Source organism: Camelus bactrianus, chromosome 12 (genome assembly GCF_048773025.1).
Source record: "Camelus bactrianus isolate YW-2024 breed Bactrian camel chromosome 12, ASM4877302v1, whole genome shotgun sequence".
Classification (NCBI taxonomy): Eukaryota; Metazoa; Chordata; class Mammalia; order Artiodactyla; family Camelidae; genus Camelus; species Camelus bactrianus.
The window spans coordinates 16,713,887-16,831,472 of record NC_133550.1 but is presented as its reverse complement, the minus strand read 5'-3'; the positions used below and the strand labels follow the sequence as shown (position 1 = coordinate 16,831,472).

Here is a 117,586-nt window from a genome sequence, read left to right as displayed (position 1 = left end):
GATCAGTCAGTGGCCTAAATTAGGGTAGTTACCAAGGAGAAGACACAGAAGATGTAGACTGGTTAGGGCTTAGTGACAGACTAGAGGAACTGATGATACCCTGGTTTCTGGCTTTGGCAGTAGATGGAGAGTGATGGTTATGCATTGAGATAGGGAGCACAAGGGGAGAAGCTGGTTTGGGTAAGGAGGAGAGATGAGTTTTATTCGGATGAATTGAGTTGGAGGTGCCAGTGGACAACGAATTGAGACATTCAGTTGGGTGTTTGGGTATACAGCTCTAGGACTCAGGGGAGAGGCTGGAACTAGGGATACATTAGGGAATCATCATCATATAGCTGATGTTTGAAGCCGTAGGGGAGGATGAAGTCATCTTGGGATATCCTGTGTCATGAGGACAGAAGAGTCGAGGTACTCAAGTGACCCCTGGGGTACAGGCAGAAGATAATGAACTCCTACAAGAGCCAGAGGAGCATGGGGAACATGGGAGGGAAAACAGGCATCACATGACAGCAGTCAAGGGAAATTGTGGTAGTGTTTTAGGGGTCTCTGTCTCTCACTTGACTGTTATATCCTTGAGGACATAAACTGGGTCTTATTTTTCTTTGTTTTCTCCTGTCTGCTCCATCCCTACCTTCCGTCAATACAAAGTTTCAATACAATACATATAATAGAGATGTCTGTGAACAAACAAGGGCATGAATGAGTAAATACAATCAAAGCTGGGTCTTTACACTACTTTAGTTCAAACTTTCATTATTGTTCCTCTAATTGGTCTACCTGCATCCATTCTCTAACCTCTCCGCATTGCCACAGCTTCCTCTCTAAAGCACAGATATAGTATCATCACTCCTTTCCTTAAAAATCATCAGTGTGTCTCCACTGCCTGTGAGGAAAATCTCAGCTTGGCCTTTAAGCCCATCCAAACCCAATCCCCAGCCCAGTTTAGCTCCTGGCTTCTACCCACTGAACTACAGCCACACTGACCACTTTTTGGTCCATAAACATGCTGTATGCTTACAGGGTTCTGTTCCCTTGCATTTCTCTGGATTCCCCCACCTCAGCCACCTGTGTTAGTTCTACCCATCCTTCCGCATTCTATTAAAATCCCACTTAGCCCTGAAGGCCTTTCCAGACCCTCACTGCAATGAATATCTTCTCCTGTTCTCCATTTTACTTTGCACCTGTATTTTATCACTTGCCCTGTACTGTTGTGTTTGTTACATACACCAGCTCCCTACTATTTACTACTTACTCCGTCTCCACACTAGAGTGTGAAGAGGGATTTCTGTCTCAGTGTCATCATTACATGTCCAGCCTTAGCACAGTGCACTAGGTAATTGCTGAACAGTGATGGGTGGATGGTAAATCCTTGGGAATACAAGGACCCAGTTCTATATATTTTTGTTTCTACTCCAGTGCTTTCCATATAGCCTGCACTCTATGTTTGCAGCAAGCTCCTTACAAATTTGTTTTATTGCCTTTTATGCCCTTGCTGCCTAGTATAGAGCATAGCATTACAGTAGGTGCTCAGTAAATGTTTAAGGACTCAATATATTATTACTTATTTAATTTGCTCTCAAGCCTCCAGAGGCCAGTGGCTTTGGCAAATAGTGTTTGGTTTGTGTTTCCTGCCAGCTCTGACAGGCTGCCTCTGCAGGCCAGAAACAAGCTATGTCGTGTAGTGTGGCTAACAGACCGAATTAAGGCTGTTATGATGGTTAAGCGTTTAACATAAAGAGATGTGGCTCTCCAGGCAGAAACACAGCCAGGAAGAAGCCTCTGAAGCAAGAGCAAAGCAGCTCAACTAAGGAGGGAAGGGCTTCACTTGTTCCTCAGGGAAAAGTCTGACTTGGTTTCAACCATGTGCACAGCACTCTGTGTTGGGGGGAGCTACTGCTTTGAAAGCAACTGGGCAGCTGCTCTTAGAGAGTTTAAGGTGTGGTGGGAATGCGGACAGCCCCACAACGATCCCGCAACAAAGACAAGACTGACCAGTGCTGGAAGAGATGCATGAACAAAGGTGGAGAAAGCCTCCAGGAGAAGGGCGCAGCGTCTTAGGGAGGATCAGGAGAGGCTTCATGGTAGGTGGAGTAGCATGTGAACTCATTTACTAAGCTTTCCTGAATGGAAAGGGAATGGTAATAGCCTCTGACTGGTCTCCCTGCTTCCCTCTCCCAGCCTCCAGTCGGTTCCCATCACTCTAGCCAGAGCGATGCTCTTGAAGTGTAGGTCAGATTACGTCATTTCTCTGCTCAAAATTCTTCAGTGGTTCCCATTTTATTCAGAGTAAAAATGGCTCCTATTCTTTCAGAGTGAAAAACAAAAAAGTCCCTACAGTCGCCTACAAGGTCTTACATGATCTACTCCCCCCATCCCGCCCCAGCATTCTCCGGCATCTTCCCTGCTTCTCTCCTCTCACTCACTCACCTGGCACCATCTACACTGGAGGCTTGGCCATCCTTGAGTATGCTAGGCGCGCTCCCACCTCAGGCTGTTCCCTCGGCCTGCACGCTTTCTCCAGGGCTTACATCCTCATCTCCTTCAAGTCTTGACTCAAACGTCACCTCAGCAAGGCCTGACATGCCCTATTTCTATGGTAACCTCTGCATCCTGGGACTTTACCCCCTCTGCTGAAATTTGTTTCTCCATGGCATCTTTTACCATCTGATATACTGTGTATTTTACTAATTTTTTGTCTGTCTGTTTTCCCCCAGTAGAATGTAAGCTGTGTGAAAGCACTTAAAAAAAGAAACAATCTTCTTCAGTACTGTATCTCTAGTGCCTACAAGTGCCGAGTATTAGGTACTTAGCAGGTATTGAATGACTAAATGAGGACATGATACATATTTGAAGAAGTATGCAGGAAGGGCCTCCTGGCGGAGTTCATAAAATATAGTTGCCTGCAGAATCATTTACAAGGACAGATCTCTGGACTGCAGACCCTGCTGGGGGTGGGTGTTCAAGTGGGGAGGAAGTGGACCTAGGCTGAGTGAGAAAAGACTCCGGCCACCAGGAATTGTCTGCAGGATCTAGATGTCCAAAGAATGGGTCAGGAATCCCTTGTCTCTTCACCGACCTTTGCCATACTTGCGCTCCTCACTGGGCCGTGCACCTTCTCAGATAAACTTCACCCAGCTTCAGCTGTGTCCATCTTTCAGCGGCTCCCATCCAGGCCAGCCAAGACCCTTAAATAAGCACTTTGCTGCCTCCTTGTGGCTTCTGCAGTAAAGGAACTCTTTTCCAGAAAGTGAGGTGACAGAGGCACATAGGGACTCTTAGAATGGGGGTTGTGGGAGAGGAAACCTGAATCTTCTTGAACCTGACGGTGACTGTGAATTATTGGCCACTGCCCCCCCACCGCAGATATTATGGCCAATAGCAGTGACCATCCCCTCAGCAGAGCACTGACAGCTATGCCAGCTGGACTCGGGCTTTGGTTGTTTCAGGCAGGTCACCTTTGGGGGAAGAATTTGAGGCAACAGTCAGATCCCAGGGCCCACCTTGTGGGGCATTCAGGCCAGTCGACTGGTATATCTAGCCTCTACGTACTCTGCCTGCTCCCAATCACAGCCAGTAAATGGTCTTTAAGGGTTGATGCAGCCACCAGCTGGCTGAGGGCCAGGTAAGTGTAAAGGGGGTGGGGGTGCTGGGTGTGACAAGAGAGGGAGGGCTAGGCACTGTGGACACCCGGACCCAATGCCCTGGAGGACGCTGCTTAGCTCAGTTCCAGCCCACTGCTGTTTCTGCAGGTAACAAAAACCTGCTTAAGCTAGCATCAGCCCCCAGATGGGGTGCTAGAACACCACTGGGTTGCCTTGTGGACCTATAAGGCAGGGACACAGCCAGGCTCCAGGAACCATCTGGCTAGAAACATTTCTGATGAAAAGACTGCTTTCTTACTTTTCTATGCAATTTGTTTTTCTTTTTGGGTGCTTTCAAAATGTCTTCTTACCTTTGGTTTCAGCAGTTTGACTAGGATATGCTTAGGTTTCTTTTTCTTTGTATTTATCCTGGTTGGGGTTCTCTGAGATTCCAGGATCTGTGGTTTGTTGTCTTTCATTAATTCGGGAAATTCTTGGTGATTATCTCTACAACTATTTCTTCTGTCCCATTCTATCTCCCTTTTTCTGGGACTTCAGTTATGTGTGTTAGATCATTTGTCATTGTCCCACACATGTTGGTGCTTAGTTTGGGGTTTGCACAATTACTTCTGTTTATTCTTTGTGTTAGTTTGGTTAATTTCTACTGTCCTAGCTTTAAGCTCATAGATTTTTTTTTTGTCTGCCTTTGTCCAGTTTATTGATTAACCTGTCAAAGGAATACTTCATCTCTGATATTACGGTTTTCATTTCTATTATTTCCATTCTTCCATTTCCTTTCTACAATTTCCTATTCTCTGCTCAAATTCCCCATCTGTTCATGCATGTCGTCCACCTTTTCTACTAGACTAGATCCTGTAACTTAGTGAAAATAGCCATTTCAAAGTTCCCAGATGATAGTTTCATCTTAGCCATGCTCATACTGTTTTTTTGAGAAGATGACTTCTCTAATCATGGAGTCATACTCATTCTTTTTCTGACTTTTTCCAAGTTGGCCTCCCCAGCACATGGGACACACCAGACCCCACATGGCTTTCCCCGCCCTGGCTCTTTGGCTGGGTTGTTTACAAAAGGTTTTTGTTCCTTCCACTTCACCAATGCCTCCTTGAAGGTCTCAGTCGGTGTTAAAGTAGACCCTTCCACGTAAGTGTTGGTTCTTCATCTTAGAAGCTCCTGGAGCCATGGGCCATGCAAGCCGAGCTATGGCCAGCCCCAAATCTGACTTGAAGAAATATGCCAAGAAGTATTCCTTCCCACACCTTGGCTTCCCCAAGTTTTTTTGAGGGTGGAGCCAGTATCTTGTTTAACCAAATACATCAATTTTGCTCTGGGGGAAAAAAAAAGTCAGGCTTGTGCATATTATCAAAGAAACTCATCACCCGAAAAACACCGTATACTTTATCTATATATCTCCTTGGCTTTCAACCTTCTCGGCCTTGAAGTTTGGTGCATCTATCAGATACTCTGCTTGCTTGCCAGAGAGCTTGCTAGAGGACATCCAGAAAATCAAAGTCCTCCATCACCAGAGCAGGTTTAGCTGCCGGGCACCTTAAACACAGAGCCAAGAGCCTACGAAAACGTATGAAACCTTTAAAAATGTCACTGGCATCAAAATATAAAAATGTAAAACAAAAAAATAGATGTTTATAAAACATAATGTCAGTTTCACTATACTGTCAAATATTCAAAAATATTCCACTTATAAAACTTGTTAAGATTTCATCTCTATGCATCATGATTGCTGAGAAATACATATAGCCAACTACACATTAAAAAAAAAACTTACTCATAGCCAGTTAATTTCCAAAGCAACGTTATAAAAATCCTTTCAAATTATTTACAAAGCAATACATTTAGTATGAAGGCATTTTACTATGTTGGCTACAATTGGGGTGAGGTCTCCCAATAAAGAATAAGCCTGAAATACTAGAAACAGCTGTTTCCTGCCACAGCTGTCCTGTGCGTGCGACCTGCATCACGAATGCTTCTCACCTTCCTCTCCTCAACAGGCTTCCTTGCAATATGTTAAGCTGTGGCTCAGATCAAATCCTTCTCCAGCTTCACCCAAGGGCCATCTGTTTGCATCCCACATCCTCCTCTTACTTCCAGAGTCTCAACCTTAAGCTGGAAGCAAGGATGGGTGCCATTCCTAAGAAACAGAATCACTGGATTGTGGGTTTTCTGAGGCCAGGGTAATTTCCTAGCTAATGTTTTATTATGCCTGGTCTGGTTGGGTGAGAGAAGGAGAAGGGTGGGGGCAGAGGCCGCCTGGAAGACAGGCAGATGGTGAGTCCAAGGGAAAGTGAGGGTGGGATGGTGCTCGTAAGGTGAGTGAACTAACCAAAGTAGTATCTTCACTGAACAGACGATTGCCAGGGATGGCCTCCTCAGCCCTCACCATCTAGTTTTAGAAACTCTGTGTCCCCATTTCTTCCATCTTTGTCCCCAATCCTCAGAGGCCCACTTGCCTTTGCCCCCGACCCAGTCTCACTTGGCTCTGACCTGTACTCAGTATCTCCTTTTGTTCGTATCTTCTAAGCTTTCATGCTAATCATCAGTATATCCGCTACTTACTCGTCTTTGTCTCTGATTAATTGAAGGGTTACTGATCCCCACTGTGCACCAGGCACTAATCATGGCCTTTGTGGCTGGTTAGCTCCCAGAAGGCAGAGACCACACTTGGGGAATCTTCTGTGACTGGTGTCCAAGTCAGTGGCCAGGTGGTCATGGACCTGGTTCCAAAAACGAGTTGGGAAAGTATGGAAATGAAACAGGAAATTAAAAAAATAAACACACCTCTATTTTATTAAAAAGGTACAGTTTGGGGACTGAAGGAGGGAAACAGTGTTTCTCAAAGTTCTAGGACTACTTAGCAGTACCCAGAATGTTTGTTTAAAAACACCAGCAGGGAACCTACATTTGGAACAAGTTTCCATGTGATTTTTAGTCACCCTGGAGTTTGAGAATCACTGGCTAAGGCATGGCATGGGGACTGGGATTGTCTCGATCCTTCTGGCTCTTTGTTTCAGGGAAGGATTCATTAGACTTTTTACGAATAAGCTCAGCTGACTCGTCTGGGAGTTCCTGGTGTTCCTTTCTTTGGGTCACTGAAGCACTGAAAGAGTTAATACAGTTACGGGTTGGGGAGCAGCTAAGATAAGGTCCCAAGATGTGAGTGCCCACAGCCCACCTGAGAGCTTCCCTGGTTGTCTCTGGGAGACCAGTCCAGGCCTGGGCCCAGACTGACCCAGAAGTGGAACTGCTTAACATACATTTCTGCCACATCCCAGAGCTCTGCTACTTTTCCTGTGAATTTTCCTCTGGTTTCACATCACAGAAGACTCCCTCTTCCTCCCTTCACTCTCCCCTGCTCCCTCCTACCCATCCATGTTTCTTCCTCTCCACCCTCATCTTGTTTCCTTCCCAGAAACCAAGTTATAAGCCCTCCCGTCTGTCTGCACCATGTTGGAAGTCTGTGTATGTCTGTGTGTCGGTGCTCACTGCATCTTGGCATGTGCATGGGAACCATTGTGGACTTTGTGCAAAAATGGGCTGAGCAAAGGAGGGCCAGGGCAGCTAGAGTCGAGGTAGAGAGTCTTCTCCAACTGCAGATAGTGTTTGGTGCATAGAGGCACACAGCTATCTTAACCTGGCAGACAAAAGAGCCCAGGGGAGACACTTGTAAGACAAAGCAGAAAAAGATCTTGGAGAAGGGGATCTGCTCATTTTTGAGGGACACAGTCCCAAACTACAGAGGAAAGATGACTAGCCCCTCCCCACATGCTGAGAGGACACCCAGCGGGCCTTTGATGAGACAGGCCGTCAATGGCAGGCAGACCAGAAGAATGGGGCAGTCGGCGTGAGGCTGGTCCTAGTTATGAAACTAGACAGTGCTGTGAACTGGACAGCACAGCTGGGGAATTGGGGAGGTCGTGAGGATCACAAAGAGGTAAGTGACCTGGGCTCACAGAACAGGTGGACGTGTGGATTGGAGGTGGGCCGGGGCAGGCGGCCAAAGAGAAGGTGCACTTTTCGGAGTGGAAGCAGTGTGTCTCCAGAGTGGCACACACACGGAGTATTCACAAGGAAAGCAGCACGACCACCACCCCTGGAGCAGCAGCAGAGAACTTTCATTAAGGAGCAGCAGATTCTCACGCCACAGCCATGAGATCCCAAGGCTGTGCAGGGAGCCCCCACACTGAAACGCCGAGGACCAGCCCGACACACACGTAGTTGGTGCCAACCTGGCATGTGGATAAGGAAGACAGAAGCAGCAGGGCTTGGCCTCTACACCTGGTAGTGCGATAAACTGAACAAACCTGTATAGAGTTAGAGAAAGGGGAAGAAAATTGTATTCACCTAAATTCCCCTGGAAAGAGGAAGCTGTCTTTGCTGGGAACAATATTTTGATTTAGTGCTTAAGTCTGAAGCTGAGATCCCAGTGGAGGCCGGGGTGTGGGTAGAACAGCTCTGCATGAGACAGGAAGGAGTTTTTGAATTTTGCATGTTATACCAAAGACAGAGTGTAAGAAAGAGGCTGCCATTTGATGCTGTTCACTGTGAATCCCTTTCCCCATCACCTCCCCTAAATTTTCAGAAAGTTACTAACATCACGAAATGTTGGGGTCAAGTGGAGCGTGCACACTAGACATGTAGGTGCATGTATTAATGTGAGAGGGAAGAACCAAGGGGTTGGGGCCTTGGATTCAAATAGATGCTTAGCAGAGCCCAGGCACTGGCAGGGATGCAGAGGGAGAGGAGCTCGGAGAGGAGAGATACCAACATGGGGGTGAGAGAGTAGGGAGCAAGTTTAGCCGAATCTCAGCAGGGCAGGGCCCCAGTTGAGTTCTGCTACATTGTTGTTTTGGTTATTCTCAATTGTGTTTTCTATATCCAAATCAACTACCACCACGACCACCACCACCACCACCACACACACACAGCCCTTGGGAACGCTCCAGGAACTGAAAACCAGGTATCTATGTACTTGGTGAGCCATGATGTTGAAGTCCAGCTGGGACTCTCAGGCCCACTTCAGAGCAGAAGCATAGACAAGAAGCAGCCTTCTCTGATGCTGCCATGCCCCGCTGTCTTCCCTAAGTCCATCTAGAGGATGGGGCTGGCACCAGCATCTCACAGCCTTGGTTCCAGTTAGGTCTATACTGGCAGGCATCAGTGCCCTCTCTCTACCAAAGATCTTTAATTGTGGCAGGGCCAGGGCCATGAAGGGTGGCTGGGATTAGTAATCTAGAAAGACTCCTTGGAAGAGACTTGCGTCTTCAATACTGACATCTTTAAGCCAAGAGAGGCAGAGTTGAACCTTCCCAACCAGAAAAGCCCCTTGTTGGCCCACTGAGTCCTGCCTCTGTCCCCTCAGCTGCTCTTCCCAGGGGCAGTTCTTGAAGGCAGTAAGGCAATGCCAATGCCAAAGACAGGCCTAGGTTTATCCGAAACTCTTGGTCTCTCTCAACTCTTCACTCCTGCATCCAGCTCACCTTGACAACAATCCCCAGACCTAGGGCAGATATGCCTCTCGAGCAATTCCTGTGCAGCCCAGAAAGCAAATGGGAAGGAAAGACTACTGTTGTGATCTGAGATGCCACGTGCAGTCAGTCCTTTGAGAGAACTAGAATGGTGTTGGCATGGGGATCCAAGCTCATGGCCAGTGAGGCAGGTAAGCATCTCTGTCTGATGTGGTACAGTAATGAGGTCATTATTAATGTGTGGAAAGAGACCTGTTGGGCAGCTGGACACAGATAGTGTGTACCCTGGCTCCTGCCCTTGCTGGGCAGGTCTCCTTGCACCTTACTAGGCCTGGAGGGACATCAAGCTTCTGTGGTAAGAGGAATGCACATCCAATGCCAACAGCCGCGGAGTATCTGGGTACCCCCCTAGCTGATCCCAGGACAGGCTGGCAGGGGTCTTCTTTTCTACTGGGTGACTGGAGGAGGCTACATCAACCTTCCAGATGGCTTCCATATGGTTTCCCTGTTGGCTGGGGTGTGAGGGTTGAAAGTGTAAAAAAGAGATGAAGAGTTAGACAAACAGAAAGGGAGAGACTGAGAAACAACAAGCTCTCCACAGTTTTCTTCCCTTCTCAAATAGGTGTCACACCCTCCTTGCCACGTCTCTTCCCCTTAACTCCACATCTCACCTCGCTGGGTCTCCTCTAGCTGAGGCACTACTGGAAGAGGCTGCGGGGGTAGCCCACGTGCCCTGGGGCAGAAGCCCTGAACTGGCTACACTAGTGAGGCTGTGAAGGTGGCCCTTCTTGGCTGCCCAGAGGCTCACAGTGTCTCTCTTTGAGCCTGGGGGGGTCACATGGTGGGAAGCATCAGGTTTGTTTATAGGGATGGACCAATGGCAGGTGGTGGATCAATGCTCAGCATAGAAATGGTTGTAAGTTCTCAGCTGTGGGTCCTCAGGGTCTTTCAGTTGCATAGTTTGAAACCTACTTGGTCAGGTTGGCCCCTGAAGCCCACACACCACATGCATACATACCTCCATTTGGGCCAATGGCCAGAGCTTGGCCTGGCAGCTGAGAAGACAGGCTCTTTGCAATTCATGGGGTGAGCTTTGCCTGTCTGTGCCTTCCCAGAGCTGCCAGCCCTCCAGTCTGGCCACCCTTCCTCCCTGCCTTCCCACCCATCCAGTCGGCTGCCCCCTGGCTTCTGTGCACCTACCAGGCCACCCGCAGGGGCACAAGTTGCTGGCCCCCAGACATAAAGAGCTCCAGGGGCTGCTTGCAGGAGGAGCTGCTGGAGTGGGTGTGCTGGAGTAAGGATGGAGGCGGCTTGCTTTTTCTTGACTTTGGGGAAGTGACCACAGGGGTGTGCAGGTTAACGTTCCACTCCAGCTGGAGCTAAGAGGAACCGGCAGAGAGGCATCAGGGGGACAGGAAGATATTCCCTCTCTAGGGCGGGAGGAGGCATTGCTTGACTCAGGGCTGAGCAGAAAGGGTAGGGTCCAGGGAATCCCTCCCATTAGAGACCCCTGGAACCCCAGGGTGTTGCATTTCCTAGAAATTCCTTGAATTATTATTTGCTGGGTTAGTTCCTGCTTTCTCCTTTGTTGTGAAGAATCTGGACAACAGGCAAAAAAGCAAGGAAAAAACTAAAGGAAGCCAGGGTAGCTGGAACTGTGAGAGCACTCACAGAGTTCATGACATGGGGCCAGGTTGTGCCCAGAATGTTCTCAGTATCTTGTCATCCAGGCCCTGCTCTGGACAAAGAGCTGAGGAAACCCTCACAGCCACCTAAAGAATTATATGGTCCCTTTCCTTGTCAACCTCAGAACCAACTTAACAAATCAAGACCTCTACAGGAGATGATCAGGACTAGTCTAGTATAAGGCAATAGGAAACTGAGTTGGGAGATACCTCCATGGCCAAGGCTCTTCCACCTGCCTGATGCTGGCACTTATACCCCTCAGGACACTGCTTCCCCCAGACTTAGGCCATTACCACTCAGGACTTGAGGAGCTACCTCCTGGCCCAACCCTATGGGAGATCTCAGGAGTTCTGAGTCACTGCTGTGGGATTCTCCAATTCCTCCAAGCAGCCGGTTAGCCCCCTATGGACTCTTTCGGCACTCGCTGCTTCTCTGACCCTGGTAGCAGGGGAGAGTGGAGGAAACTGAAGCCAGCCCTTCAAGAATAAAAATAGATCAAACTCAGTGGATTGGAACTCAGAATGACTGGACTCTCAGCAGCAACACCAAAACCTAGAAGGCAATGAGCACTGCCTGCAGAATTGTGAGGGAAAATGAACTCTAACCTAGACTTCCATATCCAGGCAAACTGCCAACTAAGGGTTACAGGTACATGAGGTCCTGGGTTCAATCCCCAGTACCTCCATAAAAATAAATAAATAAATAAATAAATAAATAAATAAACAAACAAACAAACAAACAAACAAACAAACAAACCTAATCACCTCCCCCTCAAAATAAAATTAATTTAAAAAAGTTGAAAGACTATGAAAACGAGTATATGTATATTCATGTATGACTGAAGCAACGTGCTATAGAAATTTACACAACATTGTAAACTGACTATACTTCAAAAAAAAAAAAGCTGACGGTAAATACTAGGTAAAGGTATTTCCAGACAATTAGGGTCTCAGTGATTTTACCTGCCACAAACCCTCTGTCAGGAAGTGACTAGAGGAGGTACTGCACTAAAACAAGGGAGACCTGGCATCTAGAAAACAGAGGAGTCGTCCCCAGAGAGAAGCAAGTCCCCAGCCTTTAGGAGGGTGAAGAGGACAGCTGTGACCAAGCCTGGAGAGCAACCAGGCTGGACAGGAGCAGGGAGACCCACAGGGAGGGAGAACCTGAGCACAGAGTCAGTACTGCAGGCTCCCGCTACCTCCCCTTCCAGAAGAGCCTTTCTTCTCCAGCTCTTTTTGAGGATCCCTCCCTGCCATGCTCTCCCCATATATGGAGACTGGAAAACTGCCCTTCCTTACACTCAGGCCTCCTCCTGGCCTTCACTTCTTCCCGATTCAGAGACTTTAATCTGCTCTCTTATTTCCCATCTGCTCCCCCTGCCCCCAGACACACCCTACATCCCCATGGCTCATTTCCTGGCCCCATCCCTGCTGGCTGAACTGAGCCCTGAGGGTGCTGGACAGGAGGCCCACCTTGGGGAACATGGTCACCATGCTGCTCAGGCACTCTTGGCACTTCTCCCCCAGGTCCTTCTGCTTGTCCGTCCAGGCCTGCAGCTGGAGGTTCTGCAGGTGGTTGATGTTCTCCAGGAAGATGTAGAGGTTCTGGGCCCTCCAGGCAAACTCAGTTTTTTGCACAACTTGTATACGGTTGATCATTTCTTGTCTGGGAGGAGAGGGAAGTGATTCAGTGGGTGAAGGGGCCTCTTCCTGCCCCTAACTCTGTTAACCAGGATGACACTTTGTTTGTAATCCCTGAGAGCAAGAAGAGAAACGGTGGTTGGTGAGAGCTGGGAAAAACAGGGAACAGAGAAGCAGGAGGTGGTGTCAGGAGAGGAGCCTCGGGCTGGGCTGGAAACAGGAAGAGAAAGCAAGGCAGGTGGAGGGGAGCATGTTAGGGGGCTTCTGGACAGGACAGTAGGAAGAGAGGAAGAAACAAGGAAGCAGGCTTAGAGGAAAAGGCCACTAGAGGGAGAGCAGCGTGTGAGGGCCTGACCTTCCACATCTGCATGCTGCCCAGGGCCTTGAGGTCAGGCATCCTTTGCCAGGCTCCTCCCTCAGAGGGACCCTGTCCATGCCTGGAGTGATTCTCCCTGATCCCCCTGCCCTGTGCTTTTCTTTTCTTGTTGGGTTTTGGCTCTGCCCACACATCACAGTGGGTGTGGGTGGGTGCCAGGGAGGACCTACCGGAGGCCCTGGAAGCGTCTGTAGAGGATGTACTTATGGCACAGGCACTGCAGCCAGAGCGCGTTCAGCTCCATGGTGGTGGTGGTGAGCTCCAGCGCCTTGCTGCGCAGGTAGTCGGGCAGCCCCAGCTGACCCTCCTCACTCAGGAGCTGCAGGTTCCTCCTCTGGGCCTCCACGTCCATGTGGTAGACCTTCCTCTTAGGAGTTACCAGGGATATATGCAAAGGGAGCTGGGTCACCTTCCGGAGGGATGTCCCTGCAACAGGAAAGGAGGCTGATTTCTTGGGCTTCGTGGGAACCTGGTAGGTCCATGGTTTCTGGGTAAACTCAGTTGAACTCATGGTCTTCTGGTTTCTGGGCACAGGCTGCTGGGTCTTAGTGGACCTGGACAAGTGTGGCCTCCTGTCTTGTTGAGCAGATTGGGCCCGGCTTGGGGGAGGTGCCGGCAATGCCTCCTCCAAGGCCCTCCATCGACTGGTGGGCATGAAGATCATTCTCTCCGCTTCCTCCCTTGGCTGTCCTGGCTCCCTCCATGGGCCCCCTTGCTCCTGGTCCAATTTCTGCTGCTGCTTCCTTGCCACCTCTTCCACCTCCCACTGCCGCAGCTTCTCCTGGTGCTCCTGCTCCAGCAGGGCCCACATCTTCTGCCGCTGCAGCCACATCTCCTCCTCCTCCAGCCACTGCTGCCTCCGGCGCTCCCAGCTGAGTTCCTCTTCCTGGTGCTCTGCCTTGCTCTCCACAGCCACATTCCTAGAGCCCTCTAGGGACAGCTGCTTCTGCAAATGGGACTTAATTTGGAGTCCTTCCTTCTCCTGGACTGCTTCCTGGAAGAAATCCTTCTGGTCTTTGACTTTGTGGCCTGGACTTTCTGCCTCTGGTCTTTCCAATTTCTTAGGAAACTTGTGATCCACAGAGGATGGTAACACAGGCTGAAGACATTCAGTGTCCCTGCTGCTGTACACATCTGCGATCCTTGAATGCACGGTCATGGTGGAAAGTGGCTGATACATGGAAGGCTTGGTGCCACTCTCCCAGGCCACGGCCATGGGACTTGGGGAAAGTGGTGAAAGTTGCTCCCCTTTTTTGGGTTCCTGTTGGCTTTCCTCCATGACTGCTTCTTTCTTTGGGAGGGTGTCTTTCTCAGTGGGGGCTGTGGAGTCAACCAAGACCTTGGCCGAGACTTCTGCTTGACCTCTGTTAGACTGAGCCTTCTTCAGCTGGAACTCTAAGGCATGCTTTATCAGGAGAAGGTCATGGTATTTTCCCCCTAGAACTTCTACCTGCTTTAGTAGAGCATCTCTTTTACTCTCAAGGACCTGGAGGGAATTCTGGAAGTACAGCCTCTGGCTGCTGAGTTCTTTGGTCATCTCTATTTTTAGGTACCTGTATTTGGTCTCCAGGCTCCTGTTCTCCTTGTACTGGAGGATCAAGGCCTTGTTGAGGTTCTCCACCACAGTTGACATGTACCTAATGGCCCTAACCTCCCCCTGGTTGAACATGGTGGAGTCCAGGAGCTCCTGCAGCATGGACTTCACCTCGGAGACCATGGTGCAAGTGATGTGCCTGTCCTGGAGCATCTGCTCTGGGCTCAGGGGCTGAGCGCAGGATATTGCTTTTTGCTGGCTTTGTTCCTGCCAGCCCTGCCAGAAGGTGTGTTTGGCCACTAGGAGAGGTGGAGAGAACAAAGGCAATAAGCTCCTATGGATCCAAGGATTATACTGATTCTCCAGACCCTGCTAGACCAAATTCCCATCCAACCCTCTTAGACTTTGGCAATAATTGGAGCTGGGCCATCGTATGAGGCCAGGAGAGATACTGTCAGGAGAGATGTCTGCTGGGCTCAGAGCTTGCCCAGAGCTTATGCACCAGGGTCTGTCAGCTCTGTAGCATCTGCAGGGCCCAGAGGGGTCTGGACCTATTTGATCCAGTTCAACTCAATTCAGCACATTCCTGATCCTCCATATCTCCTTGAAGTAGAGTTATTTTTCTAATCGTGCTACTTTCCAGCCTCGGTATCTGTGTTTGGCTACCTATTGTCAACTATACAAACTCTGGAAGCCCACCTGGCACCTGGACTCCAGATCACCTGGGAAATTTTAATCCTTTTTCTGTTACTACTGGACTATATTTGTAGAGAATTTATCACATGGTCCTGTTAACTGTTCACATTAAAAAAAAAAAAGCCTAGTGTCTTTTTCCATTTTGAGGGTCATGAACTCGTTTAATACTTTGAAGAAAGCAGGAAAACATACAAAAACACAGACTGTGCACTTTGTGGTCAAACCTATCCATAGACTTCAGCTCTTTGGGGATGGTTGATGGTCACAGTTGAATCTACCATGTGCAGAGCTGCTGGAGTGATTATCTTGGAGCATCCATTCATTTACCTATTCAATGAACATCACTGGCAGAAAAAACACTGTCTAACTTTAGATGAGGGACTAAAGGAAATATGGAAATTAAATGACATTGAAGTCAAGCTAGCATCTAGCTAAATAGTGTCAGAAAGGCCATACAGCCTAGTGGTTCAGAGCTTGGATTCTGGAATCAGATAACTTGAATCCCGTACTTCCCACTTGCTTTAGGCAAGTTTTCTAACTTCTGTGTCTCCAGTCCTGAAAAATGGGGATAATCATACCATCTACTTCATAGGACTTAAGTAGATTATGCATGTTTAGTACCAAGCACAGAACAAGGTGTACCTTGAAAGAGCTCCATAATTAATCCCTTAAAAAAAAAAAAAAAAGACACAGCCTTTGCCCTCTAGGAGTTTATAATCTAGCAAGGAAATAAGTCGAGGATACAAATACAATAGGATTATTGTGAGGACTGTAAGAGAGACTGTCTCCTTCTCCTCCATTTTTCCCTGCTCCCCCACCTACCCCATGCCCCCGCTAACTATTGACCTTGCTTGACTGGAAGGAACCTGGCCACGACAATCAGTGGGAAAACACTAATGTCAGCTATTGTCCATTAAACCCCGAGCACGTTCTAAGCAAAGTGCCAGATGCCTCGCACTGACTGAAACCCTGTAAGTGGGCGGTGTTCTCCTCACTTTGCATATGAGGAAAGTGAGGTTCAGAAAGATGAAGTAATTTGTCCAAAGTCACACTGTCAGGAATTGAGATTCAAATTTGAGTTTGTTTGGCTCTGAAGCCCATATCCTTGAGTAAGATTAGGAGGCCAGAAAACCTATGTGTGGGGTCTGGTTTTGCCACAGGCTCTCCTTGTGGTCCCTCCTCTTCTCTGAGCTTCAGTGTTCTCATCCACAGAATGTGGGAGTTAGATAATCTCAGGTCCCTTTAGTGCTGATAGGAGCAATATTTCAAGGTTGAGCTACGAGGCAGCAGCTCCAGGGAGCACCAACAGGAACCTGTTTCCACATCATACCTTCCTTCAGCCTGAGGGACAGCCCATAACTGCTCAGTGCTCAGCTTGGGTTCACCACCCCAACCTCTTACCACTGCCCATCCATCTCAGCATTTTTTTTTTTTTTTATGGAGGAGAATTGGAAAGACTCCCATAGACCCTGCTGTGTGACTTCTTCCCTGAGATGGCATCCACCCCACTCAGCTTCTCTCCCAGATGCTCCTGGAACCTACTTTGTGCCCCTTTCTTCTGTCCTTCAATGAGAGTGGAGCAAAGGGAAATGAGAGACTCGATGCCTCCTTTGGTGGCAATGAGGGAGAGAGGTAACACCTTCTCCATCACCTCGATCCATTCATCCAGGGCTTCTTCTTCCTCCTCACTCTTCCTGTTCCTGATCTCATAGGTCAGACTGTCACCTGGAGAGACAGTGGGAGGTGCAGGCTGAGAACAAGCAGTCCTCTAGGGAGACCCAAACAGCCCTACAGCACAGGGGCTACACCAGCAGGCTTTGAGGTTGGATTGGTTTCACCTCTCATTAGCTGTGTGATTTGGGCAAGTCACTTATTCCCCTAATCCTTAGTATCCTTGCCAATAAAAGGGCTGGGTAAGGATTAAATGAGATAATGCAAGGGAAACGATTAACATGAGACCTGCCATATAGAAAATGTACAACAGACATTAGACAGTATTGTTGTACTACAAGGCCAGGGATGTACCTGCCTTGTTATTGCTCTACCCTCATTGCCTAGTCCAATATCTGGACAATTACATGAATTACTCAGAGTTAACAGCCCTGCTTAATTCTTGGGGGCAGCTGAAGGACCGCTAAACTGAGAGGTCCTCCAGGGCAGGGCAGTGTGAGGCGAGGAGGGCACATCCCTATACCATCTTCTTCCAACACTGCATCAGTCACCACACCTCACAGCAGACTGAGGCCTCCTGATGGGATAACTCTGATCTTAATCTGGGCAGCACCTGGCTCCAGGCCTGCATGCAGCTGGTCCACACCCAAATGGCTATACCAGTTGCTTACAGCTGGCATCAGTGGTGTTTGACCTAGTACCCACCTTTGGCTTCCTCTATAAAATAGCTAGTGTGCTCCACCAAAAAACTATTAGAACTAATAAGTAAATTCAGTAAAGTTGCAGGATACAAAATCAACATACAAAAGTCAGTTGCATTTCTACACACTAACAATTAACTATCTGAAAAAGAAGTAAAGAAAGCAATCCCATTTACAATAGCATCAAAAACAATAAAATTCTTAGGAAGAAATTTAGCCAGAGAGGTGAAGGAATTCTAGTGAAAACTATAAGACATTAATGAAAGAAACTGAAGAAGACACAAATAAATGGAAAGATACCCCATGTTCATGGATGGGAAAAATTAATATTATAAAAATGTCCATACTACCCAAACCCATCTATAGATTCAGTGTGATCCCCATCAAAATCCCAATGGCATTTTTCACAGAACTAGGGAAAACAATCCTAAAATTCATGTAGAACCATAGAAGACCCTAAATAGCCAAAGCATTCTTGAGAAAGAAAAACAAAGCTGGAGGCGTCACACAAGCTGGTTCCAAATTATATTACAAAGCTACAGTAAACAAAACAGTATGGTACTGGCATAAAAACAGACATATAGACAAATGGAACAGAATCAAGAGCCCAGAAATAAACCCATGCATATGCAGCCAGCTAATATTTGATAAGGGAGCCAGGAACACTCAGTGAGGAAAGGACAGTATCTTCAGTAAGTGGTGTTGGTAAACCTGTATATTCACATGCAAAAAAATGAAATTGGACCCCCTACCTTATACCACTCTCAAAAAGTACCTTCAAATGATTAAAGACTGAAATACAAGCCCCCAAACCATAAAGCTTTTAGAAGAAAACACCAGGCAAAAGCTTCTTGATATTGGTCTTGGCAATGATTTTTTCTTGGATAGGACACCAAAAGCAAAGGCAATAAAAGCAAAAATAAATAAGTGGAACTACATTAAACTAAAAAGTTTCTGCACAGCAGAAGAAATGATCAACAAAATGAAAAGGTCCAACCTACAGAATGGGAGAAAATATTTGCAAATCATTTATCTAACAAGGGGTTAATATCCGAAATACAAAAGGAACTCATACAACTCAATAGCAAAGAAAATAATAATAATCCAATTTTAAAATGGGTGAAGGATCTGAATCAACATTTTTCTAAAGAAGACACAGAAATGGCCAACAAGGATGTTGATAAGGTGTTCAACATCACTAATCATCAGGGAAATGCAAATCAAAGCTGCGATGAAATATTACCTCATACCTGTTAGGATGGCTATTATGAAAAGGACAAGAGATAACAAGTGTTGGTGAGGACATGGAGAAAGGGGGATCCTTATATATTGTTGGTGGGAATGTAAATTGGTATAACCATCTTGGAAAACAATGGAGGTTCTTCAAAAAATTAAAAATAGAATTACCATATAATCCTGCAATCCCACTGTTGGGTGTATATCCACAGGCAACAAAATCACTATCTCCAAGAAATATCTGCGTGTCCATGATCACTAAAGCATTATTCACAAGAGTCAAGACATGGAAACAACCTGTCAGTCAATGGATGAATGGATAAAGAAAATGTGGTACATATAATGAAATATAGATAGTTTCCAACTTACGATGGTTCAACTTAGGATTTTTTGACTTTACAATGGTGTAAAAGTGACGTACACTCCTTAGAAATCACATTTTGAATTCTGAATTTGAATATGGGGCATGATATTCTCTCATGAGGCTGGGCAGTGGCAGCAAGTGCAGCTCCCAGTCAGCCACACAGTCACAGGGGTAAGCCAATACACTGACTACCATCTGTACACACACAGCCATTCTGTTTTTCACTTTCAGTACAGTCTTCAATAAATTACAGGAGATATTCAACACTTTATTCTAAAATAAGTGTTGTATTAGATGATTTTGCCCCACTGTAGGCTAATGTAAGTGTTCTGAACACATTTAAGGTAGGCTAGGCTAAGCTGTGATGTTTGGTAGACTAGTTGTATTATTAAATATACTTTTCAACTTAATATTTTCAACTTACGATGTGTTCACCAGGACGTAACTTCATCATAAGCCAAGGAAGATCTGTATTATTCAGTAATAACAGAGAAGGAAATCCTGCCATTTGCAACAACATGGATGGACCTTGAGGGTACTATACTAAGTGAAATAAGTCAGACAGAGAAAGACAAATACTGTACTATCTCACTTATATGTGGAATCTAAAAAAAGTTGAACTCATAGAAAAAGAGAGTAAGTTGGTGGTTATCAGAGGCTGGGAGGTGGGGGAAATGAGGAGGTGCTGGTCAAAGGGTAAAAACTTTCAATTATAAGATGAGTAAGTTCTGGGGATCTAATGTATAGTATGGTGACTATAGTTAACAATACGGAATGGTATACAGGCATACCTTTTTATTGTGCTTTGTTTTATTGCTCTTTGTAGATACTGCATTTTTCATAATTTGAGGGTTTGTGAAAACCCTGCATTGTGAGATGACGGTTAGCATCTTTTAGCAATATATAAAATTAAGGCATGCACATTGTTTTCTTAAACATAATGCTATTGTACACTCAATAGACTACAGTATAGTGTAAACATAACTTTTACATGCACTGGGAAACAAAACAATTCGTATGACTCACTTTATTGTGATACTCACTAAATTGTGGTTGTCTGGAACCAAACCTGCAATATCTCCAAGGTATGCCTGTATTTGAAATTTGCTAAGAGAGTAGATCTTCAGTGTTCTCACCACACACAAAAAAATGGTAACTAAGTGAGGTGGTAAGATGTGTTAACTAAACTTACTATGATAATCTTTTTTGCAATATATGCATATCAAATCATCACACTGTATACTTCAAATTTACACAGTATTGTTTGTCAATTATATCTCAATAAAGCTGGAAAAATAAAATAAAATAGCTAATGTGAGTCTGCATTTAGTTTCTATCTTGCTAAAAAATGAGATGTAACAGTGAACTCATGACCTAGGCCTCATCCCATAAGCACCTAATGTCACAGTCTATTATGTTTTGGACAATTTGCCCCTCTGGGGAGGAGAGGTGATGTGCTATGACAAGAGTGTTTCCCTGGAGAGGCACTGCGATATGTCTTTTGCTTCCTCTGCACCGACCACCCTGCATTCCCCTCCCAACGAATGCTGACCTAGGGTGGGGAAAGGGGGAGGCTGAATGAACTGGGACCAGGGTCTTGCAGAGGAGACACCTACCCTCAGGACTGCACCCAATCTGCAAACTCACCCCAGTCACCCAGCCAGTGGAGAATTTCATACAAGTGCTTCTCTTTAGTCTCAGCATCTTTGGAGAAGGAGGTAATTTTCTCCAGCAAGATGAATCTGTTCTTGCCCTTTTGCTCTGTCTGGTGAGACTTCGCCTTTTTTTTAAAATCATATCCTAACTCTTCCTGGAAGCGGCTGATGACACAGTTGACATTGTCCAAGATGTCTGAGAGCTGGGAAGAAATATCCTAAATGGGAGGCAGCAGATTGTAGTGTTTAGAGGGGTGAACTCAGGCACCAGATACCATGTCCTAAAGTGTGATCTTAGACAAGTCAGCTAACCTCTTGGGGCTTCAGGTTTCTTATTTGTAAAGTGGGGGTCATTACAATACCTATGTCACAGGGTTTTCGTAAGGATTAAACAAATTAATATTTGTAAATCACTTAGGACAGTACCTGGCACATAAAGTGTCAGCTCTTATTACTGTCATTTTGATTATTAAGACCAGGTCAGGAAGGGAGAAAAAACTAAAAATCCATAGTTCTTCAGAATTTCAGAATTTGCTGGGGACTTTAGGACATCTCTCCTCACCAGGCTCCAGAGGCATCAGATTAGAAAAATGAGGCCCTAAGAAACCTCAGGATCAGAGGCTCCCATAAAAAAAATGCACTAGAGGCTCACATGCAGAGTGATTCAAGTCTTTGCCCATTTCTCTGTGAGCCCCTAGGGGTCAGCCTGAAGAACTCTGACAGCTTTCCAAGAACAGACCTCCAATCACAAACTCTAGACCGATTCTCCTGCTCTGGCAGGACCCAACACTAAGTGGTTCAGGGTCATCCTAGGGCTTCCCTGTGGGCTGTCCCCTTCCTGGGCCCATCCCTGCCTGGGGTGGGGAGCGCAGTTTGATTTCAGCTTGCCCCTGCACTAATCTGTCTATAAACCCAGCTTGCTGAGGATCCCAGGACCCTGTCCAGAGCTGGAATCTTGCCCAAATCTGGAATCAGTCCCCAGCCTCCACATTAGACCCCAAAAGAAGGGTGACACTGTCATCTCAGGGGTTACCTCCTGAGCCCGGGTTAGTTGGGCAGCCTCAATCCTCGAGATGATGGCTTTCACTGATGCAGGGGTCACCAACTGTGGAGGTGTATCTTTCTCCATTTTGGATCACTCTGTCTGTCACAAAGATGTCCTGTGTCTCTGGTACACAGGCCTGGACACATGATTTGGCTGCTTGGGGGGTTAAGGACTCCAGGGCAGCTCCTGAGGACCCTCTTCCTAGCTACAGCTCCTGTAACTGCCAGACATCAGGTTCCAACTGACCTTCTTTTCTCCAATGACATCATCACTTGGATTGGAAGAATGACTCCCTGTCATCTATCTGCTTGATTATCTAGCTTTTTATCCATCACCCAATCTATATTAACTTGACCTGTTACTTTCTAAAAATCATTAAATGTTATGCTCCCAAACCAAACATTAGAGTCTAAAAGGAAAAAGCAATTACAAAGAGTTCTTTTCTCAAAGAGGACTTTTTTTTTTTTAACTTAACAGAGGCACTCGGGATTGAACCCAGGACCTCGTGCACGCCAAGCACATGCTGTACCACTGAGCTATACCACACTCACCAAGGAGACTTTTTTAAAAATTATAGCCAACCAATAACTAGTGGGAATATATTTCAGTTTGCACCAGGGGTAAGGACTTAGTCAACATTTTCACTGAAGGTAATTACCATTGCCGAAGGCATTTAAAAACAGATTAAAATGGACTTTGCTGTATGCCTAGGACTAGAAATCTACCTGGCACACAGTAGATATTTAATAAACATTTATTGACTCAATGAATATGTAAGTAAAAATACATATACGTGTAAATTATTCTTCCATGCTACTGAACATTTAACAGATAAGGAATTAAACATTGTACGTTCAGTTCTTAGCAGTGCTATAGCCACTTAATAACTTTTCACCTGGCACCCATTTGTCTTTTATAGACTATCATTCATTCACTTATTGAAAGTTAATTCTTTCATTGCCTCATCACTCAATGAACACTTATTGGTAACATTCTATATGCCAGACCTGGGGCTAGGTGCTGGAAATACAGAAAAGAGTGAGACCTAGTTCTCTCACACCTTGTTTATGGATATCTGTCTATCTATACATCTGACACTGGATGGTCCTTTAACCCCTTATGACTTCAGAGCATGTTGTAGTTTACAAATAACTTATTCATCCTTACAAACATGAGAGAGCCAGCTAAGGCTCAGAGGAGTTATGAGATTTATGTAAAGTTACAGAGCTGGGAAGTACACAGTCAGGACTTTAACCAGCTTTTCTGATTCCCAATCTGGGGTTCTTTCCTCTTTTACCCCTTTTCTCTCCCCACTCCCTTTTCTTTCTTTTAAGCCTAATCATACTGATAATTAGATTATATATAAATGACCTAAACAAGCCAATTAAAAGATAGAGATGATAAGATTCAAAAACCCAAGATTCAACTATGTTCTGTCTACAAGAAACACACTTTAAACAAAGACACATATAGGTTAAAAGTAAAAGGGGAGAAAGAGACAAACCATGCTAATACTAATGAAAAGAAAGCTAGAGTGGCTATATTAATTTCTGATTTTAGAACAAGAGAGATTAGCAAAAATAAAAAGGGAGGGACATTCCATAATGATAAACGTGTCAGTTAAAAAGGTGACATAATCCTACATATGTACAAACCTAATAACATAACTTTAAAATACATGAAACAAAAAACTTACAGAAGTAAAAGGAGAAATGGATAAATCCATAATTACAGCTAGAGATTTCAACACTTCTCCTTCAGGAATAGGTAGAAGAGAAAAAAATAAGTAAAGATATAGAGGTTTTGAAAAACACTATCAACAAGCTTGACTCCATCAACATTTATTGAACATCTCACCGACAAAAGCAGGACACGTTATTCCAAATGCATATGGAATAACAATCTTGGCCATAAAACAAATATCAATAAACGTAAGAGGATTGGAATCTTACAAAATATGTTCTCTGACCACAACAGAATTAAATTATAAGTCAATAATTGAGGGCTATTTGGGAAAATTCCCAAATATTTATAAATTAAACAAAACACTTCTATATAACCCATGAATCAAAGAAGAAATGACAAGGAAAATTGTGACATATTTTGAGCTGAGTGAAAATGAAAACATGACATATCAAATCTTGTGGGATGCTGCTAAAGCAGTGCTGAGACAGAAACTAGAAAAGGAAGAACAGAGAAACTCAAAGTAAGCACAAGGAAATCATACAGGTAAGAGTAAAATAAATAAAACAGAAAACAAACAAACAAAAATGGAGAAAATCAATGAAACCAAAACCTGGTTCTTTGAAAAGATTAATAAACTGATAAAGCTCTAGCCAGTTTTTACCAGGGGGAAAAAAAAGAGAAGACACAACTTTTCAACATCAGGAATAAGAAAGGGGACATCACTATAGTGGGAATAATAAGAGAGTATTATGAAAAAACTTTAAGCCAATAAAGTTGGTAAATTAGATGAAAAGGACAAATTCCTTGAAAGATATAATCTATCAAAGCTCACAAAAAACAGAAAACATGAAAAGCCCTGTATCTATTAAATAAATTGAATTTGTAATTAAAAACCTTTCCCTCAAAGAAAACTCCAGCCCCAGACAGCTTTATTGGTAAATTTTGCCAAACATTTAAGGAAAACATAACACAATTCTATATAAACCTTCCAGAAAGTTGAACCGTATGGAACACTTCTCAAATCATTTTACGTGGTTAACATTACCTTGCTACAAAAAACAGACAACATTTTACAAGACAAACACAGACACAAAATAAAATGAAATGGAAGCCCCCAGGCAGGAAAAAAGTTATTTGCGAGACATGTATTTGATAAACAACTCTCATCCAGACTCTATAAACACTATAACTCAATTACAAGAAGAAAAACAATCCAGTTTTTTAAATAAGTAGACAATCTGAATAGATGCATCATTAAAGAAGATATTCAAATGGTAAATAAGCACATGAAAAGATTCTCAACATCATTAGTCCTTAGGGAAATGCAAGTTAAAACCACATCGGGTTGCCAAGTCTGACAAAGATGAGTCAGGGGATAGAAAGTGTGACAATACCTAGTGTTGAGGAGGATGGTGGGAAAGTGAAACCCTTGTATATTACTGGTGAGAATGTAAAGTGGCACAGCCACTTCGGAAAACTGTTTGGCAGTTTTTTTAAAGTTAAATATACATGACCATACAATCCAGCAATCCCACTCCTAAGTATTTATCCAAGAGAAATGAAAACATATGTCCACACAAAGACCTATACACAAATATTCATAAGCAGCTCTATTTGTTATAGCACAAACCAAAAAACAACCTAAACATCCATGAACTGGTGAATAGATAAACGAATTATAGTACGTCCATGCAATGAAACAGACTACTTCACATTAAAAAGGAATGAACTACTGATACATGCAACTACTGATACGTGCAATACTTCTGGATAATCCCCAAAGTATTATACTAAGTGAAAGAAGCCAGAAACAAATGACCACAAACTGTATGTTTCCATTTATATGAAATTCCAGAAAGGCAAAAACTATAGTGACCGAAAACAGATCAGGAGATGCCAGGAGCCAGAAGAAAAAGAGAGAGGAGGTAATTAGGTTTTTTTTTAATGAAGGTACTAGGGATTGAATCCAGGACCTTGGGCATGCTAAGCATGCGATCTACCACAGAGCTATACCCTCTCCTGCCTTTAAAGAAAACCCAAAACATATAAATGACCTAAAGAAGCAATTAAAAGATAGAGGTTATAAGTTTCTGAGAAGGAAATGCTTCATGCCATGATTATGGTGGTGTTTACATGACTGTAGATATTTCTGAAAATTCACTCTACTGTACACTTAAAATTGGTGAATTTTACTATATGTAAACTGTACCTCAATAAAGCTGATTTTTTTTTTTAATGCAACGTTTTACTATGCCCAGGACTGTGGAGGGAATGTGGGCAGACAGTGCAAAGGGGCTGGAAGTTAGTCAGGGGTATAAGGAAATAATTCTTTTTCCTCACAGGTGGCAAGTCTTCTCTATTTTCATTCGCGTCACCCCTGGGGCTGGGACACTCCTTCCTCCAAGCCCCTCTCCCATGCAGTTCAGGCCAGTAGCAGCACTTTCACCACAAATGATCACCCAGGAGAGACACATGTATCCCTTTCTCTCTTTTTTGGTGGGGGGAGGTAATTAGGTTTACTTATTTCTTTTTAGAGGAAGTACTGGGGATTGAACCCAGGACATTGTGTGTGCTAAGCATGTACTCTACCACTTGAGCTATACACTCCGGCTAAACCTTTTTTAAAAAAAGCAACAAACCCTCTTTTCCAAGCAAGCCTTTTGTAGAACCTCACTATCTAAAATAGGTAAAAGCGACATTTTATTAGAATACATTTATAAGTTCAAATTCATGATATCTCCGTGTTATAGAATCATTCAATGCCAACAAGCCTGTTTTGAGGAACCCAAAAAATCTGATACGTAGGACATCCAAGTGTATATATTTTTAAACCACTGTTTTAAAAATAGTTAAAATATATTTAGTTTCTGGGTAAAAATGGTAGACTGAACACATGTATCTAATTTTGCTCTACTAAAAATACACTAAAACTATAGCAAAGGGATTTTTAAAAAGGCATAAATGCAAAAAGGGAAATAGGAGAGATGAGCAAAATACTTCAGGAAGCTGTTAAGCATATGGGTGAGTGGTTGCTGACAGACTAGAAAAGGATAAATCTTAAGGCAGTAGTGGGGTTACCATATGGCAAACGGAACTGGTTGTGCCAGAATGCTGACCACCCGGAGAAGGAAGAACTAAAGAGGTGAGATCAGAGCTTCCCTGCAGTGAAGCTCTTGGCCGACAAACCTCGCCTGTGTACCTGAGCCCACAGAGCACAAAGGCTTCTAACTGGCATTTTGGTAACCCATCCTTAAATGTGAGGCGATAACCAAGGATGATAAGAATTTCAGGCAAAGAATCTAACATGAAAGAGACCAAAAGCACAGGAAAGGAAATTTAGAGAGAACAGTGATTATGCAGAAAGAAGAAAACATAAAGCAGCCATTAATAACGTCAGAGATAAGCTATTGCAACTCTGGAACAAAATAAGATGCTATGAAAAGGAATATTTGGAGAACAAAAATAAAGTGAGACTAATAAAATTCCTTAAAATGTTGAAAAACTCAGTAGAAGAATGGGAAGATAAGTTAAGGAAATCTCCCTGAAGACAAAGTAAAAAGGTGAAAAGTAAGAGAGGAAAAACAAGAAATGAGTCCAGCAGATCCATCGTCTGAATTATAGGTGTTCCAAAAAAGAAGATGGAAGGGAAGAAATCACCAATGGGATGATTCAAGATTATTTCCTAGGAGTGAGGGGCACTGAGTGCACAGACCTACACATAGCCCCTTCAAGACACATCACTGCCATTTCAGAATACTGGACACAAGGAGAGGTTCAGGGAGGGGGGAAAAGTCACTTACAAAGGATAAGGAGTTAAAAGGCTTCAGATGTCTCAAGAGCAATGGTGAAAGCTAGAAGGTAATGTCACAATGCTGTCGTAGTTCCAAAGAAATTCAAGACCCAGCCAAACAACGGATCAAGTGTCAGGACAGAATAATGAAACATGCAAAGTTTCAACACAATTTACTTCCTCCTTTCTGAGGAAGCTTCTGGAAGATGCTCTCCTCCAAAAAGAGGGAATAAGTCAAGAAAGAGAAAGAAACAGAATATGGCAAATAAAAGATCCCACAAAGAAGAGAGGCAAAGAAAATGCCGGGGGGATGAGAGATGAGATGCCAGGTTGCCAGATGTGCAGCAAGAGGGGAGGATGAACTGAGACCGGAGCAGGTCAGAAGGCTTCAGCACAGATGTCTTCAAGTACGTGAAGTTGACAGAAGATTTGCTGTACCTGAATATTCCAAGAGATTTAGGCAACCGGGGGAAGATTTTGAGGCAGATTTTGTGATAAATAGATAGAAAACTAACTAACTAACTAACTAAATAAATAAATAAACCACAAGGTAATTGTTACTTCCAGGAAACATGAAAAGTGCAGGAAAGGAAGAGTAATCAAAGTTTTCCACATGGCTCAACTCTCAATAGGATATGTAGTCACAGTGTTGTAAGAACTGAAAATTGAACTAAAAGTTATCAAATTAAACTTGGCAGATAGGAGACGGGAGTGAGGTATAAGCAGTGGGGAGACAGAAAGGGAAAAGAGATAAATCTTCAAATCTGCTCCTGTTATTTGTAGGGGCTGGGGCAAGACTATAAATGGAGACTCACACACTACACACCTTAATGTTATGAATTAAGCTCACAAACTGTTCCACTAAAAAACCTGTTTAAACTTCTAACTTTATAAATATACCTTCATAAGGACCTGGTAGGCCAGGTTCTAGATTAGAATTTTTGGAATCCTCAGAGTTCTACACTAGGATATAGCAACCCCCGGCTCTTGCCTGACCCCCTTCCTTTCTGCTCTTGGCTTCTGTCCTGCATTAGAGAGCTCACACAGGGTCCTGTGGACACTCCCACTTGCGCGCACTCCTCTCGCAGCAAATAGCTGCTCCTTGGCTGTCCACACTATCAGCAAGTCTCCCTGGGGAGGAGCGATCCAAGGAAGAAACTGGTGCAGGCCCAGCAAGCAAGCTGGGCAAGGAACTCCAGGGTCCTAGGTATTCAGAATATGGCCTATAAGGGGGGAAGTGGGCTTTGGTTGGGGATATCCTCTTGGGCTCCTCGAAGGGACACAGCTGGAGGCAGACCAGAGATATGAATATTAACAGTTTAAAAGAGCTGAATATGGCCGCCTCCCAGGGGGAGAGAAGATGGAGACAACAGGGTTCTGCTGTTTTTCTTAACAAATCTTAAATAATAATTTGACATTTTAAAACAGCTGTCTATGTATCCTAAAAGAAACCTCATTAAAAAAAGAAAAGCTGGGGGGGGGGGGTAGGGTAGAGCACATGCTTAGAATGCACATGGTTCAATCCCCAGAATCTCCATTATAATTATTAATTAAAAATCCTAGTTACCTCCCCCTCTAAAAAAAAACTGTAAAAATAAAATGTGATTGATAAAAGTTTATGGAATCTCTGAACCACTTCTGCTATGTCTAGAGGTCTTAATAATGTTTGAAAACTACAGGACTAGGGCCACGCAGGTATTATAATGAAAACCACAATGAAATTCCTACAGCGACCCCGATAATGACTCTCTCCTCCTTTCCACCCGTTTGTCACTTTTAATTTAGGGCTTCTACTTTGGGTTAGTTGTTTTCCTATCTCTTTCCTGCTAAATTCTAAGCTCCTTGCATTCGGCGACCCGCCTCAGAGTTCTTTGTATCTTCAGGACAATACCAAGCACAGAGCACAGGCTCAGCTAAGTGTTGAATAAAAGAAAGAGGAAGCACCTTTACCCAGGCTACGCAAAGGTGTTCAACTTTTCTGCCTGAAGCTCTGTAGACGTTCAGCATAGTCATTAAATAGCTTTAGGTTATAATTCCTCTACCCGAACAACATAATATTTACCGCATATGTTTATTCTTACAATAAATTAGGCCCTTCGCCTCACCGTTTCACCGCCTGGTGGGAGCCACGTCTCACAAGAAGTAACTTTGGGTCACGTGAGAAGCACGTGTACGCCGCATGAGGGCAGGGGTTTCGGGGGATCTGTCTGCTTATTTTTTTTTCAATTGCTAGTTGCCTAGTGCCTCGAACAATTCCCAGCATATTACAGGTGCTCAATAAATAGTTGTCAAATAAGTGAATTAAGTAAAATGCTAAAAATAACTACGCATCGCATAAAAAAATCCTTTGTGAAGTGCAAAGATACCCCTATATTCCGAGTGTATACTTGGGTTCAGCTCTTGGTCCTGGGAGCGAGCACGCGGGATCCTGCCGCTCCGAGCGCCCGTGTGGGGCGGACGCGCCAGCGGAGCCGCAAAGGCCGGGAAGCGGCAGGCCGAGGTCTGGAGGCCGCCGGCGGAAAGAGCAGGAAGGCAGAAGAGTCGCCGACGCGCGCTGAGCGGCCAGGACCCGCACTCAGGTCGCTCGGTGCAGCCCGGCGTCGGCAGCTGAGCGCCTGGAGCAGGCGTGCCCCGCCCCCTGGTGGGCGGGCCCCGGGCCCGGCGGCGCGGGGGCGGGGCCTGGCTTTCCGCGCCGGGGGCGGGGCCGAGCCCGGACGCTCCGGGCCGGTGGAGGACCCGGCTGATCGGCGGGAGCGACCGGAGTCCCGGCCACCAAGGGGTGCGACCCCCCACTGGCCCCGCCTTCCCGGCTGCGGCCCGGCCAATCAGAGCGGCTTTTACTGGCGGGTGGGCCGAGCCGGCCCAGCTGCTCGGAGGCTCTGGCATGGTAACGTCCCCGCGCGGGGGTGGAGGGGGCCCGGGGCGGTCCCACAGCGCCCCCGGCGGCCCGGGCCGGGGCCGGGGGAGCGGGGAGGCCGCCGGGGGTGCCCGGGACCCCGGGGGAGAGCTAGGGGAATGAGGGGTTAGGGAGAGGAGCCCAGGACGGGGGAGGGGGCGGGGATTTAGGGGAGATGGGGCGGGGGGAGGCCATGATGGAGGATGGCTGGGGGTGGGGGGTTGAGGAGAACTCGAGTTGCGGGACTGGGTGAGGAGGATGGGATGAAGTGAAGGGTGGGTTTGTGGAGAAAAGTCGGGAAAGGAGAGAGGGTCGAGAGATGGGGGAACCGCCGGACAAGGGGAAACCTGGGGGCCACAGTTGCCCCACCTGGGATATTTGGCGTGCGGCATGCCCCTTCCCGGGACTTAGTGCTTTGGAAGCCCTGGATGCCCCATAAAACCTCTAGGAGACCCCCTTCCTCATTTCCTCGCATTGTCTCCTGAGGTGAGGAGGGGGCATTGTCTCCTGAGGAAAGAGAGGCTTCTGGCCCCCACCCAGTGCTGGATGGACCAAGAAGTGGGAGAGCAGAGGCCCCTTGGTCCCAACCCTAGCCCTGCCGTCAACAGACTGTAACAACTCTGTGTGACCTTGGACAAGTCACTACCTTTCTTTGGGCCTCATATTTCCCATCAATTAAAAAAAAAAAAAAAAGGAAGATGCATGAGAATGATATCCTCGATTTCTTCCTGCTCCAAAATGGGGTGGTTCTTGAGGAGAGAGTTCAGGAGAATGGGTTCTGGGACGTGGTGAAGCAAAGGAAAAGGATGAAGATGGAGGCAGGCCTTCGACTGGGGCTGCAGACAATCCCCTGGGATGTTGGGGGATGGTAGGCACAAAGCAAGGCTGGGGCAGGCTCGCCAGCGCCTCTGGAATTAGGTTGGAGGGATGGGAGAACTCTATAAGTAGAGGAGGAGGTTGAGACCTCACCTGAGAAAGATGAAGACAAGAAGTAACATTCTGTTTATCAGGGAGAGTGATGAAGAGATGGCAGGATCAGAGAGAAGGAATGAAAGGTATTTTCTAATAAGATGGCCATTGTCTTTGGGGAGAAGGAGTAATAATAACGCTGGTACAGTGGAGTGGAGACTAAGATGATCTTGAAAATAGGGAGGGGGAGGCTGGTGCTGTTTAGGGCAGCAAGTAGAGATAGACCACAAGGTAATCGGCTGGTCTCTCGGCCTCCATGTTACTTTTCTTTTTGATGATTGAGACCTCTTTCTGAGAGGTGTGCCTCCCAGCCTTCGTTTTCCAAAACAAATCCCTTCAGGGAGTGAGTCAGGCCCGGTCAACCTTAGGATCACCTGGCTGTCCGAGGATTTCAGGATTGTGTGAGGATTGGGGTAAAAAGAAAACAGGGGAATGAATCTGAATGTAAGAAACACCTGTGGCACCATCGTCCTTGCTAGGAGGCTGCTTTATGGAGTAGTTGAAAGCACAGGCTTTGGGGTCAGATTGCTTGGATTCCAAACTTGCCTTTACCATTTAATGTCTTGGAACCTTGGTCAAGTTACTTGGTCTTTCTGAACCTCAGTTTCTTTATAAAATGAGGATAATAAGCTCTAAGATGGTTGCAAGGATTAAATGAGTGACATGGTATCTGGCTCATAATAAGCACTCAGTAAATATTAGCTATTAGCTGTTATTATTCCCTCTTTCTGTTCTCTTCCTCTGTCTCTCCATTCTCCTTTTCTCCTTTTGTTCTTTCTTCTGAATCTTCAGTTCTCAGATGCCCCTCACATTTGGAGGCTGAGAAGAATTGATTGTGTTTTGGGGAGGATGGAGGGTGGTCCTTCCACTGGTCCAGGTGAACACATGATGATCAGATGATCAGTTATCTCTTCATTTTCTGTTCCCAGCCCACAAATGTGTTTTTGTTCCAAGGAAGACACACAATCTGCTTCTCTTTTAACCCCCTTTCCTATGTCCCTCTCTCACATGAGTTATTTCTTCAGATTCTCACCCGGAAGTGTAATAAGACCTAACATTGTAAAGGCTCTGGAGCAAGTGACATAGGGGTAGGGGGATTTCAGGAAAGGATGAACGTATACATATCACACAGAGGAGGCTCAGGGAAGGGAAGGCTTTGGAAGTTCCAAAGTTCCATAGAAATTTATGTTCATTCCATTACTCTCCTCTGTAGGGAACTTTCCAAAACAGGCTAGTGTCTGGATCCTGGCCGGGGGGGTCTCCTTTCCAAGTTAAAGATGGTCATTTACAGTAAGGTTTTTGGGGGTGTTTTTTTAGGTCTGCCTATGCCAGTTCCCTATCCCCAGTCACACAGACCTCTGCCAAACTGTCCCTCTCATCACAGTTAGCTTTTACCCAGAGAATTTATACAAATGTACCTGGATACATGTGCACACACGCACACATTTGCCTCTTTTTATGATATTCCAGTATGCAAAAATAAGATTAGGGATAAGCCTGCATTTTATCACAGCATTTTGTGTGCAGGGGCCTGGCTAGACACTCAGAGGAGGCTTAAAAGGAGAAAAAAATTGCTGAATGTAGGGAAGTTCTCACCTGAGTAGGGAGACAGGCAGAATCATGTGAAACACCCAGCAAACATCCACAGACTGGCATGCCAATCTGGGCAAAGTCGTGCAGCATTTATCCTGAGGGGACACAGGTAGGAGTGTGTGTATGTGTGGAGGATAATCACAAAGGTAACCTGAAGGAGGTGAATGCTGGATCATCTTGAACAAACTGAGCAACAAAGCAGAATAAAAGAAACATGGAGTACTCTTAACAATTCCTGTGCAGAGAGGAGGGAGGATGTCACAGAGTCAGGAGGAGCCAAGAAGTGTGTGGGATGGGTCTTATGTAAACGCTTAGAATATTAGATAAGAGATTCTGTAGGGTGGGCAGTAGGGAGCCACCACTGGTTCTCAAGCAACAAAGTGTTGGAACATTCCTGGTTGAACCACATGGTTCTTGGGGGATATGCTGGAGTCAAAAAACAGACCTGCTTCCTGTGGCAAGAATTGTGCTTTTAAGGGAGTAGGGCTGGAGGGCAGACTGGATCCAGTCCTGGCTCTGTCCCTAACCAGCAGTGGGACCTGGGACTGATTAATTTCCCTTGTTTTTTCATCTGAAGAAAGGAGACTGCCTAGGGTGGTTGCCAGAGTCCCCGCCAGCTCTGACATTCTGTGTTCCCTGAATAACCGCTAGGCCTTCCAGTGGTTTTGTGGGACCTGCCGAGTCATTAAGTCAACAAATACTTAATAGCAGGCACTGTAAGCCAGGAGGGGGTGGTGGGAAAATACAGTGGCGATAGGATATTTGGGTAAGCAAAAACAAATCCCTGCTGCTTGGCATTTTCAGCCTAGTGGATGTAGCAGATATTTCATTGATTCCAAGACTCATATTTTAACATTTCTGAAGTTAAGGTGCATCTTAAAATCAATGGAGTATCATAACTTCATTGGTAGCATTTGTTTTTCATTAATGACACATAAAATAATAGTACAATCAGAATTGTATAAATAACTGTAAAATTCCAGTGAATAATTGCTGAAGAGGAGGGTACATGGTGTACGAGCCTATACAAGAGGGCTCTGACTAGTCTGCTGGGTTGGGAGAAAGGCTTTCCCGAAGAAATGATGACTGATAAATGTGAAGGATATGGAGGCAAGTGTGAGGGCTAGAGCGAAGATCGCCCCAGGCAAAGGTTGATGTCTGAGGCAGGAGGATTGAGAGAAAGAGCTCAGCATGTGTGAGGAAGGCGAGGCATTTGGGAAGCCAGCCTCCCACAGCCTCCCAGACCCTGGGCACAGGTTCTGGTCTTTACCCTAAGAACAGTGAGAAGTCATTAAAAAGTTTTAAGCAGGGAAGTGTCATGGCCTGAGGTTGGAGTGGATATGAGGAGACCAGTCAGGAGGCCACTGCAGTAGGTCATATGAAATGAGGGGTGGTAGGGGTGGAGGAGGAATGGAGAGAAATAGATGGATTCAAGAAATCTTTAGGAGGTGAAATTAACATGACACGCTGATGTACTGACGAGAAGAGGGAGGTGTGGTGAATGACTCACAGGTTTCTATCTTGGACAACTGTGTTGGTTATGGCACCAGTCTCTGAGATGGGCAACCCTGGAGCCTGGTAGGACCTAAAGATACGTGGTGTCTGGGAGGTTAGAGAAGACCCTGAGGCAGCTTGGGTGGGAAAGTGTGGCCCAGAGAATTGTATTTCCTCCCATGTTGATTTGTTTCTGACTTCCCATGCTGAGGAAAGTTTCAGGGAGCAGGAGCAGGTTTGAATACATGGGTAAGAGTAGCTAAACAATGAGAAAAGGTGACTCAAGTTGGTGTAGTTAGACTTATCCCCTTCTCTTCTTAGAACAAGATGGGTGGGAAGAGAGGAAGGGCAGATGTTGCTGAAGGTGGAGATTAGAAAGCATTTTTAAATACTGAGCCTTCTCACCATCAGGATAATTGGGAAAGTAGGGAAATTGGGCAGCAGTGAGCCAGTTCCCACTTCCCATGGAATTTCTCCCTGCCACCTCCTACCTTCCAAGCAAAGAGGAAGAAAGGCCAGGCCTTTTAGCTGCATCTCTGTGCCCCAGTTTACTTAAAAAAATTTTTTTGAATGGGTATATAGACATGTGGGTGCATGTTCAAAGTTATGAAAGGGCATACAATGAGAATTCTCCTTTCAGCCTCTGTCCCCCTTCTCATTTCTTTTCTCTGTCCCCCTCTGTGTCATCTTTTGTCTCTGATTTTTGTACAGGTGGTAAAACTTTGCTGCACTTTGCTTTTTTCTCCCATTCAGTTATGCGTCTTAGAGATTACTCCCTATCAAGACAGTGAGCCTCTTCATTCTTTTTTATGACTGCATCATATTCCATTTTTGTATGTAAAATTTCATAGTTCTTCACTGTTGGATATTTAGGCTGATTGCAGCCTTCTGTTTTTTACAAATAATGCTGATTTGAAATGTGGGGCTATATCTATAGGATGAGTTTTTAGAATTGGAAGGTTCTGTATAAAGAAGATTTGTTCTTTCATTTGTTCTTTCATTCATTTAACATTTGTTGAGTACCCATTATGTGCCAGACACTGTGGCAGGTGCCAGGAATCCAGTTTTCAACAAGTCAGATATGATCTCTGCCCTCTGAAATGTTACTACTCTAGTGAGGGGAAACACATTTCCAAGCAAATATAATAATTACAAAATTGTATACATGAGGAAACTAAAAAGGGGATCAGATAGAGAATAAATTGGAAGTGCTTTAAATAAATTCAGGGAAGCTTCTTAGAGCAAGTGATATTTAAGCTGAGAACTAAAGGGACATATATGGTTAGCCATTAGGTGTAGAACAGGGAGACCGAGGCTGTTCAAAGCCTCATCCAGTGGGATATGAGTTCAGAATCTGTAGGGGAGGTGATGGCCACTGAGCAGGGGCAGAGGGGCAGAGAAGTAGAGCTAAAGCAAAGAGGGAGGCAAATGGGAATGTAAGATGTCAGAGAGAATGAGTGAGTCACGAAAGACGAGGCTGGTTAGGGGAGGGGCTGGTGGTGAAGAGAGGAGAGTTCGGGAAAATAGTACTTGCGAAGGACTAGTGACTATGTTTAAAGGGATTTGGGCTGAATCTCTGTAACTGGCTGAATTCAGATAGGTGAACAGGAAAAGAGGCCACTTCCTCCCTGATACTTTGGGAATGAAAGACCTCTCTAACTGGTTTGAGGGAGGCACAGCCTTGCCCACAGGCAGAGAGTGGATGAAAAGCCTTGAGAAGAGCCCACCTGTGCCTGTAGTAGAGCCTCCTTCATCTTTTCTTGATTTGGGCAAAATGGAGACTTCCAAAATAAAGATGACATTGAAGGGACTCAGGCAGCTGGCTCTGGGCTGGCAGAAGAGAAAACAGACCTACCCAGGGCTCAGAGCTGGGGGTGGGTAGGAAACTTGCCTTGGAGACCCTTCCTCTGAACTTTGTGCTCATTTTTCATCCTCACCCCTCTGCTTCCCTTCTGCAAAAGCCCATCTCTTCGCCCAGCCTGGGTCCTATGACTTTTCTCTCCCTCAACAGTCGGTTCCCGATTCTGGTCCCCGGCCCCCAGCAGCGCCTGCCCCCTTCCCACCGGGGCCCCCCATGATGCCACCACCCTTCGTAAGTTTTATGTCTTTCCCTGGGCTTGGCTTTTCCAGCCTGCAACCCAGCTCCCTAGTCCCTAGCACTGCTGTGTCACCAGCACAGGTTTTATGTAATGCCCCTTGTGTTGTCCTTGAAGAGGGATGGTTTTGCTTGGGCATTGGGATGGGAGGGACTGCTGTTAAACTCCCAGTCTATAAAACTGACAGCTCCCTCTTGGTCTTTTTGTCCTTGGGACACAGTGGGGCTGGGGGAAGGAGAAGTGGATGGGTAAAGTCCCCGTTAATGTGAGGGCAGGGTGGGGCTCTCTTTCTCTTTCACTACTCCTTGTCTGTATTCTTTGAATACACCACGAGGTCAGGCTGGAATAGCAACTGATAGTCACTGAGCTGGGGAAAAAGGGGTAGGAGGCAGGAGACTAGGGGATATGGGTACCTGGACACCTGCCTCTGGTCTTGCATCTGAGAGGCCCCTTTGGGGAGAATTGCTGAAGCAGTGGAGCCTTCCAGTCACAGTCTGGTGGTGGTTACACTTGCCTTTTCCCTCTCCCTTCCCTGCCTCTCAAGAAGCTGTGTACTTGCCTGTTAGACCCAGAGAACCTGCCTATTATCAGTCTCAGTGGTGAGGAGGGAGGCAGTGTCATGCCTCTCAAACTAAAGTCTTGCAGTTGTCTCAGAGTCGGGTGGAGGGTGGGGTGCGAGACGAGTGGCTGTTTTCTGACAGGTACAAATCAGTGTCTTCTCTGCTCTGCATCTCTAACTTTCCTCCTTTCCAGATGCCCCCTCCGGGAATCCCCCCACCTTTTCCTCCAATGGGGCTACCCCCCATGAGTCAGAGACCACCAGCCATCCCTCCCATGCCACCTGGCATCATGCCCCCAATGCTTCCACCAATGGGGGCACCACCGCCGCTCACACAGGTAATCCTCTCCCCTGCACCAGGGCCTCAGAAAACCCTGTCATGTCAGCTGGGGTTAGAGATGAGAGTGGATATCTGGACTTCAAAACTGGGGAGGGGAGGCAGGGAACCTGGGGCCAAGCCCCTGTGGATTTGTCTGCTGAATGACTGAAGAACACTCTCAGGCTAGGCTGAGAGCTCAGAGCCTGGGGATTGCTGAGAAGGTGCCCACATGAGAGTCACGGCCGCAGCAGGATCTCTCAGCACCCTACGCAGCCCGTGCTTGCCTTTACTTCAGTAGCTGGTTTTTGTCTCTTTGTATCCATAGATACCGGGAATGGTACCTCCCATGATGCCAGGAATGCTGATGCCCGCAGTGCCTGTCACCGCAGCGGTAAGCCCTGAGTAGGGGCAGAAAGTGGGCTCTGCCCCGCAGCCCTGTGGGTCTGACTTGGAGTACAGGGACGTGGCCGCCTCTCTTTCCCTCTTCTCATCACATCCACCCTGGGCCCAGCACTCCCCATGCTGAGTGCTCCTCTCCAGTCACATACTCAGCTCTTCTAGTTTCTCGCTCGTCCCCAAAGGCGTGTACATTCTCTCTGGTTACTCCCCCTGCTGCGCTCAGCTCCTTTGAGGAACACACTCATGAGTTACCACTGTGGACACTTGAGCACAGTTTCCTTTTCACATCTTCTTTGTCGCTGGAGGAAGCAGCAGTATCTGGGGATCTCGCTGTACCTTCTTGTGCTGTTACTCAGTGTAGTAGAGTCTGGGTAGGATGTGGCATTTGGTACTTGCTGTGGAAGAGATGGGCCGTGGAGGTTGACTCAACAAAATCCTCTCGCTTGAGGAAAACGAAGAAAGTTGCTGCTGTGTGATTTCCTCCTGGGGTCCTAGAACCATGGCCCCGGAGGGTGGGGGAAGCCTGTTAGGGAGCAAAGATCCCTGGGAGCAGGACACGTGGATCCTGGCCTGGTCTGCTTCTCCATCCCCCATGGCCTGGGTCTTGGGGGCCACCGGGCTTGGCCCCAACCCTTCCCCCTCCTCTTTCTTCGGCAGACGGCTCCGGGTGCGGACACCGCCAGCTGTGAGTCTTCTGGGGGCCTGCTCCCCCCAGGCTCGGAGGTTGGGGGGGGAAGGGGACCATGGACTAGAGCCCACCCTGGATCATGCCTGTTGGGGTGCCAGGGAGCCTGGGATGTTGATGGGGATATTTATTGGGGATGGAATAAGGGAGGAATAAGTGGGAACAAGATGAGAATTGGAGCAAGGATTTAATATGTTCCCTTTGACTTCTTTGTAGCTGCTGTGGCTGGGACAGGCCCTCCGGTGAGTTCTTTCAGCTCAGGGGTCTCTGGGTAGAAAGGCTGAAAGTGGGGGGCTGATGGTTAAATCTTTGGGGTGAGGAGGAGAAGCTTTGGGAAAGGGGCCTTGACCACCATTCTGTGCCCCCCCTCCCCCAGAGGGCCCTATGGAGTGAGCATGTGGCCCCTGATGGGCGCATCTACTACTACAATGCTGACGACAAGCAGTCCGTGTGGGAGAAGCCCAGCGTGCTCAAGTCCAAGGCAGAGGTCCTGAGTGGGCCTTTCTGGCCCTTCCTTTCAGCTGCCCTGACCCTTCTAAGTCCTTGGCCTCCCCTGAGTCTCTAACCATACACATGGCTCCTCTGATCCCAAGATCCCTGACCACCCCAACCTCCCTAGGATCTCAGGAAGTCCACCTTCCCCCAGGTTGAGCCAGGTCAGGTGGTAGTTAAACAGTCCTGTGTCCCGTACTCACTGGGTCCCCTTAGCTTCCCTACGTGTGGCTGGAAGGTATGCCCTGCCCACTAATGTTCTCTGACCCATCCTCTTGCAGCTGCTGCTGTCCCAGTGTCCCTGGAAAGAGTACAAGTCAGACACAGGCAAACCTTACTACTATAACAACCAGAGTAAGGAGTCCCGCTGGACCCGGCCCAAGGACCTGGATGACCTGGAGGGTGAGGAGGGGGTGGGCCCAGGAAGGGGCTCTGGGGCGTGGCCCTTGCTACCCTATAACTATGTTATCCTTTCCTGTTGCAGCTCTAGTCAAACAAGAGGCTGCAGGGTGAGTGACTTGCCCACCTTGCCCACCTGTACATCCGTACTTGGGGCCACCTGAGGGGTGGGAGTGGCCTCTCCCCATGATCCCTACTCTGGAGGAAGAGCCAGCTCTCAGTCTCCTTGTGGAGTGGTCTGTCCTGGCCCCAGTCCTGCGCAGGTTAGAGGGACCAGCCAGCCCCGACCACCTCTATCCCTACTGTACTGGACACTGCCCTTCCGGGTCACCTGCAGGAAACAGCAGCAGCCGCCACAGACACTACAGCCACAGCCTTCTCAGCCACAGCCTGACCCCCCACCTGTGCCACCTGGCCCCACCTCGGTGCCCACGGGCCTCCTAGAACCTGAGCCAGGTGGGAGTGAAGACTGCGATGTGTCAGAGGCTGCCCAGCCCCTGGAGCAGGGGTTCCTGCATCAGCTGGAGGAGGGCCCCAGCAGGTGAGGGCTGCTCCCCTGCAACATTCCCAGCACTGACCTCAGGCTCCCAGCTGCGCTCAAGCCCTGACCTCTGCCAAGTTTCTCAGGAAGGGTGTAAAGATCTGGGTGTGACCTCTGAAGAGCAGAAGAGGGCTGCCCTGGGGAACGAGGAGGGGGTGTCCTGATTACGCGGGGTGCTGGAGGCTATAGGGATTGGGGGACACTGTGGCTGAATCCCCTCTGCCCCCAGTTCTGCTGGACGGCGTCAGGCACCACAGCAGGAGGAAGAAGAATCAAAGCCAGAACCAGAGAGGTCTGGCCTCAGTTGGAGCAACCGGGAGAAGGCAAAACAGGCCTTCAAGGAGCTACTGAGGGACAAGGTGCTGAGGGTGGGGCTCCCAGGGTAGGCCTGGAGGGGGCTGGAGGTGGGCGGGCCCCGTGACCCCTGCCTGCTCCATTCCAGGCTGTCCCCTCCAACGCTTCGTGGGAACAGGCCATGAAGATGGTGGTCACCGACCCCCGTTACAGGTAGGCCTGGGCAGAGGGAGCCAGGCCCTCCAGACCCTGTTCATGAGAGCATTTGAGCCAGGGACTCCCTGAGAACCCCAAGGGTGCCAGTGTGAGGAGAGTGATGAATGGGTGAGCTTGCCAGGGGAAGAGAAGCTGGAGGGCCTTCAGGAGAAGGAAGGGAAAGAGATCTGTCGTGAGACATTCAATAAATGCTTGTTGAATTGAATTGATTTGAATTGAATTAATTGGGGAAGGAGGGGGCTGGATAGGGCAGGCCTGACTGCGACCTGAGAACCCCAGAGCCAAAGGGCCCAGGATTTGCAGTGCCGTGGAGCCCTGTCTCTTCCCCTCACTGCCTCTCACCCCTCCCCATGTCCAGAGACCTGTCCTGCGTCCCTGTGCCCTGGGAGCCCCTGCCGCCTGCTGTGCCCATGCACAGACGCCTCAGTCAGCTCTGCTCTGTGGGCTGTGCAGTGGCGTTCAGGCTGACTCCTCTGTCTCCACCCACTCCCACTCTTCCATCCCAGTGCCTTGCCCAAACTGAGTGAGAAAAAGCAGGCATTCAATGCCTACAAAGCGCAACGGGAGAAAGAGGAGAAGGAAGAGGCCCGACTAAGGGCCAAGGAGGCCAAGCAGACCTTGCAGCATTTCCTGGAGCAGCATGAGCGCATGACCTCCACCACCCGCTATCGGTCAGGGGGCCGGGCTGGGGTGGGGCCTGGACACCCTGAGAACCCATGGGCCCAGTCTGTTCTCTGCCTGCCTACCCACAGCCCATATACTCCACAGGCGGGCGGAACAGACCTTTGGCGAGCTGGAGGTGTGGGCTGTGGTCCCCGAGAGGGATCGGAAAGAGGTCTATGATGATGTTCTCTTCTTCCTGGCCAAGAAGGAGAAGGTAACAGTCACTGGGCTGGATCCATCAGCCCTAGTCTCATCTTAGACCCTCCATGTTTTTGCTTCCTTGTGGAACCCTGGCTGTTCACTTCTCCGCTGCCCTGGGGTCCCAGCTCTGTACTCAGAAGCTGGTGTCGCACCTGCACATCCACCATTTCTGCTCTGGGCATGGGAAGACGGGAGGGAGTCTCTCAGGGCTTCATTTGTAACCTGTGCTCCTTCTCCTTTTCGGGGACATGAAAGCCTGAGTCTGGTCATCCTAGAGTTCTCTAGCTTCCTGGCTTTCCCCGAGTGCCCCTCTGCCCAGGCCCACTTGAGTAGTCTGGCCTGTCTTGCCTCACGGAGACCCTGTGGCTCCCTAGGAACAGGCCAAGCAGCTCCGGCGCCGCAACATCCAGGCCCTGAAGAGCATCCTGGATGGGATGAGTAGTGTCAACTTCCAAACCACATGGTCCCAGGCCCAGCAGTACCTCATGGATAATCCCAGCTTTGCTCAGGACCATCAACTTCAGAGTAAGCTCCCTCCTCTCGTCCTCACTGACCCCAACACCTGCCTCACACCACTCCCCTGCACCTCCTGCCCTCCTGGACGTCTCGGAATCCCCAGCACTCACTCAGTCCCTGAACCTCTCTGGATTCCAGAGATCCCAGAATGCTTCAGGACACCCCCTCCCTCCCTCCAGGGTTTACTGTTGACCTAGACATTGTGTGTCTTTGGAGGAAGAGCTCTGGGGTGGGAATCAGAAGACTTGGAGGTCATTTTTATAGCTCATGTGAATACGGTCTTAAATCGTCACGGCACTGTAGGCCTTAAGTGGTCACATGTTGCAGTAAGCCTATAATCACTGGCCATACCTTCTGTTATTCACTTTCTAAAGTTGCATCAAAGCCCAGTTGATTCCCAGGTCCATGAAAAGTAAAACCTCAGATCCTGAGATAACTGGTTTCTTATGATGACTTTTAGTAACCAAATTCCTAAGAGGTGAATAGTTGCTAATTTTTTCTCATACAATTAATGAACCCTCCTCACAAACCACCATTCCAGTAGCCTCTCCCACAGAGCCCCCTGCTCCCCTTGCCTCACCACCCTGGGTGTCCCCCACGCCTACCAGGGTAGCATCTTTAAAGCACTGGGGGTCCTGGCTGAGAGGGTGTCCCACTGGTGCAGTGCCCACTGAGCTTCCTCCCTGTGGTTAGACATGGACAAGGAAGATGCGCTGATCTGCTTTGAGGAGCACATCCGAGCTTTGGAGAGGGAGGAGGAGGAGGAGCGGGAGCGGGCCCGGCTTCGGGAGCGCCGCCAGCAACGCAAGAACCGGGAGGCCTTCCAGGTATCTTTGCTACCCTTTGGGTTAGAGCTCAACTCTGCCCCAGGCCGTCACCGCTTCACCCATGTTCTGCCTCCTCTTAGCCTCCACTGTTTTGTCTGTGCCCAGCCCTGTCCCACCTCCACGAGGCCTCTCTATACCTGCAGTTTTGCTCCTTCTGTGTCCCCTCAGCTCTGGGCCATACTCCTCTAGGGAGACTGGACGTCTGCACCACCCAGAACCTGCCAGTAGAGAGCACCCTAAAAGCACGGCTCGGCAGCTAGTTTATTTCCATTTGGTGGGGAGCCAGACAGGCATAGCTAGCTTGTCCTTCAGCTTGGAGGTGGCATTGGGGTTACTTAGCTGAAACACTTTTAGAAAGTTTAAACCAAGTCATGGGAAGATTGTTCTATAGGCAAGTTTCCATTTCTTTGCCTCCCAGTGTGGCCCATTCTCATTTTGAGTCTGTCCCTTTCTGTTTACACTCTTTTCACATTGCTCTCTGCCTCCCTACCTGTATCTCTTCATCTTTGCCTCCCTTGCCTGCATTTCCTCAGTCTGGGTCATCCCTGTGTCTCCCTGCCATCCCCTCTCTTCCTACCCAGTATTTAGCTTTGCCTCTCCCCCTTTCTCACTCCCCCTGTAACTGGCCTCTCCCTGCTCAGACCTTCCTGGATGAGCTGCACGAGACAGGGCAGCTGCACTCTATGTCCACCTGGATGGAGCTGTACCCAGCCGTCAGCACTGATGTCCGCTTTGCCAACATGCTGGGCCAGCCGGGTAAGGCAGCCGGGCTCCCCCTCCTCTGGCCTGGCTTCCTGCCCTGCCAGCCTCTCTGGACTCCCATTCCCTGGTCCTGTCCTCGACCCCACCCCCAGGCCTTGGGAAGCTGCCGCCCGCCAGGCCCCCCTCCCTCCCTCCCCCGCAGGCTCCACCCCTCTGGACTTGTTCAAGTTCTATGTGGAGGAGTTGAAGGCACGATTCCATGATGAGAAGAAGATCATTAAGGACATCCTTAAGGTGAGGGAGGCCTGGGGTTGCCAATGGATACAGGCTGGGTACAGGGCACGCTCCCAGGACAGGACTGCCCGCTAAGTCCTGTTTTGCAGGAGCATTGCAGCCCGGTTCAGGAGATAGCTACTGTGATCCTTTGTTGTGCACTGGGGACACAGAAATGGATAAGACACCATTTCTGCCCATAAGGAGCTCATGGCCTAGTAGGAAGACAGACATGACAGTAGCAATACAGAGGGGCAAGCGTTACTACAGAGATGAGAATCAGAAGAATCGAACTGTACCTCTAAGAACGAGTAGGTAGAGGAGGGTGGATGTCCAGGGCACAGGGTACTACAGGAGCAAAGGCAAGGGGCACAGGGCATGGCAGGTTTGAGCAGCAAGAAGCACAGCTAATCAGAAACTGGGAGCCCACAGATATGTTCCTTCTGCCCGCACAGTGTTTTAGAGGAATTTGGAATTTGTTGCTAACATTTTAAAATCAAGTGATTACAATTAAAATCTGCATCTTCAGCTTCTCTTGGAAATTTGGATTACCTAGCAGCACTGGACTAGTTTTGTGAGGCATTCAGTGGACTTGAGCCAAGACGCCACTGCCTTTTAGAGGGGGCATGTCATCCTTATCTAGCCTTACTCTTCCCTGTCACCTCCATGACATGGGAGGAAGTCCATCTGCCATTTACCATCACATGTGCTCGTTGGAGAATTCTCAACGTCCATGGCTATCAAAGGGAGAAGTGAGTGATGGACTAAGAGAGCCTTGTGTTTCAGAAAAAGATAACAAAGAGAAAGCATACTTCTTTGTGGCAGTGAAGAGCATTCCGATGCCTTTGAGGGGGCAGTGTAGAGAAGTGGTTAGGAGCAAGACAGTGAAGGCAGACTTGGGGGGTGAGTGTCTAGCTTAACTGCCACAAGTTGTGTGACTTTGGGCAGGTGACTTAATCTTTCTGAGCCTGTTTCCTCATCTGAAAAATGGGGAGGATTCCTCCAGACGGCACCTGATTACCAAGGGGAATAACTTGGTACCTGAGGTGAGGAGGGTCTGAGGATAAAGCTAGAAACGTCCCACTGCACACACATTTCTTTGAAGTCCCGTGTTTTGCCTTAAAAATTCATGCAGGTGTTGTATTTTAATACTGTAATACCTCTCTGTTTAATACAAACTTAATATTTTAAAATTACTTACCATTACGTAAGATGTATCATATTGTCCTGTGGCTTCCTCTGTTTCTCTGGAACCACGTGTCCCAGGTGGGAAGGAGACCCCTGGATGTGAAATTCCTTGAGTGCTAAAATAAGGAATTTGGATTTTTCTCTTGTAAGTCATGGGGAGCTGGGGAATGATATGATCAGGCAATGTCTTAGAGAAGCCCATGTAGCGTAGGGCAGCACCTCTCAGCCTGAGTGCTGGCGTCCTTAGGGGTGGGCGGTGGTAGGAGGGCAGGACCTGAAGCCTCAGGATGCTGAAAGCGATAGTGGCAAGTGATTCAAATTCTGAGCTTCTGACTCACCCCCAGACCTCTCCCCTGCTGTTGGGGCCATTTGGTAGAAAAGTCCGGGCAGCCCTGGACTCTTGAGGCAGGGTTAGAAGCGGTGGTGGTGGGGTGATTAGAAACACAGAGATGAGGCAGGAGCTGCTGCAGTGATCTAGGTGGGAGGGAGCTCAGGGCAGGCAGTGGGGACAGTGGGTGAGGAGAGAGGTGTAGTGCTCCAGGCTCTGAAGCACCCTGGGTTTCCTCAGGGGTGCCTTGGTTCAAGCAAGGAGAGGGTGGTGGGGACTTTATGCCCCTTACTTTATTTTCAAGTGTAAAAGCTTATTTCTCTTTTACATTGAGGTTCTACATAAGATTTTTATTGAAAAAAATGTTTCTGCTGTTAAAAAAAAAAGTTTAAAACCAGTAGGCTAGAGTCAGTCAGAATTAACAGATTTTTTTGGTGAAATTGAGAGAAGGAAGGAATGAGTCAGAGGTGGCAGGAGTGGATTGATGATACCACTGGTAAGGATTAAGCAGGAAGAACAGGGCTGGAGAAAATCGGAATTCTATTTGGGGAATTAGTCCCAAAAGCAACCTGGGGCAGAGATGAGTAAAGCAAATATCATAATTTAAATCAGATAATCGTATAAAGTAGAAATATCTAATCCCAAGAGAGCTAAATTTTATTGGACACTTAACTTTTAGCCAAAGACTGGCTGGTACTGCTGACAGGCCTATAGGAGTCCTGTCCTTGCTGAGTCCTGTCTCTCCACCCCCCCTGAGAAAGAATGTTCTTTAGACAGGTGCCCCCCTTGTTCCCCATTTTGGACTTCTGTCTGTGAAAGGCAGGTGAGCCCAGGGATCCCTGTGGCCATCCAGTAGCCAGGCAGACTGTGATGGTACCTCGTATCCTGTATTGTAACGCAGATTCCTGGACTTGGAACAGCTGGAAGACAGAAGATCCGGGCCTGGGAGATCCATGGGACTGGGGTGTGGGGTGAGGGGCTTGCGGGAAATGAATGCTCTTGGAATCTGCTGAATTTGATGTGTCTGTGAAATATCCAGTCTGGTTTGGCTTTGGAAGTCAGGAGAGAGGCAGGAGATGAGATTGCTAGGGACAATGTAGATCGTAAAGACTAACTGCTGTTCTCAGGGGAACCAGCACATGCAAGAGAGGTGGTAAAAGATCAGAGAGACAGGAGGGGACCCTGGAGAGGGGAGCACTGAAGTGAATGTCCTTGGAGTTGGCTCGGGGGCCATGAGAAACATCTGGGAGAGCAGTGTCCGTGAAGAGGGTAGAGTGAGTGTAGCATGGGCTTTAGAATTGGATACCTTCTGGCTGCTTATTGGTTGAGACCGCAGCAGTTTATATATCTCTGAGCCTCAGTTTCCTCATCTGTAAAATGGGGTTAATCTATGCAAGGTTGTGAGAATTAAATGATAACAATTGTAGTGTTTTGCTTATAGCAGGCTCAATACATATTTATTTGTTTTCCTTTGTGCTGCATTTAAGGATTTTGATACAAAGGGGAAGAAGCAGAGGTTGTTAGCCTGAGGAAGATGAGGGGAGGGTGGAAAGGATGCTCCAGGTTAAGTGAGGTGTGTACTTGATGGAAGGAGCCAGTGAAGAGGTGAGATTGAAGTTTGCAGTTCCCTAGGGGAGAGCATGGTATGTTTTGAGGAGAAGGGCTGGAGGCCAGGGCTTGAGGAGGTCCTCTTGGAAGAAGCAAGAAGAGTATGCCTCTGCCGTCAGCAGGAAGGCCAGAGCAAGTTAAAACCGTGTGGAGGGAGAGGAAGGGAGTCTGGGCCCATGCCCAAGCTGACTCGAGAGCCAGACTTCAGACTCTAGTGGCTCTACTTTCCATTGAGTTGTCTTGGTCCAAGTGAGATAACTTTCCTAAGCCTTGCAGTGTTGTGAGGCTTAGGTGAGAAGCACAGAGCCTGGTCCCTGGTGCTTCAAGAAAGTGAGGTGTTTCTAATATTGTTCAGGAGTTGCACACCTGATGGCTTCTATTTCTCCCGTGGACTAAGTGATCTGTATGGGTGTAGTGCTTAAAAGTAGGGGCTTTGTTGTTAGAAAGACCTGGGGTAGCGTTCTTGTTCAGCTGTACATTAGCCTTGAAGACCTTGGGCAAGTGTCTGGTTTCTCTAAACCTTGGTTTCCCCTTCCACATAAAATTAGGAGACTAGGACCTAGGTTTAAATTCAGATTAAATGAGGGAGGATTAATTGAGGTAATGTGTGTGAAGCACTAAGCACAGTACCTGGTACCTAGTAAGCAATCAATAAATATAGCCAAAGGGTGGGACCCGCAAGAGAATGCAAGGAAGCTACTGAGCAGCAGGAGGACCCAGTGGGGGCCGAAGCTTTAAGCCAAAGGAACAAAGAACTGAGAAACTTGGGCATCAATCAGCAGACCAGGCACACATACCCGCCGCCGTCTCCCCTCCCCTGTGATCCAACCCCCCAGTTCCCTGTGACAGCCAAACCAGGGGTTGGCGTGGGAGGCTTATTAGACGGTGAGGAACTGGACGACTTGGTCTCTGAAGTGCGTCCCAGTGCTGTGGCTCTCTTCCCGGGCATCCTGTAGTCTGACCCCTCCGCCTGCCCTGGAGGCTGGCCAGCTTCAGGCTCAGGCCTGCGGTGCCCCCTGCTTCATGCGCTGCTGTGCCCACAGGACCGGGGCTTCTGCGTGGAGGTGAACACAGCCTTTGAGGACTTCGCCCACGTCATAAGCTTTGACAAGAGGGCTGCTGCGCTGGATGCAGGCAACATCAAGCTGACTTTCAATAGTGTGAGGGGCCGCGCGGGGTGGGGCTGTAGCCAGGGCTCTGTTCTCAAACTCGTCCCTCGGTCTTGTTCTGTTCCTTCTCACTGCCCCAGTGTGACTCCATCTTCAGTTCAGGGGGTGATAGTAAGAGCCCAGACTCCATCTTCCCACATTTTAAGGTCTGCCTGCATGGGGCTGGGGCACCCACCCTCCTGGGTGACCCTGTTGTGTGTCCTGTCTGCCCTCAGCTCCTGGAGAAAGCAGAGGCACGGGAGAGAGAGCGGGAGAAGGAGGAGGCACGAAGGCTGCGGCGCAGGGAAGCTGCCTTCCGAAGCATGCTGAGGCAGGCTGTGCCTGCTCTGGAGCTGGGCACGGCCTGGGAAGAGGTCAGGACTGCAGCCTGGCACCAAACACCACCCCCTCAGTCCTGAGGGCAGCGGTGCTTCTCCACCACTGGGGGCCCACCCCAGTCATAGCACAGCTCAGGGCCAGCTCCGGCTCCCTTCCTTCCTCTGCCCCAGCCCTGCCCTGTGCTCATGGCGGCATCCATGCTGTGCTGGGGCTAGTCTGATCAGCAGTGCTCTCCTGTTCAAGGTCCGTGAGCGCTTTGTGTGCGACTCAGCCTTTGAGCAGATCACCCTGGAGTCGGAGCGGATCCGGCTCTTCCGAGAGTTCCTGCAGGTACTGGAGGTGAGGCAGAGCTTCTGGTTCTCTGCGTCTGTCCTGGGCTCTGGAACACCCAAGGCTAGCTTGACAGAAAGCTCAGTGACCTCTTACCCCCAGGGGTCTCCTTTTCTGGACAATTAAGGAAGGGGAGGTCTTAGGGTGCCCTGGATAAGCCTAAGGCCCTAGCCTCAGAGGCAAAACCAGATTTTAGGATACCAGGTCCTTCCTGGGGCTAACCCTGGTGCCTTCCTCACCCCTTCTTCTGCCTCCACCAGACTGAATGCCAGCACCTCCACACCAAAGGCCGAAAACACAGCAGAAAGGGCAAGAAGCACCATCACAAGCGTTCCCACTCGCCTTCAGTGAGTTGGCGGGTAGAAAGGATGTGGGGTGAGGCTGGATTGTCTGGTGATGAAAGAAGAACCACTTTTCTTGCTTTTCCCCTACATCACCTCCCCTGGAGGGAGATCTGAGGATTCCTTTGGTCCTGCATCCTCGTCTCTGTCCCCAGCTCCCAGACTTGAGGGCTTCTGGAGGGCAGAGAGCCTCTGCACTGACGTGTGTCTGCTGCTCTCCCCAGGGCTCTGAGTCGGAAGAGGAGGAGCTGCCCCCACCGTCTCTCCGGCCTCCCAAGCGGAGGCGGCGGAACCCCTCGGAGTCAGGCTCCGAGCCCTCTTCCTCACTTGATTCTGTTGAAAGTGGGGGTGCTGCCCTTGGAGGACGAGGTTCCCCATCCTCCCGCCTTCTCCTTGGATCAGGTAGGCAGTTGGGAACTGGACAGGTTGGCCCAGACCAAGAGGAGGCCTTGGGGGAGCCCCACCCCCCTGAGGGTGGAGTGGATTGGAAGGGTGGGACCTGTCAGAGAGAGAACTTCCCATCCCTGCCCAGGCAGGAAACTGGGAGAAGGTAGGAAAACTGGACTAACTTCCTCCGACTGGTCCCTGTCTGTGAAGGAGCGGAGAAAAGGATGAGGCCTCCCTTCTCCCATGGGACTTAGTGGGGACTTTTTATCTCCAGATCATGGCCTTCGGAAAGCCAAGAAACCAAAAAAGAAAACGAAGAAGAGAAGACACAAGTCGGTGCGTAGAGAAGGAACTCCATCCAAGGCCCTGCTATTTTAGGAGATGTCTTCGCCCGCCTCCTGGGCTGTCCTCCACGGGAACTGAGGAGGCGGGCTCTGGGCTCTTACAGAACAGTCCTGAGAGTGAGACAGACCCTGAGGAGAAAGCTGGCAAGGAGAGTGATGAGAAAGAACCAGAACAGGACAAGGACAGGGACCTCCGTCGGGCAGAGCTCCCTAACCGTTCCCCAGGCTTTGGAATTAAGAAGGAGAAGGTGAGAGGCAGGCGCCCGACCCCAGCCCAGTCAGCGTTCTGTCCAGGCCTCCGCAGCCCTCGGGGGAGGCGGTGGGTGAGCTGTGCCTTTGCTCCACCAGACGGGCTGGGACACGTCGGAAAGCGAGCTGAGCGAGGGTGAGCTGGAAAGACGGCGGCGGACGCTCCTGCAGCAGCTGGATGACCACCAGTGACCTGACAAGCCACCCTGCCTCGGGTCTGTGTGAGGCTGTGGCCTAGGTCACCCTCACCGTCTGCCCCAGACTTCTTCCTTAGTTGGGTCTGTGTCCACTTTTCCTCAAGTAACCCCAACCCCATCACACCATTGCAGGCACCTCCCAAGGTTGCTCGTGGTGTTCAAGGGTCCCCCACTTCCCGGACAACTAGTGCAGTCCTTGCCCTCAGCCCCTGACTGGAGATTGGTGGTGTATACCATACGGGGTGGGTGGTGCCAGTAGATAAAATGTGAGGGGGGGGGCCTCCAGGAAGAGGGACAGGCTGGTGGACACAGCCTGGGTGGCAGAGGGCAGGGTCCTTACCCTCTAGCATCAGTGCCTGCTCCTGCCTGCCCAGGGCCCTTGGGGCTCCACCACTCCTTCCTCCAGCCCCAGGGCCCAGTGTATGTGTGTTTTGTTTTGGTTTGGTTTTGGTTTTTTAAATAACAATATTTATAACGTGGCCAGTGGCTCTTTTGTCTTCTCCATGTGCTACCGAGGCAGGCTGGGGCCTGGACAGGTACACACATGGCCAGCAGAGGGCACTGGTGTCTCACAGCAGGCCTGCCTCCCTTTGTGTGGTTGGAGCCCACCTAGCCAGGTTCCCCTTCCCCAGGCTTCTGTACCCACCTACCCCAGGCAGACGGCAGCTCTGCCCAGCTTCTTTTCTATCCCCATGGCTCAGGTCAGGCTAAATAGCCACCTTAGTCCCCCACTCAGAAAGAACAGTCAGGCCTGGTGTTTGAAGCCTTTGTTGAGAGAAGGAAGGTCTGGAGTTTATATACAAAAGAGAAGGGAAGTGGTACATGTACAAAAAGGAGTGGGCCCCTGTCTTCCCTTCCAGAGGCTGAGAAGAAACTGGCAGGGGACTGAAAATCGTCAGCCAAGACCACTATGACCCTGCCCCCTGCTAAAAAACAAAATACAAAAAAACCTAGCTGAGGAAAGGTGAGGATGCTGTTGGCACACCCTTTCTCTAGGAGGGCAGAGAAAACCATTCCTCTGCCCACCGTAGGACAGAGTCGGCCTAGAATGCAAAGGACCAAGGGTAGGGAGCGTGGCATCTCTCCTCTACCCTTATCACTAGGGCACAGCTGGGCAGGCCCAAGCTTAGGAGAGCCTTGCTCCTGTAAATGATCTGAGATTGGCAGGGTCCCAGGGCTCCTTAAGCCTGGACACTTCTAGATCACAGCTGACCATGGCGCTGCAGGAAGGAAGGAGAAGAAGGATAATTGCTTTCTCCTGTCATCCCTCTGGCTCTTAGGTTCCCCTATGTAGCCTAAAACTGGAAATGGTTTTTTCCAGCCCTGAGCTGACCCTTGAGGAAATGAAGTTGAAGACCTTGGGAGCAAAGTGCAGTACTGGAGGCACCAGGGAAGTGCCAGGCCCCAAAGGACCTAGTGCCCACTGTGGCAGCAGGCAGGATGCAGCTTTGAGAGCTGGGGTGAACACTGCGTTGAGAGCAGCACAGCCTTCTGCTGCGCCCTTGGCCAATTCCAGGGCTTCAGGTCCACTTGCTGGACCTGCAGGACTCCTAAGGTTGAAGTGCTTCTGCCTCCAAGAGGGTCTCAGTGGGGGCCTGGAGCCCGAGGCGGGCCAGTGGGCGGTGCGGCACTCTTGGCTTGGTGGCAAACGGCAAGGGGCTGGTGGTGGAGGCCTATGGGGAAGACAGAGGCCTGTGAACAGGCAAGGAGGCCAGGCTGGGCCCAGCCTCACAGGCAGGGCCAGCGAAGAGCCAGCCATGAGGCCAGTGAGGGAGAAGATCAAAGAGAGGCTGGAGGGGATAGTCAGGGAGATTTCTGCCACAGGCTCTGCATTTCCAGAGAACAGGTAGGGGTAACTAGAGGCCCCTGGGGAGTGGCAGAAACAAGGTAGACTCGGCAAGAGCTAGAAGCTGGGAAGAAACCCCAGGCAGATTGGATATCAGGCAACAGGTCAAGGGTCATCTGATACCCCTGGGCAGAAGCCACTGCCAGAGCTCTTCTGAGAAGGCAGGAACAAAGGACACCTGGGCCCAGGACCAGAGCCTCTCCGCCTCTGTGACCAAAGGTGGCGGCCTGGTCCTGCCTGCTCTGGCAACTCCCTACCCCTGGGGTCTTAGTTGAAGCCAGGGTAGCATTAGTGGGAGAGATACCGCTTCCCTGAGGGCACATGCAGGGGATAAGCCATGCTTCTCAGAGCATGGGGCATGCAAGGGAAGAAGTATGTGTCCCCATCACCACAAGACTGCCAGAGGATAGTTCCAAGTCATGCAGGACATGCAGGAGAGGGGGTGCCTTAGGGCCCCAGCAGGAGTCCTGGGAGGTGGGCATGCAGAGAGGGCAGCTGTAGTGCCCAGTACCTGTCAAGAGCCCCAGCCTTGGGGGTTAACAGTTTGACTCATCATGGTGGGCTGCATCGCAGAAGAAGCGTGAGCCCCGCTTGGCAGTACGGGCCGTGAAAGGGACACTCTTCAGCACTGTGGCCCAGGAAAGAGATAGTGGTCAGGCCCCATGAGGATGGGGTTGGGGTTTGGGAGCTGGGCCCAGTGACCAGGCACCAGGGAGGGAAAAGGGCCCCACCTGTGATGATGTCCTCAATGGTACCATCCTTCCCCTCATAAACAGGCCGGTGTTCCTTGGCCTGGCGCCGCCTCAACTCTGCAATTAGCTCCTGTTGTTGCCACTTGTTCCTCTGGGATGGGGTCTAGAGTCGAACATTTGAAGGGGAAGGGAGTCACCATCCTTACCATGGGGCTGGTTCCTGTCCCAAGAAGCAGTCTGAGGACACCCTTGATTGTGCTTGGCAGCCCAGCCCCCATCATTGCCCAGGAATCCCCTCCCAGAGCCCCTCTCCCCATCCCTTTGGACTCCAGCGTCAGGCCCTCTGGGTGGTCCCTGGGCTCCGGTTTTCCATCTCCTCTGCTCCACCCCCAGTTTTCCATCTCTGCTCCACCCCCTTCTAATCCTTTGCCCTGTTCTCCAGGCCTCAGCTCTTGGTCCCACCCACCTTGGCATCCAGTTTCTTGGCTTCCTGAGCCAGCTGCTTCTCCCGCATTACCTCCTCCTGCTTCTTTCGGGCTTCGTTCTCTTGTTCTGCTTCCTAAGAACCATGGAAGATGGGGGCAGTGTGTGTGTGTTTGTGTGTGTAGTGAGGCTCACACAGGCTGTGAGGGGAGGGGCTGACACTGAGAGTGGAGAGTGGGTGTCAGTGGGACCAGCAACCCCAGGTGGCCACCCTCTGGAGGGGCACTTCCTGCCCCAAACAATGACAGGAAGGGCCTGGGCCCCCACCCTGCCCACCAGTTCACAGCTAAGAGGCCTGTGGCCAGCTTCCATAGCTCCCTCCCAGGACTCAGAGGAGGAGACGGAAAAGGCCCAGACTTGAAGCCCAGCCCTCTCTCCCCCTACCAGTTTTCTCTCAGCCAGACTCCTCTTTAAAAGCCCCTTTTGTGCTCACCTTGTAAGAACGGATGAATCGGACAAATACTGGGAAGAATACAGAAGGAGGTGTGGTCTTGGGACTCTCACCAAAGTAGCGCACAACTGCATTGTAGGCCTCCTGGGGAAGGGATGGGCAGAAGGGGTCAAGCCCGGCAAGGAAGGAGAAGCCCAGCTCCCGCCAGGACAGGAGGCCCACAGAAAGCAGGCCAAGGCCAAAGGAGGAGCCCCTGTGGGAGGGAAGAGAATCTGGGGCTCCCAAAGCCTCTGGAATGCGCATCTCCAGAGGCAGATGCCTGCCGCCTCCAATACCCCCCTCTCCCCCACAATCAGCCAGCCAGCCACCTGAAGAAAGTTCTTTGAATCCGAGAGCCAGAACGGAGCCCACCTAGAGAGGCACGGTGCCTTACCCCTGGCTGCTCACACCCACCTCCACCCTGTGCTCACCTCAGCCGTCTTGGCGTCACGCTGGAGCTTGTCCAGTTTGCCTTCGTTGGTGCTAAGGAAGTTCCGCAGGACGCTGTTGTCATGTATGCTGCACTCCCGCCGAATCAGCTCCATGCCCCGGCCCAGCTCCTTCACGTCCAGCAGCACGTTCTCCAGGGACACTGTTGTCACCGGACCGTAGGCTGAGGCCCGCCCAGCCCGACATGCCCACCTCCCAGCCCAGGGCTACAGCGAGCTCCAGCCCTCCCCCTTGGCCTGGGCTCACTCAGTTTCTCACGCCCTGCTTCCAGAGCCACCCACCTGGACAGAGAGAGGGGGCACCAAGCTAGCCAGGCTCTCACCGGGGCCAGGAAAAGGAATGGAGGCTGTAAGCTCATGACCCACAAGGCAGCAAAGGCAGGCAAGCCAGAGAGAATGCTGGTCTCCAAAAGAGAGCTGCCTTGGGCCTGCCCCCGTTTTCATGAGTCGGGCAAAAGTAACAGGTACCTTATGTCTGTGCAGGGCTTTATGGGTTTTCTAAGCACACCACATACATCACAGAGACATGCAGGCTCTGGGGCCAGCCTAGGGGAGTTGGGAGTGAAGAGCCTTTCTCTGCCAGCAAGCACAGCACCCAAATGGGAAGGACCGGGCAGGGCCTGCTGCCTGGAGGAAAGCTCCCTCTGCGGCGGCCCTTGCCCATGGCCCCAGCAGAAAGCTTTGAAGTGGTCAGGGAAAAAAAAAAAAACAAAACAAACAGCCAGAAACAAAGGCACCCAAGTGTTCTCTCTCCTCGTAGCTTCCTGGGATTGTCCCAGGCTGGACATAAGGGTGGGCTCACTGGGCCAGGCTCCCCTTACCTGCCGCAGCTTTTTCCACAAAGTGCAGCTCATGCCAGAAGTTAGCCAGGTCTGGGTATTTCTCCTTTACCGTCAAGGCGATGAAATGCAGTAATGTCATCTTTCTGTCGGTGGACTTGGTGTCCAGCAGCTGGGAGGAGGGGACGGTGGGCAATGAAAGGGCTGAACACTCTGGCTCCATGGCCACCGCCCTCCAGGCTTCCTTGGCCCCTCGTTGCCCCCACATCTTACCAGATCCAGGCTCTGGAGCTTGAAGCCATACACAGCTCCCCGCTTGCTGCTGTTCATGTAGTTCCCCAGTGCAAGTATGATCTGTCCAAAGATGCACGGGAGGAACTTAGGCCAAGCCGAGGGCTCCTTCCTCCTCTCTATAGCCCCAGACCCCCCCGCCCAAGACCTAGGAACCACCTGCAGCCCCATCCACAACCTTGCCCCACCTCCAACATCTGCTTCAGCTTCTGGGAGGACTTGACAGAGGCAGAGGCCGCAATGATGGCATTGAGTTGCTGGAAGGCAAGATGAAGAGCTGAGTAACCCCAGGCCGGGGTGGGGCACAGTCAGCAAGGGGCTGGCAGGCAGGGGACCAGCAGGTAGGGGTGGAGGGGTGGCTGCAGATGACCACAGTAGGGGTGGGGGTTGTACCGGCGTGAGCATCTGTAGGTTGTCCTGGAAGTTGCCCAGGAAGGCCATGCCAGCCATTCGCTGGGTCAGCCGCTCCACCTTGCTGAAGAGCAGCATGAAGCGGTCCTCGGCCGCCAGCTCCTCCAGGGGCTGCCGCTCCCGCTCGTACTGCCGCAGCAGCTTCACCTCAGCCTCTGTGGGCAGGAAGCGCATCAGGCACTCCACGAAGTCCACTGGTAGTGTCTGGAGGTCAAACCTGTGTAGGAGGGAGGAACCACCTCAGGGCTCACCTTTGCCCACGTTACCTGTCATCCCTTCATTCTCCAGCTCCTACGGAGACAGGGTGGGGTCTGTGAGCAGGACACAGCCAGAGGGAGAGGACCCATTGCCTCACCTCCAGTGACTTACTGGAGTTACTCTGCACCAGTAACAATCCTAGAGGCACATTCCATGCCCTGTTTAAGAACCCTTCAGTGTCTTTCCTCTGCACCTAGGGAGAAGTCCTAACATCTGAGCATGGCTTAGGAAGCCCAGCTGGAAAGACTTCTGCTCACCTCTCTCTCTGTCTTACACTAAAGCCAGAGTTGATTTTCAGCCCCCAGGGCACCATGCCTCTTCCTCCAGGCCCTGATCTGGACTTTATATACATTCTTCAGGTTGCAGATGAGAGATCACCTCCTCTGGGAACCTTCCCCGATCACCAAGTTGGCCCTTCCTGTTTTCCCAAAGCTGCCTGTACCTCTACCATCTTGGTGGTTATCACCCAATGTTACTGGACTGCTCCCCCTAGACTGTAAGTTCCTCGAATAAAGGTCTGGGCTGAATCCCCAGCACCTCACACAGTGCCTGGCACACAGCACACATGCAGTAAGTTCTGGCCTAGCCATTGGATGACTGAGGTGTGTGAGGAGTTCTGTTGATGCCCTGGAATCCAGGGAAGGCCAGGATCCTAGCTAGGTTATCAACTGGGGTCCAGGGCGAGGTCAGTGGGAGCCTCACGTGTGGATGGCCCTGCAGATCTCCTCAGCTGAGCGGCCAGCTTTGCGAAGGGTGATGGCCAGGTTCTTGGCACGATTGGCTTCCAACAGGGTCACCTTGCTGGCCGCCTTTTGTGCTGTCTTGTTCTTGGAGCAGATGAGGTCAAGGGCAGGGCCCTGGGCTTTCGTCTTGAACAGTTCTTCAAACTTGTCCAGGTCCAGGTCCTGGTAGGGGTTGATGAGAAGGGAAAATGCTATGGCCTTATTCTGTAAGAGGACCCCCTGGCAGCACACCCAGCATTAGCTCAGCTCTAGTTCACAAAGAGCTGAGTCTGAGGACTTTTCCAAGGCCAAGAGATCTGGCTAAAAGGGCAACCTGGTCCCCAGCCCCCAGCTCCACCCCTCAGGGCCCCAGGCCCTGCTACCTCCAAAATCTTCTCATCATCAAGTTCACTGAAGACAGTGCCACTGATCTGGTTGGGTTTCAGTGCTGTCCAGTTGAAGACAGGCAGCCGGAATTTGGTCTTGATAGGTTTCTTGATACGAATGGCTAATTTGGAAGGAGGATCAGTGAGGCAGGAGCCAAGGAGACTGTCCCACCAGCCCTGCCCAGAGCCCTGAGGACACTCACCTGACAGGCCTACTGTCAACACCACAGAGGGAGCAGCTCCGGGGAGTGGTGGGGCTGGCGGACACTTGTCTGGGGGAAGAAGAAATGGCACAGTGACCCAGTGGCCTAGAGGCTCCTCCCCTCTGCCTACCCTACCTGTCCTTAAAGATTCTCAGGGAAGGAGGCTACATGAACTCCCTGCCCCAGTGGCTCCCAGGGGTCTTAACCCTGACAGTTAGGGGCAGGTCATGCTGGTCTCTGACCCACTATTTCCCGCTTTGGCCTAAGCCCTCTTCTTGGCTGTCTTCAGAGGAATCAGGAGCAGCATCTTCGTGACCCGTTAAACAGATCCACACCTGCTCTCAGACATCCCTTGCCTAGTAACCTGAGCCTTCCTCAGATTCTAACCCTCCCTTAACCCTCTCCCACCTGACTTCCCATCCTTCGAGCCACATCCCCAGCTTCTCCCTGTGGAAGCCGCTGCTGAGGTCTGGCCACACAATAAGGCTGCCCCTTTTACCTCTTACCAGGTAAGGGTCCTGCTTACCTGGTAATGGGGGAGGTGGAGGGGGTAAGGGAGGAGCTGGCGGTGGAGGCAGAGGTAGGGCCTCCTCGGGGGGCGGGGCTGGAGCCAGGAGGTCCAGGTCAGAAGAGGGCATGCCCTCATTCAGCTCCACAGGGCCTACCCGGGCCAGGGCCTCACTGCCCACTGACTCCAGGCCCCGGACACTGGGATCCAAGTGGCATCGGCGCTGGAAGGCCTCCTCCTTCTCTTTAATGAGCCGCCGCAGGGTGTGTACCTGGTGGCTCGTGTTCTCATAAGTCTCCTGTTGGGCAGACAGCACCATTAAGAAAAGAACAGCTGAAGGCACAGCAGGCGCTGCCCCTGGGAGTGAGACTTCCTACCCAAGGGTCTCCCAGCTGGGGTCTCTGGGAGGGTGCTCCGAGGCAGAGTGGCAGAAACACAGGTGGGGACCTGGGGAAGCTGGAATGCAGTAGAACAAAAGAGGCAAGAGGAAGAGCTGGCCTGCCTGGCTCACACACTGAAGTGTCCTTCCTCTCAACTCCAGCCTAATCTCGCTGGCCCCTCAAGGCCCAGGCAGAAGGCTGCCCTTGTGAAACTCTCCTTGACCCGCCAGCAGCCTGCTATGGCTGCTCTCAGACCTCTGTGCCTCAGTCCTGCTCTCATTTCATTTGGTTTGTACAGTCGCTCAACTGGAAGCCCCCTCAGGATAAGACCCTGCCTAACCCACCTCTGAATCCTCCATATTTCCCATACAGCACTTTAGACTCTTAGTCGGGGCTCGGCAGATATAAACTGAGCTCAACAGAGGCAGCATAACTGTACTCCTGCGGAAGAAGAGGTAGGTTGGGGCATGATTTTATAACTGACAAACAGTTAAGTGAAGGACAGAGAAGACACTGAAATATGAGGAGCCGCTGCTCTCTGATTTAGGATACCTGGTGGACATCCTAATAAATAGTCCCAAGTGCCTGGGCCACTCTGAGCCTGCCCAGTGCCCTGGGCTGGGGAAGCACAGGGTGGTGCAGGTGAGGGAGAGGCAACGGGATGGGCTGGCAGGCGGGGGCGTGGACTCCAAATGTGCCCCATCTGCTCCCACCCTTCTCTCTGTGTCTGGCCCACTCTGGTTCCAGTTTCTCTCTCAAACTAAACCATGGGGTAAAATCATCAGCCCACCCTCATCTGAGTGCCTCATGGGTGAATCAAGACCCTGGATTCTCAAGGACTTGACATGTCTCAGGATGCCAGATCCCCGGGCCCCAGCACCCAGCATCAGTCAGGGATGCCCTTCCTCAGGTGACTTGGTACCTTGATGCTCTCTAGTTCCTTCTCCCGCTGCAGCAGCTGCTTCTCCAGCTCTGCCACACGCATCATGTTCTCATTCTCTAGGTCCAGAAGTTTCTCTGTGAGCTGCAGGATGGGAAGGGTAGGTTTGGAGCTGGCCCTAAAGCCTGGGGACTCGGCATAGCCTTAACCCCGGTCAGGACCTGGGGCCGACCCCTCCAGTGCCCCAAAGGCAGCTTGGCCTGGTAGCTTCGCTGTGTCACTCCTGTGGGCCCACGGTCTTAGACCATATGAAATAGTACAAGGCAAGTGGCCACATCTGACTCCCAGAGCCTGAGGCCACCTCACACTCAGCCCTGAGGTCAGTGTGTTCCACTGTGGATGAGCCAGTGCCTCAGCCAGAGCATGCTCTAGAGAGCCCCAGTGGGTTCTGAGGCTTCCTGGGGCTTAGTCAGGAGGTAAGTGGGTCAGCTCAGGGTTCCTGGGACTCAGATGTCCCCATCCTCTCCCCACCCTCAACAGTGGTTCTGGCAGCAAAGGAGGACCACCTACATGGGACACATGCTCCTCCAGCTCCTCCACCTTCTCCAGGGCCACATTCTTGGTCTCGGCATCCTCCAACAAGCCTCCCACATCAAACACGTTGTCCAGGTATGCCTGGATCTGCACCTGCAGCTTCTCGCTCTCCGTGTGCCTTGACTTCTGGGGAAAAGCAGAGACAGTAGTAGTTGGGGGAGCCTCCTCCTCGCCCTCCATGACGCCTTCCTGGAACCTAAGACCCAGGAGTTCCTACCTCGGCCATGTCAGAGTCTCACCCCATGGAGCTGACTGACTGAGGAGTCCTCTGCGGAAGGACCTGGGTCCCAGGCTCCAAGCATCTATGACTAAGCCCGTGTGTACAAGAAAAACCCTTTGTGGGGGGAGGGTGTAGCTCAGTGGTAGAGCGTGTGCTTAGCATGCATGAGGTTCTGGGTTCAATCCCCAGCACCTCCATTAAAATAAATAAATAAATAAACCTAATTACCTCCCCCCACAAATAAAAACAATTAAAGAAAAAAAAACAACCCTTTGTGATACAGCTAAGCTGTTCCTCTGCCCCAAAGCACCCCACCTTTTGAGGACTGCAGCCCAGCTCACCTGAAGGAACTCCTCCAGCCCCAGCTTTGTAAACTCATACTGCAAGTGGACCCGGAAGTTCATATCCTCCACCGAGTGCACCACGATGTTGATAAACTGCATGCAGGCCACCTGGGGAAGGAGCAGCCCAGCGGGGCAGAGAGAGCCAAGACAGGGAGGGTAGGTGGCTGTTAGAACCAGCATCACCAGATGGATAATCAAAAGGAGTGAGTAAAAAAGGCAAGTCTTTCTGGGAGCAATGAGTATTTTAACTCAAAAAAGGTCAAACTTACTATTCAGTGTATGGGGACAAGTAAATTATACAAGAAATAGGTGTAAATGAAGATACAGCTCTCTGATTTCCTTTGCACATCAGAGACATTTCTTGAGGCAACCCTACTTAGCTGAAGACCCTAAACTGAGAAGCTAGACAAAAAGCAGGGGGAAAAGGAAAGCGGCTGGGAAAGGATCCAATCAGGGACAGTAAGGCCACAAAAAGGGGGAAAGGAAGTAGACCCAAGACAGAAAAATGACATTGTCCTGGAGTTTCTATAAGTGCCCTGGGGTGAGCGAGTGGACAAGGAGCATTTACTGAGTAGAGAATTGCTCCAGGTCCTACACAGAATATCAGAGTCAGCTGTGGGCCCGGCCCCGGTTCTCAAGGAGCAGACAGCCCTGCTGGGCGTGCGCCTGACCCAGGCCCAGCTCCTCACCATGAAGTCGATGTTGCTGTCCTCGTTCCGGAAATATTCCATCAGCTTCTCAAAGCGGTGCAGCTCCTTGCACACCTGAACAAGCAAACTTTCTCAGTGATAGGATCTGTCCTATGTAGAACCCAAGCCCCTGAGCCCTGGTTCTCAGGAACATTTGGCAAAGGGACTGGTTTAGACTAACTGTAACCACAACTCTTTCTGTGTAAGGGAACACTTGGTACATGATAGAAGAAAGCCTGGGACCTGGTATTTGCTCTGGTATGAGCTCAGTAAAGCATGTGCCCTTAGTCTGGTCTCTGGGTGCCTCTTGGGGGGCCAAGAAGAAACACAGGGGTCTGGTGTTGCTGAGTTATTGAAGGAAGGGGGGAGGGAGGAGGAAGGCTGTGGGCCATAGCTGAGACAGGAGGTTGAAGTCCTATTGGGGACACAGGGGAGAGGCCAGGGTGCAGGAAAGCCCCTGTGCTGAGAGGGGTTCAGAGACTCCTCCGAGCCTCTGGCTTCAAGGAGGAAGAGCCGTTTCCTGGCTTGAACAATGGATGCTAGGGAAGAGGTCCAAAGAGGAGGAAGGGGTGGTACCAGCAGCTGCGGCTGGATGTCGAGGAATCCTATGTTCAAGCAGATGGAGGTTTTAGAGCCAGGCCCAGAGGCTGGGGAAATTCCAAGTAGGAGCTCCCTCTTCCCTCACCAGTAACAGCTGACAACCCAGGAGGATCCTTGCTTGCCTTCTCCTCCCGCTACAAATACGATTGTCTCAGGTTCTACCAGTGGTTTCACGGCCTCAGAACCACCTGGGCAGCCTGTTAAAGCACAGTTAGGCAGGCCTGCCAGGGGGTCTGTCCATGTAACCGGCTCTTCAGGTATTCTGCTGCCTGGCAGGATGGGACTGCTGAACAATAGCCCTCAAGAGAGGGCATACTTTGCTGGCCAATCAGGAGCTTTCCTGAGATGAGATCCAGTAAGACTGATGTTCTGGTTTTGGTTTAAAAAAGCAGTGGGCGGACAACCTAACTAACTACTGGGCTGTTGAAATCCCTGGGATATGTGAGATCACAGGAAAGGGTGCTTACCTATCTGGCTCCCACCTCCTCCCTGCCAAACACACACACACACACACACACACACACACACACACCCAAATATAGGAGACTGACCTCTTTGAAATTGTCAAAGGCAGCAAGAATGATTTCGTGTCCTCCCCGCACCAAACACACGGCTGCTAGGAGCTCTAAGACAAGGGCTTTGGTCCTAAAGGGTGGAGAATGAAGATTAACACCTTAGCCCCTGACCCTAGCCACCACACATCTCACTTCCACAAGTGGGTGAGTCCTTTTAGAGAAGAGAGACAGCCTCAGTGGTGAGGGGAGAAGGTGGGTTTGGGGAAGAAGGCAGGGGAAGGCAGGCTTGCTCCCTCACTAAGCCGTGTAGACCAGTGGGATGCAGGACACGCCTTCTTCAGCAGAGGTGAGGGGGCCACACCAAGGCGCTGACCTAGGCCTCAGGACCGGGGTCAGGCAGGACTCCTTGACAGGGACAAGTGGAGCCCAGATCTCCAGAGCCCAGGGCAGAGCAGGGAGGAAAGGGAGGGAAGGAACTCACCTTGGATTCTTGTTGTTGAGACTGAGCGCAATCTCATTGACAGCATGGGGGTGGGACATGACCAGGTTGAATCCATACTGTAGCAAAGGGAAAGGACAGAGGAGGGGAGACTGTGATGGTGGGGAAGGCAGGTCCCAGCCACAGCACCTTGACCCACCAGCAAACTTGTCTTTCACAAGCTGGTGCCTTCCGAGCTCTCCTGGCTGGGGAGATGCAGCAGAAGAGGCAGAGCACCTGTGACTAGTGCTGTCACCTTACCTGATAGTTCATGATGGCTCGGAGACAAAGGATACAGACATGGACGTCATCCTTCTGGCTCACCAAGCGGGAGTTCTTCAGGGCTCTGCGCCCGGGGAGAGTGCTATACCTGGAGGAGAGGGGGCTTCTGGTGAAGGGTCTAGGAGTGCTCACTGTCACCCAGACAACAGGCTGCCCCTCAGAAGCAGAAGAAAAGGGGGACAGAGGACCTTGCACCAATGGCCCAGAGAGGGAGAGGGCAGGGGCAGGGCACTCCACTGTTTTCGCCTCCCTGGAACAGGTCTTCCAGCATTATAATCAGTGCCCAAACCATCCTAATCCCAGAGATCCTCCAAAATACAACAGTAAATGTGCAGGCCTTCCTAGACCTCAAGATGGGTCCAGGGAAACATTCACTTGAGCCTCTCCTCCTCCTCCTTCCAGTCAGTGCATCTTCCCACAATACCTGGGGCAGGGGCATCTTGGCTCCCATCCCACTTCTATGTCCTAGGAAAGACAGAGCAGACCCCAAAGGCTATAGGAGGGCCAGGGGCTACATCTGGTTTTGCCTCCAATGATGTTTCATGGAAGAAAAAGGAAGCACAAATGGTATCTGCTGGTGCATGACTAGAATGATGAGCAGTGTCAGGGGGGCAAAACCTAAAGGAGACTAGGTGAAAAGCGTGGCTGAGAGACAGAGACCATGGAAAGGGCCACAGGACCCAAAGGAAAGCCTCCCTCTATGGGAGAGGCTCTAAGAAGTCATCCAGTCCATCCACCTGCCTCCGGGCAGGACGGCTCTTCAGATACTGCAATGAATGAACACGTTTCAGCCTTGGAGAAAAAAGGCCTAAAGGAAGAAGGGAAGGGAAGGTGAGCATCAGGCTGGGTGGGAGCTGGTCTCCGGGCAGCTGATGGGTCAGAGCGCAGAGCAGAGGGAAGCAGATGTGAGGGCAGGCACTGGACCAGCCAGCAAAGACCAGGGAGCCAGGTGAGGACAAGGCCTGTGCAGAGGCAGGAAGGAATGGCAGAGCGAGAGTGAGGAATGGAGGGGCCCCCAGAGAGGGGGAGAGGGGAGGGGAGGGCTGGAACCCCAGAAGGGATGGGCACAGCCGAGGGTGATGTACTTACCCAGGACAGATCGCTGGGCAGAGTCAGGGAGACAGAGAGGACAGACCAGAGACAGACTGGCAGGCAGAGGGCAAGAGAGCTGAGCCTGGAAGCAAGAGTGGAGGGAGAGCATGAGCACTCACCGCTATACCCAAACCTGGACAGGGGCTGGGGTGGGAGGCAGGCGGGCAGAGCGAGAGCACACATACCGGAGCACAGACTGGCGCGCAGAGCGAGCGAGGCTGTTGGTGAAGGGGGCTGACAGGGCGCTGGGTGGCTGCAGGTCCTCAATGGACCTGCTCCAGGACCGGAGCTTGTCAAATGCACCATCGTCACCACTCTCCAGACCCTCAAAGTCAAACCTGGAGCAGGAAAGGACACAGCGCACACACAGGAGAAATTCAGTGCCAAGCCCCAGGCGAGTCCACCCCTGCCCTTTAGACCTCTAGGGCAACAAGAAGCAAGGGCAGCAAGAAGAGAAAGCAGAATTGGGCAACAGAGATCCAACCCTGGTCAGAGGAGCCACCAGCACAGGAGGGCTGAGCAGGGCAGGGTAGGCACAGGCAGCAACGTGGAGGGGCCCCTCAGGAAACAGGGTTTCTGACAGAGGCAGCCGCTGCTCCCCACTTGCCAGGTGACTCCAGGAGGAGTGACCTCCCCCTGGGCCCGAGGGGACACAGGGGGCTGGGAGTCTTTCTGCACTCTCAGCCATCGATGGGACATCTCAGAGAAGCTGTGGCTCCCCTTGGAGAATCTGCTCGGTGGAGCAGTGGTGGGGAACAGGCCAACTGCAGGTTTTGCTTGGTGGCAAATGGCAGCAGCCAAAGAGGCCTCCCTAAGGGGGCCTGGTTGGTTCTGGATCGGGCTCATGAGGGGCCAGTCTGAGTGGAAGGGAATGGAGGTCCTGGCAAACCCAGAGTGGAAATGCCTCTATGTTTAGGAAAAGCACCACGGTCTCATCCTAGCAATGGGTTTTAATGACCAGGTTTTCTACGGTTCTACTTAAGGCTTCTAGGTTTTTCTGGTTTAGAGGCTCCTTGGGGCTTTAGCATCCCTGGGGGAAGAAATAACAGGTCAAGTGTGTGAACTGGGGTCCTTAGTCCCTACAGGAGTTGGAATGGTTTCTGCTTGTCCCTTTGTGTTGCTGGGACCAGATATCTCCCACCATCAGCAGTTCGGGAGCGTGGCCAGGGCAAGGAGGGCAGCTCAAGATCACAAACCCACAGGGCCTTCTCCCTTACATATCCCCACTTCGGGATCTACCCTCGCTGAGAAACAAGCCCCACTCCTCTTTCCTGTCCCCTCCCCCGACTAGGTCACCCAGGACTGAGCAAGCAGGCTGTTCCCCCAAGGAGCCTTCTGTTCAGACATGCTCAGCCCCAGGGTCAAAGGCACCAAGGATGAGGCTTCCTGAAATAGGAAGCGATATCTGCAGATGACTGAATGTTCCAAAGGAAGCAGAAGCAGGCTTCAGAATCCCGCTGATCAGATGTTTAATGGAGCTCTCGAGCAGACATCAAAGGGGTCTCCCTGAGAGGGAGACTGCTTGCCAGTGGCTTCCCTCCATTAATAATAGTATTCCCTCGGCTGGGACGTGCAGTGTACAAATAAGTGCCTTCACTCAAACTCTATTTGGCTTCACCTTTTTCCTCTCAACCCTTCCCAAGACACACAGTCTCCCTCCTCCACCCGCCTCCCACTCACCACGGCCCCAAATCGTTCTTTTAAAAATAGAGTCAAAGGTACTGCCATGGACACTACAGTGCTGAGGTTCCAGTGTATTTTGGTTTAAAGCAGCTGGAATTTGTTTGCTTTTCAAACAAGATAGGCTTATTTGGAAAAATGATCTACATCTTTTTACTATAAAAGCCCTGAATTTAAAAAAATTGTTTCAGCAAATGTTTTTCATTTCTTTCTATAAAAAGAGTGGGGTTTTTTTAAGGGATAGGAGGATCATGAGACATGATTTCTGCAGGGACGGGAATGGGGAGTGGGCCATGTTTGGTTTTAACAGGAGATGACCTGGATAAAGTGAAAGAGGCCAAACTGAGGAGAGGCGTTTAGTTCAAACCCCTAAGGAGATGAGAGTGAGTTCCTGCCGGGCAAAGGAGAATGGCCAGCGGGCAAGGACAGCAACAAGGAAAGTGAAAGTGGAGGCTGGGGTTGAGTCCCAGGACTGAGGAGTTCCCCAAAACAAGGGACTTTCATCTCTTACACTGGGGAAAGTCATGGGCAAACCGGGATGATCAGTCACTCTAGGGCTGACATAAGTCTTGAGTATAAGTCTGAATGTGTTGGTCATGCCGTGAATGATCACTAAAATCCCTCTTTCCATATATTTAGGTAATTATGGCAGGGAACACCGCCTTAAATAATAACAATTAAGTGGCTTCCACAGTATAGACTATGTTCTAAATACTACAGATGCTTCACTTGCATTATCATCTAATCCTTACAACAACCTGGAACAGGGATCCCTTCATATAAGAGGAGGCAAACTTGCCTGAGGTCACGTAGATAGCAAAGGACAGAAAAGACCCACATCTGGCTTTGGGCTTCATCTTAACTCGAAAGCCCTCATTCCTTTCACTATCCCACATTGCCTTCTCCTCTGCTTTAATTCACTTCCTGCTGCCTCCAACCTGCTTGAAAAAAGCTCCTGAATGCTTCATTTTCAGTCTGCGTCAAAGGTCATGCTCACTGCTCCCAGGGTGACCTGGAGTAACCCTCTCACAACTGGAGACCCAAAGGAGCTTCTTGAAGGCTTAGCTCTCTCAAAGCAAATGAATCCCACAGGCATCTCTCTCAGAAGCCAGGGCATTTCCGTGGACTGCCCCAGCAGTCTGGATCCTTTGGGTTCAGATTCTGAGCTCTCTTTCCACATCTTTCCTCCTGCTCCCCAAAATGCACTTTCTCTCCAGCCACCTGGCATCCTTCACTGATCCCAGACAACTCCTTCGCTGCCTGTCCACTCCCACGCTGCTGCCTGGGCCCCTCCCTCCTGCCTGGGATTCCTATTCCCATCTTCACTACTGTAAGCTCACCCTTCCTCATCAAAGCAGAATGGGACCCTGTCCTTCCTCGCTGGTCCCCAACCCTAGTCCCAGGTGGTACTCACATGACAGAACATTGGGCAAATGACAGGTAATCCACCAGCACGTCCAAGCCTTTGTTCTCATCATTCAGAAACTCCCGCACCCACCTGCAGATAACAGAGACATAGTGGAGGACTCTGCTAAAATGGGTTGAGGGGGTGACAGGCAAGGTATCTCTGACACAGCACTCCCTCTTGGATCCTCTGGAACTCAGCACCAGACTGGGAGAATTCTGAAGATGAAAGCCCGTGGCAGACCCAGCCACGGTCACATCACTGGCCTGGATCTCCCCTAGGTGGGGGAGCCAGGGATGGAAAAAGATACAGGCCTTCCAACACCATGTCGGCCAACCAGCCTTCAGGAGCCCCCTCCTCAAGGGCCAGGACCCCACTCAATCATTTTCTGGGTCCCTGGTGTCTAGCACGAGGCTGGGCACACCATCCTGGCGTGACGTTCGTTGGAGGAACTGGGGGTTATCAAGAGCATTTACTGCAGCCTTTGTGCAGGGCTGTGCCTGACAGAGGCCACCAAGTCCCCAACTTGCCCGAAGTCTCAATCAGAGACAGGCAGGAAGGGTCAAAGAGAGCTCTGGAACAGAGGGATAATGGGCCAAAGTGCTCTCCACCAAGTTCAGTGGAGGTATTTGGGGAAGTAGTGAGCAAAGAGGGATATGTGCAAGTTCTGTGTTTGGTCGAGTCTGGCAGAATGGGAAAAGGATGAGGGAACAGTCAGGAACTCAAGCAACCCCAGAATGGCTCTGATCACTCAAAGACTGAACCAGGGAGGCAGGAGGGCAGACAACTAGGCACCTAAAGACAATGGACCAGGGCATTTCCAACCTTCTGCCTTCAGGCCTTTGGGGCTGAGATATCCCTGGAAAGAAAGTCAGGAACAAGTCCCAGGAGGACTGTTACAGGATAGGTTCGTTCCTGTCCTATAGACAGACAGGACCCAGAGAAACATAAAACTCTCAGGGTGAACCCTAACTCTCTTGACTGCTCTGTCCCGTCTGAGTGTCCGGGGGTCTTTCTAGGCTAGGTGTGCCAAACAGCCCTCTGGGCAGCTTCTCCTCCACAGCTGGAGCCCCAGCGCCATGTTTGATGGCCACACCCCGGGCTACAGAGAGCGGCCGGGCTGCAGCACCAGGCCCGGCTAAGATTTGGCAGCAGGCTCTGGCTGAGGCTGACTGACACCGGAGCTGCCTGAAGTTAGCTTCCTCTCTGGGGGCCGACAGGCCTCCCGTTTCCTGTCTGTCTGCTCTCCAGCTCCCCACCCCCTTCTCATTTCCTGTCTGAGTCTACACTGCTATTTTCGGGATCTTGACACTTTGAGGAGAGGTTAAAGGGCACTTAGGCAAGGCCGAGAAACCAATACAAACCAAGGAGAGGAGGAGCTGGAGAGGCTCTGGAATCCTACTCCCCAGCCCGCCCTGCTCTGCAGGCCTGGGGCTGAGCGGTATCCTCCTCTCCCCACCTTGCCCCGGGCTCCTTCTGCCCAGGAGCAGCCACATCCTCGCAGGACAGCCTGACAAACTCTTCCTGCCCAGAAATCTGGGAAGGATCCTGGCCCTCCCATATCACTCCGCCAGAGAAGCCACAGTTCAGAGGACAGGAGCTCCTAAAATGCCAGACACTAAACTGCTCCCTGGGAACCAAGGACCAGGTCCAGACTTCTAACCTGTGTGCCAACTGTCAAGAGGCCTGGGCCTGGGAATCGTGCTGCTCGGGCCCCAGCTCCCGGCCAATGCCCAGAGGGGACGGCACCAGGTAGAAGGGGCAGGCAGGGGGGACTGCCACACACTGCTCTGTGGCCCTCTCCTGAGAAGAGCAGACCCCCATCCTTACACAGCAAAACTTACTAAGAAAGACAGGAGGGCCTGAGAGAGAGGGAAGGAGCGGGGAAAAGGCCCCATGGAGGAATGCAGCGTGGCAGGTGGTGTCTGGAGCTGCCATCTGCGTCGCTGTTGCCCTCCTCACACGCGGTAGCTGATGAGGCTCTGCTGTTTTTCCTTCTGTGAGGATTCACCAAATAAAGGTGAAGGCTTAGTTACATATTTCCTAGCAAGTCAGTTCTCAGTGACTGAATCACAGATGAGGTGCAAAAGCCAACTCTGGCCACCAAGCACAGCTACTAAAGACAGGAACTGTCCCTCTTCTGTTCTCTCCTGGGCCACTTCCTCTGTGGCTGCTGGGGTGGCAGCTGGCTGCATACAGGTAGCCCTGTAAGAACCCCAGGCAGGCTCAGCCTGAGGGTGGACAAGTGGGCGGGGAAGGCAGATGATGTCATTTGGCTCGTTCTACCCTGGCTCTCAGGAAGCCCAGGACCCTGGGGCTGGCACCTGCCCAGCAACACCCTCTCTCATCCTAGGCTTGACTTCTCACTCACATAAGCTCTCAACATTCATGCCAGGCCCCTCGGTCAGGACTGCAGCCCTGCCCACAGTTCTCTATCAGGAGTCCCTCAGTCCTTTGTGTACACACACACACACACACACACACACACATACACACACCCTTCCTCTCTCTCTCACTTTCACTCTATTTACTCTGGCTGGTTACGGCTTTGTGAAACTGAGACCACTGCCGTCTTTCACTGTACTCCATGCATTATCCTCTGCCTGTTCAGCAGGTCTGGTTCCCCACTCCTCTGGAAAACAAAACTCATGCAGTTCCTAGGGGCCCGGTCAATGGGTTGGCAGTACTGGGGTTTGTGAATACAGAAGACGTTCAACTCCTAGCCCCTAGTGCCTTAGATCTTTCCTGGTGCTTCAGGAAGCTGCTGGCTGCTCATGAATTAAATTATCTTATAATCAAGCAAATAATCTTCTGGGCACCAAAGAGTCCACAAACTAGGTCTCAGCTACCCAATGCAATATGCTCCCCTCTCCCCAGCCTTCCCTGGGCCTCCCTTGGCCCAGCCCCAGGCCACAGGCAGACTCCAGTCTCAGCCGCTGTGGGAATGTCTTCCACTCAAAGCCACAGGCTGAGGACCCCAGGAGAGGCCCCTAGCTTGCCAGCAGCATCCAGTCAGCAGCTGGCAGAGCTGAGGGGGAGAAAAGCCAGAAAAGGAACAGTCTGAAGCTCTCTGGGGAACCAAGAGCCATTCAAGGGGCAACTCTGCCCCATGGCAGGGAGATTAACAGGCAAACTATCCTCAGGGGACACCAGGTCCTAAGGGGCCAGGGGAAGAGGCTCTGATGGCCAGATCTGACTCACCCAATGTGGTTGGTACGAAGTGAGATCTCCAGCTCTCTCAGCACTTTGGTTGACTCCTGCACCCTCCTCCTGAACTTCTGTAAACATGGAATTTTCTGTCACTGACGGAGGCCAACAATCCAACTTTACAATATAAGCAAAAGGGGTAGAAAAGGAAAAGGAAGGCACTCAAGAGGGCAGTTATAGTCCTTCCCTCTGCTACTAACCAGCCACTCCAGGCCCATGGCCTCAGAACACAGAAAGCCAACTCCCATTGCTCAGAAGCAGTCCCAACCCAAGTCACAGGGTTTGCCCCTGAACCCCACAGGACTATAAAGGCAGCAAGATGGGGCCTCCCTGCTTTGCACTTCACCTTCCGAGTTACGCTGGGGTCCAAGAAGCTCTGGAGTTTCTGGATGTAAGTGTGGGGAGGATTTTTCACCTGGAATCGTTCCTGTAAGGGAGACACACGTGTGTGCACAGACACCCAGGGTTCCAAGAAGAGTGTTAAGGAAGTAGAGTTCATATGAGTAGAACTCACAGTGTTTGATTTGGGGGGCCTCAGCCTCCTAAAGCTGAAACACCTGGCCCTTAACATCACTGAAACCATAAGTTCCCTTCCTTGACGTAGCCTCAGGTTCTTCCCATCTGTTACCATATTCTCCTCTAATTAGTACTCCCTGAGCCTAAAATATTTTTCTATATTAAAAAACCTTTAAGAACCTGCTGCTTCCTAAGAAGATGTAGGGATTACAGAGCTGTAAACAGAAATGTTGTTCACTGCCTACCCAGCTAATGGATGGGATTTAGGAAGGCCAAGGGGAAGGGAGCTAGGCCTTGTAGAATCCAACTTTCTCAGCGCTGAACCCAGACTGGGACTGGACTGGTTTTGCAGTGTCAACACAGCTCAGGACTGAAAACACACTTTCTGCTCCTTGCCCAGGCCTCAGAGTCCAACAATCCAAGCAACCCCAAATGCTGAAGCCTGCTTTCCACAAGGTGATCCCTTGGTCCCCTTCCACACAGGGCATGGAACCATGTCCTCCCTAACCCCCTCATCCAACCCAAGAGAAAACTCAAGGAAAACTCTTAAGCATTCTGGTCTGATAAGGGCCTCCACAACTGAGTTATCTGAAAAGTTAAGGGGTGGAGGGGCTGGAAAGTGTCCAGGAGAATGTATAATGTTAGGAAATAAAATCTAAAAACAAAATAGAAGGAAAAAAAGAAAGATTTGAGAAAGAGCTGACATTATGAGACCTAGAAAAGACTGAGAGATTATCAGTTAGAGAAACTCAGTACCCAAGGGCTACTGTTCTCCAAACTCCAAGTAGGTGCTCACTGACCCCTCTGAATGCAGGACTTGAGGAAACAGGCCTTCCCTGGAGAAGAAGGGACCTGGACTAGGTTCTCTGAAGCATGAGTCTACCTTAGGTCAAGCAGCATGACTAGGGAGGCAGAGGAGCAGAACCCTTCGCACAGATGGAGGTGGCTGCCTGAGCCCCAGCTCCATCACCTACCAGTGTCAGGCAAGGCACCGAGCCTTGGGTTCTGCTTCTATAAAATGTAACAGTGCTTTCCTTAAAGGGTTTTTGTGAGGATTAAGTGAGATATTTCAGTGTATAGAAAGTGGTTGGTCCATAATAAGCACTCAATGAATGTTAGCTATTGTGATTTTGCTCAGGGCTTGAAAAGGAACACTAAATATGTTCATGACAAAGCTCCACCAGAAAGTGCTGGGTAAACAGACTGCCTACACTCTCTGCCAGGTGCTTCCACATCTCCCAAGAGGTAAGGAAGGAAAGGCCGACTCTCGCAGCTGTGCAGACAGGCCTGTCTGAGTTCAGAAGCTCATGACTTGTCATATTCAGATGTGTGCAGGGCAAAGAGCAAGGCCGCAGCTGTTAGTTCTTGATTCTGAGCTAAGCAGTAATCTCTATAATGTCTTCCAGCTCTAAACACTGTTCACGTGGGGAGAGCTTCCAATCCTCATGCTCTGACTTGGGAACAAAGCCCAGGGGACCGGGGCTTCTCATTCCTAGAGGCCTGTAAATAATGGGAAAACCCCACTATTTGCCAGACTGGAGCAAAGTAAGATAAAAATGGTCCTTTGAATTCCCCAGCCAGGCACAGCCCTCACCCTGGGGAAAGGCAGAAACGGGCACTGCTGGGAAAACCACCAAACTCCTCCACAGCCGACCCTACACAAACCTCCTTCAGGCTGCTGCTCAGTGGGAAGAAATTAAAACAGCTCTTTCCGGGAGCTAGAGGGGAACCTGGCCTACCAGCCTTGTCTCTGTTAGGAGAGGGCGCTGGAGCAGGACTGATGCCAAGTCCAGGCCAGGATTCCTCGAAGGACCTCAAAGGAAATGCCTTTGGCCCTGCTGCCCTGTCCAGCCCAAGACACAACCCCTACTTCCCGCCCTGCCCCATCCCCGTACCTGGTCACAGATCAGATCCCACTTCTTCTCGTTGTCATACTGCCGCAGGAGCCGGGCCTTGTCAGGAGGCAGGTTCATGGAGCTCTGAGGAGAGAACCTGAGTCAAAAGGGCCAAAACCCCACTACTACTCAGAGGAGAGAAAGGCTCGATGAAAGGAGCCCACCTTTGCCCCGGGACCCTCAGGCTTCCCCATGACTCTCCAGGCTGGTAAGGAAGGCTCAGAGAGGCGCCAGCATCCCTCTGCTTCCCCTTCATATCTGGTTCAGTGAATGTTTTCCAAACCACAGGTCGTGGAATAGATTTCGTGAGTCGAGAGTAACTTTATTTTAAGTGAAAATGAACAGATTAAAATAGGACTGAAGATATTGGAATTCACTGTAAGTAGGAAGTACAAATAATGTTTCATGAAGCTTTTGTTTCTTTTATATTTTATGTATATACATATACACATACATGCACACATATAGATCACACTGTAAAATGTGTTTCTTAGCATGGGACAAATCAAAAAAGTTTGAAAGCCACCAGTCTAAAGCAACAACCTTCAATCGCTTTTCCACCACAGCCAGAGATGGGCGGCTGTCCTGCACCATGCAGACTCACGGGCAGATCCTGAGCCACCCACAGCCTGTGCAGATGCTACAACTCTACCCCTTCCCCTCATATCAGGATACAAGTGAATGAGAAGGACATTAGCATAAAGATAACTGCTTAAAATTTTAAGGAAATAATTTACAAAATTTCAGTACTTTAATTATTGGTATAATTATTTATGACACAGCTCCCAATTACTTAAGACACAGTAAAGTGTTTCAACCCTTTAAAGAGACACACTAACCTGGAGTACAGGTCAGAGTAGGAGTCATTTTTATTTTGTTCATTACCATTTGTTGAATGAGTAAGTGAATAAAGGTGCTAAGTGAGTGAGTAAAAGCCCAAGACATCCATGGGCAAGCCCCACCCAGGCCAGGAGCCCTGCCTTCCCCTCCTTATTCCCTTCCAGCCAAGCCTCTCCTTTAACCAGTCCAGATGTCTATACTGCAGGTCACAGCCATCGCCTGCAAAGGCAGGTCGCTGCACCTGCCTCCCACCCCCAACTCCTGAATCAAATATCTCCTACTTGAAGCACTGCAGCTGCTTGATAACCCACATGACCTCCCACAAATCCTGCCTCTTCCCCAGGCACACCACAGGCCACCTGGAAGGCCTTCTTCTCATCTTTCTCTCCTTTACCTTCTGCTCCAAGTTCAGCTCTACTCCCAGCTAAACCAAGCATGACCATGGTTTTCCTCTGCCCACTCCTTGACATCCTCATCCCTGGGCACGTGAACTGTGTGTGTCCAGGATCCCAAGGAGTCACTCACTGCATTATTCCAGAAGCAGCAGGAGTATTCTGAGAGTGGGCCCTCCATTTTCTAAGAAACTAAAGATCCTTAAACATCAGTTATTTCTGTTACATGTATCTACTTTTTATGCATTTGTTTACACACATACCATTAAGCCAGTTGTACGCTCATCTAGTGCCTAAAGGACTGTTTCTGTTCATATGATCTCCAACCCCCACTAATGTCTAGTACTGTGACAGGCACCTAGTAGAGAGTAAGTTGATGATAAATCTATAGTTAAGATGTCCCAATTCTGAGCTCTGGGCCCAGCTCCTGGCTAGAAACAGGGTCGCTATGGCTCAAAATAGGCAGTAGGGTTGGGATCTCTGCTCAGTGTTTAGAAATGGAAGAGTTGAGGAATACAGAAGAGGGGCAGGTGAGAGAAGAAACCAAGGGGAAGAGACCACCACATCATACCTCTCCCCTTGGTTTCTGCTGCCCTGTGGACCTACCTGAACTTCTGCAGGGAAGAGGGGCTAAACCAAACCCTTGCCACTGCCAACATAGCAGGGATGGCCAGACGCGCAAATACAACTCCAGATGTTTTCTCTGGAATTACTTTGCTAAGGACCAACCTCAGCATGTCTGTGTGGATAGCAGGAAAGGAGCAGGAGGCTAAAACAGAACAGGGACCCAAAGATCAAAGATGGCCCGGAGCAAGGTCTCCCACCTAACTGGGGTCAGGCAGCTGCCAGCTGAGCCCAAGTGAGACCAGCCCTGGTTCTGGCTCTGCACACCCCTAGATGACTTCACTGTTATCTGTCTATTTCTCCCAAGTCTGTGTCACGAAGACAGAAAACAACGTCTCCCCTGAAAGAAAGCGGCCGGGGAAGGGGAGGGAGGGCCTGTTGCTACTGTGGCAGAATCACATCCCGTCTACACCAACTTCCTCCCTCAGTCAGCTGCTGTGGCCTCATACTTCCCCACCAGGTGAATTGGTGAGAAAATGTCTGGTCCCCCTGGGGCTTCAAAGACAGAGCAAAGTCATCACCTTTGGGAACCCTAGCTTGAGAGCATAGAATAGGCATCTCAGGAACCTGGCCAAACTTTAGATGCCAGAACAGAGGAACCCCAGAATATGGAAACAGGTGGCAGAAGCATGAAGCCTCTCTGACCGCAGGCCCACATCCTCCAGTCTAGGGTTTTGGGTGGCACTTTCTGGACAGCTTCTCTGCTCCTTTGAGGCAGAAGTGTGGCAATGGGGAAGGACGTGGGTGGGGGAATTCCCCCTGCCTCCAACACTTTTACAAGAAATCAATCACTGACTGCGGGGTAGGAGTGATGCGCCAAGGAGGCAGGACCAGGGCCTGGCAGGGCAGCCCTCTCCCTGCCAGACCAGGGCATCAGGAGTTCTGATAACACGTGTGAGGCTAGCAGGGTTCAATGTCCTGAGGAAGGGCAGCTTCCTGAGTTCCGGGGACAGCCAGGGAGCAAACCTGACACGGTTCCTTCCGGTCTCCGTCAGAGGTTTGTTTCCTGCAGTGGACCGCGGGCTCTCTTAAGGCAGAAGCTGGGCTGAGTTCTTGCTAACTCTTCACTGAGATTCTTGCTGAACAGAAAGGAGGCGCAGCTGTCTTGGAGCAGAGGGCACTGGATGTGGAATCAGAGAGCCCAAGATCTACTTCGGGTGCTTCAGAGTCCCTGAACCTCGTGAGCTCATCCATAAAACGGAGATAATCTCACTACTTCACAGGGTTTTATGAGGATTAAACGATAAATACTTTAGGTCTGTATGTGTCTGGAACACTGCGAGTGTTCAACACAGTTTCCTCCCCCTTCCTCCTAAAAACCCTGGGTAATGTTCTGACATCCGAGGACCTGCTCTCTTGCTCCTGGGTTGTCCTCTATCTCTGCCTCTGTCCCTCCTTCAGCACTGCTTCTCAACACTCTGAGGACAGAGGGCCCAGGTTTGATCCCTCTCAGGTTTCCTCTAAGACTAGGAGGCAATTAAATACCACCAACCTTGGGGAGGGAGGGAGAGACCCCAGGGGATGGGAGGAGAGAGGGAAGAGGAACTCAGACTGAAAGCAATCTGGGACTGATTCCTAAATCAGAGGGAACCAGCCAGAAGCCTAATAATAAAAAACCTATAACAGGAAGAAGCAGAAAGGGGTGGACCCGATGCTTCTTCGCAAGACCGCTCTGCTTTGCTGCCAGTTTGAGGCCAGGCAGCGTGCCCTGCTCAGTGGCCAACACCTTCCTGGGCTCTGTGGGAGCAATGGCCCAGGCCCTCTGGCGAGGCTTCCTGACACCCCAATGAGCCCTATCGGCCCCAGAGAAGCCGAGGAGGAGGGGGTGGCCCTGGTTGCAGAGGTTCCCTTCCCTTTCCAGCTCTGCAGGCCCAGCCAGTGAGCCACTCCTCGCTTCCTTCCCACGGCAGGGAAAGGGAAATGCCGGTGGGGTTGGAGTTTCCTCCAAAGCTGTGGGTCCTTCTCTGGGACTCACCCCTGACTCTGTCAGTCTCCTTGGGTTGGGCCTGGGGAAAACCCAACAAACAGAAATAGGAACCACCAAAAGTTCCCAACTGTTTCTGTTGGTCCCAGTGAATCATGATAAATCTTAGGAACAGAGATAAAAACGGCCTAGCCCCTCTGAGAGACAGGGAGAGAGATGTCTGAAACTTTCCTGCAAAGGGGATTCAGAAGGCTTTAGGGAAGGCAGGCAGGGGTTGTTTATTTTGAGCAAACACAGATTGTGAGTTGGTGGTTTTCTCAATGTTTTCCCTTTCAAGAACCACCTCTCACCAAGCCCCGATGGTTGGCCACTTCTCCCCAGTGTGGTAGAGGGGTGGGGAGCCCTGGGAAGCTGAGTCTAGAACTTCCCCAGAGATGAAATGGGGCACTGTCCTGGGCACCCCATGTGCCCCTGGTCACAGCAAGTCCTCTCAGGCGTCCATAGATCAGCCCGCTGTACAGACAGGCAGAGGTGGACTGTGGTGGGGAGGTACAAGGTTTGGGAGTCCGGAGGACTGCTGGAGGAGGAGCTGGGGCACTGCCTTCCTGCCAGGACCCCCCTCCCCCAAACCAACATCTCTTCCCTCAAGCCAATGGCGAAGCAGGCAACACCGGGCACAAAGGCCCATGCCCAGCCGCCAAAAGGACAATGTGAGGAGTGGCCCAGTCCACCCTCCACGTGTCTCTACTGGTGGGCAGGAGGCACAGCTGTGGCCAGCTGGGCACTGCTCCCAAAGGGCAAAAGCCCAAGGAGGTGGGAGGTACCAGCTCCTGCTGCCTCGGCCCCCTTGGCGGCCGCAGCCAGCCCTGCCAGCCCTGCCGCAGTAGCAGCTCCCAGACAATGAGAGTTATTTTCAGCCAGCGCTTTAACACAAGCCAGCTGGCCAGTGTGCAGGGCGGGAGTCCTCCTCCACCCAGCCCGCCCAGACGGCCGGCCCAGCCTGTTCCTTACGCTGCTGCTGCCCCTGCGTCACTGTTTGTTTATCTCGTCGTTTCAGCACAGCTCCTCCTAACTCCCCACCAAAAGTACAATCCCAGCAAGAGGAAACCAAAAAATCAGAGTTTGATCAAAGGTCCAAGTGCCAAAATTAAGAAGGTCCAGACATGGGAAGCACGGCAGCCCCTGCAAACACCCACACTTCTTCCCGCCCTGCGACTGGCGGGAGTGGCGCAGGAGAGGAAGCGGAACAGATCCGTGGCCAGGTCTCACTGCAGCCCCCACGGACCGAGGCCGAGGTTGGCTTTGCTGCCAACCCAGGAGATGAAGCCCAAGACAGCTTTCCTTGCCTGCTGCCCTCCCATCCTTCTTTTCAGAGGGCAGGTTTGGAGACGATAACTTGAGACAGAGCCTGGGTGAGCCTGAGTCAACTGGGAAAGGCTCTGGGAGAAAAGCTGCATCCTGCAGCAGAAAGGAAATCACATGAACAGTTCATGACACTTGGCTGCAGGGAGAGGTAGCCCTGCCCATGATGGAGAGGGGTGAACACTTCAAGAATAGGAAGGGGTGGACAGCAGTTGTCACCTCCCTGGACTCAAGGCCTCCTGCCCTGGTGCCGCCAAACCCCACAGCCTTCACAGTGCAGCCCCCTCCCTCCTCATCTCCCTCCATTTGCAACCCCACACACAGGGGCTCATGGGTGTGACACACTCCAGCTATACACACTGTGTCCTTGTGGCTTGAGCTGCCCTACTAGACTTCTGTCATGGGGTCATGGGGTACCTCGTGACCAAAGACATCAGAAAAGTGGGTGCTCCTTGCTTTAAGTGTCGGCAATGGCTTAGGTCTGGCTTTCTGGTTTTGTTTACTTGAAGCTAATCACTTTGGGGACAAGCTGCCAGAGAAAAGCCAGCTTTCAGAGCCCTGTCTGGAGAACGTGCTTCTGTGGTCACTGATGACTCTATAACCAGAAATGACTTGCTGAGCAGTTATGGGCCAAGTCCTTGAGCAGTCTGGAGGAAAAAGAGATGGATTTGCCAGATGTCTCAGGCTGAGCTCTGCAACTCACACCAGGGAAGTCGGGTAAAGGAGAGGTCCTAGAAGTCCAGCATCAATTAGAGATGTGGCTTTATCCAAATACAACTAAACCCCCATGGCCTCTTCTTCACCTTGGAGGACTCCTGCCTTAGAACCTGAGCAGGCACAGTAAGTTGGCCCTGCCCCCAGGGCCAGCAAAGCCCCCCAGCCCTACCCTCTGCCACACTGTTGGCCTCACACCTGACAACAGGTAACCACAACAAGTAACCTGGCCCCTAGACCCTAGCTGAGGACACCCCTTCTGGCCTACCCAGTCAAGAAGCACAAACTTTCAGACAGAAGAACTCTTGTTAGCTACAAGCCCCCAGCTAAAAAGCCACTGCCACAGCAACTTGATCTGTCTGCTGGCTCCTCAGCCCCTCCTCGCGGTTAGCCAGACCCACACACTCCCCAGTTACGCAGAATGGAAACTATTCCGCTGGGGGCGGCTGGCTTTCCAAAGCTAAGGAGTCTCACATTGTCCCTGTGTCCAACCACGGTCATCCCTTCTCTTCACCATATTCTGCCCTCGCCTGGGGAGCCCTAATACGCAGTGCTACTTCTCAGAGGACACGTTTCTGGGGTTACATTCCACAAAGAGTATTTTCCTCTCTCTCCTCAGATCACAGCCCATTACTCACTAAGACCCAGGGCGTGTCCGCCCAGGATCTCTCATCCATACCTTCCTTTCCCTTCCATCCCACTGTCACCATCAGATGGGCCCTTGTTTTTCATTCCTAACCCTCTGAGATAACTTTCTAGCTGGCATCCCTACTTCCAGCCCTCTCCTCCTTCCAACCTGCATGTGGATGAAATTTCTAAACTTTCTAGCACATAAGGTAAATCATGTTTCTTTTTAGTTCAGAAGTCTTCTCTGACTCATCATTTACACAAGAAAACCTTAACTCCTTTGCCTGCTGTTCTTAGCATCTTAAAATAAGAAAGAGCTTCGGGGTAAGATTCTCCCCAGGATAGCCCCAGCATCTCTGACCAGCTCATCCTCTCCTGGACTCTCTCTCCTGGAACAGCCACTCTTGACACAGGATTTGCTTGTAACTTGTAACTCACGTTTCCGCAATCTTCTGAATCCCTATCTATTACTACCTGACTCAAAACCCAACTCTGTGACTATTCAACCTAAAATAATCAACCACTCTTCTGAGCTCCAAAGCATAATCATATGTGAAGAATGATATGGCAGACTTGCTTGTTATCCCCCAACCTCTTCTCATCCTCCTTGATAAGGAACCCCCAATGTTCAGCTAAGCACTTGGAAACCCAGAATTAATATATTTCTCATCTTTCCTAGCATTCAGATGTGGCTATGTGACCATGTGGAATGCAAGTGGTAGTGTGTACAACTTCTCAGAAGTATCATTAAAGAGAGGGAGTACACCCTTTCTGCTTCCAGCTGATTGGAATGCAGAGGTAATGGCTGGAACTTCAGTAGCTATTCTGAACCGTGAGGTGACCTTGGAAATGAAGTCCAGATGGCTGAAGCAAAGAGAAAGAAAATATCTGGTAGTGATACCATGGACCTTAACACAAATTGAATGACGTCATATAGTGTCTTTTCATGTGTGTTTTTCCTCTATTTACAACTAGAATATGAACTCCTGGAGGGTAGGGGCATGCCTTATCGTTCTTTGAATCATGTGCAGGGGCTTAAAAAATAGCTGATTGATCCTACTACTACCTCTCCTATCACCAGGTCCCTTGTTCAGCCCCTGGTTATTTCTGGAGGGGATTATCCAACTTCTCACAATCGCCCTTGCTATTTCTGGTCTCTCCTATAATCTTCTTTATGTGCTACAGCCCAAATCACTTTCTTTATATGCCGTTTCTCCCTCAGCAAACTCCTACTTCTCATTCTGAGTTTCAACTCTGTCCTTCAGTTCATGCCATAAATCTAAGCCACTCCCCTGACGCATCTTGTAACCAGACTCATCTTCTTGCAGCCTGCTAGACCATGAGCTCCTGATCACAGGGATCATCACTGCCAGCTTGTTGATCACTGCAGCAGGTGCTCAATAAAGACTGGGAAAATTGAACTTCCCCGTACATATACTTCTCTTCTCGCTGTCCCTAAGTTTTCTACTCCATTAGACCTCAGAGAGATCATCCCCTTCCCAACTGCCAGCCATGCCCTGCCTCCGAGTCACAACAGGTGGAATCCCACCTTCCCTAGCATATCTTTCATGAGTGAGAGTGGTAAGGTCTACACTCACCCCCTCAAAAAACAGTGTCTCCACACGTATACTAATGCCTTTAAAATGTGTTCATGGAGCTGTGATTTATAGCTAATGTCTCTTCACCTTTTCTTAGGCATTCAATAAATATCCTATCACAAATGCTCACGGTGCAGCTAAAGCAAAGGATGAGGAACCACATTGCTCAGGTGTGAATCCTGGTTCTACCACTTACTAGTGTGGCCTTGGGAGAGTTATTTAATCTCCACAAGGCTCAGTTTCCTCATCTGTAAAATGGAGGTAGAAACAGTACCTACTTCATAGGGTTGCTATGATTATTAAATAAGTTTATAAATGTAAAGTATTTAAATCAGAACTAGGTAGTAAATGTTATACATCACGCTAGCTATGTTTTTTGTTGCTGTTTGGATTTCTTGCTTAACACTTAGCTGGAAAACAACTATATGCCAAGCACTAAGATACGAGCTGGGGATATAAAAATTAATAGGGCAGGATCCCTACGTTCAGGAAGTTCATATCCAGAGGGCAAGGTAGATAAGCAAACCAGAGGTGAGTGCATACAGCACAGCTATGAAACAGGTGCACATGGCACTGTGGGACCCCAGGGAGACAGCCTCTGATTGAACAGAGGAGCCAAGTAAGGCTTCTGGGAAGAAATGCTACAGGACTTAGTCTTAAAACAGCAAGCAGGAGGGAGTTAGGCAAAGACAATGAAGGAGGGGAAGATGGTGATTTTCTAGGCAAGGACACAGCATATAGAAGCACAAAACACCATAAAAATCCCAGGAGTCTCTAAGTGATTTGCAACAGTGGAGGAAACCACAGCAAGCAGGGAACAGCCAGACGACACAAGGTCTTGGGAACTAACATAAGTAGGTGGGCATGAGCAGGATAATAATGATACTATTATTAAAATTTAAAAAATGATAATGACAAAAGCTAACATTTATTGACAAAACTGTGATAAGAACTCTATATGAATTGTCTCATTTAATTCTCACAACAACTCTGTGACGTTGGGACTAGTATTTCCATTTTACACGTAAGGAAGCAAAGGCTCGGGAAGGCTGTGGAAGCTGCCCAAGGTCACATGGCTAGTATGTGATGGAGCTGGGATTTGAACCCAAGTCTGACCCTTAAGCCTGAGTCTGTAATCCCACACAATGCCTCCTCTAAGACAACCAATTGTTTTAGCCCTTCTCTGCCCCTTTTCAAATTGTACGCATCCTTCAGGAGCAGTATAATCAACCTTCCTCACGAAACCTCCCCCAAACAACCCAGACTTCTGCACAGTCCTTTCTCTCAACTTGAGCAGGGTTTACTGCCCTCATATTCAATCATTCTTCAACACTAGTATCTTCTAGGTATCAAGCACCATGCCAATTAGGAGACCCGTTTTGCCTTGTGATGACTCATATATTTACCAAAAGAGGGAAAATTATGGCTTATAAACATCTGTTCTGGGCCAGGCACTGTGCTAGACCTTTAATGACAAGATTTAATTTAATGAAAAAATTATTTCATTCTCATATAATTATTCATCTTTCACATTCTGTATTAATTCCTGAACTAGATTGTAAGCTCTGTGAGGGCATGTACTTTCCTTAAACAGACCTGTTCCTAACTAAGGATGTCTAACACACAGAAGAAGCTTAGCAGATGCTGTGGGCTGCCCACGTGGACACAGAGGCCGGCTGGGGGCAGTACTCCACCTCGTCCAGTGTACCAGCGAGGAGCCCAGCTTGGGCTTGCCTGGAGTCTCATCAGAAATCCAGGAGTTTGTTATCAAATCATAAAATTTAATGAATCCCTTCCTACATCCAGATGACATGTGGGAGGGGCATGACTCCTGCTTTAAGGAAGGATAAACTGAGGCCCAGCACGGGCCCACAGCTGTCACAAGTCACGTCAGCTGGGGAGAGGCACTGCAAGTCCTCTGTCTCTCCTTGCTTTTCCAGTTGTTCTCAAGTAGGGGCTGGCTTAGTGCCTCAGTGCTCCTGCCCTCTTTGGGGAGGAATCATAGTGACATTTTTGAGAGTTCCAGCTTTTTTACATCTCATCTGATTCTCCAGCTAGGGAAAAACACCTCTTTGGAGGTAGCCTTCTGAGAGTTCATGCTGCATGACCCAAAGAGACCCTGATTCTTCTCTGCTTCTCTCAATTTCTGGCATCACAGGTGCCATATTCACTCAGGGTCACGGATGGTGAGGAAAACATTACTGAGCATCTGATATGCCAGGCACTTTCCTCACAAAATCTCACTTACTGCTCTCGATAACCAGTGGAGGTAAATATTATTATGCCTGTTCAACTGGTGAGAAAATTAAGTATCTGAGACCAACTCGCTGGAGGTCACACAGAAAGTGGCAGAATCCAGATTCAAACCCAGATATGTGACCTTTAACAGAACTTTTGCCAGGACATGGCTTTTTCAACTGTATCCTGCTATCTCCTTGCCAAGAAAACAAATCTCCATTTCTAATTTGGGTCCACCTGGATTTGTCTGGCTTTGGTTAATCATTAAATGGTATTTCCCTAACCAACAAGACTGGGTGAAACCAGCTGAATGAGGTATGTGTGCTGGACACCTGAAGTTCAAGGCTTCTGTCTGAGTAAGAGGGAGACCATGCAGGAAAAGGGACAAGGGAACTGCCCTCTTGGACACCACATGGTGACAATTCTCTCATACCTGAATGGCATTTTAAACATTCCAAGTACTACAGATAACTGTATGGGCTTTGGAATCAGAGAGGACCTAGATTTGAATCTTGCTACTTTTCAAGAGACAAAGAGAAAGTTACTAGGCTCTGAACCTCAGTTTCTTTATCTGTAAAATGTGAATCATAATATTACCTCTTATAAGAATTAAGTAAAGGGATGAATTAATGAAAAGGATTTTGCACAGTGCCTGACCCAGAAGGGTAGATAGTAACTTGGATGAGTGACTCCAGGAGTTGCAGGTGACTCAAGATAGCTTCTAAGCACAAAGCTAAAACACAATTTCACAGTACTTCAAAATACATAAGAGCAGGAGGAAGGTATAGCTCAAGTGGTAGAGTGCATGCTTAGCATGAATGAGGTCCTGGGTTCAATCCCCAGTACTTCCATTAAAAAATAATTAAATAAATAAACCTAATTACCTACTCCCCCCCCCAAAACAAACAACAACAACAACAACAAATTTTTAAAGTACATTAAAAAAAAAGAATATAAAACACATAAGAGAGAGTGCGTAAATGTAGCTGAACAGTGCAGATTAAATACATTTATTTATATGCTTATTAATTCTCTAGGTTAGAGGAGTAGTACACATGCCCCTTAGAAAGAGAAGACTGAAACACAAACAGCCGCCAGGGGATTCACAGGAAAGCTGGGACCAGAATTTGGGGAGACAGAATTGAGTCACTGACTAAGGTGCTCTACTGAGTGATCTAGGACACCTCCTCTAAGCTTTCAGATGAGATTTTTGTAAGCTGTCTTTAGCTTTCCGCTTATCTCAAATCTCTCATTTCCCCATTGTCTCCTAACTTCCTCAGGTTAAATCTGCGGTCTGCAAACCCGAGGTCTGATCTACCACAAATCTGTTTTCAGCCCCCTCAGCTAACTACTCTTCTCAACAACTCTGTTTCTCTCCTTGTGACATTGCATAAGTCCTAGGAGTTGTCCCTCCCAGTCACTGAAGGTCTGTGCTATCTGCAGGAACATAGAGAGAGGCATGAGAATGTTTTGGCCCCATATTTTATTTGACCAGTAGACACCAATGACTTTCAAATATGTATTCTACTCCAAACTAGAAATCTGGGTGTCATCCTGAATTCCTCCCTTTTCCCTTATCTTAACCTTTCCAAGTTCAAATCTAATCCAACAAGTCCCCCAAATTTAATCCTTTTGACTATTCATGAGTCTATCCCATCACCTCCACCATGCAAAACAGCCATTGTCATCACCACACTACCAAGATCTCTCACTCAGCTGCCCACCTCCAATTCTGATCCCCCCCACCCCGGCCACCACACTGACCTACCCAGACATCAAAATCTGATCATGCCACTTTCCTATGAAAAGCATGAAGTACAGTTCTTTCCACACAGCATTCAAAACCCTCCTTACCACACTAGCTTCCCCTCCCACCACTCTCTGCCTTACATCTTACACTCCAATAGCCCCAAGCAGCTGCAGGAGGATTCTCTGAACACATCGCGCTGTCTCACCTTGATGTCCCTGCTCTATCTAGAATGCTTTCTCTTCCACACTTCTCTCCAACTTCTAATTATCCCATTAACAAGTAGAGATTTCTTCTTACTGGCAGTATTCCCCAAGCCTCCTCTCCGTGCTCCCCAGATGCTCCTGCATATCTACACCACGGGCACTTCACAAGCTGAAGACTGCAATTAGAAGTTTAATGTGTCTGTCTCCCCCTCCAGACTGAATTCCTGGGGGCAGACACTGTCTCAGTCATCTTAATTTCTCTGGCACTTAATACAATCCTAAGTGCTCAAAAAGTGCTTGCTGAGTGAATGAACACCAGGCTGCACTTGGGAGTCTCCAAGGGCTGGTACTGCATCCCCTTCCCTGTCTCCAAGCAAGGAAGATGACACCTTCGCCATTCTCAGTTCGCAGCCTCAGAGGCCCTCCTGAGTTCTGAGTGAATCTTCACCTGCCTCGCCATAGAATAAGGCTGGAGCAACCTCTCTGTCCTTTTGCCTCCAAGACAATCAGAAGCAGCTGGGAGTGCTTTTATAATGTTATGACAACATTTGACATTTCCCTACGCACCTGTAGGCAACGAGTACTATTTGACTTCTTTATAACTCTTGGAGGGAACCAACTGAGAAACCAGATGCCACCAGACATTGTCTAGCTGGCTACCTTTCAACTCCCGGGGTTTTGCTCACAACTTTTAACAAGGATATTCTGGGGGAAATGACAGATAAATGCTTTGGGAGCTCATCAGGACCTGCTGCCCCATAAATGCATAAGAGACTCTTAATTCCTTACTCATCCACGATGCCAGCAGTAATTAGCCAAGCCCAAAGGGAGCAATTTATAGTTGCTATTGGACCATCAATCTGGAACTCATGCCAGATGCATCAAAAAATAATCTGCAGACGTGAGCACTTTAGAAGGGATTCTCAAAGTGCCCTGACTGCCAAGGGCCTGAGGATAATGAGTGTTTGTGTGATGCTGACTCTAGTGAGTGGCAAGTAAAAACAAAATAACCACAACCATAAACAAGAAAGCTGTCCAAAGTAAGGGGCCGAAGCATACTCTGGACACAGAAGGTTCAAACAAAGATCTCGTCCACCCATACTAAAACATTGTCTGGGCCTGACTCTGAGGCTGGTTTTGAGGGGAAGGGAGTCTGTGATCTCCTCAGTCTGCAAATGAGCCCACATAACAGTGCCACCACCACTCCAGAGTTCAAAACAGTCCCAGGAGCACAGGTCTGGACCTTAGTAGCTAGTCCAGCCTTGGTAAATGCCCCAGTCCAGAAGGGTCTTAAAGTCTGATTCTTTGAAGGCTGTGCTAGAGACGAAATGTGCTAAAGGGCAGGCCAAGGGCTGTGTTGGTTCCCGGAGGTCCTAAGGCCAGTGGCAAGGTCATGACAAGGCCAGCATCATCAAGCAGGAAAGCAAGGTGACTAACATGGTGTGCAATTCAGTGATTTTACAACTTCGAGGTACGTTGAATCGGTCAGTCTCTTATGCATCAACAAGAATCCGTATTTCTTGGATATCTTCATTGGACTCTTTAATAGCAGATCCCTGACTTTACGAGGTTAGTGGTCTTAAAATAATATTTCTACTTAAAATTTACTGAGCACCCACTATGCCAGACCCTGTCCTGGATTCTTCACATGTTATTTAATCCTCACAAAATCCCTAGAAGCCAAGTATTCTTATCCTGATTACACAGATAAAGAAACTGAGGCTCAAGGAAGTTACAGCACTGGCCCAAGGTCACAGAGCTAATAAATGACAGAGCCAGGATTTCAAATCCAATCCACTGAACCCCAGAGCCCTTGCAAAAGGCCTGGCTGAGCAGTGGTCATGGGCAGAAGGAACCCCTGCACTCCTTGCAACTTCCCAGGCCAGACTTCTTAGTCCTCCTCTAGCCAAGAACACACGGTGACTTCAGGAAATCTTGAGAGAATCAGGCTTGGGGAGCTCTGGAAAGACAAGTATCTGTTTGCAGTTAATCAGCACTCTGCCCAGCCCCGCAGACAGTTCTGACAAGTGGAGCCAGGAAGAGGCAACCACAGGCTCTAAGTGGCCCACCTGGGGCTAGGAGCCAGCCCAGCCCCCGAAGAGCATGGATCCCACTCTGCCCAGACTGGCTGTGCTGCTCTGGGAGCCCCTGTCCTGGAGGAACTCTCCAGAGCTGGGATCCAGAGTCCACAGAAAGTCCCTTCACTATTTTGCTTTTCTCTCATACCTCAACCCCCGAAACTGCCACCTCATTAAAACTTTGCCCCCATTACTCTCTAACTCTTGACCTTCTTTTTCTTCACTTATCCCTACTTAACATTCCATTACAAACTTGTATATGTGTTTTTTGTTGTCCCCAACAACTTCAACTCCATGCGACAAGTCTCCTTTGTCCTTCCTGTTCACAGTAGGATCTCTAAAGTCTAAAATACAGAGTAAATGCTCAATACATTTGTGTTCAATGAATAAATGAATGATCACACAAACATCTGAAAACTCTACTTCCCTCTCAGTGGGCTACATGAGAAGCAAGACTAAATAATGCTGACTTCCCAGGAAGCCCCATCAAACCTGTTTTTGGACCCTAACATTCCTTCTAAATATCCCCCTAAAACTCACCCCTAGGCCCACAAACCCCAACTCGCCCCAGAGCAGGTACTCAAGGGAGAAAATGGAGCAGTGACTAGGGAGGAGACACATTTCTCCTCCAGTTAAATACAGCCCAGGACCTCTGCAAATTAAAAGCTCTCTCTTTACTGAATCCACTCAGCTTTAGTTATAGGTCATACTTTTTATTTTTGTAACCAGCCAACCCACCAAATTATAGGCTCAGTCCACGAGCAGGCACGCCAAACACCAGGGCCAGCCTAGCAGAGGCGCTGCCCTTTCTGGCCTGAGGCGGGTACAGGAGGGAGGGCTGAGCACCAGTCAAACCTGAAAAGGCAGAGGGCACGATTGTTCTGCTGGCCAGAGTTGACTGAGGAGTTCTCACTCAGGCCAGCATGCTGCCCAGAGGGAGGCCAGATCCCAGGGCTCTCAACACAGCAGCCACAGTGAACTCTTTACACTATAAAGCAGATCAGGTCACTCCTCAAACTCCCTACCAAGGCTGACAAGGTTCCCATGACCTGAGCCCTGCTAACCTCTCTTCTGCCTTCCTAGACCTCTCTTTAGCGTCCTGGTCCACAAATCTGGCATTCCTTCAGTTCCTTGAATGTGCAAAGTTCCTTCCCACTACAAGGTTTACTCAGGTTGTTTGCTCTTCCTAGAAAATCCCTCATCTAGATCTTTACATATGGCTATGAGGATGGATGGGAGGGAATGGGGGAGCTGGGTCTGCAAGACTGCAGTAGAGAGACCACTAAGGAGTCTACTACAATGGACCAGGCAAGAGATGAGGACCAATTACAGCAGTGGTAGTACACAGGGAAAGAAGGTGAGAGGAGTAGTAGCCTAGAGCGAATCCCAGGTGTCTGGCCTGGATGACTAGCTGGAGGGTGTGCCATCCCCCAACCCCTCACCCTAGTTCAGAGTACAAGAAAACACTAGCAGGTAGAAAGTAGGTCAAAAACACTGGACACTCTGCAGTGAGCAGTATTTATTGAATACCTACCTTGAACAAAGCATTGCTAATAATACAAATTATCTAGTACAAGACAACATTCTACCTTAAAAGAAGGCAAGAAAGATTTGGCAAAGGCAACAATTAGCCCCAGACTTAATGACTTGAAATAGAAACATTTTTTAGACATCTGCAATTCAGGGGTAACATGTGGGATTATCTCTTATCCAGTTTTACTTAAATCAAATAATTCTGATTCCCCTAACCTGTAAGGACTGAGCATTTATTTCTTGTATATATTTTTCTAAGTGAAAGCAAGTTTATTTAGAGAGCTACACATTCCATAGGCAGAATACAGTCCATTTCAGAAGGTGAGAGTGGCCTAATTCTTGTACATTTCAATCATTCAACTTGACAAGCAAATTCATGATGGCCAGCTAATTTCTATTCCCCGCCGAAACACTAGGCAGGAAGGCGTCCAGAGCCTTTTCTGACAATCAGGGGCTCTTCAGACAAAACTCTGAACTGACAAACCATTCTGATCCAAGCTCACCTCTGTCTCTAACTAGGATCTTCTATCCCAGCAGGTGGAGCTCCTGGCTGCCCCTCATGTATCTGGCTCATTCTTCCTCTTTAATCCCCTCCCATACTGCTCTAGCCTACAGCCTCCTCTCTCCTGATCCACACTTGTCACCTTTAAGACCTGACTTAAAGTCCACATCCTCCTGAGAGTGCCTGATTAGCGATCCTATGCCACACTCATCCTTCCCTAACCCTCCAGTCCTGTGCTGGGAGCTGTGTGCCACCTCATCACCTCATGATCTCATTCGGTCTTCACAAAAACATGTGATTGGGCAAGACAAACAGTATCCCCATGTTATGGATGAAATAACTGAGGCACACAGAGAGCCTCTCAGATAACCTGAGGACACACACTTGTTTTAATTCTCTAGTTGTTCAAAGTACAGTTCTAAATATACACATATTTGTCCCTCCAACTTAGCATCGTCTTCTATTTCTCTGGTATTCTCCAAAGCACTTGAGAAAGTGCTGTATATACAGCAGGCACCTAAGACATACTCCTTAAATAAATCACGAAAGGAAAGAAAATGAAATGAAAGTAGAAAGTCTCTCATAGATTCCAAGGCTGCCCCTGGTCTTCACTTGGAGGGAGCCTTGGTTATGCCCTCTCCTAACAACCTGTTCTTTGCTTATATTTACTTGTTTAATATCTGTCATTCCCTCTAAACTTCATGAAGTCAGAGGTGGTATTTGTTTTTCACCACTGTATCCCCAGTGGTATCACTGGCACATAGTAAATTTTAAAAAAAGAAATATTTGTTGAATAATGGCTCATAGCGAAAGAGAATGTGACAATGAATGTATGTATGTTCATGTATAACTGAAAACTTGTGCTCTATACTGGAACTTGACACAACGTTATAAAATGACTATAACTCAATTTAAAAAGTGTTAAAAAAAAAAAAAAGAAATATTTGTTGAATAGTGAATGTCCCAATATGATAGCTGGGATTCAAACCCAGGAGTCAGGATAGCTGACTCCAAAGCCCAAATCTGCCCACTTCACCTCTCAGCAAAGGAAAATTGGTTCTACTTTCCCTATATTCTGCAGTAATCCATACAATCCTCACCAAAGCAGTACTGAAGTCAAGAGGGGCTGACCCTCAAAAGAGGAGACTATGGTTAAGGATGTGGGCTTTGGAGTTAAACTGCTTGGATTCATATTCTGACTTCACCACCTATTAACTGTGTGATCCTAGGCAAGCTGTTTAACCTTCCTAGATCTCCATTTCCTCAACTATAAAATGGAGATAATAATAACTATTTCATAGAGTTATGGTGATTAAATGAGATAATGTGTGTAAAGAGCTTTGCAAGGTGCCTGGCAGACAATTAGCATGCAATAAACGTTAGCTATGAAAATGATTAGCTATCCACATTTCTGGGAGACAAGAATCTAGAGAACAGGGCTTCCCTGGGAGTCACGACTGCTGAACTGACTTGACTTTGAGAAGCTTAGCTGCAGTGAAGCACAGAGCTCATGTTTATTCTCTTTGCTGACTTCACCTGCTCCAGCTTTGCTAAGGCTAGAGGTGCAGCTTTCACTGGCTTGGAAATCAAAGAGGCTAAAAATATACAATCTGGCTGTGTCTGGGGAACCAAGATTGTGCCTACTTTTAAGAGTTTAAAATACAGCCTCAGGGCAGAAGAGCATCTCTTAGGGTTCTTTCTACCATAAAAACTAATGCCAAGCTCGGCACAGGGCAGGGAATGACCCCACTGGTGACCTTTCTCCCTCTAGCTCTCTTCTTTTGGCTCAGTGCAGAGAGCAAGAAAGAGGAGCTTTCTTTTTTACAATAAAAGTTGAGCCCTCCTCCCCTATTTTTATTCCTCCTTTTCCTTTAAAGGAAGAACAAATACATGGGTACATATTGTTAAAAATTAATCAACTCAAAAGCTTACAGAATAAAAATGGAGTCACTGTTTGGCCCCCAACCATATCCATCCCCCTCATAGGTCACCACAGTGACCAACAGCTTGGTGTTGGTTGCTCCAAGACCTTTTTCTATACATTTACATACAAACATGTGGCTATATAAAGCATTTTATGGTCTCCCTTTAATTGCCTCTTTTTTTTTTTTTTTTTGCTTTCTTTCTTTTTTTTTTAATTGAGGTATAGTCAGTTTACAATGTTGTGTCAATTTCTGGTGTACAGCACAATGCTTCAGTCATATATGAATATACATTTATTAACTTTCATATTCCTTTTCACCATAAGCTACTGTAAGATATTGAATATATTTCCCTGTGCTATACAGTATAAACTTGTTTATCTATTTTATATATACCAGTCAGTATCTGCCAATCTCGAACTCCCAATTTGTCCCTTCTCACGCCCCCCCGCCCCTGGCAACCACAAGTCTGTATTCTATGCTGTGAGTCTGTTTCTGTTTTATATATAAGTTCATTTGCCATTTTTTTTAATATTCCACATATGAGTGATATCATATGGTATTTTTCTTTCTCTTTCTGGCTTACTTCACTTAGAATGACATTCTCCAGGGCCATCCATGTTGCTGCAAATGGCATTAATTTATCATTTTTTATGGCTGAGTAGTATTCCATTGTATAAATATACTACAGCTTCTTTATCCAGTCATCTGTCAATGGACATTTAGGTTTTTTCCATGTCTTGGCTATTGTAAACAGTGCTGCTATGAACACTGGGGAGCAGGTGTCTTTTTGAATTAGGGTTCCCTCTGGATATATGCCCAGGAGTGGGATTGCTGGGTCATATGGTAAGTCCATTTTCAGTTGTTTGAGGAATTAGATGATTATATTTATACACACACACATATCTTGGAGATTCCCATCAGCCACAACTATTTACTAAGTATCTACCCAGTGCTGGGTATTTGGCTAGACAGTGGTAAGCATACAGAAAGCCTCCACTCCCATGGAGCCAACAGTCTGGGGTGACATAATAAACAAGTAATTAAACAAATAATTTTAAAATGGAAAATAATACAAAAGAAGTTAATAGGATGAGAAGATAGAGAATAATAATGAAGAGAGGACTCTCTGAGAGGTGGTATTATTAAAACTGAGCCCTGAAGCATACATAAACTGGATTGAGCCATTTGAAGATCCAGGAACAAGGCAATTCAGGAGAGGAAACAGCTTGTGCAAAAGCCCTGTGAGAAGAAGGGAGACTGTCCTGAACTAAAGGAAGGCTAATGTGGAGGCTGGCAGTCAGGAGTGAGTAAGGTTTAAGAAGTCAGCAGGAGCCAAATAATGCACAGTCTTAAGGGCCAAGGTGAGGAGTTTGCTTTTTTTTTTTTTTTTAAAGACAACGAGAAGCCAAGAAAGGTGATGCTCTTTGACTTGTATTTTAAGTTTGGCTGCTTTGTGGAGAATGGATGGGAGGATGGAGAAAGGGGCAGTAGAGGAAGTTGGGAGGCCAGTTGATTGGATATGATACAAGCCAGAGTTGATACTGGCTTGGACTGAGGCAGTGGTAGTAGAGATAGGAGAATGGGTAGATAGATTTGAGACATATTTGGGGGGATGGAATTGGCAGGGTTTGCTAACAGACTGGGTATGGAGAAGGAAGAAGGAAAAATTAAGGATAACTCCCAATATTTGCCTTGAGTAACTAGATGAATGGAAAAGAAATAGAATTGGACAGGAAATGGACAATCAGGTTTTCCCCCGGTTTTTACTGCTAAACAATGCAGCCTTGAGGATCCTTTCCATGCACTTCCATGCACACGTATGAACAGTTTTGTAGGACAGTTTCCTTGGAAGTGAGATGCCCAGGTTAAGGGGTAGGCACATTTGAAATTGACAGACCCTATGAATGTCTTCTAAAATGTCTGTACCAAATTACACTACCATTAGTGGAGTATTAATGTACCATTAATGACAAACATGGACACTGTCGATCTTTAAAACTTTATCCAGACAATTGGTATAAAAGTATATCAGAGAACTGCTCATTTCCTTGATTTCAAATGAGGTTGAGAATTTTTTTCTTTAACTTTTAATACTATAATTAACATATAAATACATTCTCCTTGTAAAAAATGTCAACATTATAAAGCTGAATTCTCTATGACTTTTCTGTTCTTCCTATTACGTATTTCGGAGATAACTATTGTTACTAGTCTTATTTGTATCCTTCCAGACATTTTTCTACACATTTAAAAATATACATATAAAATCAAGGATTAAGCATCTTTTAGAAGCTGTATTTCTAGCAATCTTTTAGCATGAACAAAAAAATCTAACAAAAATTTTACTTAGTCTAAGTAAGTGACATTTAAGCTGAGACCTTCTCCAGGTTCTCTGAGCCCTGTTTTCATCACCTGTAAAACAGAAGTGAAATAACTGCCTTCCAGCACAGTTGTCAAATTAAATGAGAAAACACATGTAAAAGCACATGGCATACACTCAACAAAGGTGAATTCTCTTTTCTTAACCTATACAAGTTAAACCTAAGCATTTGGTGGAGACCAGAAAACTGAGCCATTCCTATAAAGATGAAATGGGAGACTCACCCAGAAAAAAAAACATTTTTAACCTTGTCCTGAAAAATCTTTTTTCATAATAAATAAGGCCCCCAAAAGATCTGAATTTTTCTTCAAAAATTTTAGTATGAAATATCCTAAGCAGTCAAAAATATATAGGGTTTTTTTGTTTTGTTTTTGTTTTGGGTAAGGTAGAAAGCAAAAGGATGTAAGGGTAGAAGTAACTGCTAGAGACTGTATGTTTGAAGTCCCCTTTCAGGCACACACCAGGAAGTCAACTGTCTGGATTTTCCCAGAGACCTTAGGCCTATGGGAGGCAGTTGCGGCTTTGGGCGGGTGGTACCTGCAAGCATAGGATATGACCTAACCTCACTGCAAAGATGGCATTGCTTCCCCTGGCTTGTCAGAGTGCATCCTGTCATCTCTACCTGGATCTTCCTGGAAGTTCTGGCTCAAAGGGGCAGATCCTACCAAAAAGTATCCTTAGTCAAAGTTAAATTAAGACATCCAGGGGCCAGAATATCTCCCTCTGAATGGGAGTCAACCAAGTTTCAACAAGCTCCCTTTTTTGGAACTGCAGCAGAGGCAACATTTTATCTGAACTGGCAACCAGGGCTCCCTTCCCCTTATAAAAATATTGGGTACTGTTTGTATTAAGGAGCTACTGCAGTGGCTTCTCCTCACCCAGCTCTTCCTTCCTCTAGGCCCAAAGCCAGGGATTCCCTGGCAGATCTAAGAATGAGTTTTAAACCCCCAAAGTATTGTATGTGTGCAAAGAACTAGGGGTCACAGGTTTAATTAGATCCCAAAGGATCCAGAAGCATTATTGAAAGAGCTCTCAAATATATTCTCAAACTAAAAGAACTTTACCCCAGCTTGAGGAGCTAATGGGGTTAGTAAAAGTCAGCAGTGAAGCATGTATACCCCAAACTGCTTCTTGATAAGTCTTAGGATAGAACCTACAGTACAGAGGGAATAGGGAATCAGTTCTTAAACCTACAGAAAGATGTAATAAGAAGATGGAGGTCCACCTCTTGACTGAAGGTGTAATAGGAAACGGGAAAATAAGACAGCACCAAAAACTGTTGCCCTGCCTTTACTTTTACTCCTCTTGAAGTTTCATCCCCAATTGCGACTCAAGTCGATTGAGGTACAGATTGACAGAAGTTAATTCTCAGCAGACATGCTATCAGCAATGTGGGTAGGATCATTCTTTATTGTGTGGGACTGACCCAAACACCACAGGATGGTCAACACTCCTAGCCTTCGGGCACTAAGTGCCAGAAGCACCCCTAGTCACTAGGATAACCAAAGCATTCTCACTTTTCACCAAAAACTCCCTCCTGGGACGATACCGCCATCAGCTGAAAACCACTTTAACTTACAGGAATAGAGGTGGTATAGTGGGTAACGTACATGCCCACTATAATCTATAAATATTATTTGTAAAGCTTTTATAGATTATAAAGCATTTTTACTATGTTGTCTACTTTAAACAACTGCAAAACCCTGTAAAGTAGGTATTATCATCACCCATTTCATAAGGATGAAATTGGCTCAGAAATTGGCTTTGCCTAAGGTCATTCAGCTGGGGAAAAGAAGAGTTTATAAAGCTGGATCAGAACCCGAGTGTTCTGATTCCAAAACTAATGTTCTTTCTTTCAAAACATCCTTAGCCTGCAAGAGTCTCAAATCAGCTACTTCCATCCAGGACAGATGTTTTCTTAAGGTTTCATGGGAAATATTGGGTCGATCTAGGGACTGGCTCCCCAGCTCCTTGCAAGGAAGCTGGTAAAAACTGAGCAGAAACTAACTGCTGTAAGCTGTAGATAGTTCTTAAAACAGGATAACCATCTCCTAAAGTACCCAGACACCAGGCTCATGCCCAGCTCTTTAAGAGGGGCTGAGCAGTTGGAGGAAGCTATGATATTCTCCAGTCTACATCTGAGTAGAAATGAGCAAGCAGGGGAGGAAGAGAATATATCCCTTCCCTGTTAATGTTTTAGGGAGTCAGAGGCAGGGCCACCAGCCCACAGAGTCCTGGCAATAACCTGGGTGAGGATGAGAAGGTGGTAAAAGATGGGGAGGGGACAAGGGAAAGAGATGAGGACAAGAATTGAACCACCACGGGTACAACAGCCTAACTCCTTCTTCTGCTTGCAAAATTTGCCACGTAAATAATTCGGCCATCTTCTTGTGATTCTGAATACCCTTCAAGGACCTCAAAGTACTTTATAAATTGAGAAGAGGGTGCATATCAGTAAAGGTTCCCCCAGAACCCTATCCACCCAACACACAAACTTCCACCCCTCAACTTTGTGGTGAGGTGATGGAAGACAGAAAGGATCAGAGAATCTGGAAAGAGGATTCTGAAAGATGAAAAGAAGAAGCAGAGAGGAGAGTGGCAGGCAAAGACAACCAAAGCATCTCGAGGACAGAGGGGCAGCTTGCCACCTCTACATCTTTCTTGTGGGATGCATTCTTCCTTGTGTAAGGAAAACAGGATACAAAAATGTGGCTCTGCTGAGGGAGACAAAAGAGAGACTGGGAATGGGAACTCAGGAATTCTAGCTGCCTAGTTTATCTCTATTCTGGAACTCTCTTCTTCATGGATGACAATCCTAAAGCCCTTAAGTTCCCATATGGTGTTATTCAGAAAGGGGGCCCTAAAGTCCCCAGCAAGGAGCACGGGGCGGGGGCTGCGTGGAGACAGCACCCTCTCTTATCTTCAAAGGAAAAGGTCCTTCCTTTCCTCTGAAGTACATTTCCGAACTGGAATGAACCTCTGGCCTTTCCCTGGCACTGCATCAGCTCAGCTCAGACTTGGGAGAAACATTTCCCCAGAATGGAGGTGACCAGCCTGGCTGACCAGATAACACCCTGACTTCAGGCAGCCAGCGCTGCTGTGCCCTGGGCTGACTGTAGCCAGCTTTGGGGCAGATACTTTGGTCTTGACCACAGAACCAGGGCCCCGGCTCTGACCAGCCTTCCCAGGCAACCTCAGGGGCACGGGAGGATCTGTGGTCTCATTTCCTCTCTACCTTGGCTTCTTTTTTTCACTTCATTGAAGATTAGCTATTTCCACCACGATCAGTTCCTGTTCTCACCAGCTGTAGCGGTTGTTTCCCCACAGACAGAGCTATGAAGCACTGGTGTGGCTGCCACCTGGACTGTCCCAGCTGCAGAAACAGACCCAATAAGTCCTGAGCTAAAGGACTTTTTTCATCACAGATAAAACAGCAGGGAGGAGAAATTATGCGGCAGGAAGTAATTCTAAGAACTCCACAGTGGATACACTAGTATCCATTTTATTATTATTTTAATCTTACATAATAGTTATATGTGCTCTGAAAAATATTTTATAATGAAAAAGTGTGGAAAATGTATACCTTTATTACATAGAAATGTGAATATAAAATAATGAATGAATCATTACAATAATGAATGAATTACATAGAAATATGAATATATAATAAATCCCCAACAGAGAGCAAAGGAAACAGACAAAAGATGGCCAAAACACTTATGATGAAATGTTAAAAGAAATGCAAAGTAAAACAAAATACCATTTATCACTGATTAAATTGACAAAAATTCTTAAAGTTAAACCATTCAGTACTAGTTCGCTTACAGAGAAAGGGAGACACATTATCCATGGAAAAACCAACTGATACAACATTTTTAGAAGGCATACTTCTCAAAGGCCTTGAAAAACCACATTATTATACTACAATTTAAAAAAAGCATATACCTTTGGTCCAATAATTCTACTTCTAGCAATTTATCGCAAAGAAATAATCAGAGATACACACAAATATTTACGCACAGGATAGTCATCAGTGTTAATTACAGTAGCAACAAAGAGAAAAATATAAGATAAGGTGGTAATAAAATACTATATTTTGTAGTACTTTGCAGCCATGAAATCATGATGCTGAAAAATATTTAAACAAATGAGAAAATGTTTAAAATAGTGAAATTAAAAGTCAGTTTATAAAACAATATGCACAGTATGACTCTAATTGTTAAAACGTGAATAAGTACATTAAAATGTTAATAGTAGATGGAGAGATTACAGGTGATTTTAATTCTCTTTATACTTTTCTATATAGTTTATACTTTTTATATTCTTTACTTCTAAATTTGCTTAATAAACATGTCTTACTTCCATAATCTGGAGAAAAGCTATTCTTAATCCTCCTGCCTCGCTAAAAGGACACTCACATGCATTAATCTCTTTAAAAAACCGTTTGGAAATACATACTTAGGACCTTAAAACATTATATCCTACAATCTAGCAACTTCAGTTTGGGGTTTCTATCCTAAGGAAAACTAACTATTGAAAAGGTACACCAAGATGTTCATTATAGCATTGTTTGCCATGGCAAACAGAAGCAAACAGCCTAAATGTCCAACAATAGGAGGACAGTTAAGTAAACAATGGAACATTTACTTTACAGACCATTGTACAAGCATTTAAAAATGTTTACAAAGACTACCCTGGAAAAACTAATGAAATAACAAAAGCGGGGGAGAAGGAGCCAAATTGGATATATATATGTGTTTGTACACATACCTACACATACATGCTACTATTGCAACACTGTACAAAACCCTATGTAGACAAAAAAAATTTGAAAGGTTTTAAAACACATTGTCTCCATTTGCTAAAATAATGGAGAAAATATGGATTTTTTTCTTCAATCTAAATCTTTGATCGTTTCTAATTTTTAAATTGCCCACACTTTTTTTTTTTTTTTAAAGAGAATGAGTATTACTTTAAGAGAAAAAAGAAAAAAAGCAGAGTCTCCCAATGAGCAATGAAAACATTCCCAATGACAAGGAGTCCACCGCAGCAGTTTCATCTCCCTCCCACCTACTCCCCACACCTCCCCCAGTCTAAAGCAGGGTCACAGGGGAAGGTCAAGGAATGAGGCTCCTCTCTGTGGCCTAGGGTCTTCTCAGTGGGGTCTCTAAACAAGTGGGTTCCTCTGACCAGCTGCTGTCAAGGGCCCTTTCCCTCCCCCAAGTCTTATTCCAGCCTGAACTAATTCACCACAATCCCCAGAGCTGGGAAAAACATTTCCATCATGGCGATTTGGAACTTGATATTTAGTCCAAGTTTTTCCCAGCCCCTTTCTATGTCAAAGGAGGCCCCTCAAAGGCTCTTGACAACTAGCACCCAGGTCAGCTTAGCCCCCACATCAATGCTACACTTACAGCAAAACCGCAACTCATCAGTCATCACGAGGGAAATGTGAAAGGAGGAGCCACGGCAGGGACAGCCTATCACACAACCCCATCCTCATGCCCTGAGAGCCTCCTCTTGAGGGATATTCAGAGCTTTTTCTGGCATCAGACTTTAGACTTTGTTTCAAATTTGTAATAAGCCAGCAAACAGAAAAATCAGGGTGCAAACCCAGCAAAGGCAGGCAGCTATCCTCTTAAACCATTAAAGCCCTCTGCCTCCCCTCTCTATCTAAGGAAAGGCCAGTACTGGCCAGTATACTAGTTTCTGGGTAACTAAGGTTGGGTAGTAATCTAGTCTGGACCAAATTACAGAGGGCGGCTTTGCCAGACTAGAGATCAGCTCTCATACAAGAATTAATAAAGAGGAATTCCAATAACTGTCCATCCTAAACTTCTCAGTCCTCAAGAGAATGGAGGCTGCTGCCAAGACAGGGGGTAACAAAGGATCCAGAGGAAACAGTAGTTTCAAATCTTTTTAATATCAGGGCACAACTAGGAAATAACACTATTTGTACAGTAAACTGGGTAAATATTGGAAGCTGATCTGGCCAGAGGGGACTGATCCTGGACCTCAGCTGCCCCCAGGGCTGAGGGGGTCAGTATCCCAGCATACCAGTAGGGAAGCCCTGGATTAGGGCACTGGGTTGGGTTAGGACTCTTGGGATCAATGTCCTGCACAAATCACCTCATAGCTTCAGACCTCGAGTTCTCCAACCTCAGCTGACAGGCTGTGGATCAGATCATATGTCAGCACTAGAAAGCTAGGAGCCTGTGGTCTTGACTCAGCAATGATACAACTTCCCCAGCCAGGGTGCTTTTCAGGGGGGTTTTCCATAGATATATTGGGACTGGGGAAGCCCTCTATGTGACAGCAGCAGCATACCCTGAGACTGGCTATACAGAATGCAGTAATTGGTTTCATGAGATTTCTGAACTTAAAATGCCTTTTTGGGAACACAAGTGATCTTAGACCTGAGTCACTGCTAAAAGCTACAAATTTTTAAATGGCCATTTACTAAACATATAGTAGATGTCAGACTCTGCTCACTAAGTACCTGACTTCTAATTTCGTTAAATTCACACAATAACCTCATGTGGCAAATACTATTATTATCTCCATTTATAAGAGGAAACTAAGACTCAAAGAGGTTAAGTAACTTGCTTGAAGTCACTTTTCTAACTGGAGACTAAGAGGGGCCAGTACTTGAGCCCACTTTGACTTGAAAATCCATATGTTTAGCCAGGACACTAGCACATCATCTCAATAAAACCACCAAATAGCTTTTACATAAACCAGATCAATCATACTGAAGCTGACAATCTGGGAAAGAAAATGGTGAAAATGGAGAAACTTATCTGACTCTTTTACACAATCAAGAAACGAAACTAATCTATATTGAGTACCTACTGGATGCCAAGCACCTTATATACATGGCTCACCTGATTCTCAAAATCCTCCCAGGATGCGAATTATTAGCCCCAATGTACAGATGAGGAAATCTGGGCTTAGGGAGGTTAAGACAATTGCTAAGACAGAGCCCCTGCTTTTCCTACTACACTATGCTTCTCCTGACTGTCAGGAAATACACCTGAGCCTATTCCAGGGTCAAACATCCAACAGCCAGCACTGTTTCCAAAGGATGGTGGAAAAGGGCACGTTTCAGGAACAGAGGAAAGAGGGGTCTTTAAGAGCCCCCAGAGAAGAACTCAAATCCCCAAGAAAGCATGACTCCCCTGTGCTGGAAAACGGAGGTAAAATCCCCTTCTCTTCTAAGTTAGCTAACTAGCCCTGGCCTGCCCTGTTTCAAACCCAGCAGCAACAGCTCAGGCACACAGAAACAAGACCAAAAGCCACAAGGAAACAAATCAAAACTTTATATAGAAAGGAAGGTTTGCAAGTGGGTGGTCTGGGCCCTGGCTTGACCCGGGCTCTCTGGATAGTAATCAGGATACCATGTGCATTTTGTGAATATCAAGCCATTAATTTGCCAACTAAACAAACTTGTCAACCAAACTCCAATGAGGATAAGATCAACTCTGGTTGTGAGCTCTCACAACAAACAGCCGGGCCCCTACCTAAGGTAGCCCCCTACCCAGTCCACCTCTGATCATCCTTTTCTCTCCAATTTCTGTAGCTACCTCATGCCACTCGATGGGGATTTTCACACCCCCACTGGAGTGCAGATTCCCTCCCACTCTTTTCCCCAACAGTTGAGCTCTTGTTCTCAAGGGTACCGAGTCCCAGGCTCTCCTCCTCAGGCTCTGAGATGGCCACAGCACATTAGTAATCACTGAGTCACGCCATTGCCCTGAGGAGGCTGGGGGAAATGCAGAGAGCCACAGGATGTGTGGCCCAGATCCCTTTGGCCCGTCACAGAGCTAATGGGCAGAGAGGTGCCAGCTTCCCCTGGGAACCCCATGGACCCTCTCTGATCTGGCTGTGGTGCCAGTGGGCTGATGTCAGGCTCTGCACTATCAGAGAGGCCAGGATCTCTAGACAGCTTCACTGATGCCAACAGATCTAATCTTCCTATTCCAAAGCAGATGAAATCCAATAAGGCTGCTAAGTCCACAGCTTATCCCTCCTTACAGGCAAAGGCAAAGTCAGCCCTTCAGGCCATAGTAACAATAACTGCAGCATTAACACTGCCTCTTAGAGAGTTCTTTGAGGAACTGGGAACTATTTCCCCAAGTTTCTCTAAGATTTACCTCTGTTAGCAAACGTTCCATCACCTAGTTCACTTTCTTTCTCCAAAACTTCATTTTTAGCTCCAACAGATCCTCTCTGTCCACAGAGCCATTGACATTAAGGTCCAATTCCCACACCAAAGAAGAATCCCAAAGTCAGCTCTAAAAACTCATGCATACAGATCACTTAAGAACCTACAGAAAGACTAAAAAGAAGGACAGGCAAAAAGCACAACAGCCACTAGGGCTTAACATAAAAAGGAGGGGAGGAGGACGCGGGATGGTTTGTGTGTATTGTTTCAATTGGAAAAATACACTAGTGAAATGGCTTATCCACATGTTCAGCCCTTTTAGGCAAACCCACTGTAACTTTGCAGGATGCCTGCAGGCCGTTCTTAAAATAAGAAGAATGGCATCACTCTTTATTCCACCCCCTTCAAGAGCTGCCAGGCCCCCTTTATTCCCCCTCCGCTCCCCCAAACATCTGGTCCGGGCTGGGAGTAGGACCCACTCCCTGGAAAGCCTCCATGTTAACATGAGAGGAAGTCTCCCTAGCCAGAGTCATAGTCGGACCTACGCTCAAGGGTGGGCTGGCCCTGAGCTTCTGAATTCTCCCGCACCCGCCAGAGGCTTTGGCATGAGAATTCTAGGGACCCGGGGAGACTGTCAGGGAAGTGGCAAGAAGTGGGAAGGGAGGCAGAAGGGGGAGGGAAGAGTAAGAATTCTGGATCCTGGGGCGGTCCCAGGCTGAGGACCCCTCCTTCTAAAGTGTCCAGCAGATGAAGCGTCGTTCGGGAGGTCCCCGTCGGGGCTGCTCTGAGGTTCCTGGGAAGGCACTGGGGCCCGACGTCTGTCGGGGCCCTGACTGAAGTGTTGGGCCAGATTGGGGAACCCGGGTAAAATCCCACCCAGAGCGCCAGGACCTGGCGGGACGGTAGGAGGGGGAAGGGACCAGGCTCAGCTCTCACCAGCACCAAGGCGAACCTCTCTTCCAGCTCACAGGGCTCAGGCATCGGCATCTTGCCGGGCGGCGGCAGCAGCGAGACAGAGGGCGGCTCTCCCGGGCCCCCCTCGGCGCTCTCCAGGTTGCCCATCGCGGCGGGGGCCCCCTCAGGGGCCTCAGCCCCCCACCCCCACGCCCGAGGGTCTTGGGCTCGGCCGCTCAGACCCGGCTCCTCCCTCAGAGCGGGCTACCCCAGTCCCGACTCCTCTGCTGGGTAGGGGGTGCCGGGGGCTCCTCGGGGTCCGGCGGGAGGCGACGCAGCGGACAGCGGCACCAAAGCGACCGGCACCGCGGCCACGGCTCTGGCTCACACCCTCCTCCTCGCCGCTCTAGGCGCGCCGTCCCGACGCTGCCCCTCCCCGCCCCCCGCGCTCTTCCCCTTCCCCCCCACTTCGCTTCCTCCCACCCACTCCCGGCCGGGACTCCTGCTTCCCCCCCGAGCGCCGATTGCAGCAGCGCGCCGCGCGCCCCATTCATGCAAGCCCCGCCTCTCACCCACAGGCCTCCCGGGCGCCCCGCCCCGCCCCGCCCGCGCCTGTGCCCGATTGACGGCCGCAATTGCCAATCACAGCTCCTCCCGCCCCTGGCGGCCTCGCGCCTGACGCTTGGCGCGCCCTGGCGGCCTTGGTGCGTATCTAATCCTCGCAGTTGCTGAGGGCGTTGAGATGTCTGCTGGGAAACGCGGGAAACGGTCCTTTTCCACAACAGCTCAAAATGTGTACAATTAGGTAAGATAGAGGGTATAGTGAGAAAAGATAACTACCAAAGAAGTAGGAACAACTGGGCTGCCCAGGAGTGGGGGAGAGACCTCATCTGTTAAAAAGTCACCATAAGGAAGATCATATTTGAACCGGACATTCAGGGGTGGGGAATACTTTAACTGACAGAGACAGATGAAAAGGCGTTTAGGAGAGGACTTTACCAGCGTTCAGACTGATCTGATTGGATGTGGAAATGGAGGGGCAGGAGAATGCTGTTCTGGGCTAGGTCTGCCTGGTGTGTCATCATTTATGATGTGATGGACATCTGTTGTTGCTGCCAGCCAGGCCTACCTCCTTCTTCTTCAAGTGACAGCACGCCATTTCCTTTTAGCGGACTATGTTCCCTTGTTCTCAGTGACTTCACCCCCATTCCAGGAGGCCCCATGACCCTGGCCTGGCCAATTACAGTGTTTTCTTCCTCTACCTTTAGACACTGTTAAAGGGATTAACACTTGACCTAAGCCCAGAATATAAAACTCATTTCTAAGGCTTTCACTGGAATAATCAAGAAAGAGGCATTCTCTTCCCATTAAGGCTGTAAATCTGGAGCTGCTGGTGGCAGTTATGCCATCAACTATAACACCTCAAGACTGCCTGAGAATAAAGCCAATGAAAAGGAAGGCAAAGCTAAAAGATAGAGAGTTTTAATAACACGCTGAGAACCTGAATCCAACCATGCCTGAAGTTATCACTTTGACTTTTCATTCATTTATTGAACAAATATTTACTAAGAAGCTTATTATATGTCAGATACAGTTTTAGGCATTGAAGGTACATCTGTGAATAAAAAAGGCATACATTTTGCTCTCAGAATTTGCACTCTGGGTAGGAAAAGAGGTAGACAACAAACTAAATAAGTAAAATGTATAGATGTTAGTGATTAAGTGTAAATAAAAATAAAACTGAAAGGGGAAAGAGGTGGAAGGGGGTTAATATTTTAAACAGGACAATCACAGGAGACCTCACTGCTAAGATAACATTTGGATAAAGATCTGAAGAAAGGAAGTACTCCATATGACTATCTGGGGAAAGAATGATCCAGACAGAGGGAATGTCAGGTGCATACTATGTCTGATTTGTTAGAGGAACAGGAAGGAGGCCAGGGTGGTGGGAGTGCAATGAGCAAGGGAAAGAGTAGTAAAAGATGAGGTCAGAAATGTAACCAGAAGCCATATTGTGCAGGGCATTGTAGGCTGCTGCAAGGACTTTGGTTTTTCTCTGAGTAGGATAGGTAGCCATTGGAAGATTCTGAGCAGAGAGGTGACATGATCTAACTTATGTTTTAAAGGAGCTTCTGGCTCTTGCATTGAAAACAAGCTGAATAGAGGCATGGGTAGGAAGACCAGTTAGGAGGCTATTACAATAATATGGGTGAGAGATGATGGTGGTTTGGAGGAGGGTAGTAGCTGTACAAGTAGAGAGAAATGGTCAGATTCTCGATGGATTTGAAAGTAGAGCCAATAGAATTGTTTGACAATTTGAATGTGGAAGGTTAATGAAAGTTAACTCCAAAGCATGTGAGCTGAGCAACTGGGAAGGTGGAGTTTTCATTAATTGAAATAGAGAAAGATTGTGGGGGGATTAGATTTGATGAGGGCGAGCCAGAAAGGGAAGAGCAGGAATAGCATTCTGGCCATGTTGAGTTTGATTTGCTGATTGGACATCCAAGTAGAGGTAGCCACTAGGCAACTGGATATGTACGAGACTGGAGAATTTAAAGCTGGTAAATTCTAATTTTTTGCATGTCAGTCTGAGTTAGGTTTCTATTGCTTACAACCAAAAAGTGGAGTCCCTGTCTTTGCAGACCATTGAAACTGCCGAGGTCAGCCTCTTCCAATTGGTTGGACAAATCAATTAACTCACATCTTATCCCCTCTTTTCCTCCCTGCCGCCGCCACCCCAAACACGCACTTTCCCAATTGCTGTAGCAGACTCTTCTAGGACAGATGAGTTATAACACAACTGAGGACTTAACACTAGAAAAAAAATTGAGACTTCAAAAGGGGAAATAATTCATCAGTCATTCATTATGGAAGCTTAAGGAACATCTAGCAGAGACTTGACAAGACAGTAAACAGCAAGGTATTCACCCTTGTGTGATCTCTTGGTCCCAAACCTTTTATTTTTGGTCTTGTTTGACCACCAAATTTACATACTCTACGGTCTTCTGGAGGCTGCTAAATTACTTCTTTCATTATTAACTCTCTGCTCACCTACCTTCAAAGCTTTCTTACTTTATGCAGGATAAAGCCAAAACTTAATCTGGGTTTAATTATCCATATCATCTCCAAACCCCAGTGCCTCCTCAATCTATTCTTCCTGTCTTACTTGGCTCTAATATTCATGAACACTTTGCTTCAGCTGGAAAGCTCCATCTCCAAACATTAGCTGTGCGTTTATTCTTGTGTCTTCAGCTTTGGTTGTCCTGGTAGACAGAATAATGGCTCCCCAAGGTGCTCACATCCTAATCCCTAGAACCTGTGAATATGTTATTTTATGTGACAAAAGGGACTTTGCAGATGAGATTAAGTTAAGAATCTTGAGATGGAAAGATAATCCTGGATTATCTGGGTGGGCTCAGTGTAACCACAAGGGTACTTAAAGGGGAAGAAGCGGGGAGGCAGAAGGCGCAGAATGAGAGAAGGAGATGTGACAACAGAAGCAGAGGTGACAGTGATACAGGGGCACAAGCCAATGAATGCAGCAGCCTCTAGAAACTGGAAAAGACAAGGAAGCAGTTTCTCCCCTAGAGCCTCTGGAAGGAATGTGGCCCTAACACTTTAATTTTAGCCCTGTAGGACCTATTTTCAAACTTCTAGCCTCTAGAACTGTAAGGTAATAAATCTGTGTTGTTTTAAGCCAACTTTATGGTAATTTGTTAGAGCAGCAGTAGGAAACAAATAACTCCTGCCGGGTCCCTGATCTGGATTTCTGCTTTCTTCTATGTGGTTTATTCAAATCTCCCCCAGGTTCAGCAAAATCACTGGTTTTTAACAAAAAGCAACAAACACTACTGGATGCTTATCATGTGTAAAGCATCTGGCTAGATACCAGTCCATAAAGAAAGCATGCAAGATACAAAGATGAGGAAGAGACAACCCCCCACCCCCACCCCAACTTCCAAAGATCTCAGAGTCTAGAGCAAGGGAGGTAAGGAAGAGAGGGGGAGGAGGATAGAGCAAGTTTGAAGGCACCAGATAGGATCATTGGCATTACATTAGTGGGTACCAGGTTTTAAATACCATCCTGGAGTTCTCCCAGATTTAAATGATCGTGACTCTTACTTTCTCTACTTTTTCTTTGGAACTTAATTCAGCAACATTTACTAGAGTCTACTGCATGCAAGACACTGGGCTAGGTGCCGTGGAGGATACCCGATATATAACTCATGGTTCCTCTACTGCCTTTTGTTGTTCAATTTTTTGTGTATGTCTTGTCTGGACTGTGGGCTTTTCTTATTTGTTTATGTAAGACATATGTATCCAGTACCTGTTTTGTTTCAAGTACAAAGGAAGATTCAGTGATGAATAGGTGTCTTTCAGGTTCTCAGACTCTAGTAGAAAAGACTCTCAAAATAATGTTTACAGAACAGTGTGATAAGTGATGTAATAGAGGGGTGTGCAAAGTGCTGCTGAAGGCTCTGGGGAGTAGATTAACACTCAAGTCTGGGCTGAAGGAGAAATAGATGTGCCAGTGGAAAAACTGAGACAGTGCGGTGAGAAGGTGATGGAAGGAGGGGTGATCAGGAAGGGGAAAAGGCAGCTCAGAGAGGAGGAAGGGTACAGGCAAAAATGGAGGGCTGTAAAAGAGTGTGGAATGTCAGAGGAAGGGTAAGAATTTTAGTAAGGCTGGAGCATAGGATATGTAGTGGGAGGACAGGAGACAAAGCTAGAAAGGCAAGTGAATCAAGTCCAGAGGGGTCTCGTGATCATGCTGTAGATAGTCCTGTGTCCTAGACAGTTTTTAAGTATAGTTTTTGGAAGGATTCCTTTAGTGGCATTTGAGAATGCAGAGAGGTCTGCAGAGATGATATGGAGAAGATAGGGCTTGAACAAAATCAGGATGGGGGGATGAAGAGAAGTGAAGTTGGGGGAAAAGATTACATTAGTCTGCTCGGGCTGCTGTAATAAAATACCAGCGAATGGGTGCCTTAAACAACAGAGATTTATTTTCTCACAGTCCTGGAAGCTAGAGATCCAAGATCAAGGTGCCATCAGGGTTGGTTTCTGGTGAGACCTCTCTCCCTTTCTCGTAGGTGTTTGCCTTCTCGATGGGCCCTCACGTGGCCTTTCCTCCGCACTCACATGGAGAGAGGGCTCTAGTGTCTCTTCCTCTTCTTAATAAGGACACCATCCTATCCAATTAGTGCCTCACCATGACCTCCTTTAACCTTAATTGTCTCCTTAAAGGCCCTGTCACCAAATACTGTCACACTCGGGCATAGGGCTTCAATGTATGAATTTAGGGAGGACACAATTCAGTCTACAACAGAGATACACCTGAGGTAGAATCAACAAGACTTAGCTACCTATTAGATAATAGTTACTAAAATTTTTATAGTGCTTTATAATTTATAATGTATTTTAACATCCATTATCTGGTTTGACCTTCACAACACTGTGAGGGGGGGGAGATATTATTATTCTCATTGCATAGATGAATAAACAGACTAAAAGAAGTTCAATAATATGTCCAAGTTCTTATAGCTGGTAAATAGAGGCCCTGGAACTGAATCTGGCCTTGGACTTGGAATCCCATGCCATTCCGATGCCCTTGTGAGAAGTTGAGAAGTGAGAGAGTAAAGAAGACTGAGTTGAGGCTAGCTTGAGGCTGCCTTACCCTTAGTAGCTAGAGAAACCCATAATTCTCTTGTCATCTACTTCCACCTCCTTACTCAAAATGCTTCTAAACTTCTGCCTCCACCTGTGTCCTCCCCACCTACGAAGCTCCTACCTTATCCCTGGCCCCCTCCTCTAAGATCTTTAGAAACACACATCTGCTCTCTCCTCCTCTCTCTCGGGGAAGAGGGGCAAATGTGAATACAGACATTTTAAAGTTTTTCCTAAAAATTTACGCTGTTAGTGACAGAGGATCTTCCCCTTCCTCTTAGCTGGCTAATTCCTACTCATCTACTAAAACCAGGGTTACAGGTCACCTCTTTCATGACTTCTCCAAATTCGATGAGAACATGTCCGGGGGCACGTAGTGTTCCAACATATCTCTATCATCATATCATGAATCATCAGATTGCATAAGCTCTTTCAGGGCAGGCAGACATTCCTAGTGTCTAGCAATAGCACCCACTCTGTGTCTGTTACATGCTCACTGAATAAATGAATGACTTCATATATTGTGACATTTTTCCCACACCACGGGAGTCCTTTGATTCTTTATCATTCCTGTCAAATACAGTCTGACTGCTTGTATCACTCAGGGCTCAATGCAAGAAACAAAAACCCCTCCAAGTAGTATAAGGACATGAGGACATAGGTGCTTACAAAATCAATTGGAAATTGTAGAGGAGCCCACTCTAGGCTGAGACTCTAGCCATGAGCTGCAGAACAAGACAAAAGCCAGGAAAGCTGCTACCTCTTCCATAGTCAGAGAGGGTGAGGCATCTGGAGGGTTCCACTGATGATGGGGTTTGATAACAAATTATAAATGGTTACAAATGGGATCCAGGGATCTGGAAGCTATTATCAGGACATTGCCCCTGCTACACTCTGATGCAACTGCCTCTCAATATTTGCAAAGCTTGAGGCATCACTGGATTACTGCAATAGAAATACATCACATCTCTGTGGCCTTGCTTGCCAGAGAAATAGCCAAAGTAGCAGCATGATGGCCTTTGTCTCACTTCTGCCTTCTAAATCTCACCTGAGTACATCTGACTGCCTACAATTATTCCGAGAAATATAATCCTTAACTTTCCAGCCTCTGCAGTGTAAGAAAGCACACTAGAAGGAGAATACATGCTGGGAATATGGGGATATATGTTGAATGCTATTTAACCATATTCACTCTGCTTGTGTGAAAATCCACCCAGAGTCTTATCAGCATCTGTGTCTCTTCCTCCTCCCTCACCAGTGCCCACCCTGGTGGCTGGTTTAGTCTTTGGTTCTGGTCTCTTTAGTCTTCCCCTCAAGCTACAGTTTGCCCTTTTCTATGACCTAGGTGAGGCAAAATTTCTTAGCTGTCCTTAGTACTTAAAAGAACAAATGTATATTCCAGATTTCATCAAAATTGAAAACTAATGCTCTTTGAAAGTCATTATTAAGAGAACTAAAAATTAGCCACAAACTGGGAGACTCTATTGCAAATCACATATCTGACAAAGGACTTATATCCAGAAAATAGAAATAACTCTCAAAAGTCAGTAAGAAACAAAACAGCCAAATAAAGAAAAATTGGGCAAAAGATTTAAAGAGATTGTTCACTGAAGAAGATATATGGATGACAGATAAACACATAAAAAGATACTCAACATCATTAGTTACTAAGAAAATGCAAAAATTAAAACCACAATGAGATACCACTATACACCTAAAATTAAAACATTTTATCTGAGTGTTGGTAAGGATGTGTAGAAATCATATATTGGTGGGAATGTAAAATGAATGGTACAACCACTTTGGAAAACAATTTGGCAGTTTTTAAAAAAATTAAACATATACCTACCATATGATTCAGTCATCCTACTCTAGATGTCACCCCAATGAAAAGCAAACAGATGGGAACACAAAGAATTATATACAAATATTCTTGACACTTTATGTATAACAGCAAAAAAAAAAAAAAAGGTTCCCAGAGATGGGCCATTATGTATAAATAAAACTTCTGGCAACATCCCTTTAGTGATTAACTTGTAGCAAAAGCAATAGAATACAAAGATTAAAGTAAAAGAAAGAGATCCAATATGGAGTCAGATCTTTTTTCTTCCCTGTTACACCCTCACAATCTATTTGCCACAAATTAGCTAGAATGATGGTTTTAAAACAATAATTGGGTCATGTGCCTAGTTCTTCCACAGAATTTCCTTGTCATTTAGTTGCCCTCTTTACTCCAATGGTTGGCACCCTTGTGATCAAGCTGTGAAAACCTCAAGCTTTATCACATTATTAGCTGGAATCAGGAAAGGAAACTGACTAAGGGTATTAGTTATATATTTCTGCCTAACAAATTACCTCAAAACTTTGAGGTTTGAGACAACAACTGCCCCCCAAAAAGTTATTTATCTTACAGTTTCTGAGAGTCAGGAGAGGCTTAGCTGGGTGCTTCTGGCTCAGAGTCTCTCATGAGGTTGCAAGAAAGCTATTGGCTGGAGCTCCAGTCATCTGAAGGCTTGACTGCTTTTAGGATGCCTCATTTACATGGCCTTTGGCAGGATGCCTTAATTCCTTGCAAGCTGCTGGCAAAAGGCGTCAGTTCCTCACCACCTGGGCCTTTCCCCCAGGGCTGCTTGAGTGTCCTCCTGACATGGCTGCTGGTCATGAGTGATCAGAGAGAGAACAGAGAGGAAGGTGCAGCGCTTTTTCTAACCTAGTTCTCCTGATCGTCATCACTTCCACTTTATAGAAGGTCCCCAACTTGCCATTGTTCAACTTAACGATTCTTCACCTTTGTGATGGTGTGAAAGCAATAACATTCAGTAGAAACTGTAGTTCAAATTTTAAATTTTAATCTTTTCCTAGGCTACTGATATGCAGCACTATACTCTCTCCTGACGCTGGGCAGTAGCAGGCAGCTGCAGCTCCCAGTCAGCCACATGACATGAGGGTAAACAACCAACACACTTACAACCATTCTGGACCCACACAACCATTACATTTTTCACTTTCAGTACAGCATTCAATAAATTACATGAACTATTCAGCACTTAATAATTTCAATTTATAATGGGTTTATTGAGATGTAGCCCCATTGTAAGTTGAGGAAGATCTGCATTTATTTATGAGAAGCAACTTATTTAAGTCCAGTTCACCCGTAAAAGGAGAATCAAGCTCCACCTCTTGAAAGGAGGAGTCTCAAAGAACTTGTGGACCTACTTTAAAACCATCACAGTAAGGCAAGGAAAAAAAGACGTGGAAGCCTTAAGGAAGAAATGATTTGGCTCATCAGTTGTGAATAGTGATTTAGGGAGTCAATGCAGTAAGAGATGGTTACACAAATGTAGTACCTTTCTACTGAAACCAAGTTCCCCTAAAACTGAGTTCCCCTGCCGAGTTAATAATTAACCTCTCTATCCAAAATCTTATTCCCTTTCTTGTCCCCTCTGACCTCAATCCTGTACTAACTTAATGCTAATCAATCAGAATCAGATGGCTAAAATTGCTGTTGTCAATAATGACATTAGTGACTAAAACTGCTGTTGTAGATAACATCACTACCGTACAAACTCAGGTAGTTTCTCCAGGGCAAGGTGAGCTAACAGACCCCTGAGCCATGAACCCATTGGCTAGAGGATCAAAAACCAAAGATATCCTGACTCCCAAAACTACAATTAAGAAATGTCATAGAAATGTTGCACGATGATAACTAATCCCAGCCTCTTTGCTCTTTCTTGTTAAAAAAAAAAAACAAAAAAACCCTGACTCAAAAACCAAGTGCAAGTGGACCTGAGGCTTCTATTCCACTCCCTTGCTTGGTGCCCTGCAATAAATCCTCACTTTGCTGCAGACTGGCGCTGTCAGAGGTTGGCTTTTTATGTTGCAGCCAAATGAGCCCTTTGCTCGGTTTCACTACCTGCTCTAAGTGATAGGCAGGACCAGGGGAAGCAGATGAAAAGGTTGGCCAAGTGTTTGGGGCTTGGAAATGGTAATGGGTTAGAAGAGTGTAGACTTTAAAGTGCTGGGAAATACTGAAGAAATTGATCTGAAACAGAATGAGGCTCCACAGTGAAAAGGAGAGAGATAATTACTTCTAAAATGAAGCCTCTCTCATAGCTCTTTACGGAAACTGTTGAGTTTCAGCTTCCTCATCTGTAAAATGGGATTAATAATATCTGCATTACCTTCTCCACTGAGTTGTTATACAGATAAAGTGAATTACAGAGAATTACTTTGAAAAGAATAAAATATTCTTCTAATACCTTTGTTACTGTTATCACCGCACTCTGAGAAGTTAGAAGGGGCTGAGTTGAATAGTACAAAATACTGCAAACTGTATTTTGTAGTTTTTTTTTCCTGTCGGTCTTCAGTAACAATAGCCCATAATACAATAGCCCATAATTGGAAAAAGATAGCTCAATTTGCTTCACTCCTGTCCATCAGATGTTAACAGAATTGCAAATAAGATCTGGTATGTGAAAGGCTCCTCCTGAATCTTAAACAGTGTTAAATACTCACACATTTATAGGTGATGGTGTGGATTTTAGTGGGTTTCCTTCCTCTTAGCTGCTTGTTCTCATAACCACTGGGCAGAACAAGGTCAGTGAGTTTGAAGGAGGGATTGGGCTTATAAAAGTAGATAAGGAAAGGTGTGAGATACAGAAAAAAATGACCTCAAGGAACCCATGTTTACTGCCATTTGTTGGGGAACCACTCAGCCTTCCTACAGTTAACTTGAGACTGTGGTACCAAGTCATTCCAAGTTGTCTATCCTTGCCCTATGCTAAGGAATCCAGCCTGCTAATCATATTAACAATATATGCCAATTTTACAATGAGAAACAGTGTAGCTTCATCATTAAGAGTATGTGCTTCGGAATGAGGTATTCAGAACTCAAATTTGCTTTGTGACCTTGGGCAAACTGTTTTGAGTCTTAGTTTCTTCATTTTAAATGTAATACTTGCTCCTGCCTCCCTGGGTGATTGCAAGGATTAAATTAGTTGATACATACAAAGCATCTTAGACACTGTCTAGCATGTAAGAAGCAGTATACTATACATATTAACTAGTATTCTTATAGATAGCACAGTAAAAAGAAAAAAATTAAAACCACCTATAATCACAAGTGTTTTGCTCCTGCTCACTTAAAAAAACAGACAAAGGATAACAAATTACAAATATGAAGAAATTGCAAAGTCTAAGAGGTCTTCCTGAGGTCTTTTGCTTCTTCATCATTAGTTACATCTATGCTCTTTGAAATAATTAGAAACCCAACAGAATTTTCCTTCAAATTCATTTCTGTTGGAGGAGGTTACATAGCTCTCTCTTCTCCTATCATCTTCCCTACGTAGCCCTCCATCCTACAACCTCCACTCTGTCTCAGGTTTGGGGCTGCCAATCAGCATGATTTGCCTGTCCTGGTTTTAGCACTGAACATCCTGCATCCTGGAAAACCCCTCAGACCCAGGTAAATGGATGGTTGGTCTTCTGTTCCTTTAACTTTAGGTTGGACATATACACTGAGGATTTTCAGGTGGACTGATTTCCCTGGGCCTCTGTCCTATATAGAAACAGTCTGCTTGAACTATTTTCTAAGAATATTTCTATGCTTTCTAAAAGCCAAGTTCCAAGCTCTCTTGGGAGGTGACTTTTATATAATTGAGCTTGGCATTAGTGGGTAGAATAGGAACCAAAGGGTAGACAGTGATGTGGACAAATAAAGAAGCAAGGGGGAAAAATACAGTCTAATTTAGGAATCTTGTCTGTTTAAATTTCACGACATTTTGAAAGGATCTAGCATATAATGCCTATGAGATGGTAGTTTCTCCAAGTGTGGCAGCCATGGTTGAATGCCTTAAATCACATTTTAAGACATTCTACTTTGTTTCTCCCCTATTTTCCCCTATCAAGCAGTTAGTTGGCTTTATGCTTATTGCCTTGGTTGGGGAGGGGGTTGGGGGATTAGGAAAGTAGGGTAGAGTTGATGAATAAATAATGCCTGCCAAGCATATCCCTCCTTGGCAAAGTACTTAAGGGTGTGAGCATAATGTCTTGGCAAGATAAGAAAGAAGAAGGACCACCAAACTAAGAAGAATTTCCCTCTCCTGGATTGGAGACAGGACAGGGGTTGTGGGAAGTCTACAGGGGCCTGAGAGCCAAGGGTTTCTGGGTCAGTAAACCCAAATATCTTCAGAGCCAGGAGGATGATATGAATGGTGTAAAGCAGGCAGAGTTTTTAAAAAACTATTTGTTTTATAAGCAAACCTTGTCTGCTTCACCCATTTGTATTCTATCTTCCTAAACGGGATTTTATTGACACAGGCCCACTCAAAATAGAAGTACTTCACACATACCTAAAATGAATAGGAATTTTTTTAATATTTAAATTTTTATTTTCCTTCAATTTGAAAAGTTTAGAAGGGGAAACCCAGAAAAGTACTAAGAATAATAATAAATGCCCAAGTGCCCATTGTTCAAAATTAATCAATTTTAGTATTACACAACTTTTGCTTCAGATAATTTCTCATGTAAGTAGGTTATTATAAATATGTGAAATTTCCTTTCCCTAATCTCATACACCAACCATCCTCCTCTGAGGCACCTTTATACATATACATTAAAATATATGCCTAGAAGTTGTGGGTGAGTTTATTTCAGCTTTGCTTGGTCTTGTTAAATTGTTCTCCAAAGTGTTTATGCTAGTTTTCCGTTATACCAAGAGTGATGATTTCCTGTTTTTCCACTTCTTCACCAATGCTGGAGCTGTCAGGCTTTTTGATTTTGCCAATCTTGTGTAAGATGGCATACAATTGTTTCAATTTGCATTTTTCCAATTACTATTGTGAATGAACATACTTTCACGTGTTTATTGGCCATTTGGGTTTTCTCTTGGGTGAATTGCCTCTTTAAACGCTTTGCCCATTTTAATGTTAGTTTCGGTCTTTTTCTTATTGGTCTGTAGAAATAACACAGTTATCTATGCCACCCCAAACTTGACATAAACCAACAACCATTTTATTAGGCCTGTGGATTCTATGAGACAAGTTTGGACAGGTCTTAGCAGGGTATCAGCTGGGAAGACTTGAACTGCTAGAAATATCTGGAGGCTAGAATCATTTGAAGCCTCCGTCACTCACATGTGTAGCATCTGGGCTAGGATGACTCCAAAGTGGGATTCAGATGGGACCGTCAATGGGAGCACCTAAACATGATCCCCTTCAAGTAACTTAAACACACAGGTCAGCAGCTGGGTTCTAAAAGAGTCTCCAGAATTGTCCCAAGAACAAGTGCTCCAAGTAAAACAGGCAGAAGCTGCACAGCATTTTACAACCTAGCCTTGGCAGTCACACAGCATCACTTCTTCTGTAGTCTGTTATGTGAAGTAGCCATAAGATTGCCCAGATCAAGAGAGAGGAAATAGACATGATAAGTGTCAAAGCATTCAAAGTCATTAAAAAAAAAAAACACCCCAATTATGGCTTCAGTGACCCAGCAATTCCACTTCTAGGAATATACACAAAAGAAATGAAAACATACGTCCACACAAAAACTTATACACAAATGTTCACAGCAGCATTACTCACAATAGCCAAAGAGTGAAAACAACCCAAATGTCAATGGATGAATGGACAAACAAAATGTGGTATTGCCATACAATGGAATATGATTCAACCATAAAAAGGAGTGAAGTACTGATACATGCTACAACATGAATGAAACTTAGTTTAAGAAGTTAGATACAAAAAGCCACATACTATATGATTCTGTTATATGAAATGTCCAGAATAGGCAAATTCAGAGACAGAAAGTAAGTTAATGGTTGCCAGCACTGAGGAGAGAGGGGAGTCGGGTGTGACTGATAATGGGTTCTTTCTGGGGCAATGAAAATGTTCTAGGATTAGATAGTGGTGATGGTTGCATAACCTTGTAAATATACTAAAAAGACACTGAATTGTGTAGCTTAAAAGGATGAATTTTATAGTGTGAATTATATCTCATTTTAAAAATGTCTGACTAAACTTATGAGCCTGTGTCAGGCATATGATTTACTGATGAAGATTTAGAATAATGGATAGAGAAGAGATAACAGTTTATTGCACATATCAGAGGATGTGATGACTCCTCAGTGTCCAGGTACTATTCCTTCTTGTTCACGTTCAGGACTCAAGTTCTTCATGTTCTTTACGGTCAAATATGTCATTCCTGGCTAATTTCAGATCTCCTACATGGAGAAAAGTAATAGTAACACTGGTTTTTGTTGTTGTTGTTAATGTAGGTACTAGGGATTGAGCCCAGGACCTTGTGCATGCTAAGCACAGACTCTACCACTGAGCTATACCCTGTTTTTTTTTTAATTGAAGTATAGTTGATTTACAGTATTGTGTTAGTTTCAGGTGTATAGCATAATGATTCACCACAACTGGCATGGGGGAGAACACTGTTATCACATCATTCAGAAGCAAAAGAAGACATTAGTTGGGCACTTTCAGCACTGTGGAACAAGTCTCAGAAGCACCCAGAAATGATCTTGGAGGAGAAAGGTGGAACTACTCCCAGAGGACTGTCTGATATATGTCCCAGAGTCTTTCGAGGAAACGGAGTGATTGCCTTGCATGCCAGTGATGGGGTGGTTGGGGTAGGGGTTGTATGTGGTGATGTACCGGATAAAACATGCCTGCTGTCACTCTGTTGTCCTCTGGTGCAGTGGACCACACACAGCTCCACAGTCAGAACACTGACAGGAAAGGATCAATACAGGGACCGACACACATGACACAGGCCCGAGGGTTGGTGGAGCACGGTTGGTAACCCAGAGCGCCGAGCTCATCTTTTGTCTGGCCCCTAAGTGGGCATGTGAACATGATCCTGGAGGCTCAGTCTCATGCAATTCCACAGAAGATATACTGTGCTGGCTAGCAAGAGTGATCAGCTCACCAGAATGCCCTCTTGGAGTTGAGACCTGGTCACAGTGTCTTGGAAAAATGCCATAGGCATGAGTTCCAGAGTTCCTCCAGCATCCTGGGATTGGAGAATGTCATGCAAGGGAGAAATTAGGATAAGGGCTCACACAGGACTTGGTCTGGACTAAGCCTCAAAGCACTACTGGCGCAGGCTGGTCCCAGGCACATGAGGGAGATTTAGAAAATTTCCACGAAGGCCCTCCAAAGCATGAGGCCCTCTGAAGCACAGAACCCAGGACAGGGGTCTGGAAATATGGGTATTATTATGAGAGAGTGATTGCTATGCAATTTATGAGAATAAGTCATAAAAAAAGCTTCCATCTAGTTCTCTCTGCCATTGGGATTGCTCACTCTGAGAGAAGCCAGCCCTCATGCTGTAAGGACATTGAAACAGCCCTGTGGAGGAGCCCATTTGGAGAGGATCGAAGGCCTCCCACCAACATCCAGCACCAAACTGTCTGCCATAGCTTGGAAGTTAATTCCTCTAGCTCCAGTCAAGCCTTTGGAGGACTGCACACCTGGCTGACGTCTGACCACAACCTCATGAGAGACCCTGAACCAGAAATGGAGTGAATAATCTTATGTTATCAGTGAATGAGTAACCTATGTTAGTCAACACTGTACAGGTCAAACTCTTAGTAACCGCTTGTTCTAGGTGGATAATTCAGTATTTGCTTGACAAAAGATTTCTTGTGCCTTAAGTATAGCATGGAAATAGCTACTGCTGTACCTAAAAGGGCCACACCAATACAAAGGTAAAAACCTCTGCAGCAACTTGTGTGAATTGATGACCAGGAACCAGATAGGCCCTGTTCCCAAGCACTTTAGCCCCAGAAATGTGGCAGAAATTAGGGTCGGGTAGGGAGAGGAAACCCCAGGGAAGACTGATAATACATTTTCTCCCACTCCAGTGGCATAAGGTTCAGAGTAAACATTAGGGTGCACTATAGAAAATAAAATGTTTATTGTATATCTGAGTTTGTGGACTGAGAATCATACCCCGCACATTTGTATTCTTTACTCAGAAGATATTCTATCCTTCTAGGAAGCAGTTTCCTAAAACCTGCATTCTGATGCAATCTCCACTGATCAAATGCTTAATCTAAATTTCCTATCTTATTTTTCCAGAACCTTTTCTGTCCATGGACCTGTTTCCTCACTTGGAAAATGAGAGGCAGGTGTAGATCTATGCTTTGTGCAGCCTGAAACATCTATAATTGGAAG

At 47.8% G+C, this 117,586-nt stretch overlaps 3 protein-coding genes across 14 annotated transcripts; 1 reads left to right on the top strand and 2 right to left on the bottom strand.

Annotated features, from left to right (window-relative positions):
- Positions 1 to 6,377: 6,377 nt before the first annotated feature.
- On the bottom strand, positions 6,378 to 29,683 carry FAM186B (family with sequence similarity 186 member B). Of its 3 annotated transcripts, none has more exons than XM_045523573.2 (8): positions 29,550 to 29,683; positions 20,634 to 20,859; positions 16,557 to 16,739; positions 12,955 to 14,617; positions 12,241 to 12,433; positions 10,283 to 10,461; positions 9,409 to 9,594; positions 6,378 to 6,714 (listed from the first exon to the last, which is right to left on the bottom strand). In XM_045523573.2, exons 3-8 carry the CDS (start codon positions 16,660 to 16,662, stop codon positions 6,573 to 6,575), a joined length of 2,469 nt encoding a protein of 822 aa, XP_045379529.1. In that variant the 5' UTR covers positions 16,663 to 16,739; positions 20,634 to 20,859; positions 29,550 to 29,683; the 3' UTR covers positions 6,378 to 6,572. The 3 variants fall into 3 exon arrangements, with proteins under 3 accessions (XP_045379529.1, XP_045379528.1, XP_010962761.2); XM_045523572.2 differs by having other exon boundaries at positions 29,529 to 29,660; XM_010964459.3 differs by lacking the exon at positions 29,550 to 29,683 and adding an exon at positions 21,675 to 29,520.
- Positions 29,684 to 29,915: 232 nt separating this feature from the next.
- On the top strand, positions 29,916 to 50,234 carry PRPF40B (pre-mRNA processing factor 40 homolog B). Of its 5 annotated transcripts, XM_074374906.1 has the most exons (26): positions 29,916 to 30,049; positions 36,126 to 36,206; positions 36,964 to 37,107; positions 37,414 to 37,479; positions 38,145 to 38,172; positions 38,389 to 38,414; positions 38,549 to 38,659; positions 38,946 to 39,066; positions 39,149 to 39,173; positions 39,401 to 39,604; positions 39,834 to 39,963; positions 40,047 to 40,111; positions 40,621 to 40,785; positions 40,883 to 40,991; positions 41,353 to 41,503; positions 42,188 to 42,321; positions 42,963 to 43,077; positions 43,226 to 43,317; positions 47,464 to 47,580; positions 47,805 to 47,942; positions 48,151 to 48,246; positions 48,498 to 48,584; positions 48,803 to 48,980; positions 49,240 to 49,301; positions 49,414 to 49,557; positions 49,658 to 50,234. In XM_074374906.1, exons 1-26 carry the CDS (start codon positions 30,047 to 30,049, stop codon positions 49,748 to 49,750), a joined length of 2,685 nt encoding a protein of 894 aa, XP_074231007.1. In that variant the 5' UTR covers positions 29,916 to 30,046; the 3' UTR covers positions 49,751 to 50,234. The 5 variants fall into 5 exon arrangements, with proteins under 5 accessions (XP_074231007.1, XP_074231010.1, XP_074231008.1 ...); XM_074374909.1 differs by lacking the exon at positions 36,126 to 36,206; XM_074374907.1 differs by lacking the exons at positions 29,916 to 30,049; positions 38,145 to 38,172 and adding an exon at positions 30,312 to 31,113 and having other exon boundaries at positions 48,151 to 48,237.
- Positions 50,235 to 50,507: 273 nt separating this feature from the next.
- On the bottom strand, positions 50,508 to 102,217 carry FMNL3 (formin like 3). Of its 6 annotated transcripts, none has more exons than XM_045523656.2 (27): positions 101,781 to 102,215; positions 71,991 to 72,074; positions 69,926 to 70,006; positions 69,574 to 69,650; positions 66,382 to 66,465; positions 63,473 to 63,625; positions 62,175 to 62,283; positions 61,917 to 61,993; positions 61,472 to 61,565; positions 60,321 to 60,395; positions 59,629 to 59,739; positions 59,044 to 59,190; positions 58,516 to 58,617; positions 57,232 to 57,511; positions 56,706 to 56,774; positions 56,500 to 56,624; positions 56,097 to 56,299; positions 55,119 to 55,353; positions 54,914 to 54,982; positions 54,708 to 54,788; positions 54,477 to 54,606; positions 53,638 to 53,798; positions 53,210 to 53,311; positions 52,760 to 52,852; positions 52,333 to 52,456; positions 52,113 to 52,229; positions 50,508 to 51,428 (listed from the first exon to the last, which is right to left on the bottom strand). In XM_045523656.2, exons 1-26 carry the CDS (start codon positions 101,904 to 101,906, stop codon positions 52,138 to 52,140), a joined length of 3,084 nt encoding a protein of 1,027 aa, XP_045379612.1. In that variant the 5' UTR covers positions 101,907 to 102,215; the 3' UTR covers positions 50,508 to 51,428; positions 52,113 to 52,137. The 6 variants fall into 6 exon arrangements, with proteins under 6 accessions (XP_045379612.1, XP_010962558.1, XP_045379611.1 ...); XM_010964256.2 differs by having other exon boundaries at positions 59,044 to 59,193; positions 101,781 to 102,214; XM_045523655.2 differs by lacking the exon at positions 52,113 to 52,229 and having other exon boundaries at positions 59,044 to 59,193; positions 101,781 to 102,217.
- Positions 102,218 to 117,586: the final 15,369 nt, after the last annotated feature.

Coding starts and splice junctions, on each gene's coding strand:
- FAM186B (XM_010964459.3), bottom strand. CDS start 21,770: ATGGAGAAAGATACACCTCCACAGTTGGTGACCCCTGCATCAGTGAAA. Junction 12,434..12,954: donor AGACGCTTCCAGGGCCTCCG/GTAGGTCCTCCC, acceptor CTCTCCTCCCAG/ACAAGAAATGATCAACCGTA. Junction 6,715..9,408: donor TTGATGTCCCTCCAGGCCTA/GTAAGGTGCAAG, acceptor TAACTCTTTCAG/TGCTTCAGTGACCCAAAGAA.
- PRPF40B (XM_074374905.1), top strand. CDS start 31,077: ATGAAGAGATGGCAGGATCAGAGAGAAGGAATGAAAG. Junction 39,067..39,148: donor GGACCTGGATGACCTGGAGG/GTGAGGAGGGGG, acceptor TTCCTGTTGCAG/CTCTAGTCAAACAAGAGGCT. Junction 43,078..43,225: donor CAACATGCTGGGCCAGCCGG/GTAAGGCAGCCG, acceptor CCTCCCCCGCAG/GCTCCACCCCTCTGGACTTG.
- FMNL3 (XM_010964256.2), bottom strand. CDS start 101,906: ATGGGCAACCTGGAGAGCGCCGAGGGGGGCCCGGGAGAGCCGCCCTCT. Junction 56,300..56,499: donor ATGATGAGAAGATTTTGGAG/GTAGCAGGGCCT, acceptor AACCCCTACCAG/GACCTGGACCTGGACAAGTT. Junction 53,799..54,476: donor TGTGGAAAAAGCTGCGGCAG/GTAAGGGGAGCC, acceptor CGGTGACAACAG/TGTCCCTGGAGAACGTGCTG.